Genomic DNA, 142,686 nt, shown 5'->3' with positions numbered 1-142,686 from the left:
TGCGATGAGAGACCAGCGGTTTCCGAGAAGAGAGTGTAATCTGATGATGAGATCGTCCTCGTCTGGCGTTATGTTACCTCTCTAATATCTGGTTAGATAGTTCATCCATCTCAGCCTGCAACTCTTTCCACACCTAACAGCCCTGCAAATTCAACCCGATCATAAATCACTGAGTACTTGATTCGACTCAAACAAAACTCGTGAACATAAAAATTGGTACCTGCTTTCTTAGGGAGGGATCTCCAGTGACCTTCTCCGTGAGTTTGAATGTAGTTGACGAGCAATGTGTCTTCCGTGGGAGTCCATGGACCTCTATGCAACCCTACTTTAGAGCAACAAGGAGCTCTTCCCATCTCTCTCTATATTTTTTTTCTTCTTCTTCTTTGGTTTCGCTTACTGTTCAGACATTGAAACAGATGATAGAAACACAAAGAAAACCAGAAGAGGTGTGTTAGAGACGATGATGCTATAAGGAGCACTTTGGCCCTTTTAAAACCGTAGCACGCCAATATTTATATTACTCCCAAAATTTTCTCAATCTGTAATTAAATTTTAATGAAAAATAATAGTAAGATGACTATTTTATAATATTTAACAATTCGAAGACTTTAAAAAGTAAGTCTTATAATTAGAGAATCAGTTTATAACTTTTTAATAACATTTAATATATTATAAGAATTAATTAAACTTGCGGTGTATTAACAAATAACATATATTAATTAATAATTTGTCCTCTTACAAAAATATCCAACAAAGAATATATGAACATGCCGTATAAACAGAGGCGGCACGCGGCATTCCCCTCTCTTGATTTGGTAAAATTATTATTTTAGTCCATAAAAGTATACAACTTTTAGATGATATCATGGTGAAATTTCTCTATGCCCCACCTAGTTTATTAAAAGTGAGCTTTTGATACCGAAATTAAAAGGTTTCAAGTTAATAAAACGGTGAAATTTAGCATTATATCTCTTATAAGTTTTGAAATCCAATCTTCACTCTAACATTTTTCCGACTTCGTCGTTGCATGTTCATTCTAAATTAGGGTTTAGCACACAATTGATACTATGATTTATAGTGCGTTTCTTTGTTGGGTACCTCAACTATTAAAAGGTTTAAAATGATCCCCGACTATGAAGTGTTGAATTTGTTGAGTCCCTCGACAAGTAAAAATTATAAAATGGTTGCTCGACTATTCATATGTTTTAAATCCGTCCTTTTTGGTTAAAAAGTTGACTGCAATGTGAGTTGGACGTTAACATGTTGAATGAGATATGATAAAATTTGATCCCAAAATCTCAAAGGACTATCATATCCTAATCAACATGTTAACGTCTATTTCAGACGACCATCAATTTTTTAACGAAAAAATGATCAGTTTAGAACATATGAATAGTCGGGTGACCATTTTTTAATTTTTAACAACTGAGGGATTCAAGAAAGCAATGCCCTATAGTTAGGAGACTATTTTGTAACTTTCAATAGACTAAAGACTCAATAAAATAACAACTTACAGTCAAATGATCAGTTGTGTACGTTACCCTTTAAATTAATATCACACGTTTAAAAAATATTAAACGATTGCATTAACATATATAAATTATTTATATATGTCAAATGTGGGATGCATATTTGCACCGACCAAAATCAAAATTATAAAATTTTTAGGATCAATTGTAATTTAAAATGTTTTTAGAGGCAAGTTTTTAAACTCAACAACCTTTCTACCAGGCTATCTGCCCTTCTCAATCCTCAATTATCATGAACGTGGCAGTTTAATAATTAAAGGTATATTGTGCATTTAGTACTTCAACTATTAGTTTTGGTCTGTTTTAATACTTAAACTTTTAAATTCATATCTTAAGTTTAGTTTTATTTCATTTTAGTATATCGTTCAAAATTTAACATTAACTTTTGAAAAAAAAAAATTTAGATACTACAACGGACCAAAACTGATAGTTTATGTACTAAACGCGTGAAGTTTTAACGAAGAGGTACTAAAATGAAATAAAAATTAAATTAGATATGTTTTTGAAAAAATTAAAAGTTTAAATATTTAAACAGATCAAAACTGATAATTTAGATACTAAATACATAGTTTGTCCAATAATTAATTGTACATACCAAGCATGTTAACGTTACCAAGGCAGCTGGTTAATTTACAGCCGTCCGATCACATGGAAAGTTCGACTGTGCAACGTTAAATCTTTCACTTTTTCTCGGTTGTACTAAGCTGGTTTGCGAAAAATATCATTATTAAAGAGAATGATATTTTTTAAAATTATATTATTATGTTTAGTTTACGAAAAAAATTATTATCATGTAATAACGTATTATCATTGTAATATTTTTTTGATTAAAATGGTGAAAATGTTATTACCTTCGAATTCTTAGGTAATGAATAATTTCTATCACTTTAGATATAAATATTCCTAAAATAATAAAATTTTTATATGAATTATTCTCAATTTTTATTCTTCGTGTTTTCCTCAAAATGATAAACTTAATAATAATAATAATAAATAATAATAATATATAAAGAGTTCAATTTAGCAACATATTAATAAATTTAGGAAGTTAAAATTATTTTATATTTTTAATATTTAATAGATTAATTATTTTGTAATTTTATTAGTTGAAAATGTTAACTTTTAAGTTAAATTTATTAAAATTTTAATAAAATTGAGTAGTTAAAATTATTTTATATTTTTAATATTTAGTATATTAATCATTTTATAATTTTACAAGGTAAACATATTATTATTGTAAAAAAATATAATTACTTAAAATAATATTTAATTTTGAGTTATTAAAAAATAAATTTATACATGAAAAATAATATATGTATTCAATCGAGATCACAATATTATTTTTCATATTATATTATATTTTATATAAATAAATATGATACTTATCTAAATTATTTAAAAATATTAATTCGATATACTAATTATATTAATTATATATTAAATATATTTTTTCTTTAAACTTATAATGTAATAATTAAAAATATTTTTAAAAATTTTCATTCAAATATTTATAACTTAATATTAAAATTTTACAGTGTTTTTTCCATATGAAAACATAGGGGAGCTCTTAAACATGGGCCCAAATTGAAAGTAATAGAATCAGTCTCAAGTCCTTGAAAATCTTTAACCTCACTCTTATGTCAATAGGATAAAAATAAAAATGGACTCATAATTTTAATGGCTTTTTTTATAACCCACTCGTATCCGAACTGACTAATCTAGATTGATTATTACAGAGATAAAGACGAACTTTTCAACTCAATATATTTCATTAGTAATCGTTGAGATTCGAGCTCTTGACCTTATTTAGGGTATTCGAAGCCAGTTTAATGGTTCTATTTATTTTCTTGTCCAAAGCATATTTACATTATTGTATCTAAGTTTGCATTTTATTCTTACCAGAAGAAAAAGACATTGCATCCAACTAATGCTCGAACTAGTTCCAAGTTTGCGACTTGAATATGTATGTTTAGACCAACTTTCATTTTTTACAAAACCATATCTAAAGTTTAGTTTTTGTTTCATTTTAGTACCCCGTCGATAAAAACTTTAATTTTTATTTCATTTTAGCACCTCATTGAAAATTTGACATTAAGTTTTGAAAAGATTGAAAATTTTGTTACTAAATGAACCAAAACTAATAGTTTTAGGTACTAAATGCATTAAGTTTTTAACGACGGGTAGAATGAAATGAAAACTAAACATCAGGTATGATTTTGATAAAATAGAAAGTTTAGGTACTAAAATTTATCACAATTGATAGTTTAGATATTAAATTCGTAGTTTAGCCTTTTATTTATTATGAAAATATCACGTGAAACACAACCGGTATAAGATTAAACAGTAGCGGAGCAACTTGAATTGACGGTGGAGAAAGAAATGGGAATGACGTGTACAACACCTGGTACATTGGAATCAACAAAATTAAAAGAATATTTCCGTTTTGATCACTATTTATTAGGGTAAAGTGCATCCATTCGTTAGGAGGTATTGCTTTATTAATTTTATCGACGGTTAATAATTATAAAATAATAATTCGATTATAAAATATTATTTTGTTAAAAATTTTAATTATTAAAAATATAAAATAATCACTTAATATATTCATTATGTTTAAAACTCATCATTTTCATTAATAAATTGACAATTTTTTTAACCTGAACGTTAACATGATAACTGAGATATGATAGTCGCTTGAGATTCTAAGATCATATGTTATCATATCACAATTAACATATTAACGTTCAACTCAGAATATCGTTAAATTTTTAATGAAAAATGACGAGTTTTGAACATAATAAATTGTCAGATGACCATTTTGTAACTTTTAATAGTCGATGGACTCAACAAAGCAATACTCTATAGTCGAATGATCATTTTATAATTTTTAATAGTCGAGAGACTTAATAAAATAATACACTATAGCTAGAGGACCATTTGTGTGATTTACCCTATTTATTATTAACAGCAATTGGAGTGATATTAATTGAAATGGAGTCAACATGCTACTCAATTATTGTTAATGATAATGATCGAAACAAATGCATTCTTTAAATTTAATAATTCTAATAAAAATATTAAAAATAATGATTAAAATTCAAACATTTTAAAAATCCAATGACTATTAAAAAGTATAAATAATAATTTCATGTGTGTTTTGATTGTTTATCCAAACTATTTGTCACGAACGAAAGAAAGTAATTAAGCTTACTAAAGATCAATAATCAGTTGATTTAATAGAATGAAGTATTAGATTCCTTAAATAAGGTCAGAGTTTAAATTTTAGTGATTACGAATGAAATAAACTTAATCGAAATGATCACTTATGTCTCTGTAATATTTTATTCGAATTAATTAATTAATGAATCTGATAGTAGTTATTAAAAAAATAAGCTTACCAAACAAAGTTGATGTCCCCCCCCCCCCTCGAAACTAGAAAGTGCATTAACCTATGGATTGATTGTGTTTGGTTGGATCGCACACTCAAATTTTATATTTCCAGGAGACATAAAAAAGCCTTCTTCTCTGATAATTGTGTGTTTAAAAAAACAACCCTTCACCCTTCTAATTCATCATTTAGTTCTTAGAAAACACTAACCAAATTGAAGTCTTGCCCAAAATTTGAAAATTCTAAGATAAAAGATAATTAACCAAAAAAATTAAAGAAAAAAGTCATTAGAGGTCCTTATACTTTTAAAAAATTAATGTGACTATCGCATTATTTATTCTCTCAGTGTAGCCCTTCAACTCAGAAAAGAAACCCAATGTGGCCCTTTGAGCAAAGTTTTTCATTGTTGATTGTTACGGTGCTAACGTGACAGTTCACAATGTTAACATGGCGGTCCATGGTGCTGAGTGGCAGTCAATCTACCATGTTTAAGTTACCAATTTAGCTCATCTGTCACATTATCAACCATCGTGGATTACCACATCAATATCGTGGACCATCACATCAGTACAATGAATTGATATGTCAGCACTGCAATAATCAATGACGAAAACCGTTGATTATACCACATTAGGTTTATTTTCTAAGTTGGAGGATCATATTAAGAGAAAAAAATAATACATAGGTCATAATATTTTTTTAAAGTACAGGGACCGTTTGTGTACTTGCTCAAAGGTAAATGTGATTTAGAGCAGAATGGTTGATTAGTGGCGTCAAAGCGGTGCCAAAGCATGAAGCAGAAGCAAAGCAGAAGCAGAAGCAGAAGCAGAAGCAGAAGGCAAGGGAGTTTCGGAGTTCAATTGGGTGTAACCAAACTAGAACAGGCACTGAGATTCTGAGTCTTTGGCTGTTTTCGAATAATTTGAAGCCAAATATGTCACCCTCACCCATCACTATAATATTTAAAAAAACATCAACAACCTATCTTCTTCATCCTATGACCTATATCGCATTATCTGGGTCCCACGTTTCCTTTTGTCGGCTCGACCCCCTCAATTCTCTTCTTTACTAACCACCCTTCTTTTGTATTTATCCCTTTTTCTCCCACTTTCCTACAACACTTGAGGGTTGTCGTTTTTATCACCACGATATCAGTAGTAAAAAAATTGATGTTATATTTTGAAAATTTGAATTCGAATGTTAAAAATGATTAGGACATAAATATTTAATATTAAATAATTAAAAATTATATTTAAATAGATGCTACGTCTACTTTGTATTTATCTCAAATTAATTAAATGATTGAAGGTTGAACTCGTCTCATTTCCAACATAATGCTAAATATTTTTTTATTGAAAATTTAATTTTATTTGTTATTACAAATAGAAATTTTAATAAATTTTTATTGACAATACAGATAAATAGAAAATGTTTGACCGAGAAATGGGGGAAACATGGATAACTTTAACTGCAAGTAAACAGAAGGAACTAGTTTCAAGATCACATGAGAACCACCGAATATCATCTTTTTGACAAGTTAACACCGCAGGTGTGTAACTATCATCAATTTCTCATCTTGTGGTCCATTCTCCTTTTTTTTTTATAAAACATCGGTGTCAGATCTTATTAATCGATTAATTCGAATAAGATTTTATAAAAATACGAGCAACCCTTTTTAATCCAAATTTTTTTATTCGTAATCTTTAGAATTTAAACATTTGACCTTGTTTAAGGAAAATATTATCTCATCCCAACTGATTTTTTTATACCTGTTTTTTCAATTATAATTATTATTCAAAATCTCATATTTATATGGATTTTGGTATATCAAATTTAATTGACGTGACATTTGATAATTTCATAATTAAATATATTGATTTTAAATTATAAGATGTAGATTTTGAATTTGATCAAACTCGTGTCAATACGATAATTAAATATATTTTTTGATATTGAGATATAGAGAAGAAAATAATTGAGAAAATTCAGTACCCGAGCCTGATCAAGTTTAGAATTTATGTCCATAGTTCGAAATTAGCATGTTTAGCTAAATTTTCATTTTCTTTAGACCTAAGCTTTTTCAAACACGAGTAATAAGAATAGTAGAGAGAGAAGAAAGGAGAGGGAAAGAGTGTTTACATTGATGAGGTCAAAAAGGATAAAACCCTGAAAGGCCACCACAGTGCAGACTCAGAATTCCACCTACACACATTCAGATCAAAGCAGCTGCAATTGGTGATTATAAAATCAAGACAGAATTTTAATGTCCATGATCATACGGTGTGAGTAGTCAAAACAAACCCACCCCTTCATGATTCATAAAGTGAAAAGCCAACACATAAAGCTACCATTAGAAACAGTCGTAAAAACTTTCTTTCTTGCTCTAAAAGAGATCGTCAGTTGCAGACAAACAAAGGAGGTTTTAGCTCTCTCTCTCTGTGAAGTCATCAGAGTTGCTTTTGCTTTCTTTTTATCGTCTCGACTTAATGGATGCAGATAAATGGTCACAGGTTGGTGGATTTTATCCTGATTTTTCCTTTCTTTTTCTTGTTTTTTTAGAGCCTAATAAATATATCGATTTCAACTTTTTTTTTTTGAGACAATGCTTTTTCTCGTAATATCATTGTTCAAAGATCAGTCCTTTGTTGTAAGTTGAAGATTAGTCTTGTGCTTCCAACACCAAAAAGCCTGCACTTTTTTATTTTCCCCATCTTTTAAAGAGATGAAGAAAGGTTTTTTTTTGTTATTATTATTATTTTATAGCTGATATTCTTTTGTGTTGTTGCTGGTGAAATGATTGATGTCTCTGAGTCTTGTTTTCTTCATGTGTCAAAAGGGTTTTCATGGTATTGGCATGGTGAAGCCCATGGAGGAGATGGTGGCCAACACATGCACAAAGGGAGGGCCGGTTCTAGAGAGAAAAGCAAGGCCGCAGGAGCAATTGAATTGCCCGAGGTGCAACTCCACGAACACCAAGTTTTGTTACTACAACAATTATAGCCTCACGCAGCCGAGATACTTCTGCAAGACTTGCAGGAGGTACTGGACCGAAGGTGGGTCTTTAAGGAATGTGCCGGTCGGCGGTGGTTCGAGGAAGAACAAAAGATCGACGACGATATCGACCTCGTCGTCGTCGTCACCGGCTTCAGCCAAAGTCCCAGATCTAAATCCGACGAGTTTACCACACTTGTTGTCGTCTCAAAACCCTAAGGCAGCAGCCCACAAAGGCCAGGACCTTAACCTGACTTTCCCGGCTATGCAAGAGACGCGTCACGGTTTTGGTTTATCTCTTTATAATGACTACCAAAACTACTACTCGCCTTCGGCTATGGATCTCCTCAGGGCCGGGATGGTATCATCGAAGGGGCTGAATTCTTTCGTTCCGGCACCGACCCAAGACTCGGATACTCTTTACTCAACTCAGTTTTCCATGCAAGACTATAAACCGACACTCAGTTTTCCGAACGATGGAGCTGGGACTAGGGCTGCCGGCGTGCTCAATGGTGGAAGGGTTTTCTTCCCTTTTGGAGAAATGAAACCGATTTCGAGCTCTAATGAAGTTGATGATCAAAACAAGGAACAAAGCAATTCAGCTGGATATTGGAATAATAATGGAGTGTTAGGTGGAGGATCATGGTAAAAGAAATGAAGAAGAAGAAGAAGAAGGATCAAGGAACTTCTTTTTCCTTAATTTTTCTCTCACTCTTTTTTTCCCTTCCAGATGGTTGATTTGATCATTACTTGTTAAAAGTCGTCTAGAACTAACAGATCATTATCATAGGATATATATATATATGATGCTTTTCAATCTCCTTTTCTCTCCTACGAACAGTGTTAAAAGCAGATCGGATCCAATTTGGGGTTTTGCTTCATGTGAATCTAAAAGAGATGAAGTCTGTACTTCGTACTTAAAGTTTGGACTTTGGAGTTTCTAAACATACCATTTGAGAAACCCTAATCGAACCCTGAAAATCTCAATGCTAATTATTATTGTTATGGTTCGTTGTTGATCGTCTTTTCACGTAGGTTTGGGGTGAAAGTAGTGACGGGCAGAGATTCAAATTGCGCTTCCTGTTGCATTTTCATTTTCATTTTCGATTGTATTAGGTTTATAGTGATTGCGAATATATAGGTTACTATTACGGGTATTGTGGTCATATAATAACGATCACTACTGTGGATATTATGGTCATATAATAACGATTGCAGAAGGCGATACCGTTATATCGCGAGGGTTGTGACGATCGCGGACTGGTATTTAAGATGGATGGTGGCCGCCCAAGGAGTTTGATTCTTTCAGAAAAGAGAAAACGGGTTTACCTGCTCCAACTATAAACCTTACCTAATAATATATAAAAAGGCCATTTTAATGGCGGGTCTTTGCCCCCATAACTTTACAAACACTCCCAATGCTCTTTTATTTCTTTCTTTTTTTGTTTAATGAAAAAGGGGTTTGAAAATTAAGGCAAAGATGCTACCCCACACTTAAATTTGGTACAGAAACATTCCATCCCCAGAAGTCAATCCCAGTGTTCCCTTCTTTTCTTGGATTTGTCTTGTTGTCTTTATCGTTACCAAAATCTTTGTTCATTAAATTAGGGTCTCTATCCTATTTCTTTGTTCATTTACTTTTATGCTTCTCGAATCTATATGGAGTTTTTGTTTGGAATCACGTCTCTTCTTTAACTAGTTTATGACATTCAAAGGCTATAACGAACAACTGGCTGGGGTTGAAGAAAAATCGACATGTTAATCTTTGTACTTTAATTTATCGTAATTTTGTTCTTATACTCTATTTAAAATTAGTCAAGTTGTTGATAAATGCATGAATTGTTGACTTCTGGTAAACTACTGGTATTTTGTTGCATACAATTTTTTGAATTGTAGATTATTCATTTAGTGATTTAACTGCAAAGTTTAGAAAAGTACTCAATCGGACTAAGTTTTTAGTTTTTATAAAACATGAGGATCAAATTTTGAAAAAAAAATAGAATAAAAGGACTAACGTTTTAATTTTAATAAAAATATAAGGATATAGTTTAGAATTGGCTTAATGCCCAACTAAGTGCCCAAACTATACATTTTGTGCCAAACAAATGCCTACACTTTTTTGGCCCATGCGGGTGCTTAACGTTACAAACGTTAACACTTTAGGTACCCGGACAGTCAACGACGTTAATTTTCTCCGTTAAATGACACGTGTCACAACTTGGTAACTTTGAAATTTATTTTTTAAAATATTTAAAATATTATTATATTTATAAAGAAAAAACATCAACTTTTCTTATATTATAAAACAACCCCAAAATCCCAAATCCTAACCTTAATTTGTTGTCGCCGCCCTCTCCGGCCACAACCACTGCCGCCGACATAGTCCTTGCAATCATCCTAGTTATATGCCGCCATAGTTGTTGCCGATTCACCATCAGAATCGTGTGGATCACGATTTTCATCATAAGGTTCGCGGGATTTAAAACATCAATTTGTCGTTGATCGGTCGTCAACCGGTCACGATTTCATAAGGGTTTTGGTCGGGGGGAGGGATCGAAATTTGTGTGTGTTTTTAAATATATAAATTTTTAAATAATGTTTTTTAAAATTATCAAATTGTGATACGTGTCATTTAACGGAAAAAACAACGTTTAGCACCCGGATGGAACAAAAAAAAGCACTTATTTGACACAAGGTATAGTTTGGGCACTTATTTGAGCATTAAGACTTTAGAATTAGTCCAATTTATAACTCATATTTTTATGGTACCTCTTCTATATTCCTTTTAACCAATAAGGAAGCAGTTTTATCTCCTTAATTCTTCTGAAATTTAAATCGTACATCACTATAAATCATAATTTTTTACCCTCTGTAACTCAAATCAAGTCTTTCCATTGACGTTAACCATCAGGTAAGGATTCAATTAGAATATTTTAAAATACAGGGACCAGTTTAGAATTCGGCATATAATTTAGGGAGGTGTATACAATTTACTGTAAAATAAAATTAAACAATGAGCTTAATGATATTGAGCTACAATACATTTCTCTAACGTACAAGACAATATTTGTTCAAAGATAATTCTCGATCATTTGACATTAAAATCTCATACCTCTGATATTCTTAGTGATTAAATCCGAAATCTTAAAAAATAACAAATAATTTCTTTACTGAGCTCGATAGGTTGATGCTAAAAAAAATTGAGTTCATACACTCATTATGTGACCTGAAAATAGACAATCCGATCGATCATGATGGACAAAAATTTCGAAAGGAAAAGCTTAGTTACTGCTGTACGGGAGTTGAGACGACAAGTATATGACAGTCTATTTCTCAACTCAAAGCAGATTTTCAGAACTTAGGACATTGTTCAATATAGAAAATCCCCAGACGATCCTCGTTTTCTCAAATGTCCCAGTTGTTTGATTCGGTCCAATTATATAAATAATTTCTCAGACTTAGCGTGCTCGAATGAAGAAGAAGATGATAGGAAATTAATGGAAAGTGCTAATGGAACCTTCAATCGAGTAAAATGATCATCAGGTTGAACATGAAAGCATCGCCAAACGAACAAAAAAAAACTGGGAGTCGGCGAGGAATTAATCACTTACTCGACCCAGCAAACACCACAAGCAACCGCTGCTGCAACGGGAAGACTAGCAAGAAAGAACAGCAGCAGAGGCAGCAATGACGTAACCATCAGTAAGGATTCAATTAGAATATTTAAAATACAAGGACCAGTTTAGAATTCGGCATATAATTTAGGGAGGTGTACACAATTTACTGTAAAATCAAATTAACAATGAGCTTAATGATATTGAGCTACAATACATTTCTCCTAACGTACAAGAATATTTGTTCAAATAATTCTCGATCATTGACATTAAAATCTCATACCTCTGATATTCTTAGTGATTAAATCCGAAATCTTAAAAAATAACAAATAATTTCTTTACTGAGCTCGATAGGTTGATGCTAAAAAAAATTGAGTTCATACACTCATTATGTGACCTGAAAATAGACAATCCGATCGATCATGATGGACAAAAATTTCGAAAGGAAAAGCCTAGTTACTGCTGTACGGGAGTTGAGACGACAAGTATATGACAGTCTATTTCTCAACTCAAAGCAGATTTTCAGAACTTAGGACATTGTTCAATATAGAAAATCCCCAGACGATCCTCGTTTTCTCAAATGTCCCAGTTGTTTGATTCGGTCCAATTATATAAATAATTTCTCAGACTTAGCGTGCTCGAATGAAGAAGAAGATGATAGGAAATTAATGGAAAGTGCTAATGGAACCTTCAATCGAGTAAAATGATCATCAGGTTGAACATGAAAGCATCGCCAAACGAACAAAAAAAAACTGGGAGTCGGCGAGGAAGAATTAATCACTTACTTGACCAGCAAACACCACAAGCAACCGCTGCTGCAACGGGGAAGACTAGCAAGAAAGAACAGCGGCAGAGGCAGCAATGTCGGACACAGACACAGTGGTTGATGGAATAGAACACAAGTATTGTCTTCGACCTACAAGCGCTGATAATCCAAAATAAAAATAAAAAAATAAAACGGGATTCGCCCAGACTTGAACCGTAAACCTTCTGTGTGTTTATCTAACGTGATAACCAACTACACCTCGACACCTCACTGTTGCGCTGAAAAGTATCTCGTTATATATTGTGACAATAATCTTTGAAATGAAGATACGTACTTTTTCTGAAACAAAGTCCAAAGTGATATCAAACAGAGACCGCAACTTCACAGTGTAGAAGAACGTGACCTAAGTTCTCAACTTCACATCTAGACCACAGCTTGTTCCCAGCAAAATTGACATGAAAACTAGAGAAAATAGGCCAAAATTGGCCTTTGACCAATGTTTTTCTATCGTTTAACGTTACGGTGTTAGTGTGACAGTCTATAGTGCTAACGTGGTAGTCCATGATGGTTGATAACGTGATGGTTGATATGACAGATGTGTTAAATTGATAACTCAAACATGACATATAGACTATCACGTCAGCACTGTGGACTGTCCCACCAATAATGTAACGTTCAACGACTAAAAACGTTGATCAAAGAACAACATTTAGTTTGTTTTCTGAGTTTAAAGAGCTAGAGAGGAAAAAAATGTGAAGCCCACATTAATTTTTTTTTTCAAAAGTACAAAAACCTCTAGAACCTTTTTACCCGAATAAAACTAGTAATGCAAAAAAAAAAAAACAGACAACTTACTTTTCGATGCTCATAAAGACTACGCTATTCCTTTATATAATAACCCGATCCAATTTGGTGTAAAGTGCACACTGCTCACCTCGAGCTATCTTTGTACCTCTGTTGTTATTTTTGTTCGAAAGCTTGTTTCGAATGGAAAACGAGGGAATTAAGGGAAGAGTTGCAACGACGACATACGAGTACGAGGATTTGTTACTGGTGATGGCCGAGAAGCTGGACACGGATGCTTTTGTGTCCGAATTATGTCAAGGGTTTCATCTTCTAGCTGATCAGAACGCAGGGCTGATAAGGCCCGAGAGTCTAAGGATTAACGCTGCTGCACTTTTAGGTATGGAAGGGATGAGCAAAGATGAAGCACAAGCTATGGTCAGAGAAGGTGATCTTGATGGAGATGGAACACTCAACCAGACCGAGTTTTGCATCCCGATGGTGAGGCTTAGCCCCAGAATGATGAACGACGCTGGGTCGTGGCTCGAGAAAGCTATCGTTCAAGAGCTAAACAAATCCTCAGCTTGATCTTTTTCTTCTTTTTTTTTTTTGAAGGTATGCTTGTATGAAATTGGAGCACTATATTCATGTTGTTGTACTGCAATATAATTATTAATTAAAATGATTATGAAACAATTAATGATCGAAATTGAGACCCAAGACCTGCAGACAAGTGCTTTACCCTTGTCTGAAATACTCCTGCTCCATTATCATTAAAAGTTCATACTCAAAGTTAATCAATTTCTCTTGTAGCTTCATCACCATTGACACCCTATGTAAGATTTCATATATTTCATCACATCTACGATGAGATTTATCCTCCACAAGAAACTTGTGCATTTCGTCTCCCTCTACAAGGAAGCTATATCCAGCTGCCTTTGTAATTTTGCCGCCTTTCATAATCTTCCTCAGCTTTGCAACCCCGTCCCAGGGGCCCGAAGATGCATATATAATAGAAAGAATAACATAGTTTCCAGCATTCCATGGCTCGAGCTCAAATAGAGGTTGAGCTGCTTTTTCTGCTAGTTCGGCATTGTTATGGAAGCTGCAAGCTCCTAATAGAGCTCCCCAAACCACCGCGTCAGGCTTCAAAGGCATGGTTTTTATAAGATCATAAGCTTCCTGCAATGCTCCGGCCCGACCTAGGAGATCAACCATGCATCCATAATGCTCCAATTTAGGATTGATATTATAATTTCTCGTCATTGATTCGAAAAGTTCTTGTCCTTTCATCACCAATCCTCCATGCGTGCATGCTAAGAGAACTCCAACAAATGTAACATAATCTGGTGCAGTTTCTTCATGCTGTTGCAATCAGTGACATGGACATAAAAGAAATGAACTAAATAGGAATGCAAAAATATTAAAAGGAAATGCTAATCAGCATTTGATCGTAATACTCGAGAGCTTCAATCGATTTTCCATGAAGAGCAAGAGCCATGATCATTGAATTCCAAGAGCACAAATTTCACCTCTTGCCGGTTTCATCGAACACCGTTTTCGCCACTTCGATTTTACCACACCTCGTATGCATTTCGAGGATAGAATTGCTAACATACAAGTCCTCAAACAATCCTTGCATAAGCTTCGATCCTTTCCCCAACCTCCAACGCTCCAAGACTTGCACAAGCTGGAAGCACACTAGCAATGGTCACTCGATTCGGCTTAACACCCCTCTCGTTCTCCATCTCTAAAAACATATCCAAGGCTCTTGAAAATTGCTCGTTCTGCGAATAACCAGATATCATGGAGATCCACGAAACAACATTCTTCTCCGGCATCGATTAAATAATTCCAAGGCTTCATTCGAATCCCCACACCTCGAATACCCAGAAATCAAAGCTTCCAAGAGGGCGCATTTCGTCTAACACTTTGCGAGCCAAAGGTAACATACGAAGTTTCTCATACATGTCGAGCAAAGCGGTTAACGCATAGCAATCAAGACGAAACCCAGATTTGATAAGATGGGTATGAAGGATTTGGCCGTGGGAAAGGGAGGAAAGTGCTGCACACGCAGGGAAAAGGAAGATGAAAGAATGCTCGTTGGGGGAACAGTTGTTGAGGCACATTTGGGAGTAGAGAGTGAGGCATTGGTGGGATTGGTTGAACGAGGAGTAGGCTTGGATGAGTTTGTTGTGGAGAAATACAGTTTTGTTTGGGCTGAGATTGAAGAGCTTGTGGGCATAAGCGATGTTCGGTGCTTGGATGCGTTGGATGATGAGAAGCTCAGTTTGGTATTGCTCCAGGCCATTTTTTAGAGTGTAAGCAATGGATTTTTTAAGCCGGTTCATGACATCTTTCACAAACTAGGCTAATAATCTCAACCTAAATTTATTCTATGAATTATGATTATTAAATTATTATTTTTTTGGTTGTCCTTCCTATTCTAAAACTTCACTTTTATTAATCCGTACCGATAAGCTTCATAAATTTACTTTGATGAGTCTCAAGAATTTTTTGCATCCACAAAAAGTCTAATCAAATTTAATAAGTGGGTCTTTGTGTGCAGGTACTTGAGATAACAGATATGTTACGTGTTCACAGTGCGAGCTCTCGTTGATTCTCAAAGCAAACGATTGTGCTGTTGGATCACAAGCCCTGCTTTAACAAAGCATCCAAAGCATGCGGGGGGGTGAAAGATTGAACCTTTATCTGCTTCAAGCAGGCAGCAGCAGCAACAAAATCCATAAGGCTTACGGTTCAGGGGTCACCCCCCTATAAGATTAGTGTAAGGCTGTTAGGGTTCTAAAATAAGCTGACAAGCAGCATAATGTCAAATGACAGTACCAAGGATTGAATTCCAAACTAGTTTCCTAGGATGTAATTCTTTTGCCACGTGTCACAGCTCAACTCCTTTAAACATTCCCAGTCGGTTTCCCCACTCACTGCACTTTGCCCATCGCATGCATTGATTTTCCTCACCAAACTAAAGATTGACTGGAAAAGAGAACGAAGGTAAATTACAATACCACCATAAATTTGTTAAACCAGAACTTCCTTTTAGTTTCTAATGATTTCCTCTGCATTTTCGTGTTTGATCTTGATTTTATTCGATAGATATTCAACTGGGTGCAGAGGAGGTTCAATCATACCATCCTCAATGGTTCGATTTCTTGCATTATATATACGTATCATTGTACATTCTCTGTAGAGAGTTTGATCATTAGGAAACTTTCATATTTTGAGCAGATGGGCCGTCTCGAAGTGTTAAGAAGACTGATGGCATTGTGATCGGCGCAGATACAAAAGCTTTGCTCGAGCAGGTACCCCTGGTTGATGTGCTCGATGGCATTCTAACAATCGGCACCTTCGGTTTCAATCCTCTGAAATCATCCTGGGGCGAACAGAAACGCTGCTTCGCCTCGGAAAGCGATGCTGAAAAAGGGGAGGAAGGACAATACTCCGATAATGGACGATTACGGCTATAGTAACGAAGAAGAGAATCCACTGATGTTAAGCAATTTCGACCACAGTTTTGAGGACATGACGATGACTGTTAATCCGGCTGCTGAGGGGTCTACAAATGATGAAATCAGGACAAAATTGGATGTCAATGAGGGACATTCTGGGAAGGTGAGAAGAAGAACGACACTGGCCGACCTATTCTCCGAGGATTCTGATTCCAGCATGAAAAATAAGCCGAGCTCTCTTGAATTGGACTCGAATTGTAGCGGAAAGGGATTAGTTCGTGCAAAACAGGGCCTTTCTTTCGCTAAGAAACCCATTCCTCAAGTTGGAGAGCATTCACGTCCCATCAAAATGCTAAACCAAGTGACTGAGTACTATATAAACTACTAAAGCTCTGCATATTTTGCATAATAATCACACACCATTTATATATAAATTTCATTTTAACTAAGGTTTTAGTTCAATAATTATACATAAATGCTAAAAAAATGGTTATGAAACTGACTGTCGTATCTGTTTATTAGAGAGCATAATACAGCTGATTAAACAATTATTTTTTATCTGTTATCAGACGATGAGGAGAATGATGAAGAAGAAGATCCACCCAGAGCTTGAAGGCAGGGGAAATAAATTAAACAATCAATGTAGCAAGAAGAAACATGAAGCCAGTGAATCAGCTTATCTGCTTCAACAATCTCCAGACAAATTTCAAGTTATGAACCACAGCGAATGCTTCACTATTCGGTCTTTCCCTTTCTTCTTGTATTATATGTGAGGGTTTTGCAACTGGTTATTCTTGTACGTACTCCATGTCTCTGCATGGTTAGGTCAAGTTTGCATGGACAGGAGAGAAGCTTGAAATAATTGTGGCCCTTTAGCCCCATGATAATCCCCTCGGTAGGGTTTCCATGTGTGTCTGCTTGTAATTTAAGATTGGTAGGGACGAATCCCCGCTACCTTTTAACCATCTTTAACGTTCATTGTGAACATCAAATTCTAGATTAAGTAACTAATGAGTGTAGTATCAATTGGTTTTGGAGTAAACTATTTCACCATTGTTGCTGTTGCTGCAGGTGCTGCTACCTGCTACAGCTTGAGCTTCGAGTTGATGATGATTACCAAAGCTGCTAGAAATTAGTGTTTTCCCGTCTTGTGCTTAAATAATTGTTTTTCTGATTAATCAAGCTCTTCGTGTATGTGAAATATGGAGCCATGTGATTCTCTTTAGCAATAATAATCCTTTCATGTTCTGTTTCGACTTTTTGCATGTGTGAGTTGTTCGATTTGCTTCCTGAAACGTGATGATTTATGAGAATTTGAAATTTTCATGATAACTTGCATATGTTTTGACAATCATTATTCATGTAGATATCTCTTTCGTGTAGATATTTCTTTTCACATGTCTGAAAAATGAAATATGAAGAGACATCTACATGCTGTGCATGGGCCGCCAATACAGAGCATATGCAAGTTGCTTTAGTTGCATTAAATTTAAAACTATAATAAAAGATAGAAAAATTATTTGTCTGGAATCAAATCTTGAGTAAGAAGGCGCGTATCTAGCCATGGCTGCTAAAGAAAAGAAAGCATCCCTCGTTTATATTAAAAGAACCCACTTTTCTCCCATCAAAGCCTTGGTCCAACATCTAAATGGAACCAATCTACAAGCATTATGTCGTCAACTAATCAAATTCTACAATATATATGTATTATATATGTGATTTCAGTTGACTATGACCATTATGGTTTTGTTGTTATAAAATAACGATGTATAATGATCGTCAAATAAAATGGACACCAAGATTATACGTGAAAAATCATTTCGAAAAAATTCACAGGTAGAATAGAAAGAAAATTCACTGATGTCAAGAAAAAAAGAATATAATAAAAGTCATCGTGAACAACCTAATCTCTAACATTAACCCTTAGTATTTATTTCTAGCCATAGATATTTGATTACAAAAGAAAATTAAATAAAATAGAAATATATTTTAATAAAGTTATCTACTTTTAATCAAACTAGGATTCTTACTTTTTCAAATTTAAATATTAATTAATTTGTAACACTTTGAATTCGAATCAAACTTTAACAAATTTCCGCTTTGACGTGATTATGAAAGTATGAAGTTTTCGAGACAAAACACCCAAATTCAACGAGGCATCGAACAAATTCTTCACATCTTCCACAAAATCCCTTAGAAGGGTATTCTTCAACAATGATTGCTAATTGAATCCAAAGTTTGCCGAAACTTGGTTTTAGTCTTTACATCGATAAGGAAATCATAAGTGCTAACGTTGCTCCCAACTTGTTCACTACAAGCAATATCATGCACAACATCATCTCGATCATCAATAGCAATTCGATATTTTAGTTATGCTGAGGGAACTAAATTTTTTTCTTCTCGAATCTGTTATGCTCACGTAACTGATCTCTCTTTTTCTTTTCAAATTTGTTATGCCCACGAAATAGAACATTTTTCTGCTCCCAAAACCATTATGCCCACGGTTATGTTGTTCAACACAAAATCTTCATTTTCCATGAAGAAAAAAAAATCATATAATTGTTAAACCTTGTAGAATTTAAAACTTGGCAGTCTTCCTCTACCATTTTATCAGAATAAGAGAGCTCTTGTAAATTTATGTACATCTACCTTCCACGATTTGAATCTGATGTTACGATCCAACATTGACTTCTCATACTTTGGAGATGTTATTATCGTAATCAAGTCAAACAACATGGACGCTCTGATATCAATTTGTTATAAGATAACGTCATGCATAATTATCATCAAATAAAATAGACACTAAGATTTTACGTGAAAACCCCTTTGGAAAAAACCACAGACATAAAAGGAGAAAAATTCACTAGAATTCTTAAATTTGAAATATTATTTAATTTATATCACTTTGAATTAGAATCAAACGTGGGTTCAATTTAAACTTATATAGCGATAAAAGACCTTTTATATATATATATATATATATATATTTGATGGACACATATAAGAAGAAGAGAGTAAGATGAGAGTTTGTTAGTGGAAATTTGAGGTGAAGCAAATCTAAACGTAGGACTCCAAATCTAGTGTTGAATCCAACAAGTTGTTTGAGCTTTTGTCCAGTGTTTTGAAAATCGGACCGGATCGGTCGGTTCAACCGAGAATCGTTATCTAATCCGGTTCAACCTACACCGGTTGAACCGTTACTAGTGAACCGACCAGAACCGCTGAACCGTTCGAATCAGACCAGCTGAAAATCAGAAAAAACCGCCAATTATATATATATATTTTTTAAAAAAAATTAAACTAAACGACGTCGTTTGTTAAACGAGCTAAGTCAAACTCGGGTATTGCTGAGCTCGACTCGAACTTGAAAACTTTAAAAGTAAGCTCAACTCGACTCAAACTCACGAGCTAAAAATTATCAAATTCAACACGAACTCGAAATATAATATTGAAACTTGAACTCAAAAAAAATTTAAAAGCTCGATTGAAGTGGAAGAATAGTTCACTCAATGCTCACCAAAAGGCTCCATGATTTTGAATGTCAAATTACATTTATTATTTATAGAAGTTAGTTGTGATGTTCTTCTATGTTTCTTAGCCATGTGGGATTGTTTTGTTCTCATATTTTTATTCTTTAGACTTTTGGGATGCTCTTCTATCTTTCTTAGCCATGTGAGATTGTTTTTTTTCTAAATTAAACCAAACAATATCATTTTGTTATGATTTTTTAGCCTCAAATTTATTTTTTAATTATAGTTATATAATTATATTTATTATTTAATATGTTTTACCTTAAATATTATGTTGTAGTTAATTTGAATCATTTTGTTTAACTTGATTTTATGGTTTTTAACTTATATATGTTATGATTTGCTTTGAATATGACTTGTGATATAAAAAAATATTTTTTATTAAATATTTTTTATATTTTTTATTTAATTTTTAAATAATTATGACATCGTCCGATTCTTCAAACCGATTCAACCGATTAAATCAGTGAACCGATAGCATGACCGGTTCGCTAACCGGTCCGGTTCTGAAACCATGCTTTTTGTCGTTCTAAAGATAAGAGCAATGGCAATGGAAAATATGACGTGCGTCATAGCCTGAATGGTTCATGTACGTGGCTCTTCAAAGGACCACGGATTCAAACCTGAACATATTCCTATACCTTTTCAAAATTCAAAAATATCAGGGAAAAATTATATATAAAATTCAAAAATATCAGAAAAAAATTATATATATATATATAATTTTCCCCGATATTTTTGAATTTTGGAAAGGTGGAGGAATATAAGTGAAGAAGCTTTACACCTTCCCCCACCTCCTCCATGGCTAGTCAGAATGGAATTAAGGCATCAAACCCAGTGATCTAGAACGATATCGTTTCAAAAGTAACTCTTAATATCTCGACATGAATGCTCACACTTTCGACATCTATGGTGCTCGACCCGGATCATTAAGGAATAATAATAATTCATATACTAAAGAAACCACTTGGTTCGTGCAGATACGTAAATTTTAATCTTCATTGAGAAACTCACTCTTTAATATCAAATGTGCGACAATTTAAATTAGTCAAGACAAAATTTTAAAAGTTGAAAATTTTAACATGACAACCAATAATAAACAAATAAAATAATAAATGTCTTCCTTCCTACTGTAACTTTTAACATATCCACGGTCGAGTTCATAGTAAAAGACAAATCAACTTGGCTCAATGATCCTCAAGCAACACATACACGCACTATAAATGAAGATCTAATTATTATCCTCCAAATGTTTGGTCCTTGGTCTTCTGTTTCCATATCTAGTTCTTGCCATAAATAAAATAATTTAGACCAATTCTAATTGTACATCCAATTTTAATAATGAATTCTTTTAATTAGTTTTTTTTACATATATTAAACTCAAATGATTTGACACGACTCTTTTTATGGTAAAACTCGACACGACCATCGGATAGACAAAATCTGAGAAAAATTACGCGTACTGCGTACATAGATTTGTGTCCCGGTTTAATTAGCTTCACTTTTACGCTGTCCCGATGACACAGTATATCCATCCAAGTGTTACGGTCAATCATTTTGACAATTATACCCATCTGATTTAACCACAAAGCGGTCATAATTGCGAATAGGCCATGGGAACACGAAATGAGTAGTGCGTTCCATTATTCATTTCAGCCCCGGATGAAGGCCACGTGTCTCGGACTGGTTCTGAAAAGAGGCCGAAACTTCTTGAAATCGCACTAAATAGACACGTGTCATGAGGTAAATAATATTGAAATTTTAATCAAATATATATCATATATTTTATTTGTTTAATTTTGACTTATTAACATTTATACCATATAAACAAAATTAGTAGAATTTAATTCTTTTTAAATAATAAACATTTTACATTTAATGTTAACTAAAATATTTACCTGTTTGGAAGTTGACTTGTACAAGGTAATTGTCTTCTCCACGCGCCAGTTTTTCTCTCTTCCCACGCTCTTACTAATTAATTTCAGTGATCATTTAGGGACATTCATTCTTTTTAATGTATTTCACCAATGCTAATTGTGACATTTTTTTATTCATCTTCTAACGACCTCGAAATTAATTTAAAAGTATATTCCTTAGGACATTTCTCCCTTGGAATGAAAATGGTATAAGTATTGGTAGTGATGAGAGATGTAAATAAATTGAATGTCTTGATGAAATGCTTATAATATTTCGTATAACGTTTATTTATTAAATTAGATAGATGAGTATGAATAATATTTTTATATTATTTAATAAATGAAAGAATATAAACGAAAGTGTTGAGTTATGACTCAATTTCTTCTTACAATTGTAAAAGTTTAAAGTGTACAGAACGGGCGAATCTTGTCGTAGGTCTCTCATTATTTAATAATTATTCTTTAACATTTTATTATTATTTATTTAATGACAAATGATATTTTATTCTTATATTTATTAGGTTAATCTTACTTTTATAAAATAATTTTTAATATTTATATATATTATCAGTTTCATTATATTTCTAATAAATAAATAAATCATAATATATAAATATGAAACATTACAAAATCAATGACCGATGTAACGAGGAGGACTTATAAGATAATTTACATATAATATTTTCAAAATATTTTTTATGCTCTTAAAGTGTCATATTTATGTGCATGAATAAATAAATAAATTTTATATTCAGAAATCTCAAATTTGAATATAAATAATTTTAAGATATTCAATAATTAATTATCAAACAATTAAATTTTTTAAAAAAATTTATTATTACTTATAAACATCATAAATTAATCAGAAAAATGGCATATTCATGTTGAGAAAATAGGTATCCGTTTACATTCAAAAAATTAAGATTTAATAATCATTGCAATACGTCATTACTATGATATAGGGCTAATATGCATATACAGAATCCTTTTAAGCTCCGAGTAAGACCTACATCTTGTGTTGTCTCGACAATCAAACGTCAGCGAGGTAAGCGTGTTTTCCACGCGATCTGGTGTCGGCCATCTCTCTTTCCCCACATTTCATCGGACAATAGTGGCGGCGTTGGTAATTAATAAAATTATCAACCATGGAAGTTTTACTTTTATGCATGTATTAATAAAGGATTATAGAAATGATATTGTCAAAATTGATAGCTAAAAAAGATTATTGTTATTTTTTTAAATCTCGAATTCGAATATAAAAAAACAAGAATGTAAATGTTTTAATATTAAATGATTGATAATTATCTTTAAACTAATATTTATACGTATTAATAAAAAGAATGAGATTATTGTGCTTATATAAAGAGCAGCCACACTAGCTAGCTTTACTCCCATAATCAGAAAGCCGGCGTCTTTCCTTCGAAAGAAGAAAAGATCAGCGTCTCTTTTTCTTTGAATTATTAGTATTAAACTACTTATAGCTAAACTAACCCAACACCATGAGAAGTGACTTTGAGAGTGTCTGGGTTTTTGCCCTTGCATCCAAATGCAGAGCCTTTTCTCAAGAAAACATTGCATGCTCAATTTTGATTGTCGCCCTAGCCTGGCTGGTTATGGCCCTGATCTACTGGTCTCACCCCGGTGGTTCAGCTTGGGGCAAATATAGGCTCAAAAAGTGTGCCACTCTCTCTGTTTGTTACAGACCAATACCGGGCCCTAGAGGGTTTCCTTTAATCGGGAGCATGGACCTCATGGCCAGCTCCCTAGCGCACCACAAAATCGCAGCCGCTGCCGAGACATGCAAGGCCAAGAGGCTCATGGCCTTTAGCCTCGGCGATACTAGCGTCATCGTTACGTGCAATCCCGATGTAGCGAGAGAGATTCTCAACAGCTCTGTGTTTGCTGATCGTCCGGTGAAAGAATCGGCTTATGACTTGATGTTCAACAGAGCAATCGGGTTCGCTCCTTACGGGGTTTACTGGCGAACACTGAGAAGGATCGCAGCAACCCACTTATTTTGCCCTAAGCAGATTAAAGGTTCCGAGGAACAGAGGCGCTTGATTGCCTCTGAAATGGCGACCTTATTTACTAATCACCATAACCGAAGCTCCCACGTTCGGGACGTGCTGAAACGAGCCTCGCTAAACAGCATGATGGTATCGATATTCGGACGAAAATATAAACTAGATTGTGCCGATAATGATGAAGTCGATGAACTTCGAGCTCTAGTTGATGAAGGGTATGATTTGCTAGGGACATTGAACTGGTCCGATCATCTCCCTTGGCTAGCCGAATTCGACCCTCAAAATATCAGGGCTAGATGCTCAACCCTTGTACCTAAAGTTAACCGATTTGTTAGCCGAATCATATCCCAACACAGAGCTCAAACAAACGAGAAAGCTCGAGATTTCGTCGACGTGCTGCTTTCTCTCCAAGGTGCCGATAAATTATCAGACTCCGATATGATCGCCGTTTTATGGGTAAGTTAATCTTTGTATTTTGACTGATTGAGTTAATGTCACCTTCATAATATTTGTGTTTGTGTAGGAAATGATATTCAGAGGAACTGATACAGTGGCGGTCCTGATCGAGTGGATATTAGCTAGGATCGTGCTTCACCCTGGTGTTCAGTCAACAGTCCATGATGAACTCGACAAGGTTGTTGGCAGATCAAGAACCGTCGATGAATCTGATGTAACGAACTTGATTTATCTCGCGGCTGTGATCAAGGAGGTTCTGAGGCTTCATCCACCGGGCCCGTTGTTATCTTGGGCTCGACTTTCTATCACCGATACAACCGTCGATGGGTATCACGTTCCGAAGGGGACCACGGCGATGGTGAACATGTGGGCCATCGCGAGGGACCCTCAAGAATGGGCAGATCCACTTGAATTTGTACCCGACAGATTTTTTGCTAAACAAGGCGAGGTGGAGTTTTCCGTACTCGGCTCGAATCTCCGGCTGGCTCCGTTCGGGTCGGGTAGGAGAACATGCCCCGGAAAGAAATTGGGGTTGACCACCGTAACCTTTTGGGTGGCGACCCTTTTGCACGAGTTCGAATGGCGACCGTCAGATCAGAGTCCCGTTGACTTGTCCGAGGTTTTGAAGCTGTCGTGTGAGATGGCTAATCCTTTGAGTGTTGAAGTTCGTCCTAGGCGTATGTCTCAGTACTAGCATAATTAATTAGTCACGTGGGAAATGAGATACTAAGACACAAAAATGTTGTGGGTAAATTACAAGCTTACTCACTAAACTTTACTCTCCTATTTCACTCACTGTACTTTCAATATTTCAGTTTTCTCACTGAACTTTAGACGTTGGACTTTTTTGGTCACTCGACCGTTAAATTTCTAACGTCGTTAAATTAAAATTAAAAAATTAAAAGTATAGTGAGTGAAATAGGAGATAGAGTAAAGTTCAGTAAGTAAACGTGTGACATGTTCTATTATTAAAATAAACCACGTCACCACCCCGTTATTGTGTGAACACGGTCGAGTGGCCAAAAAAGTTTAATGTCTAAAGTTCAGTGAGTAAATTAAAAATTGAAAGTATGGTGAGTGAAATAAGAGAGTAAAATTTAGTTAGTAATCGTGTAATTTACCCAAATGTTGTTCCTATCTTTTCTGTATTGTAAATACTAATATTAATATTACTCTCTCCCGTGTGACATGTTCTATTATTAAAATAAACCACGTCACCACCCGGTTATTGTGTAAACACGGTCGAGTGGCCAAAAAAGTTTAATGTCTAAAGTTCAGTGAGTAAATTAAAAATTGAAAGTATGGTGAGTGAAATAAGAGAGCAAAATTTAGTTAGTAAGCGTGTAATTTACCCAAATGTTGTCTCTATATTTTCTGTATCGTAAATACTAATATTAATATTACTCTCTCCCATTGCTTACTATGTTAAACGTTTTATTGTATTTTCACGTTAATTTAGTACTCGAAATTATTAAATTACATCATTATATACTCCATCCCTAAATTATAAACTATATATCATGATCCCATAACTCATAACTCTAAACTTAACTCTATCTTATTGTTTATAATTTAGAATATTAAGTTATGATAGGGTATTGAATGACTCAATTATATAACTTTGAGGACTAAATTGATGTGAAAATAAGATAGGAACAAAAATGATAAATCGGATCTACTATAAGAACAAAGGTGACCCTTTGATAGCTGTTAGGATTTTCGGAAGCTCGAAACGACAACCGGAACGATTTGCAAAGAGGGGTCGGAACGGTTTTGTGTTTAGGGAGTAAGGAGATTGAAAGATAGAGAATTGCACAGCGATTTATAGTGGTTCGACTTTCTCAAACAAAGTCTACGTCCACTACCTTAGCTCCTCACCAAGGATTTTCCAACAAATTCACTAATTTGTTCTTTCTTTTGAGGATAAAGAGTAACCTTACAAACTCCCTAGTTTTTCCGGGCTAAACTAGAACCTTTCCCTAGCTTTTACACGGGATAAGCTAGAACCTTTCCCCTTTACAAAAGGATAAAATAAGTAAACAAGAAAACCTCTCTAAGGTAGGTGTTTACAAGATTGAGCTCACAAGAACAAAATATTTACAAGAGAAAGATGAAATAAGATTGAAAAACTCTTCTCTTGTGTTTGATTGCTTGGATAATTGTTCTCTTCCTTCTTCAAGTGTCCTCAGCTTGTATTTATAGCTTGGAATGAGTTTGAAGTCGTATATAGCCGTTGGGGATGTTTTGGAGCCGTTTGGGGATGATTTTTATACTCAAAAAGGTTGCCCAGAATGGGGGGAATCGGTACCCCTTCATAGGGAATCGATACCCCTTCATAATATTCAAATATTATGACCGTTGGGCTGATGAACAGTGAGGGAATCGGTACCCCCTTGGGGGGAATCGGTTCCCCTTTTACATACTGGAATTTTGAGCCTCGGGTTACTGTTCAAACAGTGATTTACTGTTCAAACAGTGATTTACTGTTCAAATAGTAAATTACTATTCATAAAAACATTTTTGTGCTCAATTTTAAATTAAAAGAACTTTGAATTATTTTTGTAAATTTTGAATAAATTCAATTAAGTCCAAAAACATTTTGTAAATTCAATTCAAGTCCAAAAACCATTTTGTAAATTCAATTGTTATATCGAAACATAGTTCAACAATAGCATTTATTGGTTAATGATTAGTCATATAGATGTATTGGTTATAATTATATTTGTGTTGTATTATTAAATATATTTGTATAATAGTAACTTAAAGTGATTATTTAAGGTGGATTAAGTTTAATTTGATTGTCATTAGTATTGGCACAATATGCAAGAGGACTTAAGTGTGCTTAAGTGTTCTCTATCCTCTTATTTATAAATAATTGAGTGTCTAATAGTATATATATATATATATTGTATCAAATTATTAAAAAACATTTATTTAATGACCTATACTAATAATAATAATATATTACTATTGACAACTATGTAGATATATGTTAATATTTATTATATCTAAAATTCCAAGGCTTGATATTGAAAATTTTTCAAGAAACTATTATTATTTTTAATAAATTAGTCATAAAGAAAGTTGAAGTCAATGTTATGTGCAAGAACAAAATTTGAATTGCATGGGGTAGGTAGGCCATGGCCCTCTATGCCCAAAAGGGTAAATTGCTTATTAAGTCACCCATTATTATTTAGTTTTTATTTGGCTCATTCAATTATTATATATTTTAAATCGCACTTAATGTTACATTTTGATTATGTTTTGGTCTCTCATCTTTAAAAAATTAATGGTGATGTTGATATATCCTCATAAGAAAATACCATGTCATGATTGAAAAATAATTAAAAGAAGTGATGTTAACGTCATTGTTATTTTTTTAACGGTAGGTGGTCGAAACATATATATGGTTTTTTGCATAAAATTTTTATTATATTTATATTGACCTAGTCTATAAAATTTTTCTAAATTCGCCACTGAGTGGGTGTAAATTACTAATAGACAGGGTTTCTTAATTCTAGGGTGAACTATACATTTAGTACATAAACTATCAATTTTGTTTCATTTTAGTACCTAAACTTTCCATTTTTCAAAATCACACCTAATATTTAGTTTTTGTTTCATTTTAGTATCTCACCATTAAAAACAATGCGTTTAGTACCTAAACTAACGTTAAATTTTGAACGAGTGTACTAAAGTGAAACAAAAACTAAACTTTCGGTATGATTTTGGAAAAATTGAAAATTTACTAAAACAGACCAAAACTGATAGTTTAGGTACTAAACACAGAATTTACCCTACATTATGTTAGTGGGGGGATGTCAAATCAAAGCACGTTAATTACATTGCTAATGCTGACCTTAATTGCAATAAAAACACGATTAAAATGACAAGTGTTCAAATGGAGAATTTGTCCAATTAAAAACATGATTAAAATTTGTTGATGACAACAAGGCAATTAGTTTTGCTATTAATTAGTGCCCCAAAAAAAGAAAGGAATGGGTTATTTTCATCTTTGATGTATGGCAATTACAAAACATTTAAATATGGCATACAGTTTCTGCCTGCATCACATCATCCTACTCAGCTTTGCTCGCAAATCATCTTCCAAATCAGATCAAATGCGTGTTCAATTTGATTTCAAGCTCTAGTTTAATTCAATATTTATTCAGTGACATTTACTAGAGTTTAAAATTTTAATTAATAATAATATTTAATCTTATTAAATGATAAAATTACAAATAACAAAAATCAGATAGATTAAATCATTTTTTTAAGCATTCATGTGCACAAACTGTTTTATTAAGTCAATTGATTATTAAAAATTATAAAATAGTCATTTGATTATAGAGTGTTGTTTTGTTGAATCCCTCGACTATTAAAAGTTACAAAATGGTCACCCGACTATTCATCATGTTCCAAACTTGCCATTTTTCGTTAAAAATAAATAAAATAATAATATATATATAAATCAGAATTACTTAATTAATAATAATTTCTTCGTTAATTCAAATTGAAATGTATACTTACTTGGCTGATAAGTTAAAAGGATTGATCTGATAATTAGGTTCTTTATTTCAAAAGAGGGTTGAAGGTGAGTTATGAATCTTCTACAGTAATTAACTCATTTTCTTGGATAAAGAACTCAATTGGTCTTCCGATTATATGATACTATTTTATTAAATCTTTCAATTATTAAAAACTACAGAATCGTCCTTCGACTATGGAGTGTTATTTTTTTGAGTCTTTTGACTATTAAAAATTAAAAAAAATGTCATTCAACTATTCATTATGTTCCAAACTCGTCATTTTCCATTAAAAATAGGCGATATTCTGAGCTAAAAGTTAACTTGTTGATTGTGATATTATAAAATTTGATCCCAAAATCTCAAACGACTATTATATCTCAGTTATTATGTTAACTTTCATCTTAAACAACCATTAATTTTTTAACAAAAAAGACGAATTCAGAACATAATGAATAATTTGAATAATTGTTTTACAACTTTTAATAGTTGAAATACTCAACAAAACACTTCATAATTAAAAGATAATTCTGTAATTTTTAATAATCAATAGACTTAATAAAATAATATCGGGATCATTTGCATTCTTTACTCTAATTAATTAAAGATAATGTCACCTATCAATCCATTGAATCCGGCTGACAACAAAGGAGACGGATGAATTTGAGGAATTATATATGTCCGGCTGACGACAACGGAACTGATGACTGGTTCATTACCTAATATCAAAATCAATAATTTATTCCGTAGATTAAATAAGATTAATCTTAAACTAATCGAACTATTAATTAATAAGGTAAGCAGAAAAAGGGACCAATCAAAATCCGACAACATATCTGTTTATCTATTTCTTCAGCAATTAAAAAAATACGCCATTACAGCAGACCAGTACGAGGTTTTTCTAAGCAGCAATTTGCTAAAAGATTTTGTCATAAATGTTACACGTCACAATATGATTACGATTTACGTGTGAACATAAGAACAAGTAATTTATTTTTAAAAATTCAAACATCACTTCAAAATAAAAATAAAAACCACTCTAAAGAAATTATCAACTTCATGTATAATAAGCAGGATGGGCATGGACCGAACCCGACAGGTTTCAATCTAACCTATAATAAGCAGGATGGGCATGGACCGAACCCGACAGGTTTCAATCTAACCTGATATGATCATATCAGATTTTTTAAAGAAAAATTTGGATTCGAGTGAATCGGGTCGTGTTCGGATTTATGATGAAAAATATCCGATTCAAAAAAATTGTAAGTTTATTTTATATATTTAGGAATAATTACAATAATACACATCTATATTATTTTCTTTCAATTAAATTCCTATTTTATTGAATAAAAATATTTTTTAATAAATATATTATTTCGGGTCGAATTTGAATTTTATCTCAAAAAATCGAATCGGATTTTGATCGAGTGAAAGGGGTATATTTTTTAGGCCGGATTCGGGTCGATTGGAAGATTTAATTTTTTTGAATCAGATTGGGTAGACCAAAAATTCGACCCGACCCAACTCATACCAATTCCTAATAATAAGCCAATTATATTTGATGCATGGGTTAGAAAGACCTATTGACCAATATAATGGATATCGAGTAAAATTGGCCCAATATGTCAAGTGTGTGGCCCAATATGTCAGATGGGTAAAAGAATTAATCTGTTAGGTTATCTCCAAATTAATATGGTATCTATGACAAATATTATCGTGCAGGAAAAACTCATCACGCCCACATGACGAGTTTATCTAAATAATATTTTTTTATTTAAACTCGTTATATCGACGTGACAAATTTCAAAAAATATAATTTTTTTATTAAAATTTTTCACATCAAGGTGATAAATTATAAAAATTATATACTTTATTAAAACTCGTCCGGTCAACATGATGAGTTTCAAATTCTAAGTCCCTATAACAAATGTCGTAAATTCCCAATTAATTTTGGAAATGACCTAATGAGCTAAAATTTTTACCCCACCTTAACTATTGGGCCAAATTTACCGTGGATATTGAGCAACAAGCCTTGCAAGTTTAGGCAAACTTGCACTAAAGATTTCAATTAAATTCCCTAGGCATCTTGGCTCACAAAACTTACTTATCATTCTTGGATCACAAAGCTTGAATTAGTGAGCATCATCAAGATGGATGGGCATAGATCACCATGTTGGACCTCTAATCTGAGGTTAGAGTAGTAGATACAATACCCGTGAATGTATCGTCTTTCAGCTGAAGTTGGAAGAAGCTGTTGAAATCAAGGGCATCGGCTGCGCAGGTTTCAGGATATCGGCAGGAGAAGATGTTCCTCAGAGGTATGTGACTAACAAAACTTGGAATGAACTCAGGCTAAGAGCAGTAAAGGTACATTGTAGGAAATTTATCTGTTATCCACCCTATAATCCTAAGCACTCAATGGTTGCACAGATAGTCATACTCAACAGGTTACAATCAAAGGATGGGCTCCTCTGTTGGGTAATGAATGTCGATGATAGACGAAAATATTGTCTCTCAGAGCAAGAAACTAAAGATACTCAACAGGTTACAATCAAAGGATGGTTATGCTTAATAGAATTCTAAATACTTGAAAACTGTAAGGCTAAAAGCTATGTAGACTCGACAAGCTAAGCCAGTTAGTCTCGATACGATTAAACAGCATGACATGAATTATTAACGCATTGAAATCCAAGTAAATATATAATACCTTAAATGCGATTACGAAACATGAAAATACACGAACATGTTGCAAACGCAAGCACTGCCAAGTCTAAGATTATGCAATGCAAGAAGGGTCTATAACTCAAGACATCTACTTACTGCTTAAGTTATGCAATAAGACTAAAACTTATAACAGAAAATATCTCAAACAACAGAAACATATTCGAAACGACAAATGAGCCATTGTCACAGCAAATACAGCTTTCACGAGGGAGTTCCTTAACGGGAAAGTAATCTAATTTTCGGTTTTCTCCTTCTTCCTGAAGAATTGCAAGCCGAATGCGAAGCCTAAGATCAAGAGGGGTACCAGGAACTGCAGTATCTTAGACAGATAGCCAGGCTCGTCGTTGGGTTGCTGAGCCACCGTTGTCGAAGCCTGCGGTTTGAACGTTTTTCGTAGCGGAACCGTGGTGCTATCGACCTCTCCGATGACATACTTTTTCATCAACTCTCTTGCATCATCACTGTGACCTACATCTTCGAAATCATCGGTAGCATCTTTGCCTGCGGAATCAATTGTTCATATCAGATTATCAGTACAATTAAGAAGATAATCGTCGGCGGAGAGCACCGAGAAACACTTACCGCTGGCAGCAAGTAAAACTTCATCTCCACCGGGATGCTCCTCCAAGAATTGGGTTACATCATACACCTTAGAAAACAAGCAAAGGAGGACAACAATTAAAATTAAATTGCTTCCATCAACACACACATGCAATCTATTTTCGATTTCATCAATGATTCAACTTTTATGCAAAACGACAAACAAATAAGCTAATTTTAACATAACAAAAAATCAAAACTCCATTTCTTCCCAGTTTGATAAAAAAATGGGAACCCCAAATCATAAAAGTAAAGAAAGATCAAACCTTTCCAGAGATCAAGAGCCAGCAATCAGCTCGGTCTTTGTGCTTGACCAAATCTTCATAAACAAAAACCTTTTCTCCAGAACCCATGTCCTGAACTACAAAATCGAAAAAAAAGGGGGAATTCAGAGAAAAGAACAGTGATGAATTGGAAAAATGAAAACTTCAGGGGAAAAGAGTAAATAGAGAAGGATGATCTAACGCGCTGATGGGGAAGTGAAGTCAAAGGAAAGGGAATCGGGTAAAAGTGAAGGACTGGTGTCTGAAAGTGAATGGGGAGGCTAAGGTAATCTTGCCTTAAAAACGTTGCCAATTGCTCACCAACCAGGCGCACTCTGGACGCGTGCTTCTCGCTTCATTAAAATAACATATTTAATAATTAAAATAATACACTAACCAATCTCGTTGATAAAAGATTTGTTATTATTCATTAAGGTCTATATTCAATCGCTAAAAATATCATGAATAGGCCTGTAAACAAACCGTTCCGAGGAAAACTTGTTTATTTTTTAAAAGAATGAACATGAAAAGACTTTTATTTGTTTAATTAAATGAATGAGCATGAACAAATGACTCGTTCGTTCATTATGTTTAGTGAACGTTCGATAATCTGTTCGTTTATGTTCATTAATGTTCGTGAACGTTTATATTCAATTCAATCTCAAGACCGTTTGAAATATTAAGACCTAATAAATTTTAACATTAAACACATTAATATTTTAAAATCTTATTAATTTTAAACCTAAACAAAAATAATAAAACTTAATCATATATTATTTGGAAAGATAAAAAACTCTTCTAAAATATAAATCTAATTAATTTTATGTTCGTTTACGTTCGTTCATTTATGTTCGTTAATCATTTTAATGGATAAACATGAACGAACATAAACAAGTTAAATTTTTTAATAAACGAAAAAAAATATTTATTTTATTAATTATTTGTTTATTTAATTAAAATTAAATAAATTAACATTAATATATTTGCTTCGTGAAATGAAATAGAGTCAGTGAAATCTGGACAGCAAATGAAACCGAGTGACCTTTAACCGATTTCTTCATTTGGGAGAAAAACAAATAGGAAAGTTGGGAGGGATGAAACGTGGGATCAACAAATGTATAAAGTTTTGACGTGTAAAGATGCATATTTGAGTTATAAAGTTATTATTATTATTATTATTATATTATTATTATTATTTAATTTATTGATGAATCAAATTAGATGAATATTTTATAAGTTTATTATAGAAATAGTTATCTTAATCCAATTATTTTATGCACATTATTAAATGTTAAACATTTAATTTTATTTAAAAACAATAATATTTTATCTGATTAAATCAATTTATTAGTAATTTATATAAAAAGTAAACTACATGTAATTTTGAAAAATTAAAAGTTCAAGTGCTAAAACGGCTAAAGACTAATAGTTTATGTATTCTTTTTATACATCTTGGATAAATATAAGATAATATATGTTCAAATAATTTTTAATCATTTAACAATGAATGTTCATACTTCTAGCATTTGCGGTGCTCGAACTCAAGACCTAAAGGGATAACAACGATTCTCTTAACCATTGAGATCGCATGGATCTTGCATAGATTACACGTTTAGTACATAAATTATCAATTTTGATCCGTTTTAGTACCTAAACTTTTATTATTATTTTTTTCAAAATCATACCTAATATTTAGGTACTAAATGTGTAATTCACTTGTTATATAAATTAGAAACTTTTTTAGATATATTTTATGTAAATATAAGATAATATATATTCAAATACTTTTAATCATTTGACAACGAACCATACTCGTGGCATTTACAATATTCAAATCTGAGACCTCAATAGATCATAACGGCTTAATTAACAACAAAAATCGCGTGATTTACTCTTAAATTAAAGGTAAGTCGCCGTTTTGGACTTTGTTACTACCGAGGGTGATTCTGCTGTGCGGCGCCTAAAAAAGGCTAAAAAACGGCGTGACCGGTTAAAGAAGTGACCGGTTAAAATTTAGATCGGTTATGTTATATCATTTAACCGAAAATATTATCAAGCACTATAACATATTAGGTATCGCTTATATAATGTAATAGGTAGCGCTTATATAATAAAATAGGCATTTAACTGGTATATTTATACCGGTAGCATTGCAAATTTACCTATTGCATTATAATTATTGGTTTCATTGTTTTTTGGATCGATACAATTTTAAATGTATCGACACTTTAAGCTTGCACCTCGTTGGGCATTCCTAATTTATTCTGGAAAAAAGTATCGATACAAACTATAAAGGTGTCGATACATTATTTAGACCTATTTTTTCATAAAACCGGTATATTTATACCGGGTACATTGTAAATTTTCCTATAACATTGTAATTTTCGTGTCGATGTTTTTGGGATCGATACAATTTTAAATGTATCGACACGTTATTCTTGCACCTCGTTGGGCATTCATTATGGACAAAATGTATCGACACAAATTACACAAGTGTCGATACTTTATTATAACCTATTTTCTCATACAACCGGTAAATTTAAACCGGTTACATTGTAAATTGACCTATTACATTATAATTATCGGTTTCGATATTTTTGTGATCGATACAATTTTAAATGTATCGACACTTTATGCATGAACATGTTTGTGCTTTCTTTTGGAAAAAAGTATCGACACAAACTTAAAAAGTGTCGATACTTTATGTTGACCTGTTTTATAATTAACTGATATATGTATACTGGTTACATTGTTAATTTAAATATTACATTATAATTATTTGTTTCGATGTTTTTGGGGTCGATACCTTTTGAAAATGTATCGACACATATTCTTACGTATGTATCGAAACAAATCTTTGTGTTTACTAATTTTGTCATTAAAAAAGTATATTTTTACCACCTGCATTGTAAATTTACCTATTACTTTAAAGTTATTGAATGTTGTAGTTATTGTACATACCTGAATATGTCCTGCAAATTTAATGTTGTACCCACCCTCCAACTACCACTACCAATACCACATCCTATTGAAAGCACCACTGAAAACATGTTGTTCAATGAACCTTTACTTACATCTCCATCAACTCTGTTGGGACCATTGAAATTGCACAACAAAATTTTTGCCATAGATCATACTGATGCAGACAATGTTAAGCCAACCGATGAATGCCATAAAGTATATAATGTTGATGAATATGACATATTGGTTGGTAAACTATTCTCTTCACATGATCAAGCTTGGTACTTTTACAAGGGATTCGCACAAGAATATGGGTTTAGTGCACGTCGGGGAACAATACGGCTTGACATGGAAGTGAATGTGAAGATACAAGAATTTTGTTATTTGAAATAAGGGTTTCGAGAATCAAAAGTCAATACCGTTGATCGTCAACGTGCTCATACACCAATCACAAGAACATGATGCAAGGCTAGAGTCATAGTTACAACAACAAATACAAACGATTGCACTGAAACACAAGAAGACTTATTTAGATGTTGTTCGTGCAATTGAAGATGGAATTAGAATAATGCGTATGAACGAGTTGAAAGCGGATTATTTAAATTCTCAGACGAAGCCCTTCCAGATCACAAAACCGGTTGAATTTGAAAGTCATGCTTCTGAGATTTTTACGCGCAAATCTTTTCATGCGTTCCAAGAAGAACTTCAACGGGAGATATTGTACCAGATTCAGGAAGAGATTCAGTCCTTATCAGATGAATGTCAATATTTTTATTTGAAAAAGTACAAAGAAAAAAAATAGGACATTTGAAATTAGTTTTGATTATCATACGGAAACTCTAAATTGCTCATGCAGAAAATTCGAGACCGTTGGACTTCCATGTCGCCATCAACTTCACGTTTTGAAGTACTTGGATTACACATATTTGCTCGGGTCTTTGATTCAAAGTAGGTGGACTAAGGATGCGAAGGCTTCTGCACCCAGTTTTGTTGATTTGAATGTGCCTCAAGAAATAATGCAAATGGCAAGGTTTGCTTCTCTACGTGCAACAACAAGTATGTTATGCTACACTGCATCAAAGACAGACGCGTCTTTCAAAACCGCAAGAGATGAGATGAAAAGTCTAACAGAAGAATTTGAGAACTTGTTTGGTTTGAATGATTCAGTCAATCGAAGCAGTGTATTAAACAACGTTCGCGACCCTCAACGGAAACAACGCAAGCGAAAAGAAGTAACAAATAACAAGGTCGAGAAGAAGATTAGGCGATATGGGTTCTGCAACGGTGAGGGACATAACAAACTAACATGTCCTCAAGTCAAGCTGGGTTTGAATACAAGCACGCAGTCTACTTCAACTGATTTTTTTAAAGACGGAATGGAATGGTTATGAACCTCCAGCACATGATGTTAGAGACATTTGGTTATAATTATGTTTTTCGATGTTTTTGGGATCGACAATTGTTATAAATATATCGAAACTTTGTTGTGCACTTGGTTTTTAAAATATAGTCTGGACAAAATTGTATCGAAACTTGATGTATTTGTGTCGATACTTCATGTATACATGTTTTCTCATAAAATTGTACATTTAGACCGGTTACATTGTTAATTTACCTATTACATTATAATTATAGTTTTCGATGTTTTTGGGATCGACACTTGTTATAAATGTATCGACACTTTTTAGTGCACTTGGTTTTGAAATACATTCTGGAGAAAAAGTATCGACACTTGTTATATTTGTGTCGATATAAAAAGTGTCGATACTTTTTGTACACCGATTTTCTCAAAAACCGGTATATTTAGACCGTTTACATGAATAATTTACCTATTACATTATAATTATGTTTTTCGATGTTTTCGGGATCGACACTTGTTTTAAATGTATTGACACTTTTATGTACACTTGGTTCTGAAAATACATTCTGGACCAAAAGTATCGACACTTGTTCTATTAGTGTCGATACTGTTTGTACACCTGTTTTCTCAAAAACCGGTATATTTAGACCAGTTTTATCATATTTTCCGGTAACTTTCAATATAACCGGTATATTTCTTCTCTTTTAAATTTAGAAAATGTTGATATTAATATTAAATTATCGACACTTTCAATATATCCGGTAACTTTTTCCGGTTTTGTCATTTTTGAGACCAGTTTTATCATATTTTTACCTGTTATATTGTTGTAGATCGATATATTTTTTAAAGTATCGACACTTTATAGGTGCTATAACTTCTTCTCTTTTAAATTCAGAAAGTTTCGATACTTATATTAAATTATCGACACACGACACATATCCGGTAGCGTTTTACAGGTTTTGTCATTTTGGGACCGGTTTTGTCATATTTGTACCTGTATTATTGCTATGGAGCGATCTATTTTTCATTTGTATCGACACAAACCGACAAGCTAAGTTTACCGGTTGTCAAATTTTTTAATATTTCTTCATGATTTAGACCTACTATATTATTATTACTCAACATTTCCGGTAACTCAAAACCGAATATTGTAAATATATTATAATGTATCCGGTAACGCAGTATATTAGTCCACATTTCCGGAGAGAATCCCCTACTACCGATAATAATTATCAAGTTTGGGAAGCGGAAAAAATAAATTCCGCTGACAAAATCTCTTTTTTCAGGTTTGGTAATATTTATTGGGACTAAAATACTACTATATAGGGTATTAGCAAAATAAAATTGATAAAAACATCAAAGACCCCTATACTTCTAAAAGAATTATTATAGTCTTCTTATTTTTTTTAATGCGACCCTTCAATTTATAAAATAAATCTAATATAGTACTTTAATCAATTTTTCATCGTTGACCTTACAGTGTTGATATAACAATACACGATATTGACGTGACGATCCATGTTACTGACGGGACAATCAATCTGTCATGTCATTCACCACATTAGTCTGCCACCGTTGATTACCTCGTTAGAACTACTGATCACCGAGTCAATACCGTAAACTGTTAAATCAATACCGTAACAGTCAACGACAAAAAACATTAATAAAAAAACCACGTTAAATTTATTTTTTGAGTTGAAGAATTAATTTTTTAATTACTCGACCTCTTATACCTTTTTAAATTTTATCATATCTAAACTTTTAATTTATATTTTATCTTGATGTCAACATATTTGTTCAAATGTATTATAATAATTACACTAAAATATATTATTTATATTTATAATTGTTATTGTAATTATAACTTCATTTGTAAATTTAAAAATAAAATTACCAAATCAAATGGGTTGGAACCTTATTCATGTCCAAACTATAAGCCCAACTAAGGCCCAATCCAGTTCTATAATGGTAACACATTTCGCAATCGAAGCTTTCACCAGACAGTAACTTTATCTTATCATTGGAAAAGTAACTAAAGGGGTAAAATTAGCCTTTATCAGTTATCACCATCCACTATGTTCTTGTTGTCTTAGATATATTTCTTCTATGAATATGTCGGACATTACCGTTCTGGGTGTCAAATGGAATTCATTGAGAGGTTAAGGGCAGGGTTATTATGTATCAGGAACCTCCAGGGGCCAGTATCAGGCCATCTACATCGACGGGGAGAAGTAACCGTCGCCATAAGCATCCCGTGGAGACAAGCTCGGGCAGTTGAACGATCATTAGAACGTCGTCGATTTTTCGCAACATTCCAGTTACAGTCACCGTGTTGCCCTCCTGTACATACCTGCAAAAGCTCATTCAAATCGTTTTAAGCAATCATAGGCAGAATTAGTGAGGGATTCGAGATTGATGTCGTATAAGTGGGTTACCCTTCTTCGAGACGTAGCAGCCGGGAATCTCCGGAGAGGTTTCGTTCTCGTAACCAATTGCCGAGGTGAGGAGATAGGGCTCTGCATTGATTCGTGGTGGTGACGAGTTTGCTCTCGATGATCAAGGGGATAACTTTACACCCCGAACCGGCTTTTACCAAGGCTCGTATACCGGATTTGCGATCGGTAACATAGAAATCTGTAGAAAACCTCTGTAATGAAAAATAAAGTCAAGTGAAATAAAGAACTCTAACATAATTATTTCTATTTCCTCAATCCAGCATATTGTACAGATTCAGAAAAAGAACGAAAAAGGCAGAGAATAAGCAAGTTGAAGGTGAAGAAGCACCGTGCTTTATACCGATTACCATATCAACAACAGCAGAACAGAACTCTGATACAATATGTTATTGATTTGGACAGCATATTCAAGAATCAACACATACAATATGACCAATATAGCACATGAGACCAAACCTATCACCTCTAATCAGGAAGGCTAATGCATATTATGACAAATTAACTTAGCATATGATGAATGATATTCAAGTTTCAAGGTGATAAAATGCAAAGATCAATCTTCAAATTAAGCAGCATTTCAAGATTTAGACAGTAAACAGAAGAAATCAGCACAGAATCAGGAGAATTGGACCAATGCGGCAAAATGGCACCAATTCAATGCAACAAGAACACATATATGCTTAGACTCATAGCTTGCAGAAGGGCAATACTTCAGTGACATGACTTACATACCTCACAATACGTTAGGTTCCATTGAAACCAGGATCTTTTAACATTAACCGGTTTCAGGCCAAATTGTCCATATTCATAGAGAAGGGTAGATGAATATATGCATCTGGAAACCCTTTCATATGAGGTTTCCAGAGATAAACTCCCACACGATGCTACCTAAGAAATGAACAAAAAAATAGGGCAACTGTAAATAATAATTGACCAACAAATTGCACTCAAGTCCTTAATGCTCAGCAAATTTATGAGAAACAGGATGGAACCCCACGAAAAACTACAAGGAACCCACACATTACATACTAAAGGCGATAAAAAACTGAAACTTTAGGAATGAAAGTACCCCAGTGATCTTCACGAGCTGTCCTTCACGTGCAAGTCGAAGATCAGAGTCAGGCAAAGAGTTGATGAAGAAAGCAAAAGCAGATCTGTTGTGATGTCTCCAGTTAACAGCATTCCAAGCTAAGAAAGAAGCGACCAGAGCGAATAGCAAAAGGAAAGAGAGAAGGAAAGCCGCGTTGTGGACCACAACGAGGATGAAAATGGAGACAGAGAGACCAATGAGTGAAAGAGTTAGGAGGGTTAAAAGAGCTAAGCTTGGTAAGGGTTTGCAGCTGAAACTGGTTTGGTGTTCGCTTACAGCTGCATTGGAGAGGTCGTTCATCACTCTTTTTACTCAAAAGAGACAGAAATGGGGAGGAAGACAACTGGTGTTAGTGAGTGAATTGAAAAAAGTTGGAAACTTTAAAATGGATACAATAGGATAAAGTGATTTTTAGGACAGAAAAAGGGTGTAGAGGTTTGTTCATGGAGTCAAAGTTGGGCCACTATCATAAAAACTATTTTGAAGATGATGGTCCAGCCCAATGGAAACTGGAGAGTTCACCAACTTGTTGATGTTGAATACTGTAAATTACGTTTGGTTCACTGAATATAAGATTATCAGTAGGAATAAAAGATTATTGGGAAATAGGATTACTAGAAATGTTGTACTTTTTGGTTGGTTTTTTTAGCAGGAATGTAAGATTGCACTTTTTGGTTAAAGGAATAAAAGATTATTTGAATGTATATTTTACCAAATTATTCTTATTATATTTTTGTTTTTTTAATAAGCTGAATTCTACAATAAAAAATGGATGTCCCTTTTTCCCATATATATGGGGTAAGGGGAGGTAAGATAGTAGGCTACCCCCAACACCAGGTTGAAAGTAGCTTCCGTAAGAGACCTCCGAATTATGAAATGCCCTCCGTGAGACTCGATCCCACGACCTCAAGGTTAAGAACCTTGTGCTCTACCAACTGAGCTGGTAACGACCTCAAGGTTAAGTTGAATTCTACAATAATATTACTATAATTAATTTTTATATATTTTTTAAAAATTTAAAATTCATAAAATTGATATACTTTTTTTTACAAAATTGAAAAGATAAATATGTTTAATGAAAGGGTAAAATTTTATTTTAACCCCTAAACTTCATATAAAATTTTAATTATAGATTTTTTTTTGTAAATCTAAAATAGTTTAAGGATAAATTTGTAATTTAACCTTCGTAGAATTTTTATTATTCAACGACAGAAGAAATATATTTTTAAAAAGAAAAAAAAATTAAGAGCATTTTAGTTCAAAATGCCGGTAATCCAACAATACCTAATGGAAAGGAGGTAATCACATTCCCGATAATATATACCTAAAAAAATCCACTGTTGGAAAAAAAAATTATCGAGGAATAGGATTACTGACCAACCAAACGGGGGAATGACATTCCATTCCCCTAATAATCCCATATGCCGTGAACCAAACACGCCCTAAGTCCCCGTCATACAAAACACAACAAAATTGAATCTCTGGCCTCCTCAAAATTGTCCCTTCAACTCACATCATCTGGGAGGAGGTGAAAATTGCTGTCATCCATGATTCTTTGAAGCTGTTTGCTTTAGCTATTGGAATGACAAAGCTTGATGCCAATTCAACATTTGCTGCAAGCTTTGAAGTTCCCATTGTTTTAAACAAGCTGCCACCCAGTAATCGTCTTGGAATTTCAGTTCTTTGACAACTTTTCTTTTATATAAAGGATAATTGCAACCAAATTGGCATGGTACAAGCCGAGCAGGTTGAACTTGAATTCCCCAGATTTTGGCTTATGCAGAGTTCTTAATCTGCCAAGTATAGCTAACAAAGCCATGAAAGAGCGTTTAGGTACATTAAAAGAATATCACAACACCATTAAGTTTTGGCCTCAGTTGGATCCTTTGTCTTGAATGCTGAAACCTGAATGTTCTTAAGGATATTGATTGTTTTCCCATTTTGTCACATGTTGTTTCCTTGAGGTACTATGAGGCCTACATTTGTCTGGACAATTCCTGGAGAATCCTGCAACAGTACATAATACTCCTGACAAAGACATTGTGTGGGGAAAAAATCTGGATTTTCATGTAAAGATTTTTTCTTGTTCTTTTATTTTTATCAATTCTATTTGCTCCCTATGTGTCTCTTAATTTCATATTAATTTTTGCAAATCAAGATGCCGTTTTTTGAAGCAGCATATAGAAGAATTGGATGAAAATCTCGTACCCTAAAATCCGAATTTTCTTCGTCTAATTAGCTGATACATACTCAATATTTCCCCTCTCCCATGTCCTCTACTAGATAATTTGACCCCAGCACCTCAGAATATTGTTTACATACATATTTTTTGTTCCTCATTAGTACATTTGTTCAAGACCAAAAATCCCACCACTGGTACCCACAACCGGACTGTTCAAAGAGAGCATTGGATTCAAAACTGTGCCAATCTTCCGGAGATGTTAAAGCACCATCAGCCGGTTCCACCATGCTCATAACTTCAGGCTCTTCTTCTAGCCTAAAGTAGCCCGTCATTATGGCACTATCGTCATCCGACAACGCTCCGAGTGCGTGTTCCGATCTCTCCATCGAAAAACTCAGCTGCTCTTCACACTCGGACTTCACTGTCTGTCCCTCGTTACGATTCACTTGTCCACAACATTGCTCTTCCTCCTTCAGCTTCTGCAACTGTTAAACAAAAAAAAAAGTAACTGCATCATTATAAAAAATAGATACCATTGTTGTAGCCAAAGTATAAGATAAGTTACCTGAGAAAGTAAAGCCTGTTTTTCTATCTTTAGGCCCTCGAACAATGAGGCTAAGTTGTTGTAATTGTGTTGCAGGTTGTTGTAGTCGCGTTCGAGCTGCTTGGATTTGCGCCTGGCTCTCTTGTTCTGGTACCAAATCGCAACCTGCCGTGGCTGCAACCCCAAGTGTTTGGCCACCTGAATCTTCTTAAGGGGATCGAGCCTGGATTCCGATTCGAATATCGATTCCAACGATCGGATTTGGTCGTCGCTGAACCTTCTCTTGTTCTTGCTCTGCTTCCTTTTGGTCGTTTTTGTAACTTCATCCATGGTGCAAAAAGGGTGATATTCCATGATCTCCTGGGAATTACAATCTGATGGAAATCTAAATCTTTCGTTGTTCATGTGTAATTATTACAAGTACTAATAAGAATCAACAGAGGTGGAAAAGGGAATGTTTCTAGATAGCATTTAAATCCCCCATTTGCAACCAAAGTATTTGTCTTGGTGCTGCTAGCTACCCTCGTATATATATATTCATAGTATTTCATTACATGGTATAAAATCTGTTTATTTTTACCAAAAATATATAATTATTGAATGTATTTATATAAAGAGTTAATCACATCTTATGTCTTCAAACTATGATCTTTCATTTCACGTAAATAAAATCGTTAAGCCAAGCAATATTATTATATGCTTGAAAAAAATAATGTTTATGTTAAATTATAGTTAAAACTAATTATATATTTGGATGAATTTGGAGATAAAATGAAAAGATTTTAAAGTTTGAGGATCAATTCAAAATGAGAGTCATAGTTTGAGGATAAAATTAGAATGCTCAAAAGTTTAAGAATTAATTTAGAATGAGTATCATAATTTCATGGTAAAACTTAACACATTTATTAGCTAAATTATAACTTTTGGTCTGTTATAGTACATAGACTTTCAAATATTTTCAGAATTTAACTTTAAATTTTAAATATGATAATAAAATAAAACTAAACTAAAATTTAGATTATGTTTTAAAAAATTAAAATTTAAATATTAAAATGAATTAAAATTAATAATTTAATCGGATGCGTGTCGACAGAGCTTTTTGAAATTACAGGTGGTTTTTTCCTACGTCTCTCTGTCTGCTTGCCACGTAGATATAAACATGTTTTTTTTCTAATAGTTTTAGGAATAGATCGAGTGAGATTGATATTCGTTAAAAATAAATATAATTTTACATTTTTAATTTTTAATACTCATCTCTTATTATAAGATTTATTTTTGTAACGACAATGATTAATAATATGTGTATGTCAGGGTGGACAAATATTTTTATGTTAATTCTTTATCTTAATTATAATATTTATCTTAAATTTTTATTTATGTCCGTTTTATATGAAAAATTTTAATTATTAATATGTACGTGTCCATCTCAAAAAGAATTTTTCTATCTGTCACGGAATTTAATGATGAGTTTTCATAGTTAATTTCCTTGAAACTTATGTTTTGGCTTGCAAACAATGTCTTCCTCTCGAGTGGTTGAACGTGCCAACAATTGGATGGTTTGGATTGGATGCCCGAGCCCTAGCTTCCTCGTTTATCATATGCTTTACGTAGGCCTTTTCCCTTATGGAAATCCAACCATTCTTTAGAAAAAGCATAACCCAAAATTTTGGTAAGTGATTAAAATGAAAATTTTGAAAGTGTGGTGTCAAAGTATACTTTTGTAAAAATCTAGGGACTTAAGTGTAATTTTTAAAAGTTATATATTTTTGCTCGTAAATAGATAGTTTACCCCGAGAATGATATTTTAGTGGATTTTAGATTTTTGATCCGAAATTTGTAAAAAAAGATTATGAAGAGATAAAGTTCGGTAAAATATTCGAATAATTGAATCGAAAGTTTACAATAATTCAAAGGATGATAGTAAGAGGTTAGAATTATAATTCTGATATTTTTAATCAGTAGAATTTAATATGGAAGAGTGGAATTAAGTGAATTTTCCATGTTAAAGTGGAATAGTGAATTAAGTGACTAAATTGAATTTTTGGAAATTGAAAGGGGAAAGATAGCAATTAGTAAATGGAGATAATATGATGGCATGGAGGTAAAAATTAGGATTCATTAATGACAAATTGGAATTTTACACCAAATTGAATTTTAAATTCATTTTTAATGGCTTTTTAAGGAGGAAATTAGGAGATATTTTGGGAGAAAATTCAAGAAAAAGCTCTCATCTTTTTCTCTTCAACACGTGGCCTCCATGGATGGGTAAGCAAGCTTTTCTTTTCCATTTTCAAGCTATTTTAGTAGGCTTTTGGACTAAGTTTTGAAATAAGAAAACAACTTACACTAAATTCTCTTTCATTTGTATAAAATTTTCATGGTTTTAAGTGTTGAATGGGTGTTTATGGTGGATGAGGGAAAAGTTCAAATTTTTTGAAGTAAAGTTGAATTTAGATCTTAAGAGTGTTATGGAAACATAAACAAGCATAAAAGTTGATTGAAAATCTTTAAGGGACTAAGTTGAAAGCATTCGTCCATGGTGGGTTTGAATGAAGAGATGTTGATTTTGATTTGTTTTTGTTATGAGAATGATTAAAATGGTTGGAAAGGAGTTGTAGGTGATGAAATCAAGTTTGAAACAAAGTTGAAGATCATTAGGGAGAATACCTTATAACTTTCGGCCCCAGTGAAGAAAATTAAGAAAAATTATAGGAAAATCATACAAGGGTTAGAAATGATTCTACATGCTTTGAAATAAGTTTTGGACCAAATTGGAATTTGGATAAGTTGAGCGGACTTTTTGCATAGGTCAAGGAGTTAAGGGATTAAAATGTACGAAAGTTGGTGTACTAGGTAGAAAATTATTATTTGAAAATTCATTTGAATCATTTTGGGAAGTTGGAAAAGTTTGAGGACCCAATTTCAAACATGGGAATGTTGGTGAGAAAAATGGAAGTGATGTAATTATTGAGGTCTTGGGCTGGAATGAAATGCTGGGATTTTTAATTATGTAAATTGAAGCTTGAATTTAAATTAAAGGGCAAGGGATTATTTTGAGTAAAATGAAAAAATTGAGATGAATTCAAAAAGAATTCATAATTAGTGGTTAAAATGGAAATTTAAAAATATTGTGTGCCTTAGTTATGAATATGGATAAGAAGAGACTTGAGTGATCACTTTAAAGCTTTGAGATCAACATTTATGTTGTGACAATAAATTAATACCGGAAGATATTGGGAATTTATTTATATTATATGCTTATGTTAGTAAGATTCTAACATGAGATTTGGAATGTTTATGTTTTGTAAATGTTGTTCATTTAGATTATGATTGAAATCAAGATCAAACAATATTAAAGTTAAGCAGAAGCTTAAGAATAAATGTGAATTCTAAGGTTTGCAAGCTAAGGACAACAAGTGAGTGCATTTAATTTGTGTTTATATTAGCGAGTAAACATTGACTTGCGATAAACCGGTAACGGAGTTACGTTGGTAAGAAGTGACTCCTAAATGTTATATGATTTGTGTTTTATGTATATATGTTCATTTGGTAAGCAAATAAATTAGTGAATAAGTCAAAGATGCAAACTAGTTAGATCTACTTATACTTGTGACTTGAACAGTAAGTTTAGAAAATCATCATAAATTCTATAGAAATATTTAGAAGATGAATTTTATGTTTATGGATTCGTATATCAGTCTATTTTAATTCAGAACAAACAACTAATGATTTCGATAAGTATACAATAAGTTATGAATTTTTAACCGAAGATAGATAAGAAAATATGGCAGCAGATTCTGCTCAAACAACTTTTGTAAGTCAACTTTGAAATTTTACTATAAATTGTATAAGATGAACTAGAAGTAGTGTCTTATATGATTAGATTCATATTCGAATCTAATTTTCAGTGATGCATACGGAATAATTTTTAAGTGTGTAGATTAATACATAATAATCTTTCTTTGAAGGTAGTGCAAACTGCTAGAGTATAAAATTTCGATAAATTCCATAATCGAAGCAAAATGAAAATAGAGGATTAAATTTAAAGCCTAGTGAGACTTATATTTAGGACCTATAAATAAAGTGTCAAAGTAAGTGCATTATTTATTTAAGTTATATCTAATTGATGAAGACTTGTGATAAATAATCTTAGATGATTTAAAAGAAAAATTCAATTTAAATTATGTGATATTTTCATACCGATTAATGAAATGATTTATGATATATTTTGGATATGAAATATACAATATATTTTTATATGATATTTTATGAAAATATATTTGAATGAAATTTATAAAATGATTTTTAAGCAAGAACTGCTCAAAGTATGTTATTTGATATTTGTATTTTAAATTATGGATGGTTTCGGGTATGAACTACCTAATGCACTGGTTTTGATAAATGATATTGGAAAATGATACTGATTGGAAATGTTGAATTATAAAGGATATGTATTTAAAGTAAAGCTCATTGTATGTTGCATTGAGAGTCGTAGGTATAATTGACTTGCTATGAGGTGGAGTGATTCTGATTTTGATTTTAATATGGTACACTTGGTACATTATGTATCGCACCGTTGGTCCAAATGATAGGATTGCACTTGGTGTGCATAGTCTGCATAGTCTGAGTTTGATGAAAACACTAAAGTGCTTATTGCATACACTCGTCTGACTCACGTACCATGCATTCTCATAAATATACATTGGGCTATGAATCTGAAATAGGAAAGTTCTAACTCTGAAAATGAAAGTTCTGAAATGTATTTGAATGAAAAGAATATGACATGATGGTTATGTCTAATATTGATTATTATGGTTTCGAAAAAATCATGAAATGATAATTTTTAGGCTTCAGTTGAGGAAAAATAGTTCGAATAAATCGGTTTAAATATTTAATGATGTTATTTGAATTTGAATTTAAGTTTAATGTTTATATTGTTATGATATTTTTAAGTTACATATAAAGAAATATATTGTTTGATTCTATTAAGTTTTGTTATATTTTATATTATCTTAGTTATTTATAATGTCTCACTGATGATTTTCACGTATAGAAGAACAAGCGAATTAAGGAGTTGAGTGTGACATCAATCAACAAAGAATACTTACATGTATCAATAATGACATTAAACTATTTTAAATTTCTAGATAACATGTATGCTAATGAGAAATGTCTGATATATTATTATGAATATAAATATGAATCTAAGTTTTGTATTTTAAATAAAAGTTATATTTTATTCAAATAAAGAAACAATTTAAATTAGGCAGTATACTTTATGTTAGGAAACAATATAGAACTGTCTGGTTACTGGCCAAAACGGATATTAATTTAGATATTTAAATATTATAATATGGATTTTTATGTGGTTATATTATTTCATTGGAAAGATTAGATTGAATAAATTTTAAAGATTCAAATTTATACTTGTTTTCAACTATAATATGTTTGTAAATGATACGTGATATTTTTTACTCATATTTGAATACGTACACGGGTTAAGAGTGTCACATTAAGAAGGGGATTAGAGTGGTAAACAGGATGATTAAGACCGTTTTTGATAGCGAAATGGAGTTTTGTTTGCATTAAGCGAGACTATGATTGCACCAACAATAGCATTTTATTCCGTATGGGGAAAGATTATGACAAAATTGTACCAATTTGGGCATATCAAAATCTAGTTCGAGAGGGGATGTTCAACATGTTCACGTGTCTTGTGGAGATCGAGCTGACTCAGCTTATAAGTTTGCCGTATGAAGGTTGAGTTAATAAATATATTAAAAGACTAAAAAAACCTAGTATCACATGTGAGTAAACTGATAAGCATTAGGATCTGTTCTGAATTTGTGAGGAACATATGTGGTTAAAGAAACGATTGTTGTTTTTAAAAATTTTAAGTTTGAGCATCAACGATTATAGTATGAGTGATTGTCAAGGGCAACGTCTACGACACAAATTAAATTACTTATATGGATAAAGAAAATATTATTGTTCTTAAAAATTACCTCGGTGAATTTTAACTCCTTTAGGTTTTCTAAAATTTTAAATTAATACAATGCTATAATTATTTTGATCCTTAAATTAAATTATGGATTCATAATTTAGTCACTTAAAAATTATAAAACTTTAAATTAATACCGTGGTAAATAAAATTTTTGATACTCTCATAGATTTTTAATTCAACTTCATCCCTAAAGATTTTTCCTGGCTTTCGTCCCGGAAAAGTTGTTAAGAGAATATTGATACAAATAAAACATTAGTAATGACTTAACAAATAAATAAAATAAATTTATGGGTAAATTACAAATTGGTAATTTAATTTTTTATATCTCCTATTCTACTCATTGTACTTTAATTTTTTCAATTTCATCACTGAAATACATTGGGGTTTTTTTATCACTCAGTCGTTTCCTCACTAACGGCGTTATAGTGTGGCTTTTTTTGTTAACAGAGTGACAAAAAACTCAAATGCATCCCGTATCCTTGGATGCATTATGGCGCACGATAAGGAAATGCTCTGGGTGCAAGTTAGCGGACTAATGGCCGAGTTCTCAGTTGATCAGACGCCGATTGTTTCTCCGGATCTTTCTCTCTTCTTCGCTGTTGTTTGGGTTTTCACTCTCTTATTTTCTTTACTGCATTACAAATGGACTGGAGGAATTATTCAAATGCTCCGATTCGCATGACCTAGAATATTTTCCCCCAAATGTTTGTGATGGAGCCCCGATTGTTCTCCCACCCCCAGGAGATACTTGATGTTTTAATTTCCAAGTGGAGGTTATCGCTGGTGGGTTAGTTCCTTGGGGTCACACCAAGCTTTGCATCTTTACAGCGAATCGTTTACAACTATGGAGTAAAGCCTTGGGGGGTTCGCGAGTCTAGGTTTACTGCTGGGAATAATCTCTTATTTTCACGTTTGATAGTGACACTTCTAGGGATTGGGTGCTAGACAATGGCCCATGGCATGTACATAACAAAACTTTTTTACTTAGAAAATGGGAAACCATGCTTGAAATCTCTTAGCTTTGACTTAACAAAGATCTCGGTTTGGGTTCATCTGTTAATGTCCCATTAGAACTCTCTCTCGTGTTGGCCTTAGCTACATAGCTAGTGCCATGGCATACCTCTCTCAATGGACAACATAACAATGGACAACATAACTGCTTCAAAAACTAGTTTGCCAAAGTTTGTATTGAAATAGGGGTAATGATACAATTCCTAAGTACATTGAAAGTTGCTCTTAAAGATGGAAAAAACTTCAATCTATGTTGAGGTTCCATGGTTACCACATTCGTGTAAGAAGTGCAAGTATTTGGGCATAATGATAAAAGCTGCCCCAAAAATCTAATGCTCAACTGCTATTCCCAAGTCTGGAAAAGGAAGGTCCTTCTGTTGACACAACCTTGCAGAGTATTCAACTTGTAACCGAAGGGTTCATGACTCATTAAATATTGATATCTGCTGCTGCTAAGGTCCAAATAATATTCTGCATACTGAAGATACTGGTTCAGTCACCACCACTCAGACAATAATTTCTAAAGGGGAAAAGGAATACCAAGTAAAGAAAATGCCAGAATTGCCTTTCTCAAAACCATTTTGAAGTCTAAACTCAGTTGAAGTCCTAATCTGACACTTTACCAAGGAAGCCTAGGGCAGCATCTTTAGGAGTTCTGGTATGGTAAAAGAACTTAATCCAAGAAGAAAGACAAGCTTGACAAAGCTAAAAGTAATCATGTTGAAAGCCAAGGGTGTTCCTTGGGATCTCATTAAATGATAATCAGTTTTTGGAATATTAGAGGACTTAACAGTCCTCTAAATATAAAGTGGTTCTGAGAGCCATGAATAATAATGTGGATATTCTTTGCCTATTGGAGACAAGAGTGAAAGGAAAAATCCCAGGCTATATAAGCACTAAATTCTCAAATTGAATGTTTTGTTATAACTATGATCATGCCATTAATGGAAAAATATGGTTGCTTTGGAAGAGGGAATAAACTTATCTATAATTCATGTTTCTGACCAATGTATATTGTTAAAGGAACGGTCCTAGGTAATCCGTGTTTATCTCGACCCTATGGAAATAATGATGGGGTTATCGAAGACAACTCTGGCTCAAACTAAAGGAAGTTAATTCCATAGTTAACCAATCCCCATGGGTCTTGGGTGGAGACTTCAATATTTTCCTCAATTCCCAAGAAAGTTCAGATCATGATATGATTGGCCATTATTCCTCTCATGATAGAAAGATTTCCAAGATTTCACGTAAGAGCTTGGTCTCCTGACCACCCTTACTTTGGGCCAAAATTCACCTGGAGTAATAAGCAACAATATTCCTGGCCAGGAAACTTGATAGGGTTATGACAAGTCCAAGTTGGGCTCCCATCTTTCAACAATCTTTTGTGGAATTCCTTGCCCTGGAATCTCTGACCACAACATGGCCATGCTTTGGTTTTCAAAAGATCTTCATGCTTCCAGGCCAAAGCCATTCAAATTCTTTAATTTCTAGGTTGTCAATCCCAATTTCTTGAATGTAGTAAGGAATTCTTGCAACAAGAAGTTAAGGCAATTCTATGATAGTTTTGTTCACAAACTTAGACGTCTTAAGGATTGCCTCAGAAGGTGCAACAAAGATCATTATAACAACCTTTCTGATAGAGTTAAAGCTAAAAGAATTGATATGGAACTTTAGCAACTTCTTACTCTAAAGGCGAGGATCCATTGAGAAGGAACTTGAATTACAAGAGCAATTGAACACCCTTGAAGAAGCCGAATCTTGCTCTTTAAACAAAGGAAAAAGTTAAATGGATAAAAGATGGTGATAAAAACACCAAATTTTTCCATTCAATTGTGGCCTCTAAGAACAAAAAGGAAACCATCAGAGTACTTGTTGATGATAGAGGGATTAGACTTGAATCTTTGATGCCATGGCCCATGAAGTCTCTTTTTTTCTCCAATCTTCTAGGTACGGCATATCCTATGGTTAAGGATTCCAGTCCATCATTTGTTCATGATCTCCTGAACTTTTAATTACCTTTTGAGGATCTTCCTCTCTTGTAAAGGATGTTACGTTGATGAAATAAAAAATGCCATCTTTTTCCAAGGCAATGATAAGGCCCCGGGACTGGAGGTTTCACTCTTTACTTCTTTAAATTTTCATGGTCCATAGTAAGTGAAGACGTCATTAAAGCAGTCAAATACTTATTCTTCAATTCCCACATTCACCCAGCTTTTAACTCCACTATTATTGCTTTGGTTCTTAAAGTCCTCAACCCCTGCACGGTTTAAAGACTTCAGGCCGATTTCTTGCTGCTCCGTTATTTATAAAATTATCACTAAGATCCTCGTCAATAGAAATGACTGCTTTCCTCCCTCAGATTGTTTCTTTGAACCAAACTGCTTTCATTCGTGGCAGAAACATCATTGACAACTCCCTTCTTGCTCAGGAGATGGTTAAAGGGTATGGCCGGAAATGTATTTCTCCTCGATGCTCAATGAAGATCGATCTCCATAAGGCTTTCGATTCTTTGCACTGGAACTTCATCTCTTCAATTATACGGCCCTGAATTTTCCTCAAAGATTTATTACTTGGGTTGAAGTTTACTTTACCAAGCTCGATACTCTATCTCCTTTAATGGTACCTTAATCGGTTATTTCAAAGGGGCAAGAGGGCTAAGACAGGGGGATCCTCTTTCCCCTTACTTATTCGTTCTTGCAATGAATATCCTTTCTAAAATGCTAAATATGGCTGTTAATAAAGGTATCTTTGCTTTCCACCCCAAATGCAAGAGATTGTGCTTACTCATCTTTCTTTTGCGGACGATCTCCTCATTTCTGCAAAGGTAACAAAGAATCTGTGGCGGGTGTTCTTAGTGTTCTTGAAAAGTTATATCAGCTTTTAGGGCTTTAGCTTAATCCCTCCAAATGCGAACTATTGATGTGGGTATCTCTTCTAGGGAGCTAGAGATCATTAAACTTATTTTTGGCTTCAAATATGGATCTCTTCCTGATAAGTAACTCGACATTCCTCTTGTAACCCGAAAACTCACTAAAAGATTGTGAACCTCCTTGACAATATTAGGAAACAATTGAACCATTGGTCTGCCCGTAATCTTAGTTATGCAAGCAGACTTGAATTAATACGGTCTGTTTTGTTCAATGTTAGTAATTTCTGGTGCAGACTTGCCCTCCCTGCTTCTATCTTAAAAACCGTGGACCAGCTTTGTTCACGGTACTTCTGGAAATGAGAAGACAAGCATGCTGCCGGTGCTCGGGTAAGTTGGGATAACATTTGTTGTACGAAGTCTGAAGGAGGCCTTGGTCTGATTGATATTCCATTTGGAATAAAGCTTGTTTTATCAGTCTTATTAAGAAAACTTGCTGCTGATGGCTCCCTATGGGTTGCATGGGTGAAAAATTATATCCTTAAAGAGCAGGATTTCTGGCAATTCGAACATGGAACTAATGTCAGCTGGGTTTTAGACGATTTTAAAGCTTAGGTATACTGCATTTCCTCTTATTTCTACTGGTTTACAGCAGACAAAGGAAATATGGGATAGCGTCCGATTACAAAGGCAAAGTATCTTGGCATTGTCTCATTTGGTACCCTATGCATATACCAAAACACATCCTTATCACTTGGATGACCATTTTGAACATGTTACCAACCAAAGATCGGTTACAGAAAATGGGAGTCTCCACATATGGTCTCTGTGTAAACTGCAATTCACATAAAGAAACTAGAGACCACCTATTTTCTAACTGCTCCATGGGTTGTTCGTCTTTGGAATTCTATCTTAAATCTGAACGGGATGAATCAGAATTTTTCGACATGGGAAGGAATGGTATCTCGCACGTGCTTAACTTGGAAGGGGAAGTCACTACTCACCACCATTTTGAAGATCTCGTGGAATGCGTTTATCTATTACCTATGGCAGGAACGGAATCAGAGAACATTTCAAGCTCGGTTTCGGGATGTTGATGCTATTCTTAAAGACATCATTGATACTGTTAGTATTCGCTTGGGGTATAGTCTAACCAATCATTGATTTGTAATTAGGCTTTTTGTTTCTTTTGTTGATTGGTTGATTGGTTCTAGCATGACTTTTCTATTTTGAGTAATAAAAATCTGAATTATCCAAAAAAATAATCAAATGCAATGAATGAATGATATGGAGAAGAGGGGATTGTATCCAACGTCTTGGAGGAAGCCAGCACTTGTGGCCACATTTGCAAGGAGCAATGGTGGATCAGAGACTGCAGCCGAGGCAAGATGGCAGTAAACGAGTGGGATCGGGACCTCATCAGATATAACATGTCAATTTGGTGTTGTTTAAATTATGTTGGTAGCCACAAGGCACGATACATTAGAGTCATATTCAAGGAGTTTGTCGCTTCGAGTTCACGGAAGTTGAACAAGGGAGGCACGAATGAATCGAGGACGACACGGTCATAAGTTGTCAACGTTGCAATGATAAGTATTATTACAACTGTCTGCCCTTTTGACATTCACACCATGGCAAAATCCCGTAGGCATTCAACATTTCGGAATGACTAGAAGTGGCCCAAATTAGGCCGTGTTGATTTTTGGGCCATAAGTATTTGTGCGGCTGGGACTCGTGGATTCAACCGGGGTTCGGAAAGTTGGCCCTCACCCAAACTAGATAATTATAGGCAAAAGACGTAAGAGGTATTTATATATTTTAAAAAATATGTGATATTCTAACTCAAAAATCAATTCAACGTAACCCTTTAACCAATATTTTTTATCGTTGAATATTAAAAATATTAGCGTTTAAGTTCAACTTGTTGGCATGGTAGTCAATAATGTTGGCGTGACAATTCATCTATCATGTCATCAATTTAATCACTTATCATACATGATATCTAGACTATCATGCCATCACTATATCAATATTCTGATTTATTCCATCAATAAAATATTAATCAAAGCGTCATATATTTATTTTCTGAATTGATAAAAAAAATATAATATACTTTTGTTTCAAAAGTACACGGACCTATGTCTTTTTGCTATAATTACAAGTGATATATGAAATGAATAAAACTGAATAAGAGAACACGTGAAATAGATAATCAGATTGTGATAATTATAAAATAATTGAAGAAAGGGGCAGGATTTGACATTTACGTGTTGCTTCTTTCTCTCTGTCACACAAATTTGGAAGACTGTAAAGACATCGAAATGTGGAACAAGTATCGTCGTCTACCTTTGTCACTCTGTTCTACAGTTGAACGATTCGCTGTAAAGATCATAGACCATTTTCTTAATCCCACAATTGGCCTTTTCTATTTCGTCAAACTTTGCCTAATTATTTTCTCGGGAAAAAGAAAGAAACAATGATAGAGATTGAGCCAAGGAAAGAAACAATGGACGTGCAGAAAAGAGACGAGAACCCATTAATTCGCGGGAGCTGCCTGTACTGTAGATCATACTGCTCTCGCCAAGTCATTTCCCGACACCAACGAAGTAATGCGAATTTTCCCAGAATCCAAACACGTCTTGATCGCATGAAAGCAATCAACCGTGTCTCCATTTACTGGCATTATGATTCTACTTGTTGCCGTAAAAAATCACTCAATACAAAAATAAATATATAAGTTACCTATCGAAAAACGTTTTAGTGCTTAAGTAATTTTTCATTAATAACATATATTTAATGTTTTCAACATTACGTTACATTTTTAAGTGTTTGGACGTTAATCGTCGTTAAAAAATATTTGTTAAATAACACGCCCTCTCCTTTTCCCCCTTCTCTTCCCCCCTTCCCCTTCCATAATCGTTGGTCAACCAGCCACGATCGTTATCGTCATCGTTACCGTCATCAGTACCGATGTCAACCCCTGATCAAGTCCTCGTTGGACTTCTTCGTAATTTTCACCATTTTTCATGGAGAAAGTTCAAAGAGGTCGGATTTTAAGCCACTGTCGTTGTTTTTTGTCGATTTCGGGCGATTCCGACGTCCATAAGCCACACCACCACCAGTCGAACCAACGAGCAATTTCGATCAAAATCCAACCTTTCGACGATGACGATGATGGTCGGATATGGCCGACGACAGTTGGCAATAGGATTGAAGTGAGAAATTTTAAAATTTTAGGGTTTTTTCTTATAATTTCTATAAAAAGATTGAGTTTTTTATATATAAATTAAGTTTTATAAATAATATTTTTTATTATTAAAAAATTAAAATATAACGGTAGATATCTAAAAATAAAACAAAATTTTTTAAAATATTAAAACGGTTTTCGAATCGTAGTTTAAATATTTATTTGTTTTTTATTCACCCTAAGAAATTTGAAGAGAGAGTTAATTTGACCTTAGTGGACTCTGACCTACCTGTCAGCCAGTCGTCGCCTTGTTAGAGTAGACAGTACAATCTCAGTGGTTTTTTCTCTAATACTTTCTTTTGGGACATCATTTTACTATTTCGTGTTTAATGACTGCATCCACCGTCATCCCCTTAATCTTCTTCATTAATGAACTGATTTCTCGTCAAACTTTGGTTGTACGAGGTGTGTTAACATGATCCGACGGTCGATATAGAGTTTCTGATCCATACGAATAACACGCAAAGTAGGGATAAGTAGAATGTTCGACGGTAAAAATGAGAGATATTAGTGTGCATGGTTGTCGTCGTCATTTCTGAAACTGAGAAAACAGCAAGTAGGGTCGACTCTACACCTATTATTGAATTGTTGATTTTAGAACATCTTATTTCAAGTGGTAATATATGTTCTAAAATTTTAATTATTTAACGATAAACATTAAATACTTTGTAATCTCTGGTGATCGAGTCCGATACTTCTAAGGAATAATAATATTTTAGAGAATTTTTAAATTAAAACAGATAGAAAATAAATAATGATTTTCGGTTTAATAGTTTGAATCCATACGATTCTTAATATATCGTATAACTACATAATACTAGGGTTTTTGACCAACAAATTCCAACACCTTTTACTCTTCTTAACTACCCCTCACCCATATTTTTCTCTTCATCATCTCATTATAACCCAAAAGGCCAATCCGACGACGGATCTCTCATCTCTCTACCCCTCATTAAACAGAGGCGAAACTCTTGGAGGGAACTAAAGAGATAAGAGAACCCGATAAACACAAACAAAAATCACTTACCTCTTTTGAAGAAAGTTTGAACCAGGAAGTTCTAGGGAGTATTTTCTTTGAGGGGAATGTTGTCTGGATCGGGACGCTCGTTTTAAACCCATCGTTGTTGAAATGAACTGAGGTTTTGCTGCCTGCAGTGTCGTCGGACCAGGCTTCATTCCCCCCAATCATTGCTCCCATATCAACGACTGCAGCGTGTAAAGGTTTCGGTTTCGGGTTTTAATGGTGATTCCGGTTTACGTTAGATCATTGGATCGTGTATGTTGTTGTTTGCGTGTGGTGTGTAATGATGTAAGGTTTTGACCAATTTGGTATGATCTGGATAAAAGTTTTCATCATCATTACGATCTCCCTTTGTTTTTCCTGTGTGTTTCTGTCCGTACTAAGTTGTAGCCCTCCTTTCTGGGTCATCATTATTCAGATCTTTCTCATGATGGCTTGGTTTTTTTTTTATCTCGTCTGTCAGTTTCTGCTGTTTTTTAGATCTGGGTTTGAACCTTTGGCAAACATTATCCGTTCTTTTCAACGCTGGTTTTCCCTACTCCCTAGGGTTTCGAACAAAGCCTATGCCAAAGGTAAGAGAGAGAGAGAATGCAAGTCTATTTTTGATCAACTTCCTTCTTCATTGAGATCCAACCCTAACTGCTTACATGCTCGATGATCCTATGCTTGGCTTGGTTTCATTTCATCTCAGCAAAAATTCTCAACATTGCTGCTACCTACCTCCCATTAGCTGAAAGGACGCTTGATTAGGACGCATGTCGGTTGCCAACCTGTGGACGGAAATGATTTCTAATGAGGTTTTTAAGGCACTTTGGAGAATCTAGTCATTATATTTACTTGATTGAGCATTATATAAACTTAATTTTAAACTTGAAGCCTAAACAAATCATGGCTTCACTGCATAGATCTTAGCTAACATTTTCAACGATTTTAGAAGCCTACCCATCGGTTGCAGCAGGAGCCCGTGACTTTGAACCCAAGTTGGCTGCAATTTCCAATGCCAATCTGTTTTCCTTAAGGGATTATACCAGTTTATTAGTATTTTAAATTAGTATAAGTTATAATTTTAATACCTCTATTTTAATTTACTGCTTTTAGATTATATATTCTTTAAATTTTAAAATTTGATTAGTATAATAATCTTAAAATATATTAAATTTGATTATGCTATTAATTTTTTTGAGCTACTGCAGATCGATTCAGTTAATACTCGACTTAAATGGACTCAAATTGAGTTTGAGCTCGACTCGAGTTCTTAACGAACCGAAACGAGTTACTTGATACTCGACTCGAAAAGCTTGTGAACAACTCGAAAAAATATTATATTAAAATTTTCTTTTTTATAAATAATTATCAATAATGTGAAGATTTCATTTACTTAAAGTTCAGATTCGAGTTTGAGCTTAAACCGAGTTAAGTTTAATATTTTTTATTTCGAGCTTTGACGAGCTTTAATTATGATTTCGAGTTTAAGTCGAGTGAAAAGTTTAGGCAAGTTAATTTTTGAACTGGGTTGAGTTGTATTTTAAAATTTCCGAATTGAGTCGAGCTCATCAATAATCAATCCGGACACTGCTCTTACTCAAATACAATAAGTCAGGTCTCAAGTGGAATCGAATCATCGGCTTTATACGGTACATATCAAAAGCGTTACAATTAATTATGCAAACTAGTTTTGATACCATATTCGGTTCCCCATAAGTGATGAAATAGAACAAGTCTCCATGTACCAATTATTTAACGCAAGTTCAAGATTCTGAAATCACTAAAAGGAAGGACGCATGTGGGTGTACGAATAAAATGGACGGGCCAACGATGTTTTTTAAAACAACAGCCTATAATTCCATTTGATGGAGCCTCCACGTGTATGTATTTAGATAAGTTTATGTGTGAATAATTGAGTTGATTATTTAATAATTTTCAATATTCATTTTTTTATATAAAAGAGTGGAGAATAATTCCACTTTGGATGGTGTTTGAAACGACACTCAAATCATTTATAATTGGTGCGCGTAACTATAGGATTGCTAACACGTTTATGGGCTGTGGGGTACTTGGTATTTTGAAGCAATAGTTACATCAAGCACCGGCATTAAATAAGGCAAAGTGGTAGGGCGGGCAGTAGGATCACCATTTAACTCGAAATCTATGGATTTAGATGCGATTCGGTTTTAAAGAATTGATATTTCTTTTTATAAAAAAATCGGGTTCGGGTTGCTTTGAGTCGAATTCAATCTTATAGAATTGATATTTATTTTATAAACGAGCTTCTCCTCAAACGATTTTTAAACAGTTCATTGAATGTTTTGATTCGTTTATATGCATATGGGAGCCCTTGAATGATAACTAAAATGATATAAAACATTTTGACAATAAGTGTTGAATTAGAATTTAAAATTATCGAACACCAAAATGTTACTAACAACCCGAATTTTCCTACCAAAATCACTTAAAAAATTAAAATCGAAACCAACTTGACGTCAATTGATCCAAATTAAAACTAATTCTATCTATTAATGGAACCATCGAAATTTAATTAAATATTATACTAATAATTTATTCTAAACGTAGTTAGTTACACGTTGGAATGTAATTATGACTTTGTTTATACAACTTTGTTAGGATTTTCGTAAGCTCGAAACGACAACCGGAACGATTTGCAAAGAGGGGTCGGAATGGTTTTGTATTTAGGGAGTAAGGAGATTGAAAGATAGAGAATTGCACAGCGATTTATAGTGGTTCGACTTTCTCAATCAAAGTCTACGTCCACTACCTTAGCTCCTCACCAAGGATTTTCCAACAAATTCACTAATTTGTTCTTTCTTTTGAGGACAAAGAGATAACCTTACAACTCCCTAGTTTTTCCGGGCTAAACTAGAACCTTTTCCTAGCTTTTACACGGGCTAAGCTAGAACCTTTCCCTTTTACAAAAGGATAAAAGATGTAAACAATAAAACCTCTCTAAGGTAGGTTACAAGAATTAAGCTCACAAGAACAAAATATTTACAAGAGAAAGATGAAATAAGAATGAAAAACTCTTCTCTTGTGTTTGATTACTTGGATAGTTGTTCTCTTATTTTCTTCAAGTGTCCTTAGCTTGTATTTATAGCTTGGAATGTGTTTGAAGTCATATCTAGCCGTTGGGGATGTTTTGGAGCCGTTTGGGAATGATTTTTCTACAAAAATAGGCTGCCCAGAATGGGGGGAATCGGTACCCCTTCATAGAGAATCGATACCCCTTCATAATATTCAAATATTATGACCTTTGGGCTGATGAACAGTGAGGGAATCGGTACCCCTTTGGGGGAATCGGTTCCCCTTTTACATACTGGAATTTTTGAGTCTCGGGTTACTGTTCAAATATTAATTTACTGTTCAAATAGTAAATTACTATTCATAAAAACATTTTTGTGCTCATTTTTAAATTAAAGAACTTTGAATTATTTTTGTAAATTTTGAATAAATTCAATTAAGTCCAAATATATTTTGTAAATTCAATTCAAGTCCAAAAACCATTTTCCCTTAAATTGTTATACCGAAACATAGTTCAACAAACTTTAACAAAAGAAAATTGTAAAAAAAAATAGTTTGAAATTTCAGAATTAGCAAATTTTAAAAGAACCATATTTCAATATACGTTTCTATCCCCAACATACATATATCTTACAAATCAACCTATCAAATCAGTTAGTATATATAATCAAGTATAAGAGCATATTATTTAAAATTTAGGGTAAATTACATTGTTCCGTACTGAACTATACTCTTTCTCCTATTTTTCTCACCCAACTTTCAATTTGTTCATTGAACTTTACAAATTGAATCAATTAGCTCACCGTGTCGTTAACTATTTAACGGTGTTATGACATGGCACAAGCATCAAAACGACGTCGTTTCGAATCCTATATTAAAAGTTTAGTGAGTAAAATATGAGAGATGGTAAAGTTAAGGGAGGAATGGTGTAATTTACCCTTTTTCCTTTGCTTCTTCATTTTCTCTCTGTCGGCCACCATGTCATTTTCATTCCGGCCATAGGCCACCATCTGAACTTGACCTGATTTGACCCGTAAAATTTGATACCGAACGACCACCATCTACGGCTGTCGACACTAGCCTCTGACCACCTTCTATTTTTTATTTAATATTTTAATTATTTTATATTAAAAATAATAAAAAATGTCACGTCATCCAGATGTTAGAGACAACACGGGGGAGTGAGCAAAATGATTCAATCTTTAAGTTGAGTGAGCAAATTGAAAGTTGGGGGAGAAATATAGGAGAGAGTAAAGTACTTGAGAATGGTGCAATTTACCCTAAATTTTAGGAAATTTATAAAAGAGTAAATTATAAGTTTAGTATCTAAACTATCTATTTTAATTTAGTTTAGTATATAACTTTTAATTTTCTTAAAATCATACCTAAAGATTAGTTTTTTTTCATTTTAGTATCGTTGTTCAAAATTAAACGTTAAATTTTGAAAAAAAAATTGAAAGTTAAGATATTAAAATAGACCAAAACTGATAGTTTAAGTACTAAAATCATTAAGATTTTAACGGTGGAGATACTAAAATGAAATAAAAATAAAATATTTTGTATGATTTTAAAAATATTAAAAGTTTAGATACAAAAATATATAAAAACTAATAATTTAAGTACTAAATAAGTAGTATACCCTTTAAAAAGTTCATAAAACCGAACCGTACCGCCCCTTCCATGCCTATTTGGACACGCTAGAAACCTGGCTATTGGCTTGCCTGTCCTTTTTTTTTATATATAAATATTCTTGTTATATATATATATATATATTTAATTATCTATATTAACCCGGATCAAACATATAATTTTGGTAAGTGAATATCTTAACAGATATTTTTTATATTCACAAGAACTGGAGCTCGAAATTTACTTAAATAAAATTAAATTTTTTACTGCTTAAATTAACCCGTTGTTTATATTTATATTTATATTTAATGTTGAAGTTTTTAATGTTCAATATTATTTTTATTCATTACCGCTCAAAGACGTAAAACGACATCTTTCATGTCGTCTGTGAGGAATTATCCTTTAATTATAATAAAAAAATCCATATTCCCTTCCACCTCCATCCACGTGTATCTAATCAATCTTGCCCTCTAATCATCATCAGATTCCTGCAAAAAATCAAACGTCTAGGAATCAAAATTCTAAAGAAACACTATATCCCCTTTCGTAGCATATAAAAACCGTCCCCTTTCTTTCTCCATAGTCCATATTACACATTATTTATATATTCTGGGTACAATGAGTTTGCGACTTGATATGGAAGATTATCAACCATGAATAAAGTCTATTCTTCACACGAAAAGAACCCTTGGCCCTTTCCTTCTTCCTTGTTGTAACCCTTTGTTGTTGTTGTTTCTAAAATTAGGGTTTTCAGTTTAAAGCTTTGCTGTTTTAGATATGGGCGGTGGAGAGAAGAATACAGTGAGGAGCTTCCATTTACACCTACCGAATCTTCATCATCATCATCATGGGAAGAAGCAAGCAAAGGGTGTGCCGAAAGGGTGTTTGGCGATCAAAGTAGGGTCGACCGAGGCGGAGCAAGAGAGATTCGTGGTGCCGGTTATTTACTTCAATCACCCATTGTTCATGCAGCTGTTGAAAGAAGCCGAGGAGGAGTACGGGTTCGACCAGAAGGGCACCATCACCATCCCTTGTCACGTGGAGGAGTTTAGGAATGTTCGGGGCTTGATTGATGGCAAGAAATCCCTTCTTCATCATCATCACCATCATCATCATCTTCATGTCGGTTGTTTTAGGGTTTGATGATGAAAAAAATTATCAGCAGATGAAAAAGAAGATGATGCAATGATGACGATTAAACGTTCTTTATAATTGCATTTCCCCACGTATATATTTGTTTTGGAATCATATTGGAAAAAAAGAAGCCGATGCCTTTCTCTTCATTTCTAGTCTATCTTTAAAGATGATATGTTGAGGACAAGGTCCCTTTGTAGGTCATTGCCTTTGCTTTAAGTTTGAAATTTTGAGCACTATAGATGTGGAAATCATTATCGGCAAATGGAATCAAGTACCATAACGAGGGAGGCCGTCCCAGTTTAGGGTCCGGACATGTTATTATACTATAAAGTTACGTATTCATTTGGCGATCACTTTGTTGTCCGAACCACATTGAGTTTGAGTTAAGTGTTGGGAATTGAACGAGATGTCGAACAGTGTGATGAATGGAAGTCAAGAACGGGCGGTGGGTTCAATTAATACTTGTCCTTCAGACCAGACAACAAACATAGGAATAAGCCAGGCTTTGGAGACATTTATGTTGTGGAAAATCCAACGTTTAGCCTGGAACAAAGGACAGATAGTCATGGAGAAAACATTGTGGGTGATTGATCATTATGCTCTATATAAATTGAGAAATTTATTGATTAAATAATATTAAAACCTTATTACGCAATTATAAAGATGATCATAATTAATATATATAGAAACTATAGCTAAAATTAAAATAATTAGACAATGATCAAGGATCAAATCAAACATGGTTATAATATAATATTTCTTCACCAGTCATCTGACTCGAAATCTTATCTAATTTTTAAGGCAAATTTTTTTATTCGATGTGACCTGACACATGCAATACAATGTAATATATGTTCAATGATAACTCTCAAATTATCGACATCGAATGCTCACTCTCCTGGCATCTATGTGCTTGAACCCGAATCCTCAAGAATAACAACAATTTCTTTACCACGGAGGCCACTTGATTCGTGCTTTATATATATATATATATATATGATAAAACTTGAATATGGAACACCGGAAAACTACAACATCTCAATCTGACCATGGTTTTTCATCTTGCTTTGTAAGTTGATTGTGACTGGGGAACAAATAAATATAACTTGCGAAATATTTGATCTAACAATTTATTTAATCAAACAATATTAGTTAGTAATTTCAATTTAAAAAAAACCAACAAGATATATATTATTCAAGCTATATAGCTGACCAGATGTCTCGTATTAAACTAAGCCTTTATTATTATATTGACAAAGATGAGGTATGGATTCATGCAACAATGCCTATGGGATTAAACTAATGTCATTTTAATTTGTCCATGGCTATAGAGATATCCAATTGGTGCACTCAGATTGGTTGGGTGCATGAACAACAGTCTTTAATTGCAATTGGTGCACTGAGATTGTTCGATGTATGAACAACATAGTTTTTAATTACAAGTTTCAACTAGAGATGGCAACGGATCGGATTAGGGTCGAGTTTAGGGCCCAACTCGACTCGATCTGACTCGATATAAAATAAGGAATTAATTAAAAAATTAATATATATATTTTAAAAATAATTATATTATCATCCTTGAGTCAGATCGAATCGGAGTTTTTTCACCCTCCACCCGAATCTGATTTGACCCATCTGAACTCGAATTCTTAAAAAGAACATAACTCTATCAAATCGAGTCAAAACCTATCGAATTCGAGTTAAATAGCCATCCCTAGTTTCAACAATAGGATAATGAGTAATTTTCAATTGGGCGTTTATTTTTTTAGTAGCTGCAATTGGGTGTGAAAGAAAAAACGTTTGGACCGGTCTAGAACACTCGTATATGACCCAAATTTATAAATTAAATTTGAGCATGTCAATTCAAGTTTGGATTTATCTCAAATCAATTCTATTATAAAATGTCAAATTGAGATTTAACAAAAATATTACATTAATAAGAAGAAAAATAATTTATTTTATTGTGATCTAGATTTTTTTAGGTAGAATACATCAGAGATCACTAAAATTCAAATAATTATATTGATAGTTAAATTTTAGAAATTTATAAAACGACATGTTATAAGAAATTGAAAAGGTTCAATAAATTTAACCTTTTTATAATATTTTGATACATTTTAAAAATTATTTTATAATTATTCAAAAAATTGTCTAACAGTAATAAAACAAGTAATAGTTATTACCCTAAACATTAGGAACTATGTATTTGTTTCTATAGGATACCCTACGGACCTGTGAAATGTGTATATAATCGACCTTATCTTGACCTCCATTAGTTGACCAATCCGAATCATCCCATATCGTAGCATATACACATTGGCGGACATCATCAACGCAAAACATGGTCTAAATTTTGTTCCAAAGGACGCTATGGTAGTGAAAATCTTGTATCGGATCAAACAAGAGATTGAACCTCTCTTCGGCCTCATCCAACACAAAAATGAACGTGAACCTGTAGAATATCGTAGCATATACACAAAAATAAACGTTCAAATCGTTGAAATGAATGTGTTGGTCACCAAAAAGGGTCAAAAACAATTCGTTGAATGATAAAAAGCTTTCAGGATTGGGCGGTATGGAAGCTGAAAACAATTGTAGTATGCAGACAAAGAAACACCATAGTAAGAAAAACCTGCGTCGTGTATGTGCGTATATCTAGCTACAAATAAAATGGTTTCCCATTTTTCAGACTGGTCTTAGCCTTCTAAAACCATTTGTAACCATATATTCCCACAAAAACTAGAGTATATAATCGTAGCACATAATATATAAGTAATTCAGCACTGATATCTAACCCGGAACTTGCATCATTGCGACATATACAAGCTTTACAATATATTCCACTTATCTGCCAAAGCTTCAGTAATCCTTGCAATGCACATTGCAGCACTTAGTGGATAACCAGAAACTGCAAGAAATGAGAGAAATAAAACCATATAAGACAATGAAGTCATGTCCCATTTAAGCATGATAAGAACTCAATTGTATTCATGTAAAGTACGAGTCTTGTGTACGTATAGTAATAACCCCAGACTCGGGATAACTGTCAAGTACATATATGATTCAATGGTTCTTATGGTATTCAAAGGTTACGAATCAAAAACCTCGAAATTTCAAGAACAAAATTTAACAAACATACACATATGAATGTGGGACTTACTCGCTATAAAATCATCTATATAATCTGTCTCTATCTTTCCATGGGCCATTGCACCCACCTGAAAAGAAAGATGCTCAAAGATAGGATAAGGAGGCAATTATAAATAGAGAAGAAATTGTACGTCACACAAGACTTGCCACAAAAACTAGGTTCACATCACCACCAACAGTATCTACATATTTTCTCATTTTAACCAATTTGTCTGAGCTATATGAGAAACCTGACGTGCAAGAAAAACAACTTGAATTCTGGAAACAATGGGTTTGTATAGACAAAAATACAAGAGTAACAACAACCAAACTCAAGCCCACCTATTTTGCGAGAATTGACAGGAAAATAATTGGTTACAGGATTCTTTATCACTCGTAAAAGTTTTTCACGCTTGCCAACAGCAGTTATATTTAGTTTTTGTAGCAACTGCACTGCATGATTGTTGAAGAGGTAAATAAGAAACAGCCTGGTAAAAGTTTTAAAATACAGCAGAAGAGACATAATCTCAGCATGAGAACTTACACATGATACCAGAGAACCGCTTATATGTTCTCGGAATTCGAACATGAAGTTTAACTTCAAAAAGTACACCTTTCTCGGTTCTAACATACACAGCTTGCAATCTACCAGCCTTATTGACAGGGCTATCTAAAATAGATAGAAGAGCCTACAGGGAAACAAAACAATTAGCAGTAGGTTAAAAGAGTTAAACTAAATCCTCCATCGGGTTTTAACATCGAGAATGCAGTACCAGCTAAATCATCATAGTAGCAAAAAATAGAAAAATAACCTGCTGTGTTATGTCAGGCCTGTAATCAGCAAGATTCTTGTTATTTTTCCGTAAGAAATTGGCATGATCATCCGAGTTCAAGAGTTGGAAACTCTGTAACAATTTACAACCAATAAGATAAAAATACAGTTGAAAACCAAATTTCATTAAAGAACAAAAAATCAATTAAAAACTACTATAAGAATAACATATTCATGAACAGAAGCTCACGCTAATAAATGATAACAGATATGTTAAGCACAACCATATATACACGAAGTCTAAGTTCCATGTACCTTTCCAACTTTAGCAACTTCCAAGGAAGCCTTCTCAAGAACAAATATGACCCCGTTTTTGTTGGTCTTTTTATCACTAGGGACAATTGGGATTCCCACAAGTTCATCTGTTGCTGTTTCGCCTTTTTCCTCTTCTTTACCTTCGACTTCCTTTGTTGGCTTTTCAATAGAAGCTTGCTTTGCAGGTTCTTCCTCTTCTACTTCTACTTGTTCATCATGTTCTTGTTCTTCTTTATCATATTTCTCATCTCTATTCTTCCGTTTCTTCCCCTTTATAGCATACGGTCGTACCATCGTATTGGCTAAAAAAATTATTTATCCTTCAAATAAGAAGCACCAAAGCAAGATAACACTACATCAGAAGCAGCATGAAGCCTGAGCTCTTGAGCAATTTCAGGATAGGAAGAGAGAGGGAGAACTCTTGAGCAAGACTGCCATTGAGGCAAGTCAAAACCCAAGTAGCAAGAAGCCTGAGCTCGATTAAAAATTTACTACTTGAAATTCAGTTCAAGCTCAATCGAGTATATTTTTAAGCTTAAGCTCAGCTCGAGAAAAAAGCAATGCTCAATTAGGGTCGTTTACTCATTTTCCATACTCAAACTCCCGTTTCAGCTGGAATTAAGCTTGTGCATATACAATGTTTTCATTATAGTTAAATTTTTATACGAATTTACTCGGTTCTAACATACACAATTAGTAGCCGCTTTGTATATATTATCAGCTCAGCTCAAGAACTGGCTTGAACGGTGAGCTTGCCTGAATGACGAGCTACTCGCTATAGATGAGATATCATATTTTCTATTGACGATCCATTAAAGACTGTATAGCCTCTATTTCTTTCTCCAGCAGGACAATAAAATTCTAGGGCCAATATAAAGCAAATCAATGGCACCATTACAGAGTTTCTGCAACAAAGTTTTGGGGCTTTCTAAGTATAATCAAATTTCGTAAAACAATGGTGAATTTTCAACTAGAAAAGTCTACAGCTTACGTTCGATAGTTAAACGAAACTTACAGTTACAGTGGGCGGAGCAGCGGAGGCGGCGAGCTGACGAATAAGGGCGGAGCAAGGGCAGCAATTTAGGATTTAGTGTTTTTTTTCCAATTTTTTTATAATTTGGATTGGGCTGAAATTGTATTTGGGTTGGGTTCTGCATGAAGTGGGTATATATATATATATATATATATATATATATGTTTGAGAATCGATATTTAATTTATTTATTAATTAAGGGTAAATTATATCGTTCTTCACTGAACTATATTCTCTCCTATTTTCTTCACCCAACTTTCAATTTGATCATTGAACTTTATAATCGAATCATTTTGCTCACTCGACCATTTTCTCTCTACCCACTAATGATGTGGCATTATTATTATTTAATATAAAATAATTTTAAAAAATAAAATAAAAAAGATGGTGGCCACATTTCACCACCAGCCACCGTCGACCGACGTAGGTGATGGTCGTTTGGTCCTAAATTGGGATGGGTCGCTTTGCCTCAACACATTGAGTTAGAATCTAACCTCTATTTTGTCTGGAATTTCTTCAAAGTCCACGAATTTTAGATTGAAAGTGAGGAAATCAAAACATTTCAGTCCAAATTCATGGATTTTGGGATATTTTTCGATGAAACAACCACCAGATTTGGACTCAAGGGATCGAACAGACACCATTTATGGCAGTTGACGATGGCCGAAATGAAAATAACATGGTGGCCGACGGAGAGAAAATGAAGAAGAGAAGAAAAAGGGTAAATTACACTATGAGTCACTGAAACTTTACTCTCTCTCTATTTTACTCACCGAAACGACGTCGTTTTGAAGCTTATGTCATGTCATAACCCCGTTAAATAGTTAACGTCAGAGTGAACAAAATAATTTAATCTATAAAGTTCAGTGAGTAAATTGATCAAACTGAAAATTGGGTGAGGAAAATAGGAGAGAGTAAAGTTCAGTGAGGAACAATTTAATTTACCCATTAATTAATTTAAATTAAATATTTTAAATATTTGTTCGAAGTGGATTATTTTAATATAATTTATTCCATTCACAATGTTAAAACTTCGGGTAAATTACAACCATTCCTCACTCAATTTTACTCTCTCTTATTTTACTCATTATACTTTTAATTTTTATAATTTACTCACTGAACTTTTGAATTGCTTCTATTTTGATCACCCTGAATTGTTTTGTTATTATTATTGTATGACATAGCATTTTTATTATTATTTAATATAAAAATCATTTAAAATAAATAATAAAATAATATTTTATTATTAAATTTAAAAGGACTTAAAATAATCTCTGTCCACCGTTAACTATTACCGACCTTAGAAATAATAATAAAATTATTTTTATATTAAATAATACTAAAAAATATCACATCATTTAAAAATAATAATAATAATATAATTCAAAATGATCAAAACATAAATAATTCAAAAATCCAGTGAGTAAATTAAAAAAATTAAAAGTACAATGAATAAAATAAGAGAGATTAAAGTTTAGTGAAAATTTTGTATTTTACCCTAAAACTTAAATCACTAATAATATATAATCTCTTTTTATCAACTACATATTTATTATTTTTATTTTTCATAGAAAATACCTAGTTTTATTAAAAAAATAAAAAATATTCAGAATTACAATAAAGATTTACATGTATAACTATAAAAGTAAACTAAATTATAATTAAGACATTTTCCTATAACAATTGACATAAAAACTAGTCATATAAATCACACAAGGACCAAAAAAGGAAAATGTTAAAAAACCTAATCAATACTCGAACAAAATAAATATAAGAACTAATTTGACTGCATCAGGAAGTGATCCATAAAAGGTGATTAAGCTACTGAAAGACCACTAACAAATCAGAATCAAGCGACGTGAGAAAACTATCTGTGAACTTAAAACGCGTATCCAAACCAATTTGAGGGTTAAAAACAAGGAAGATTAGCATGATAACAAATAAACGCTATCTGGATCAATCATGTCAATGTCAAATCTAATCCTGAGAAAAAAATAAACGAAAACAAAAATCAAACACCTGAAAATTATCAAAAGGTAGATATAAACATATCACTAAGACATAATTATTCTTATTTAAAAAAAACTGATATTCGGTAATCAACATTAAAACTGATGTTATCGTCGGTTAAACAAAATCAAAGAATAAAAAATTGATTTAATATATAAAAATTGGGACAAGTTGTAAAAAAAACAAAGAGAAAGAGCGGCTAACTATTTATTATTATTTATATATCCTTTCGTACAAATAGAACATATATATACCAACCGATATTAAACTGATTTGGTTGAACCAATTGTATCTAAATTAATTATCCAAAAAAAATTGTATCTAAATTGAATAATTAATATCAAAATCTAAATAATAAAAGAATCGTTGTTATTTTTTGATGTCCCAGATTCGAACACTAAAAACATTAGTGATGTGAATATTCAAATATCATAAAGGCTCAATAAAAAAATAAGTGCATGGACTTTACCTCAAAAAACGTTTTGGTACTTAAAAAATTTTTCGTTAAAAATAGATGCCTAATATTTTCATCGGAACACTTTTAGGTGTATGCACCATAATCGCCGTTAAATTTGACCATTAAGTGACACGTGTCAAGCTCTGATAATTTTGAGAATTTATTTTAAAAATTAAAGTAAAATTTTTTGTTATTAAAAAAAATCAAAATCTCTTGCATAGCAGTACCCCGGACCCTTTTCCCCCTTCCATAGTCGTCGACCGGCCGGTCGTGACTGCCATCGCCACCATTATTAGCACTAGCGTTGACCCCGATCAAATTCCCATTGACCTTTCACTGTAAGCTGCCATCGTTTATCGTGGAGAAGCGTTATAAGATTCGTCGGATTTTAAGCCATTGTTACTGTTTTTCGTCGATTTCGGCTGATCCCGACATCCATAAGTCATGTCGTCACCACCATTCGAGCCACCATGTAATTCCTCTCAAAACTCATCCTCGTCGCCACTCCGTCCGTCGGTGCTTCTCCGACGCTCAATTGTGGAAATTATAATGTTTTAGTGATTTGGATATTGGGTATTTTAGAGATTTAGGAGATTTGGGTAACAGTAAAGGAGAAAATTGATCGATGGGTAGTCAGAGACGGGTGGGTGACCATTCGGCGATGATGATGGTGGTCGGAGATGATCGACAACGGTTGATAACAGGTTGAAATGAGAGATTTTAGTTCTTTAGAGTTCTTTTGTAATTTCATTAAAATTTTGGGGTTATTTTTTAAATAAATTATTTTTTATTTTCCCTTTTTAATTAAAAAATATTATTATTATTATTATTATTATTTAAAATATAACGATAAAAACCTAAAAGTATAATTGAGAAAATATTAAACATCAAACTTTAATGAAAATTTCTTTAAAAACAAAATCATTTTACTAAATAAAATTTAGATACTTATTTTTTTTATAATAAACCTTAAATAAATATTATATTGTAATTATCAATAAAACCAAATGTTGACACTCCATAGGACATATCGTCTTTAACTGATCACTTGCTTGTGTATCATTTAAGCACACTTGTGACTGACCTGAAGAAATATTGGACCACAAGAAATTAGATTCCTTCCGAAATCCATAAAAAAAAATATTTAATTATTCATGTTTAAAGAAATTAACCAAGTGGAAGAGGATTGACCCCACAGCCATTTTACCCTCACAATTAGGGCGGTAAATGAAACGAGACAGATCGTGAGTTATTCGAGATCGACTCGATTAAGGCTCGATAAATATTGGGATCGAATGGACTCGACTCGATCTCGAGCTCGACTCGAGTTCTTAACGAGCTGAAACGAGCTACTCGATATTCGACTCGAAAAACTCGTGAGCAGCTCGAAAATATAATATATTAAGATTTTATTTTTAAAAAATAAATTAATAATAATATTAATATTTATGTATTGATTTTTTTTAAAAATACAGTAAAATTTCATGTATTTAAGATTCATGTTCGAGTTTGAGTTTGAGGCTTTAATCGAGTTAAGTTTAAGAATTTTTTTTTTTATTTCGAGCCTTTTCGAGCTGCTCACGAGCTTCAGTTTAAGATTTTGAGTTCGAGTCGAGCTTGAAAATTTCAAGCTCGTGAGTTTTCGAGTCGAGTCGAGCTTCATTTTAGAATTTTCGAGTCGAGTTGGACATTGTTCGGAATAACTCGTTAAGGTATTGAATTGAGCTCGAGTTCAAATCGAATTATCCCGAATTGAACTTTTATCAAAATTTAACTAAATCGAATTCGAACTACACACGAACTACTTAACTCTTTAAGAATCCATCTATCATCCTATTCAGGATTAAATGATGCTATAATTTATCTTCAAAACAATATTTTATAAACACCGACACTTGAAAATTTATTATGTTTATTTCATTTTTCCAAATTTTAAATAATGGCGCACATTGTTGGTTTTTTGGCAAAGTCTCACATTGGTTGTGTATAAGGAGGAGGGAAAATTCTTTTGTTATAAATAAAGTCATCATCCTCCTTAGTTAATAATTCCACAAATATAAGCTTTCTTCTATATTAAAGGCTATTTATATTCTTTATCTCTTTGTAATATTTTCTCTATTAGTGAAATATTTTGGTGTTCTCTTTAATGTCTATTTAATAGCTATTGTCGGATATAGTTGTTAATTATTGTCCTATTAAAATTACTTGTCTTGGTAGTTCTGTATAAGGAAAGTGAGTTTTAAGAGAGACCATTGTGACCCCTCCTCTTTCCTAGGAATATACCTTGGGGTGATTTTTAGTACAATCGTTTTCACACTAGTCACCTAGATAATAGTTTCGAAGGTGAATCTGTTATTGGTGGAAATTAACCCGAATTCCACAACAATTGGTATCAGCGCTCTTGGTTTATTTTAGTATGTTCTGTGGTTGCGGCTTAGGCTGATCTTCTACATCAGAAAAAATCTCCTTGGGATAATTGACATTCCGCATTGGCAGCTATTAAATAGAATTTGTAGCAGAAATGGCAGACGCTTCTTCATCTTCAATATTGGCAAGAAATGTTGTGACAAATGTTAGATTTGTAGTGGAGATTTTTGATGGCACCGGTCATTTCGACATGTGGCAAAGTGAGGTTCTAGATGCCCTATTTCAGCAGGGTCTAGACATTGCTATTGAATGAGAGAAACCAGATGATGTTGAGGAGAAAGAATGGAAGAGGATCAATATAATGGCATGTGGTACTATTCGATCGTGTCATTCTAGAGAGCAGAAGTATGCATTTTCTAAGAAAACTTCTGCAAGTAAATTGTGGAAGGCACTGGAGGAGAAATTTTTGAAGAAAATTGGTCAGAACAAACTCTACATGAAAAAGAGATTGTTCCGCTTCAACTATGTACCAGGTACCACTATGAATGATCACATTACTAGCTTTAATCAGCTGGTGACTGATCTGATAAATATGGACGTGACTTTTGAAGACGAAGATCTGGCTCTGATGTTGATGGGATCACTTCCTGATGAGTTTGAGTATCTTGAAACTACTCTACTTCATGGGAAGGTTGATGTGTCTCTCAGTGAAGTAATTGCTGCCTTGTATAGTTATGAATTGAGAAAGAAAGACAAACAAGAAAACACAAGTGTCGAAGCAGAAGCTCTTGTTGTTAGAGGCCGTTCGAAGAGTCAGAATAAAGGAGGCAGAGGGAGATCGAAGTCAAAGTCCATATTGAGCAAAGATGAATGTGCCTTTTGTCGAGAAAAAGGGAACTGGAAGAAAGAATGTCCCAGACTAAATAATAAAGGCAAACCTGAAAGGGGGAAGGCTGTCTCAGAATCAAATGTGGTCGAGTATGATGATGCAGATTCAGATTTCGCATTCGCTGCTACGTCATCAACCAGCTGTTCCAGTTCATGGCTGTTAGATTCAGCTTGTAGCCACCATATGACCCCCAATAGAGAATGGTTCTTTGATTTTAAAGAACTAAAAGGTGGAATTGTCTACACAGCAAATAATTCCCCTCTTGACACACTTGGGATTGGTTCAATTCACTTGAGGAATCAGGATGGATCAATCAAAACCTTAACAGGTGTCCATTATGTACCAGATTTAATGAGAAATCTCATATCTGTGGGAACCTTAGAGTCAAAAGGTTTAGAAGTGAGGGCAAAAGATGGGATTATGAGGATTATCTCTGGTGCACTGGTGATAATGAAAGGAAAATGAAAAAGAAACAATGTGTATTACTTTCTGGGTAGTACAATTGTTGGGACAACAGCAGTGGCAGCTTCTACTGATGAACATGAGTCAGAAGCAACCAGGTTATGACATATGCGCTTGGGGCATGTTGGTGAAAAATCCTTGAAATTACTCATAGATTAAGGATTATTGAAGGGTGCTCGGACTTGCAAATTAGCTTTTTGTGAGCATTGCATCAAAGGGAAGAAGACGAGGGTGAAATTTGAAACAACAATCCATGATACTAAAGGTATTTTGGATTATGTTCATTCAGATGTATGGGGGCCTTCCAAGACAACTTCATTGGGAGGAACACACTATTATGTCACCTTTGTTGATGATTTTTCCCGGAGAGTTTGGGTGTATCCAATGAAGACAAAGGATGAGGTGCTAGGATTTTTCCTTAAATGGAAAAAGATGATGGAGACTCAAACAGGCAGAAAAATCAAACGTCTCCGTACAGACAATGGTAGAGAGTACAAAAATGATTCATTTCTGAAAGTCTTTGAAGAGGAAGGTATTGTCAGGCACTTCACTGTCAGAGGTACACCATAACATAATGGGGTGGCAGAGCGTATGAACCGGACATTAGTGGAGAAGGTTCGGTGTATGTTGTCTAATGCTGGGTTAGGCAAAGAATTTTTGGTTGAGGCTTTGGTCTATGCTTGTCACCTTGTCAACCGCTTACCATCGACTGCTTGGTAAAACACCATTAGAGAAATGGTTTGGAGTACCTGCTACAGATTATGATTCCTTACATGTGTTTGGTTCCACTGCATACTACCATGTTAAGGAGTCAAAGTTGGATCCAAGAGCAAAGAAGGCGATCTTTATGGGGATCACCTCTGGTGTGAAAGGTTATCGTCTTTGGTGTCTAGAAACAAAGAAAATAATCTTCAGCAGGGATGTTACCTTTGATGAATCTACCATGTTGAGAAAGATGACTTTAGAAAAATTGGACCAGACAGATGGAACTCCCAAACAGGTGGAGTTTGAAGGAAGCAAGATTGTCCCAACCAATAAAGAAACTGCTGTTGACTCTCCTATGGTAGAAGAAGAGTCAGATGAAGAAGAGGTTCAGACCCAAGAACCTCCACAGCAACATGAATCAATTGCACTCAGAAAGGGAAAGAGGATCATTAGACAACCTGCTCGTTATGCTGATATGGTCTCTTTTTCATCACCAATTGCAATTGATGACGTTCCTGCCACTTTTAATAAAGCAGTATAAAGTTCATAACATAAAAAGTGGAGGATCGCCATGAATGAAGAAATGCAATCCCTTCAAAAGAATCAGACGTGGAAACTAGCTAGTCTTCCGAAGGGAAAGAAGGCAATTGGGTGCAAGTGGGTATATGCAAAGAAAGATGGATTTCCTAACAAGAATAACATCCGCTACAAAGCAAGATTGGTAGCTAAAGGCTACGCTCAAACGGAGGGAGTTGATTATAATGAAGTATTTTCTCCAGTTGTAAAACATTCCTCCATCAGAATTTTGTTGGCTTTGGTAGCACAGTTGGATTTGGAACTAGTTCAGATGGATGTAAAAACTGCATTTTTACATGGAGACTTGGATGAGGAAATCTACATGACTCAGCCAGATGGATTCAAAGTTGCTGAAAAAGAAGAGATTGTGTGCAAATTAGAAAAATCATTGTACGGATTGAAGCAATCTCCAAGTCAGTGGTACAAGCGATTTGACAAGTTTATGATAGGGCAGAAGTACACAAGAAGCAAATATGATCATTGTGTGTATTTACGCGAGCTAGAAGACGGATCCTATATATATATTCTTCTTTATGTTGATGATATGTTGATAGCTTCCAGGAGTCAGACAAAAATTGCGAAACTAAAGACTCAATTGAACAGGGAGTTTGAGATGAAGGATCTTGGTGAAGCGAAGAAGATTCTAGGCATGGAGATATCAAGGGATAAGAAATTGGGGAGGCTTTGTTTGTCTCAGAAAGAATATCTGAGGAAGGTACTAAAACGTTTTGGCATAAATGAGATGTCAAAACCAGTTAGTACACCTCTTGCTCCTCATTTCAAGCTCGGTGCATCAATGTCACCTAAGGATGATGCAGAACGGGAATACATGTCAAAGGTTTCGTATGCAAGTGTTGTTGGTAGCTTGATGTATGCAATGGTGTGTACGAGACCCGATATTTCACAGGCAGTTGGGGTTGTGAGCAGGTATATGCATGATCCTGGAAAGGAGCATTGGCAAGCTGTGAAATGGATTCTGCGGTATATTCTGAACACCGTAGATGTTGGTTTGGTCTTTCAGCGGGACAAACAAGACGGTCAGTGTGTAGTTGGGTATTGTGATTCAGACTATGCAGGTGATTTGGACAAGCGTCGATCAACTACTGATTATGTGTTTACATTTGCAAAGGCACCAGTCAATTGGAAGTCCACCTTACAGTCAACAGTGGCTTTGTCTACTACAGAGGCAGAGTATATGGTAGTTACAGAGGCTGTGAAGGAGGCAATTTGGCTTCAAGGGTTGCTTGGTGAATTGGGAATGGAACAAAAGCACATCAAAGTGCACTGTGACAGTCAGAGTTCTATTCATTTAGCAAAGAACCAGGTTTACCATGCAAGGACGAAGCACATCGATGTTCGATATCACTTTGTACGAGAGATTCTAGAAGAAAGTGGAGTCATAATCCAAAAGATTTGGACCACTGAGAATCCTGCTGATATGTTGACAAAAGTGGTAACTGCAGTCAAGTTTAAACATTGTTTAGACTTGGTCAATATTGTTACAAATTAAAAGATTGTTTTTTTAGAGATGTGTGTGGAATTTGCCAAGGTGGAGATTTGTTGGTTTTTTGGCAAAGTCCCACATTGGTTGTGTATAAGGAGGAGGGGAAATTCTTTTGTTATAAATAAAACATCCTCCTCCTTAGTTAATAATTCCACAAATATAAGCTTCCTTCTATATTAAAGGCTATTTGTATTCTTTCTCTCTTTGCAATATTTCCTCTATTAGTGAAATATTTTCGTGTTCTCTTTTATGTCTATTTAATAGCTATTGTCGGGTATAGTTGTTGTTAATTATTGTCCTATTAAAATTACTTGTCTTGGTAGTTCTGTCTAAGGAAAGTGGGTTTTAAGAGAGACCGTTGTGACCCCTCCTCTTTCCTGGGAATATACCTTGGGGTGATTTTTAGTACAATCATTTTCACAGTAGTCACCTAGCTAATAGTTTCGAAGGTGAATATGTTATTGGTGGAAATTAACACGAATTCCACAACACACATTGTCCTTATATATCACACGACCACACAAAAAATGGGAGGAAATAAGATTCAGCTGTCTAGATTCCCACACAGAATTCACTTAATCCTCGTTTCTCTCCTTTTTCTTGCATCTCTTACTATTCCTGTCCACACTTTTTTCTTTTCCCAGTAGCCATGGAAGAGCTAATAATATATTCATCCTCCTCATCATCACTACTTTCATTTTCCCAGGAAACTCCATCTTCAACCCTACAGCAGAAGCTTCAATTCCTCGTCAAAAGCCGGCAAGAATCCTGGGCATACGCTATACTCTGGCAGACATCAAACGACGACCAAGGTCGTTTGTTCTTGACTTGGGAAGATGGTCATTTTCACGGAACCAAAGACACATCTGCAAAACCATCGACGGCCACCAACTTGTCCGATGTCCAAGCCTTACATAATGAACGAAGAAAGGACATGAAAGGACTCCAAGACCTCATCGGAGACAACCACGACATCGACGTGTCTTTGATCGGCGACACAGACATCACCCGTACCGAATGGTACTATCTGATGTCTCTGAGTCGATCTTTCTCGGCCGGCGATGGGGTTCTCGGCAATGCTCTTAGCACTGGCTCTTTGGTTTGGTTAACCGGTGCTATTGAGCTGCAATTTAATGATTGTGAACGAGCTAAAGAAGCACAGTTGCATGGCATCGAAACACTCGTTTGCATACCGACTTCTTCTGGTGTTCTCGAGCTCGGATCCTCGGAAATTATCAATGAAAATTGGGGACTAGTCCAGCAAGTTAAATCCCTGTTCGGGTCCGATCAAATTCAAAATTCAAATCCGAATTTGAATTTAGTCCCGAGTTCTATCTCAGAGCATTCAGATTCCGACTGTCCATTACGGGCCGAGAATAAAACAGATACAGAGAAGATAACTCCGAAGAAACGTGGAAGAAAACCGATTCTCGGTCGAGAAAATCCGTTGAACCACGTGGAAGCCGAGAGACAACGCCGTGAGAAGCTGAACAGTAGGTTCTATGCGCTCCGAGCCGTAGTCCCGAACGTCTCACGCATGGACAAAGCATCCTTATTGTCCGATGCCGTCGCGTACATCTGCGAACTGAAGTCGAAAATCGAGCACTTGGAATCACGGCTTCACGAAAACTGCAAGAAAGTAAAGGTAGAAATACTCGATTCCATGGATAACCAAAGCACCACCACCACCTCATTCGAGGAACAAGCTAGGCCAACGAGGACTTTTTCAGCCGCAACCGGCGGGTGGCGTGACCTGCAGGTCGATATCAAGATCATGGAAAGCGACGACGCGATGATTAGGGTTCAATCGGAGAATGTGAACCATCCAGCCGCTAGGTTGATGGCTGCACTCCGTGACTTGGAGTTTCAGGTCCATCATGCAAGCGTGTCGTGCGTCGACAAGCTCATGCTCCAGGATACCATCGTCAAGATCCCACATGGATTGATGACCGAAGAATCGCTCAAAGCTGCTATTCTCCGGCGACTAGGGCATTAAGATCATTTACTCAGCATGTAATAAGCTAATAATATCAGTTGTCAATGTCTTTTTCCTCTAATTATCTGCTTTATTCTGTATTATTTATCAAGTGATTTCATCTAATTCAGTGTTCCATAAAGACAGACTTGTCTCGTTAATAAAGGAGACTCATTTTTCACCAGAAAAATAAATATTAAAGACGATAATCGTCCCCATCTTCACCCACTGCTTAAAGATGGGTCTATTTCTTCAGCTACGATGTGTAATTTTTCGAACAAGAAAAACGTGCAACTAATACAATTTTTATGGCCGCGTATATCCTATCTGTTTTATTTTTCTTTAATTATTAATATTGTTGTTTTGATAATAATAAAGTTGTGAAAGCCATATCGGATTAGGGACCAGAACACTAGGGGCCAGAAGTTAGCACGTACAAAACGTGCAGAGAAATAAATAAAGCTGTAAATTAGTACGAAATGATTCCGGATTATTTATATAATATGTCAAAGAGAGAACAACAACGGTGGAAATCATATTTTTATAGATATTTTTTCATCTATTGAATCTTAAATTCTCTTTCTTACTTTTTTTTTTTCAGTTTTAAGGTTTCGTAATGATTAATTTGAATCATTCAAATCATACACTTAATTTTTATTTTGTTTAAGGGTTAAATTATTTTTTTTTTAAAATTTCAAGGACTTATTTATTTTTTAAAATAAAAATATTTAATATTATAAATATAAAATTATTCAATTATTTAAAAATATTAAATATAAAAAAACTAAAACTAAAAGTTAAATTATTCAAAAAAAAAAATAAACTAATCGTATTAAAAATATTTTTACTAAATATGCATATCATCAACATTTATACAAAATATTTTTACTGGATTAATCAAAATTTATAAAATTTAAATTAGTCAAAACTTACAAATTTTGGATTAGTCAAAACTTACTATCTATTTTATAATTATATTTTATTTCAAAACTTATTATATATGTAACACCCTTGACCCGTACTCGACCCAGATATGAGTTCGAGGTGTCACATTTGACTTTTCAAACATACAAAAATTTACAAATATGCATAATTTTAAAACTTATTGTTCCATTCAAAATAAAGAAAATAATAATATTCTAAATCGGAAATTATTTCACAAAATATCTTAATAATTTACATAGATAACCTCAAAGGTAAGAGTTTACAAAATACAAATATATATATATATATATATATATATATATATATATATTTATTCAAAATCGATCAGAGCATTTCAAATTAAACATATAATGCATGCCAACAGTTTACAAAATAATAACAACCTACATTTAATTTGCAATAATCTTATCTTCAAAAACGTATGTTATCCTCGACCCCAGATCAATCTTCAACCTTCTTGAAATCTACGTGTGAGAGAACACACGCTAAGTCGATGACTTAGTGAGGTAATACAATAGTGCTAACTTATTAACAAGAATCTTATTTGTTTTATTAAAAATGATTTTCAAAGGGCTTCCTTGAATTCCATATCAAAGGTATACTTATGATTAATTATACTTTGTATGTCTTTGTTCCAATTGCCCAAAGTATACTACTGAGAAATCTAGGTATTTGAGTACTATGAGGTTGTGCACTAATGTTGTCACCACAGCTCGTAATTTGCACCGAAGTGGCACATAATTGTCCCGAAAGACCACATAGATTGCACCAAAGTGCCACATAGGGTTGCACCGAAATGCCACATAGGGTTGCACCGAAGTGTCACATATTATCCCGAAGGACCACATAGACCATCAACTCTTGGCATGCCAACTATACCTCTAATCCTCATACATATACATTGGGCTTTTAATCACATAATTAGGTTTAATCCTTTTTCAAAGCATTTCTTATTCACATAGCTTCTCTAGCATAGAGTATATTCACATTCACAAATTCGAAGTTCATATTCAATTGTCAAAGTTCATATTTTCATAACACATAGTCATAAAACATAGTATATAAAAATGGAATTTGAATAAAACATTGAATAGAACATAAAATAAATATAAAGTTTTCGATCGAAAACACTGAGGTTGGCTTATCGCAAGCCTTTCTCAATTCTATTACGAAAAGAGAAGTTGCACTCACCTTTGCCCCACTAAAGTCTAATCCAAATCTTTTCAAGTCGATATTCGAAATACCAAGCTGACTAGAAATTCACTTGCGTTCGGTCACTACACAAACAATCTAGAATCAATATCAATCTCATCTCAATTTAATCGAATTATAATAACTTAATATACAAGAACTCTATTTTTTGGTTCATACTTGGGGGTATCGATACACTCCTCAGTGTACCGATACACAAATAGCACTCAATGTTTTGGGTGTATCGATACACTCCTAAGTGTACCGATACACAAATGGCATTCGATGTTTTGAGCGTATCGATACACTCTCATACAATCACGTATATTCAACTCATGATGCATCGGTACTTCTCCTAAGTGTACCGATACACTATGCCCTGAATGGCCACTTTCAACTCGAAATTCACCCAAAAACTCTCTTAAACACATTCTTTGAGTTTATAAACTCACCTTTATACCTTCAAACCAACTTGTACATATTTATAACTCTCAAACATCCAAATTTCTCATTTAAACACTTGAATCCTCAAATCATGCTCAACATTCAAACATGTTATTAACCAATTCTAATACTCCTAATCTTTTAATTAGACTATTGACAAGTCAAATATCTCATTAAAACTTCAAAAACTATTTCATATCAAAATTTCATCTAAAACCCCATTTTTCAAATCTATCTCTAAAACATTTATCTTGTTGTTTTAATGCCATATAAGCTTTCATTTAGCTTATATAACATCCAAACTTCCATTTCCAAACCAAAAATCAAAGGAACAACCAAGATTTAGATTCTTACCTTTAAAATGAAACCCTCGCTGAAGAAAAAGGAAGCAAAGATTAGTTACTAAAACTTCTCTTCTCTTACTTCATATTTATCCCACATAAAAACCATTTAAAAATACCCTTCCCTGCAATTTGCCACTTTACCCTTGTTATAATTCCATATTTGCTATAATACCCAACACAAATTCATCCACAAATCACTAAATTTATCACTTTATTCTAATTTAACCACTGAGTTTAGAAATTCTTACAATTTGGTCACTGACCCAATAGCTGCGATGTTACAATATAATTATCTTTTAATATAGTGGAGACTTAGAAAAAATAATTAAAAAACATAATAAGTTTCGACTAATCCAAAAATTATAAATCTCAACTAATTTAAATTTTATAATTCTCGATTAATCCAATAATAATATTTTGTATAAGTGTTGAAAATATGTATATATGTTACATACATATGTTATGTATAATGTATATTTTAAAAAAACTTTTATTTTTTTATAATTTATAAGTTATCATTTTATAACCTATGATATATATTTAAATTCTTTAAAAAATTATAATAATTTTAGTGTTTTTAATATGAATATTTTTTAATATTTTAATTTAATTTTTAATATTTAATTTTTTTGAATATTTGAATAATTTTATATTCATAATTTAAAATATTTTTATTAGATCCCTATTTATCGAATATATATATATATATCGATTTAAGTATGAATGTGTATTTTAAAAAATCAGATCGAATTTTGAATCGGCTAAGTCTTTTTAAACACTAATCAGATTGAATGACAGATAAAATATAAAAAATTTAAATCAAGTTTGGGTGAAAAAAATGGACCCAAACTATATTAATCCATAGATGTTCGTATCGGTAAAATTGACCCAATAAACCGAGTAGGTAAAAAAATTATCCCATTAGGCCAACCTGAATTTTATTTTGAGAGCTAAGACAAATGTTACGGTACAAGACAAATATAATTTTTTAATTAAAATTTGTTATGTCGGAGTGATAAATTATAATAAAAATATATTTTATTAAAACATGTCGCGTCAATATGATAAATTTCAAGTTACTATAACATATGTCGTAGGTCCTAAAATAATTTTGAAAATTATCTAATAGACTAAATTTTTTTATCAGCATGGCTTTTCGGCCAATTTTACCTGTTCGTATCCGACTTCCAGGCTTAAAGAAAACTGGTTGAGATTGTATATAGGATTTGGCCTTCGATCTACCGCCAAGAAGAAGAGAAGATGAATTATGCAGCTATGAGAGAGTCAGAATGTGGGTTTAGGCCTAAATCAATTACACCACAATAAATTATCGTGTCGTGCCTGTATCAAATTGCATGTGGATATGGATTTTTTAATATTGTTTTTTCAGTTAATAATAATAATAATAATAATAATACGGATAAATTATGTATTTAGTATTTAAGCTATCAATTTTAATCTTTAAACTTTTAATTTTTTCAAAATCATACCTAAAGTTTAATTTTTGTTTCATTTCAGTATTCCATTCAGAATTTAACGTTAAGTCTTGAAAAAAATTGAAAGTTTAAGTACTAAAACGGACTAAAATGATAGTTTAGGTACTAAACGTGTTAAATTTTTAACAACGGGATACTAAAAATGAAACAAAAATTAAACGTTAGGTATGATTTTGAAAAAAATTAAGAGTTTAAGTACTAAAATATATCAAAACTGATAGTTTAAGCACTAAACGCATAGTTTACCCTAATAACATTATTCTTTTTTAAATAAAGACGTGCCTCGCTAAAATACCCTTCTAATCCTACAAGGGGAAAAAGAGTACGCAATAGATATATTACCTAAAATCAATGTCATTAAATACATCAGATAAGATGACTTCAGGATAAACCGAGTCAAAAAAATAAGGTAAGCTTAGAACTAAGAGCCCAAGAGACTAATGTGTGAGCAACCTTATTATAATTATGCTTAATATAACCAACAGTAAAAAAGACATACATTAGTAACTAATATATCCCACGTTTCTTGCAAATGAAAACCAATAGTGGATAAGTTATCCATACCGCCATCAAGCTTATTAACAATCATAATAGAATTCGATTCAATAACCACTTGAGATCATTGGTTCTCGATTGTAAACTTCAATCCGGCGATAACAACGTGAATCTCGACGAGACTTGCCTCCCTACAAGACTGAAACGCTATAACTAGCCTCCTAAAGATACGAGCTATGACCTCAACTGCAGTAATCCGTCTACGAGGATCGAACATTCTATCCACAATAATCTTTATAAAATCCCGATCTAACAGTCTCCATCTCTATGCGAAGGTACCTACAAATAAAGTTAGTTGCCATGTCTCTCTCCTCCGGCTATCCTCGTCAATGTTTTTGGCCACTTGGTACCTAATAATTTTAGCACGCACTCTCTCGCTCCAGTTGCCAGCCTCCATTCCTTCCCGCCACGCCAACAAAAAGGCCATATAACTTCTTTTTCCAACTACGGCGGTTGAAGGTGGACAAAATGAGCACGAAGAAGAATAGCAATGATACGACGTCGGAGAAGGTTCAGACGACGAGGAAACGCGTAGGGAAGTACGAACTGGGAAGGACCTTGGGTGAGGGGAGTTTTGCCAAGGTTAAATTCGCCAAGAATGTCGAGACCGGCGAGTGTGTCGCCATTAAAATCCTCGACCGTGACCAAGTCCTCCGTAACAAGAATCCCATTGCTCAAATTCAACCATCTTCTTTTGGATTAAGGGTGATTTTGTATGGGGCAGATAAAGAGAGAAATATCGACAATGAAAGCTTATAAAGCATCCCAATGTGGTTAAAATATACGAGGTATGTAAACAAACTAATCCCTGGAATTATTATGTAAGGTTGATTGACCTTTTAGGGTTACGGCCTTAGGTTATGGCAAGCAAGACAAAGATTTATATCGTGATCGAGTATGTCAGTGGAGGCAAGCTTTTCGACAAAATTGTAAGCGTTTGTCGTCGAGTTATACCCGCCCATGGAGTTTATTGTTTACGGTACCAAAAATCTTTGATATTTTTTAGGCCACACGAGGGAGACTCAAAGAGGATGAAGCTAGAAGCTATTTCCAGCAGCTTATTAATGCTGTTGATTTCTGCCACGGTACAGACGTTTTCCATAGAGATTTGAAGGTTCAACTCTCCCTTTGATGTAACTGATTCATTAGATGAGTGTGTTTCAATGCTTTTGATTTTGGAAATTGGAGATTGCTTCGTTCTAGCTTCTAATTCCTCATGTATTTGTCCATTTTCGCAGCATGAGAACCTTCTTCTGGATCCCAATGGTGTTCTTAAAATATCAGATTTTGGATTGAGTGTTTTTTCGCAGCAAGTTCGGGTAAGCATGTAATCTAACCATAAAATCATGCATTCGTCCTGGTTGCAACATTACTCTTCCAAATGTAGGAGGATGGGTTGCTTCACACTGCTTGTGGGACTCCGAATTATGTTGCTCCTGAGGTATATATAATGTATATACCATGACTTTGAACAGATAGTGAGCGACAATGCTGCGATTTCTCTGACACTCTCGTGTTCGATATTTCATCCTCAGGTGCTTAAAGATCAAGGTTACGACGTTCGAGCATCGGATATTTGGTCTTGTGGAGTTATTGTCTTTGTACTTATGGCTGGTTATTTGCCCTTTGATGAACCGAAGCTTATATGCTTGTATAAGAAAGTAAGTGAACCTCCGCATCCAGCTTTCTCTTTTTGATGAGAACTTGATCAAGGCTTTTGGTACATGCTGATAAAATTTTCAGATCACAAAGGCCGATTTCACTTGTCCATATTTTACGACCGGTGCAAGGAAATTGTTGCAGCATATTCTCGATCCGGACCCTCTAACCGTATGTTCCGAAACCGAAACCCTTCATGCTTTGCATTTTCTGATAACCTGTATATGATACATGCACTTGTGTTGAAAATTTGTGCGTTCGTTGTACCAGCGTATAACTAACTGTTCCTGAAAGTCTACAAGATGAATGGTTCAAGAAAGGGTACCAACCTCCCCAATTCAAGCAGGAAGAGGTTATAAATCTCGATGACATCGATGACGCTTTTAACGACTCGACTCAACGGTTGTTCATTTCATGCTTTATCTGTTCTGTTTCTCTGACTAAACAGAGTCCTATCATAAGCAAATCCGAGCACTTAACTACTCGATTGTTATTCCGTTTTCCAGGAAAATCTTGTAACAGAAAGGAAAGTGAGACCTGTGTCGATGAATGCTTTCGTGCTCATCTCCAGTTCGCAAAGCTTTAGTCTAGACAATTTGTCTGAGAAGCAGATGGTATGCAATCAAAATCCCCTTGGCTTTCCCCATACTAGACGTTGAAAGCAATGTGTCTAGCCTGGATATGCACTTTCCATCTTATCCGAGTGTACCCCTTTTTCTTCGCCAGTCCGAATCGGAACGACAGGGGCTTGCAAAGCGAGAAACCAGTTTTGTTTCGCAATGTCCTCCTAACGAAATCATCTCCAAAATCGAGGAAGCTGCAAAGCCTCTAGGGTTCAATGTTGACAAGCGGAACTATAAGGTTCGATTAATATTCATCCATGCTGCAACAGCTGTTTATATGTTTACAACTTCTGATTCATGTCTCATGTACTTGCATAATCCTCATCGCCATAGATGAAGTTGAAAGGTGACAAAAGAGGGAGAAAGGGACAACTCTCCGTGGCCACCGAGGTAACACAATATCACCATGTCCGATGCGTATATTATTTGATGTCGGAGAATAACAACGTCGAGAATTCATTGCTCTTTGATCTCAGGTGTTCGAGGTTGCTCCCTTCGTACATATGGTGGAGTTCCGGAAAACCGGCGCAGACACGTTGGAGTTTCACAAGGTATACACATACATACCAGTTGCATTTAATTTATCTGAATTCGACAAATTTCTTCACGATCTAACTTCAAAATAAACGTATGATAACCCATTTTAGCTGTGGTTTTTTTAACATGACAGTTCTACAAGAACTTTTCATCTGGATTGAATGATATAATCTGGAAAACTGATGGAATTGCTGAAGAAAAAGAAAAGTATGTGACGATTAAATCCATTTAAATAAAGTACACAAATGGTCCTTTGATTATAGGGTACTGCTTTATTAAACCCCTCAACTATTAAAAGTTATAAAATGATAATCTGACTATAAAATGTTACTTTGTTGAATCCCTCGACTATTAAAATTTACAAAATGGTCATTCAATTATTCATTATGTTCCAAACTTGTCATTTTTTGTTAAAAAAAATAACGGTATTTTGAGCTGAACATTGACCTGTTGATTATGATATGATAAAATCTGGTCCCAAAATCTCAAATGACTATCATATCTCAATCATCATCTTAACGTTCAACTAAGACAAATCCCAAATTTTTTACGGGAAAAAAACAATTTTGGAATATAATGAATAGTCAAGTGATCATTTTATAAATTTTAATAGTACAGAGACTTAACAAAGTAACATTCTATAATAAGAAGAATATTTTTTAACTTTTAATAATCGAATGACTTAATAAAATACTATCCTATAATTGGATGACCATTGTGTAAGTTACCCTTAATTTAATTGATTTATGTCAAAATAAAATTTACTCAATGTTATTTGATTGTGCACGTCATAAAAAGGGCATTTAGCTTAGCCACCAAATGAAGTACGCATATTTTTTCCTTCCATTTATTAATTCGTATTTTTAAATATACAATCGCACCGGTATGTACAATTATAATTAGAGTCATTAAATGTATGTGCAAAAGAAATTATAATTAATATTTTTTTTGTATAATTATGATAAAAAATGAATTGGTAATTATGTTTAAATTTATATAAAAAAAATTTGAATCTAATTTATAAAATAAATAGTGTTTTACTTTTTAAAATAATAAATAATATTATTCTTCTTAATTGTATATTGATAAAAACAAACAAAATAACAAATATAAATGATCTGAATCGAAAAGAATAAATTAAAGGTGAAAAGGGATTTTTTATCCATATTGTATACTCAATTTATCTCTTTTGTTCTTATCAGTATTAATTTAGTCATTGAAGTTGCTTAATTGCATTATTTTATATTTTATCTCTAACTTAAAATCCTAAATTATAAACACTAAATCGTAAACTATAATCTCTAAACTATAAACCCTAAACTTAAACTCTAACTTAAAGTTTATAATTTAGGGTCTTAAATTATGAATATGATATAAAATAATATAATTATAAATAAATTCAGCTTAAAATTTCCATGATTACTATCACATGCAAAGATGATGTGGTCCACTAAGTAACTTGTGATGGTGTGAGAAGAGCACGATACTTTAATATTGATATAGTGGGATCATGCATCATATTTTTTTAAATAAGATTAGAAATTCGAACTCTAATATTTGTGAATAGAGTAAATTGGGTTAGAAAGATCATCTTTGTCTCTACAATACCCATCCCGATTATTTGATCAATAGATCAAATATCGATAATTATATAAAAAATAGGAAAAGCTAACGATTTTAAAACTCAATTATAACTAAAATTAATTAATTTTATTGAATTGAATTATAAAAGATAATAGAATTTTAAAATCGAAGGTGAATTACATATTTAGTATTTAAATGATCCGTTTTGGTTCATTTTAATACTTAAAATTTGTTTTTTTTAAATGTACCTAATGTTTAATTTTTGTTTCATTTTAGTATTCCCACCGTTAAAAACTTAACGCATTTAGTATATAAAGTAACAGTTTTTGTTTATTTTAGTACCTAAATTTTTAATTTTTTTCAAAAATTAATGTTAAATTTTGAACATGGTTACTAGAATGAAACAAAAACTCAACTTTAGATATAGTTTTGAAAAAAATTAAAAGTTTAAACACTAAAACATACTAAAATGATAATTTAGTTACCAAATGCGTAGTTTACCCTAAAATTAATTAAGTAGAACCTAGGACCGTTTGGGGGGGGGTTCAGGCCGGAAAATATACTGTTTATATATATGGTGGAACGTTAGCGGCAACCTTGTTTGACCAATGGAGCCTTATTCTCTATTGCAAGTCACCTAAACTCCACCGGCCGATTTCCACGCGTCTCTCTCTCTCTCTCTTGGCCTTTTAATATACGCTTTCAGACATTGTTGAACTTTGAAACTCCACTTGGACACCCAGTTTTGTTCGATTTCAATGCAATAACCGAAGGACATCAAAGCACTCTTCAAGCTTCCTTGAAAGCAACCTCGTAATCTCACATGGCTGCACAGTCATCAATTACCAGCCCACGCAATCCCATCACCTAAAATATACCAGCATTTCCCCCAGTTTTTCCAACATTCTGACACTCAAAAAAGAAAATGGGATGTTAATCCTCTTTCAATTATTATTATAATTATTGCTAAATTACTAATCCCGTAATACATATTCTTAAGTTGGTTGAGCTGATCTATCCTTTCTTGGAGCTACCCCCCATTAATTCAACACTCTGTTTCCTTCCAACTTTCCTTCTTTTCCTTTTTCTTGTACTTATTGTTGTATTTAATTCCTACTGGTCTAGCTTCCCTCTCCCTTAGGTTTCAGAAGCAGGATTTTCCTTCTTTTTAGGTATTTTAGGTCATCTTCTTTAATTGGATGCAAGGAAAAAAGACTCATAATTCCTTGAGAGCCACTCGAACTATGGACAGGGATAGCATAGAGATGGACGAAGAGCGGCTGACGGCGGAAATGGCGTTCAAAGACTCGTCGTCTGCCGTCATCAGGATCCGTAAAAGGTTGCCTGATTTCTTACAATCTGTGAAGCTTAAATATGTTAAGTTGGGTTATGGTTATTCATGTAACCCGGCCACCGTGCTCACTCTTGCACTTATCCTGCCTTTGTTCATTGTCGCGTTGGTTCAGTTCACCGGTCTGAAACCGGACAGATTTTCCCGGTTATGGACCAACCAAGCCCTTGGGCTTGAGAGCATTGATGCTGCTACGAGACTAGCTGGTTTGTTAATCGTGTTCTTCCTCTTCGGTCTCTACTATGCAAAGCGGGCCAGGCCGGTTTACCTCGTCGACTTCTCCTGCTACAAGCCTGAAGATGATCGCAAAATGTCGGTCGACTCGTTCTTGAAGATGACTGAAGAGAGCGGCGCTTTCACGGAGGACACACTTCAGTTTCAGAGAAGGATATCGACTCGGTCCGGATTAGGCGACGAGACTTATTTCCCTAGAGGGATAACGTCTACACCGCCGAATCTGTGCATGGAAGAGGCTCGAGCTGAAGCTGAAGCTGTCATGTTCGGAGCAATCGACGAACTCTTCGCGAAAACCGGCGTTAACCCGAGGGATATCGGCATCCTTATCGTGAATTGCAGCTTGTTTAATCCGACACCGTCGCTGTCGGCCATGATCGTGAACCATTACAAGCTACGTACAGATATCAACAGCTACAACCTCGGGGGAATGGGTTGCAGTGCCGGCCTTATATCGATCGATCTCGCGAAAAACCTCCTTCGATCCAACCCCAACACGTATGCCTTGGTTGTGAGCACCGAAAACATAACTCTCAACTGGTATTTCGGGAATAATAGATCCATGCTGCTATGCAATTGCATATTCCGCATGGGTGGAGCCGCGGTTCTGTTGTCGAACAAGCCACGAGACAGGGCTCGTTCCAAGTACCAGCTCGTTCACGTGGTTCGAACCCATAAAGGAGCCGACGACAGACATTACAACTGCGTATACCAAAGAGAGGACGACAAAGGAACGATCGGAGTTTCATTGGCTCGTGAGTTGATGGCCGTGGCCGGTGAGGCTTTGAAAACCAATATCACCACGTTGGGTCCCCTTGTTTTACCGTTCACGGAGCAGTTCATGTTCTTCGTCACGCTCGTCCGGAGGAAGCTTCTGAAAGCCAAAGTGAGTCCTTATATACCCGATTTCAAGCTCGCTTTCGAGCATTTCTGTATCCACGCCGGCGGAAGGGCGGTGCTGGATGAATTGCAGAAGAACCTGCAGTTATCAGATTGGCACATGGAACCCTCGAGGATGACTCTACATAGATTCGGAAACACTTCGAGCAGCTCATTATGGTACGAACTGGCTTACACGGAGGCCAAGGGACGGGTATCGGGCGGTGACCGGGTGTGGCAGATTGCATTTGGGTCGGGTTTCAAATGTAACAGTGCTGTTTGGAGAGCTCTTAGGTTGACTCCCATGAATGAATCAAGGGGAAATCCTTGGAAGGATGAAATTGACAATTATCCCGTCAAGATATCTCTTACTTGATGTTGTTCAAGTGGCGTTCTTAATTAATTTGCATGTGAATGCTGACCTGGCTCCGAGCAGTAGGGTGTTTGCCGTTGGTGGTTGGCCGTAGGCGGTGGAATTCCTTCCTTTCTATATTATTAATTGTTCTTCAAATATATATTTTTTAATTTTCTCTACTTTAATCAAAAATATTTTCAGATAAATTGGGCACATTAAACTTGATAATTTTGTTCACATTATCCCTGGGATTAAATATGGAGTAATATTTTATACGATAAATTACGTATTTAATACTTAAACTACATATTTAAGTATAATTTTAGTTTTAATCCGTTTTAATATTTAAATTTTTTATTTTTTTAAAATTATATATAACATTTAGTTTTATTTTAATTTAATATCCCACCATTAAAACTTAACGAATTTAGTACCTAAATTATCAATTTTTATATGATTTAGCACCTAAACATTTAGTTTTTATAAAATATTCTTTGGAATTATACCTAAATTTATAACAGTCTAAAATTTATGTGGTGAATATTAGTGGTGGCGGATACGGAGCGGGTAAGATCATAAACCCATCACCTACCCACTACCCAGGACAAGTATGACTTTTTATATTCACATATATCCACTTCTTACTAAAGTTATATCCATTCCACCCCGATTAGAATGAGTATAGTACGAAATCTACGAAATTGTACTCATCTATCATCCCTATCTATGCGTATGGCATACAGGACAAGGGTCGAGCATTGCCAATGTTTGGTGAATACAATGCTGCAACAGCCGAGGGATTTACGGTAATCTTCAACAAAATTTGATTCATATTGGTGGTACTAATATTAAGTACAAAACAAGTTCGGGTTAAACTACAGATAGAGTGCGAAAAGATGAACAAAATACCAAACTGGAAAGCTAATGTTATAAGAGGGGATTACACTCGGGATGTTCCAAGCTTTCGTTCGAACATGCGTTTCAAAAGGAAAACTTGGAGGATACTTGTGGCTATAAGTGCAGCTGATTCGAACATTGCCTTATGAAGTGCTCGTCGTTCCAAGTTATCATTCACTGCACCCACCATGTTCAAAAATGTCAAAAATGAAAAACTCTGGAGATTAAAACATTTCAAAGCTAATACCTATAGCCTGTCGATCGGTCTGAGCCTCGATCCAGTGCTGTTCGAATTGGATGTTGTAAAGAGCTTCCTCCAACCTTGATATCTGATCCATCAAAGGATCGATATGCTCTGCAAACATCATTTACAAAGATAGATAATCCCCTTTCTTTCTCAAATGGAAAACCAATCATTTTAACTCACCATTTTTTGCATGCTGATGATTGTACGTAAAATGCCCGACTTGTATATCAAAATCAATGGTTTCGTGGTAAGGGGATTTGTTAGTGAAGCAGAAGCTGTAAACCCCTTTCTTGTGGACAACAAACTCGTACTTGTCACTTATTTTGTTATGAAATTCATGAATCTGGTCTCCTGTTGGTCCCTTTATCTGCTCGTCTCACCATTATTTTTCAGCACAACGAATCTGATGAAACGATTTAAAACCCAGAAAAAAGGAAAGAGAAAGATTACCACAAGATCGACGCCTTCGTCGCTGACATGCCAAGGGGTATCAGCCTTAATCCCGACGAAAGAGACATGAACGGTGTCGCCTTCGTACTCGACATCATGGGACAAACATTCTTCCCTGTCTATCACGAATCTCACCCCTTGTGTTACTTTTAAGCTCCATAGAAAAAAACCCATTGCTACCCATGCAATTTCAACGCTTCTTTTCCATCTTCTTCCCCTCATCTCTACGAAACAAAAACAGAATCCTACAGCTTTAGATCATTGTTGGTTGGTGTTGTTTTTAACAAGATTGGACCAGGTTGAAAAGTTGCCTGTTTTAGAAACCGGAAGAACAGAACAGAAACTCAATACCAATGTTAAAGTGGGTGTTTTGGTGGAAACTCGTAACTGTTGTTCGTTAGTTTGACCGCGAATTACACGTGTGGTTAAATTAAACGTGTGGTTAATCCTATTGTTCCTGGAAACTTGATGGAAAACGTGTGACATACAAGAAACTGAGAAATCGTAGAGAGAAGAGAATAGACGAAGAGATCTACCTGTGAGTGACGACGACGATGATTAGGTCACTGAGATTGAGAGAGATGAGTGAGACGATAATAGATACAAAAGATTAGGAGAGGTGCATTGGCAAACAACTATCCCTTGAGTCTATTCTCTTGTACGGATTTTTCATGTACGGATTTTAAAAAAAAATTTATCTCTATAATCTCAAAATCAATAAAATGTCTCACTGAAAAAAAAGGAAAAAATAAATAAACAAAATGTATTGTTGATATTGTGACTTTTAATTATATTGAATTTTTCGAGCACCAGGAATATAAGGATGTAAGGTTTTACAGAAGATCATTATAAATCGACGTTGAACTACCGCTTCGATCACCATTGGCGGTGGTCGAAACTCCTAAACTCATCTTAAAATCTTGGATTTCCTACCCACGACTCATATCCAAATCTAGAAATACCCAACAGGGAATCCAAACTCGTCAAAACCCTCTCCGGCTTCTAACCCCGGCGACCCCCAGAACAAGCATGCATGGACTTGAAGGTTTCGAAAGATCCTTGCCTTTATGATTCCCAGACTTCGACGACTGAAGTTCCGACGAGGAACCTGGACGATGACCCCATAAACTCTAAGGTAAACTACTCTGCTCTTCACTCTTTTTTTTTTAGTTTCGAACGTGCTTTGAACAAAAATGGGGAAAAAACGTTGCTGAGATATGAAACAGTTGAATATATTGAGAAGATCCCCTTACATGTTCAATTCCGGATTTCTTTTATATCCTTGCTGGTAGAGTTGAGGTTTACAAACGAATACCAAGGATAGATTTTCATTTGATCTTTTCGCACTCTGTTCCATGTTCGTGGAATATTGTGGCGAAGATAAATAGGGATATTCATACAAGAAAATGTAAAAGTATAACCTCAAATCAATGCATCTATAGTGAAAATGTTTATAATAAACGTGATTGATTATGTTAAAACAAAAATCAAAATTCGTAAAAGATTCGTACGAGCATAACAATTGTTGAGTAAACATAATTTCCCTTTTTCTGTTTCAATTAGATTTTGAACTTGAAAGTTTATCCACATATATATGTAGAATAAGTTACAGAAAAATTTGCATGGCCAGCCTAGATTCAAGATTTAACTTTCAACCATTTGTAACTCTTGTAATTACTCTTGTAACTGGCACAATAAACAATTCATTATCTACTTTGAAACTAATTGTTAGAATTACTGTCCAAATACATTCAAACGTTCACATATAGAATTTCATAAACTAAATGTTACAATTTTAATTTTAAAGAAATCAAACGACAACTAATCAATTAGCTATTACCCTCTAAAAAATTTAATCAAACAGATCATTATGCAACCTATAAATATCAGAGTTAAAATTCTTTCACATTCTTTATTTGATCAGAACATTCGTGCAGACGTGTCGAAGACACCTATCACCACAAGCCAAGAGCCACAAGCCATGCCAATGATATTTCCCACTTAATGTGGGATAATGTCTAAGAATTACCAACATTCTCCCACTAATGTGAAAGAATTCTTGAACTAACATTTTCTTAGATAAATAACATTTTCAGAAGAGCGATAGCGAAATTAGTTGCTTAAGCACTAGTGAACGTATCTTGAACTAGTACATAGTAATGATGAACAATCATTCTCTTAGATAAATGAAATTAGTCTTGAACTTTCTAAGATGTGGGTAAACTCATAACACACAACTAACCCCTTCATCCACCGAAGCCCTCGATGTGTATATATATATATATATATATATACACATATGAAAGTATATATTTGGCCATCTTAACTTAGGATTTTAGTAAGTGTACTTATAAAAATAGTCCAACGTTTTTCATAAAATGTAGCTAATCCTTCTCACTTACTTAGGTTATTTCATCAGGTTTATCTCAACATAAACCACCCTAAAATCGGGCTATGAAATTATTAAGAGCTTTTGTAACAACTCAACCTCTCAATAGGTATGGTGACTTTATTCAATTTCATTTTAAATGAACCACCCAAACTCTAGGATAAGAAATCATTAAGAATAAATATTCAACCTCATTGATTAGTGAATTCAATATGTCATTCTCATTAGGACCATCCAGATTCTTGGATTTTAATTCATTAAGAGTTTTTTTTTATATAAAACTAAACATTTCTAGTGGTAAGTTCACCTTGTCCTTCTCAAATAGGACTACACACTCAACTATGAGTTATGAACTTATTAAGAACAAATCTTCAACCAAAGTCGATAAATTAATCAAGTCTTTCTCACTAAGACCACTCAAAGCCTGAGTTATGAATTTATTTAGAGCAATTAAGTTCATCCTCTGCATGTACATTATTTGTCATAGGGAAAGGTAGGTAGAAATGTACACTATGACTCTTTCCATGGCTTCGTTTGACCATATTGAACTTATATAACTAAGTTGGTTATCCACCATGAGCTCCTCAACCAATGGGCTTTAAACAAATCCCCTCGATGAATCTAGGACCAGTTTCTTGCTTAACCCTTTGGTAAACATATCTGCTAGGTTCTTTTCTGACTTCACATACTCTAAATAGAGTACTTCATTCCTTATTAAGTGTCTAACATATTCATGTCTTATGAGAATGTACCTTTTCTTACAATTATAAGCTTGGTTCTTAGCCACACAAATCACAGCTCGTGAATCACACAATAAGCATATCTTTTCTTATCACATCCAAACATACTGTGTACAAAACCTTTCAAACTAGCTTCTTTTGAGTGAAGAACTAACATAATTTTGTTTCCAGCATCAATTCAGTCTTGAACAACAACAATCTTAAGCAACCAATATTCATATAATTCGAAAAACTTCAATTCTCACCCAACACTTGATGTCAAACTTAAAACAGGAGTAAATCATGAGCAGTAGTGAACTTTAATATCAAAGAAAAGAAATATCAGTTGGGTTGAAGAATTAGAAAATAACTGGAAAGCAATACTTGAATAAAACTCTCTATGTTCCTATGATCAACACCAAATCAACAAAATCAATGTCACTAGTTTATTAAAACTTCACACTGGATGTCAAACATTGGTAAACCAATTCAGTAATGGCAGATCCAAAGTAGCGAGTATAGAATATACACATGTAAAACCAAATACATACAACCAACAAAGAAAACTCACCAGAAACTAAGTTCATACCAAATTCAAATTCTAACACTTAAAAAAATATTTCAATCCGAAATTAATTCAAACCTCAATCCATGCCTGTAATGTTGACATCTTCAAAAAAAATGCAATGGGTTAAATCTCACAATAGTAACTGACTTGATATAGATGTCGATTAATGAAGAAAATAAAACTGTCGATGAGTGATCACGAAAGGGAGCAACAATATCGATAGAAAATAAAGATAATGAGATAAACAAGATAAGAAAATAACCGCATAGAGGAGATTCATGGTGACTGAGAAGGTGACGTCAAGAACTTAATGAATGATAAAACATGTCTTTAGATTATTACGACAACAGTTGAGAAAGTCAATCACCGTAGAAGAAAAAAACACATTAGGATCATTAGAAATAAGTAGTAAGGACAATGACAACAACATTGAACGAAACTTGTGGTCAGACTTGAGATACTTTACATAGGCAAGAAAGCAACGAATATTTCGATCATCAGAATGATGGCTGAAGTAGTGAACGGATCAACAACAAATAAGTGATTGATGATATAGGCGATTATGGAGATTGAATCAAAACTGAAAAACAAAAAAAATGGAACGAAAGAAACACAATTTCAAGATCTTTGGCTCTAATACCATGTGAGAATTGAGGCATGATTGTCGGAAGGTGACCGGATTGTGAGATACAATAACTTTGTTAGAGAGGTTTTATTAACCAAACAATAACATATATATTATTAAAAAGTAAAAATGGGCTCTTCAAAAAAGGTACAAAAACTATGATTTCAATGGTTATTTATAATACATACAACCAAATCATAAATTGCTCAACATATTATGACCTAATCAATTAATAAACTAGAAACACAATAGATTATTAATTGCTAATTACAACTTATTCCTAATACAAAAGCTTTCTTCTAGCCCTGGAATGATGAATTTCTCTATCCCTGGTAAGAAAACAATAACTTGTATTAAAATTTTTTGAATGAAAAATCAGGATATAAAAGCACTTATGTAACATTGAAGAATTAAAATAGAAAAAAGAAAAAATGAACAAGATAAGCAATAACAACCTTAAAAATTAGTGTGGCTCTAGTCATCATATATTCCTCACTCGTCGTTGTTCACAATTTTATCGGACAATTGTTAATGAATTGTTCTCTTTCGAACAAAACAACTTTTGAGTAACTAAAAAATGTGTATACAAACAAGACAAATAAGTAAAATATACTAACCCTAAAATGAAAAGGGTATACGTTGATCTCTTATGAAGCAGTGAGATTCATATTTCGGAATCCGTAAAAATCATTTGGATAGTCAAATTCTACATATTGATTATAGTATTTTTTTTTTCCCATGATAACTTTTTATGAGGTTTATATTGGGGCATTGAGACTCAAATAATCTCCTATCTTTTTATTCATGTGGTTAACAAAAATATTCATGATAACTTTTTATGAGGTTTATATTGGGGCATTGAGACTCAAATAATTGGGCCCGAAGGTTACTTGCTAGGCCCATACGGTGAATAAATTCACACGAAGGCGTCGCTTTCGCCCCCACTTAAAAGGGTTCGGAGCTCGGGTATAGAGCCTGAGATGAAAACTTTGAAAAATCTGAAATCATTAAAAAATGTTAGTACAACTATTTATTTAAAAAATAATCAAGGGGCAAATAATTGGAATCGAATAAATAAATTAAAATTTAAATTTACAATTTTTGCATAAAAAGACAACCGAAAATTAATTCTGGCCTGACTCACTTACCTGTCCCCAGCAGAGTCGCCAAGCTGTCGGAACCGTCTTTCGGTTGGGCCCCAGAATTGGGCTTCGACTTGGATTAAACAAATTGGAGTCGCCACCGACCACTTTAAAACGAATTTAGGTGGGCCGGACACCATCTTACCTGATCTGCGTCGTACCAGAAACGTGTCGGGTTCGGGAGTCGGTTACGGTCGAGGAAGGATTAGCACCCTTGAACCGCCCTTTCGGTACCAATTAATTTGTCGGTTGTCTTTAATTGCGAAAATTAGAATTTAAATTAAAATTAAATTCATTCGATCCGAATTACTTACCATTTGATCGGTTGAAATCATGACTGAAACAAAATATGTTAGATAAAAAGCGAAAACAAAATGCTAATAAATAAAAAATATAAATAATAATAATAATAATAATGAAAGAAAGAAATAATAAAATAATAATAAAAGGTTAAATTAAAAAAATATTTAAAAAGTAAAATAAAAAATAAAGATAAAACTTAGGATCAAATTGGAACAAATTGAGCTTAATGAATTAGAAAAGGAACTGCAAAAGAACAAATAAAAAGTTAGGGGACCAATTCACAGAATATAAAAAAAATATAAATAGGGACCAAATTGATTAAATCAGAAATATGGAGGCCAATTTACAGGTAGTGACCAAATTGAACTGCGACTCAAAATGATAGGGACTGCGGAAAGGATTTAAGAATCCTTTATTTGCACACTGGTCCCTCGTATATAAATGCCCAAACACACCTTTTCTCAGCTCATTTTCACCATTTTCTCACAGATTCTTCTCTCCCAAACGAGAGAAGGCTCTGAAGCCCCCTCCCTTGGCGATTCCGACCACCTGCCGACGCTGTCCACAACCACCAAAGCCCCTCAAAATACTCCTCTCCACCCCGTAAACCTAAATATGTGACTCAAAAACACAAAATATGCCCCTACCGGCGCAGATCTAGGCGTAAAGATTCGATTTTTACCCTTAAAACCCTTCGTATCCCGACGTTTTTCGTTCCTCACGGTGGTGCTTTTCCTCGCGCCAAGGGTTTCGATCCTTTCTTTGATATATTTTGCTTTGTATCTTGGATGTATTTGGTAGTTGTGGTTTGATGGGTTTTTGATGTCTTCTGGTTTCTGGTTTTTGTGACTCTGGTGTACTGTTGGCTTCAGTTGATTTTCGTGGTTGGTTACTTTGACCTTGTTGATGGTCTCACTCTCGTTGTTTGTTTGTGGTTGTTTAATTCTCGACGATGCTCTCTGTGGGTTCTGTTTGGTTCCCGATAACCCCTCCCCGTACTGTGTTGGTCGTGGGTTTTTTATAACCCCCACCGGCCGTTGGGAGTCCCGACGATCTCGGGATCGTGGTTGGTTGGCCGGGGATTTCGGGATGGGTCAGTCCCGATCCCCTCGGCCGGAAATCTCGGTGACCGGTGTGTGGTGGCGTTCAGGCTTCTGGTAACCTTGATTTGATCTTGACCGTTGGATTGGGTCAGATCCAACGGTCCAAGATCGGCCGCGGCTGATAGCTCTTTGTGGGTTAAACAAACCCTGATTCCCTTGCTATGTTGGCCGTTGATCTCTTTGTTGATCCAACGGTCCCCTGTTGTGTGGCGCTGACATATACTGGAACCCTAATTTGACCTCTGGGCTGGATCAGGCCCGTCTGACTGGATTTGGACCCGTTTTTGGACCTGGAGAGAAGAAAAAAAATATATGAAATTAAATTAAATTAAATTAATAAAATAAAATAAATAATATGATATAAACTATATAATATATATATTTCAAAAATATGTTTTAGAAAACTATATATTATACTTAAAAAAAAATTCCAAAACTATATATTACATAGTTTTCAAAACGTTTTAAAAATATTATATAAGTTTTCAAAAAATGTTTTTAAAACTATATATTATATAATTTCACAAAAAATGTTTTTAAAACTATATACTATATATGTTTTCAAAATGTTTTAAAAACTATATAATATATATAAACGTTTTCAAAATGTTTTCAAAACTATATATTATATATATTTTCAAAATATTTTCAAAAACTATATAATATATAAATTTTCGAAAATCATTTTCTGAAAATTATATATTATATTTTGTCAAAAACATTTTTACAAACTATAATAAAAACACAATAACTCCGGGCGAAAATGAGTGTCCACAAGTATCTAAAAAAAATTGTAATCATTCAAATCTTCATCAATCTTGTAGAAAAAATGATTGGGTATGATTTAATAAAAAAATTCATAATTTCATATTTATCTTAATTATCAATCTTTACTATTAATAATTTTTTTAACTTTCTCTTTTTTAAAGGTTTAATACAAAAATATGTGCCCAAACTATGTCTCGAAAAATATTTTAATACCCAAAGAATGTTTCGCTATAAATATGTATCTAACGTTTTCTCAATTATACTTTTAGGTGCATACTATTTATTTTTAATTTTTTAGTAATACAATATTATTTTTTAATTAAAAATAAAAATGTTCAAATTTTCTAATAATAAATAAGTTATTGATGAAAGGTAGAGGTGATTATGAAAAGTGAATCAACACTGAAAAATTGGAAAAAAATTTAAACAGAGCGAAAGAAACACGGTTTCAAGATCATTGGCTATGATACCATGTAAGAATGGAAGCATGGTTATCAAAAGATAGTCGAATGGTGAGTGACAGTAACTTTGTTATGAATGATGGGTTTTATTAACCAAACAATAATATATTTATTATTAAATAATGAAAATGAGTTCTTCAAAAAAGGTACCAAAATCTATTACTTCAATGGTTATTTATAAGTCATATAATCAAATCATAAATTGCCTAACAGATTATGGCCTAATTAATTAACAAAATAACAAACTAATAGATGATTAATTGTTAATTACAACTTATTCCTAACACAAAAGTTTTCTTATAGCCCTGGAATGACGAATCTATATATCTCTGGTAAGAAAAATAATAGTGTGTGTTAAAATATTTTAAACAGAAAATCTAGACATAAAAGTAAACTTATGTAATATTGAAGAATTAAATAGAAAAAGAAAAAATAGACAGAAAAACAACAATAACCTTAAAAATTAGCGTTGTTATAGTGTAGGACTAGACATCATCAACATATCCTCCTGACCCGATGTTGTTTACAAGTTTATCGGGAACTTTTTCAATCAATTGTTCTCCTCCGAACAAGACAACTTTTGAGTAACTAAAAAATGTGTACAAAAACAAGACAAAAGGTGAGATATACTAACCCTAAAATAAAAAGGGTGTACCTTGATCTCTTTTGAAGCAGTGAGATTCATTTTTTGGAATTCGTAAAATTCATTGATCAATCGTCGAACTGTCACCCTCTCTTCACCACCCACACATTGATACATCGTCGTCCTTACATCACTAAAAATTCCTAAATCTAAAATTCCAAAATCAAAATCCCTAGTTCCCAATTTCAATTTCCTAACCCAATCAGTCGCTGACTATCTCCGACCATCATTGTCATCGCCGAAGGGTTGGATTTTAAGATTTATACATGTCACTACCTAATTGGTATGAAAATATAAAATTATTAAACTAAATATATAAAATGTTAAATTAAGGTCTAAAATATAAAAAATTACATTTATTTTTATGGTAAATCTTCCACTTATTACAATTAAAAATATATAATTTATTTAAATATAAATAAAATATTATATTTGTTTAATTTTTTATGTTTAATTTTATTTTATAATTTTTTATATTCTAATTTATTTATTTATTTTTTACCGTTAATAAAATTTAAAAAATTAATACAATTTGTTGTAAACATTAAATAATTAGGGATTTTTGGCCCAGTGGTTTGGGTGGTTAGCTACTCAATCTTTCGCTGTGATATTGGTTTAATTCTCCAGAGATGTAAATATGTTTCCTTTATTTTCACTTCATGAATGGTCACATGTGTCACCAGCTGATTAGATGAAAAATTTATTTAATTAAATAAAATTTATAAATAAAATCATATAATCATGTATTGACACGTGTCACCTCCTACTCGAATGATTAATTTATTAAGTTAATTTATTTAATTGAATTAAAATAGTGACTAAATTGATAGAATGCATAAATATTGAGGATCAAAATATGCCAATTTTATTAACTGACACGTCACCACCTCTGTTAAAAATTAACGATCGGTGACTTGATTGAAGCATTTAAATAGTTGGGTGGTCTGATTGATCAAATTGAAACATTAATGATCAATATGAAAATGGGTAATAGTCAAGAGGTCATGTGACCCATTTAAATATTAAATAAATTTTTAAGATGTAAGTGAAATATAACATCTAAATTTATATTGTGCATCATCTTACTCATAATCACATGTTTATTTATGTTGATATACATAAAGTATGTTTAATAGAAGTATATGTGATTTTAGCCATGTGCTTTACGTAATTAGGAGGATAAAGTTTAAATAAATAAAGTTGTGTTCGTATTTATAAACATATTTATCTAATGTTAGTGAATATTTTTTATGTTAAAGAATGTTTAGAAAAATGGTGAAATTATGTCACTAATCCTTAAATGTTTTAGGTTTTATAATTTGAACTCCAAAATTCATATAGTGTTCAATTTAGTGCTTACATTTACCATTATTTAAAATGTAAAAGAAAAAGAGATAACCGGATAAACGAAACGAGTAATTAATAAATGAGTTTTTTAGTAAACACTAACAGACTGAGCACAATTCTATTTATGGTCCTTAGTTTATTAAATAACATTTGCTTCAAATATTGTGTTGAAAAGTACACACTCTTGCCTGTTTAAAAGTTTTCCCAGGTCTACACAAATAACCATTGGCCGGAGAACAGTGAACATCCTGTGAGCAAACGCAGAGCCCTTCCAATGAGCATCCTTCCTTTAACATCGTGACCCCATTTCTCAACCCAAGAACCTGATCGGTCCACTCACTCGAAAACAACCCCAACGGATCATATTTATTTTTAACCTTCAAAAACTCCCCGCCTTTCTTGTACTTCTTTATCACTCCGTCGAACGCCAGGTTCCGATTCTTCCCCCAGTGCGGCAACGCACCGTATTTGAACAGCGCCATCTGCTCGATCTCTTCCAAAATGTCTTGGTAAAGCCTGGGGACCGTCGGGTCTTTGCTTCTGTAATAGGAGATGTCGAAATCTATTGCGTCTTCTTGATTGCCTAAGTAAGCGGTTGAGGCTTTCACGTAACGCATGAGGATGCCGTTGTAGAGTTCCAGGCCGCAGAGTGATTTAGGATCCATTGCAACCAGCTTCTGAACGTCTTCGATGAAGCTTTTCACGACGGATAAGCTGACGGAGAATGTGGTTTGGTGGAAGAACTCGCCCTTGATTCTTGGATCCCAACCGCACGCGGTGATGAGCGCGTCTTCGAGACTGTCGAGGCATGTTCCCGATGACTGGAGGCGGTTGTGGAATCCAATGACCGGATAGCACGTGAATATTACGCCGTTGTTTGTCAATCCATAAGCAGCCGTTTGCAGTGTGGATACGATCACCTTTGCATTGAGGCACTTCCCATTAGCATCTCGAAGGGATTCCTGGGTTTCCTCTGAAACATTAAACCAAATCGTAAACAAAACAAATAGTGTCGAAATCGATATGGTAGTTGATGAAGTTCATGCATGCATGTATGGTCGAATTATTCATCAAGTAACGAACCCGTGGATCTGGTAAGTGCCAAAGCAAGTGAAGGAGTGGACCGAAACGGCGTAAAATCGTAGAGACCATTGCCGGACTTATTAATCGACACCCGATCGTCGATTCTGTAGACGGCCTTGCGTTGGCTTGGATACCAAATTATGTCTGCAAATTCATGCAGCTTGCCGAAGCTCACTGCTTCGTCTCCCAAATCTTTGTCATCCTTTGTCACGTATGTGATTGATCGTTTGAAAGGGATTGAAGTTTCAAAGTCACCTATACGAAAAACGAAAATTTATTATATGGATCATATGTGGTTTCAAATTAATAATATTTTTATTAATTATTCTCAAATTTATTTTGAATTTAAATATACTGCATTTTAATATTTAAATTCTAATTTAATAATACTTTACTTTCATACAAAATTTTCAATATTAAAATGCTACATATTTCAGTTTAATAAGAAGAATTAATATAAAGTGCTAATTGTATTTTGAATATAAATACTTACATTAACACTACACCAAAAATTTCCATTGACTTAATTTGGGTTCCAACAATAAATAAAATAAATAGGATCATGAATGCTTGTCCACAAGGAGAACACACATTAAATTGTACTATTACTTACGTACATGTGAAATTACACCAAGGACCCCAAGCGAAACCTTAGCTGCATCGAAATCTTGGTCCCTCTCATTTAACACCCTGACCTTAGCATACCCTTCATCGGCTCCGGCAGGGCTTACAATTCGCATCTCCACCACATAATCATGGACCGCGCTCCCTTTCTCCCACAACGAGCTCCCATGAGCTCCCGTACCTAAAATCCCACCAATGGTGAGCCCCCACCAGTACGGTGCATAAGGCAATGCTAATCCAACCTTGGCGGCTTCATTAATCAACTGTCTCAACGTGACACCGCTCTCCACCGTCATCGTCATTGCCGCTTTGTCGGTTTTCACTACCCGGTTAAGGTGCTTGGTGCTGATAAGCAACCCGTCTTGGCCGTCGGGGCAGACCAACTTCGGGATGCTCTGAGAGAAACGTGTCACCACTTTCATTTTCCTCCTGGCTTCGGTCGCGGCCGATAGGACTGAAACCAGCTCTTGTTCGGTCTTCGGGTATGCCACGTTCCCCGCCCGACAGATGGCTCGGTCGGGGAACATGCCGTAAGAGTTCGTGACGGTGAAATTCAAATCATTCTTCGAACATTTGACGGGCTCCGCCGGGGGAGTGCAACTCACCGCAACAACCAATAGAAAGAGGCATGCCCATAGGAGAAGCTCATGAAACATGGTTTCCTGTTTTGAACGTAACATTGATACCGAGTTTATGGTGCCAAATGATTGAGGAAATCTCTTGGCTATATAATTTTATCTTCTCAACTATTAAGCAGTAATGTAGCTTAAAAGGGGGACCTGGCGAGAAACGCAATACATTGCTTTAAATGCTTTCAAGTTAAGGACTTTCCAAAAGGTAACTCATGGAGAAATAGTTTTGAAGGTAAAGAATACAAATGGTAACACGAATCAATTTACCTTAATGATTAAAAAAATCGTTATTATTTTTAAGAGTTACGTGTTCAAGAACACAAAACCACCCCATTATGCTGTTTGTGGAGTATTGTTTTATGGAAGTACATACATAAAATTTTATGTTGAGGGATGAATGTAAATTTAGGAGGCAAATTTGAACTTATAAAATTTCAGGGACGAAAACAGATTTTTAATCTAAAATACATTAAAAAATCTATAATATATAATAATTTTAAATTTTCAGAGGGACAACTGCCCACACTCGTCCCCTCGATTCATCCAGTGGAGAGTCATAGCTTGGTCAGGTACCTACCCTGAAATCCAAATTTTCTTCGATTAGTTACTTATTTTACTGATGGTGTACACTCTGAAATTTTTTATGTTCACCCTGAAATCTGAGTTTTCTTCGTTTAGTTACTTACTTTACGAAAGGTACTCAACCTTCAGTCCAGGTATAATTATCACCATGTTGACAATATGGCCTGACTTAAAACAAAAGTTAGGCGAGATGCAACTGTTCTCAGGGCACAGCTTATTTATTTATTTTCTTTTTTTCATTTAAGTTCATTTTTCAAGTCTCCTTTGGAGTCGGGCAAACTACTGATTAAACATTTATATCATTTTTTTTTTCTATTTATATCTTTTCTTTATTGAAGAATACAAAATTAAATATTTGTCTTATTAATTCGATCAAATGGTAAAAATAGAATTTAATATAATTATTCGTATTTAAATCTTATAAATGAAAATTTATCGATCGAATTATTAGCTAACCAACTCGACCTACACGCGGAATTGAGTGATTGTATCAATGACAAAGATGTGTGAAGGGTAATTTGAATTAGAAAAAAAAAACACATCAGAGGTCCATGTATTTTTGAAAAAAATCAATATAACCCTCGTATTATTTTTTCTTTCATCGTGGCCCTCCAACTCAAAAATAAATTCAATATGACTTTTTGATCAATATATTTCCGTTGTCTACCATTATAGTGTTGGCGTGGCAGTTCACGGTGCTGACATGGTGATCTGTGGTGCTTATGTGGCATTTTATATGTTATGTTTGAGTTACCAATTTAGCTCATTTTTCAAGTTATCTGTCACGTTATCGATCACCGTGAACTGTCACGTCAGCACTGTAGTGGTCAACGAAAAAAAAAAATTAGTCAAAGGGTCACATTGGATTTATTTTCTGAGCTGGAGGGCCACATTGAGAGAAAAAATAATACGATGGCCACATTTTTTTGAAAAGTACAGGGACCTCTATTGTAGTTTTGCCTTTGAATTATTACTCTTAGTTGGGATATAAAAAATTTCCATTATAGGTTTCTAAAATCAAACAACATTTTGTTATAAAAAGCAAGCTCCATAGGTTTCTCAATCAAGTGTTGGGTAATTGTGAAGAAAATTATTTAGTTGACAATAACTTTTCAATTCCACAAATAGAATATTTTTAGAAAAAAGATTACGTGTACTTAATTGAACTGTTCTATAAGAGGAGTTTCCTGAATCTTCAAACAAAGGCTATCATGTGACCTTATACAATATTAACCCTGTTTATAGAGTTCAACCGACCTACTTACGTTTATTTATGAAATACTTAATCAGTACCGTGGACAGCCACGTCAGTATCATGAAACTGCCACATCTGCACCGTAATAGTCAACGACAAAAAACGTTAGTCAAATGATTACATTGGGTTTATTTTATGAGTTATAAGGTCACATTAAGAAAAGAAATAATATGAGAATCATATTGATTTTTTTATAAAAGTACATAGATATTTTTTTGCCGATGGACACGAAAAAAGGGTGTATCATATTAGCCCACCAAAAGCATCATCGATAACACCCATTACTCTTATTTATAAAGCCATGTAGATTAGGAACAATACCCAGACATCTGAATAGTGTTGTAGGCCCATCCATTACATGCAACTGATCAAAAGAAAGAAAACCCTCCTTTTCTTTTATCTAAGATCGCATATACGCTTCAAAACCATATTCGAAGTGATAATGATCGGTCCAAATTTGAATATCATAATTATTGCCGGACTCGAACTGATTGTGATAAAAAATGTGAGTAAACTGAATAAGATTCGAATAGAACGCATAAGAAATTGAAGGCCGATAATAAATTTAAGTTCGGCGATCAATCTGTAAATCAATTGACCTTAAGATATATAATTTTGATTACTTTTGTTAAAGGCTAAATGCTGGAATGTTCGGATAAAAAATTACGAAAATATCTCAATGTGGTAAAATTATGAAAATTGCCTTCTACCGTAAAAAAAAAAAGCAAGTTTGTCCTTGAAAGTGAAAAAAAACTGAAAAGTCATACTCGATTCGATAGAACTATCGTTTCACCTATTAAATTCTCTATCGATTTAGAGAAACCTTAATAATAATTTTTTACCACCGAGAAGCAAAAACATGCTTAGAATTTCTGATTGTTGAGCAAACGCCTGAAGACTAAACCAACCAAGGTACTAGTTACGTCTAAATGATTCGAAATGGCTAAATTATATGATAAGACTGAATCGAAAGAGAATAACTTGAAAATCCGACCCGAAACCGACCCATATAACTTAAAAATCCGACCCAAAATAATAAAAAAATATTTTTATTCAATAAAACAGTGACTTAATTGAAAAAAATATATAGAGGGGTATTATTATAATTATTCCTATATATATAAGGTAAAATTATATATATTTTTTCGGGTCAGGTCGGGTCGGGGGGTTTTCACCCTAAACCCGAATTCAACCCGACCTGAACACCACATTAAAAAACCCAGACCTGAACCCGATTTAAAAAAACTCGACCCAATCGAGTCGGGTTCGAGTCCCATGCCCATTCCTATTGGTACCTTCTTATATTTTTAAAGCCCAAATATTTATGTTGGTGTATTTAATAATCTTCGATAATGCACATATATCATGCATATATGATTATTTAAATTTAAAATATCTAGAAAAAAACTTCTAAATCTTAACCGCGCTCTCTTGCTTCCCTCCCTCCTTTCTTTTTCTTCGCAATTTGTGTTATTTTCTATAGATTAAATCAATTTTTTCTTCTTTGATTTTGTTTAGCCAACGACGACACTAGTTTTGATACTGATTGTCGACCGTCAGTTGTCTTTTTAGTTTTTTATGAATAATTGTGTCTTTATTACATGTTTATCTCTACTTTTGTGACACTTTTATCTCATCTTTTGGCAGTTTTCGGTTTTTTTGTCGTTGTTTTCGTTTATCTTTTTTCCAGGGTTGGATTTGATATCGCCACGACTAATCAAGATGTCGCTTATTTGTTATCATGTTGATCTTCTATGCTTTGAACCCTCGGATTGATTTGAATACACGTTTTGCGTTCGTGGATAGTTTTCTCACGTTGCTTAACTCTGATTTGCGATTTGTCGGTGGTCTTTCAATAACTTCATCCCCTTTTGTGGTTCGTTTTTCGATGCAGTCAGATTTGTTCATATCTTTATTTTGTTTGAGTATTTTGGTTAGGTTTTTTTAACATTTTCTTTCTTTGGTTCTTGTGTGATCTAGGTGACTAGTTTTGTATCAAGTTTACGCTTACCGTTATATTTGTAAATCTTCCTTGTAATTAGGGATATCTTTTACGTTTTTTATAAAAAAAATCTCTAAAAAAATAATACTTTATTCTATCATTGAGGTCATTTAATGAGTTCCCTAAAATCACATAATTAAATATATTTAAAAGTACGTTTATCAATAACTTAAAATTTTAAAAGAATTATAATTATATATTATTCTCATTAAGATCAAATAATCTCACGTCATACACTTCTCATTTTTTTTTTGTTATTAGAATTAATAATTCATTTGGTACTTGTTTTTATGTTAAAGGAGTGTAATATTATTCCATTTTGGGGAGATTCGTAAACCCAAATTTGGGTAATGTCAGTCGTTATACCGAGTTGAACTATTCATAACCAACAGATTGAAGGATTGTTAATCTATTGTGGTCTGTCCGCTTCGTAGGGTACAAATTTGAGTGCTTTAGTCTACTGTCCTCCGTGCCTCGTCTTCAAGTTAGGTCTCATTCGCACTGGCAGTGAAGAAAGTGTTGTCATTTTTAAAGTTTTGAATTCGGAATACTAAGTGTACAACAATAACAAAAAGACCCTATTCCCATATGCAATGAGGTAAGGGGAGGTAGGGTAGTAGTAGGTTGTCCCCAACGCCAGGTTGAGAGCAGTTTTCATAGAAAACCTCCGACAGTCAGAAAATTAGAAATAAAGATAAAATACAATGCTTGTATAAATAAATAAATAAATACATAGTTGAACAGTCTTCAAATGCAGTCTTCATATGCGCGTGTGTAATGGGAAGTAATCCCTACAAATAAATCCCTGTGTAAAAAAAATCTGCATATAGACAGAAACGTAAGACCCGACTAAATTTAAAAGAGGAAACATGAAGAGAAGGATACACAGAAGTCAACGATAGCAAGCTACGAGAAGGAATAAAGTCAAATGGGTTAAAACCTAAACTAAGGCAACACTACTCCGCTACCATAGTTCTAAGCCTTCATAAATTCCAATGACAGAAACGTATAAAAAGTAGAAGTCATGAAAATTACTACAAAGACATTAAAAGAATACAGAGATGATACACGTTATGGATGTGACCTGCACTACTCGGTTACCCTGATCTTAAGTCTTCATACTAAGTGTATGAACGTTTAATGCCAAAATGGTTGAGAGTTATCTTTGAACAGATACTACCATGTACCTTGAGGTCTCGAATTTGAACATCAATAATACTAGGGATGTGAGCGTTCAATATCAAATGGTTGAGAATTATATTTGAACATATACTGCTTTATACCTTGAAGTTCCGTGTTTGAGCTGTAACCCCCCAGACCGATGCGGGTAGCCCGATCCGATCCGGGAAGTCACATTAGGGCCACCGGAGCGACCCACTGTAAAAATAGCATAAAATTTAAAACTTTTTATCAGAACATGCAAACTTATAAAATCATTTGTCGCTATTTAAAAATAAAACAGATTTTCAGACTCATATATAAATCAAAATACAAATATATGCCCCCCTCATCACATGTATCATACTCTGCAACAACGCCGAAAGAACTCCCTTACTGAAGTCGATAGATGCACTGGTACAATTCTTTTAACCTGAAAAGGTGAGTAATAGAGTGAGCTTCGAAAAGCTCAGTAATACAGAACTACCAGATGATGCTGAAGAACGTGCAGATACAAATAAACATATTTTTTTCTTATCGATTCAGACATTTACAGATCTTTATACTGAGCAGAGATTCTACGGATATTTCAGGTAGTAACAAATAATGAGCTTTCAGTTCAGAGAAATATTTCGGATGACTGAGTTCAGGAGATCAGAATAGGTTTTCTAGTGTATTCCCAAAACCATGTAACTTTCAGATCTTTTCAAAACATATATATATATATATATATATATATATATATATATATATATATATATATATATACCCCCATCCCAGCACAACATAATGTGTAAGTTCCCCAGAACCATACACCCAACCCAACACAACATATAAGGCCCTGAGCACAAAGCCGAGGAACCTGCGGAACTTCTTCCTTCAACAATACCCCCCATTTAAAACATTTCTCCGTCGTAAACGGAGATATCAAAAATCAAAACATAATTCAGATCAGATATCATAACAGAATCCAGGTTAGGAATCAGAACAGATTTCAGATCAGATGTCAAACAGAATTCAAATCAGAAATCAGATAAAATATTCATATAAGTAGGGAACACACTAGAGTTTCCAGATATTATTTAGAGATACAGGATAATCTTATCGGGAAGAGAAACGCAAATCTTCAGTTTACCAATAGAATGCCGGAAATCAGAATCACTATTAGAAGAGTTTGTTAACTGACAAAATCATCGGTTATTCAGGATATGATTCATCGGAATCATCTTATTCGTACACTTTTCTGAAGCTCTACGAAATTTGAAGGTATTCAGAATCTTTACAATCTATGACGATTAATCCGATTATCGAACAACTCCAGATGAATAGCTTTTAGAACCAATACTTACCAACTTGTCAATTCATTAACTTTTCAGGGTATTTACTCTTTAATACCAAATATTCTTATCCACAAATCATCATCTGAGTCATCACTGAATAGATCTTAAGGAGACAAGCAAATATTCTAATGGTCTTTATTTTATTTCCATGTTTTAACTATACCATGAAATGCTGACGTACTTGATTTGTGGTTCATAATCCATAGGGATGATACATCATATAAGTTCATCCGAGTTTTCAAACTTATTCCAATCTCTTACTTAATCCTCAGTCATTGAGGTTACTTAGTTCATTTAACATTCAAGTCCAATCCAGTTACTTCGGGATTTTCCAGAATAATTTAAACGTTCCTGAATTTCAGATACATGTTGTACTTCCATTCCATTCAATTTGGTCTTCGTGGTTGATTTGTCGAACAAACGTCCAATTCCTAGTACTGAATACGATCTAGATCTGAGCTGAACTGAATACTTCCAAAATTTGTCATCGAGCCAAACTTGAGAAGACGACACATGTTCCAGTAATATCTATGCCATTCAGGTATTGACATAGCTTTAGGGTTGATCTGCTCACTTAAATTATTTTCCATTACCTTTAAAGGTAGTCCAATACCCATGCTTACTTGGATTCCTTAATTAATCCAAGACATTTACTTAATTTAGGCCATAAGGGTATTTTGGTAATTTTGATGTTCAGTTTTATTCCATTCATTTCAGAGCTCGAGGATATTCAATCATTCCTGAGCTTGGTGATATTCTTGAGTCATTTCCATTACAGAGGTATTTTGGTCATTTTACAGATCCACGGTATTTCAATCTTTTTCCTTCATCCGGTCTTATTATTTAATTCCAATTTATCATCTATTTCAGTCCGTTCGAACAATTATGATAAAAGAGCACCCTCCGATAAATTGTTCTTCAGGTATTTACTCATAACTCATATATTTTCGGGTCAAGTGCCTTCTCGGATTTTACAAACGCAATATTATGAATTTTTCTTTACAAAGACAGAATATTAATAATTAAATTTGTACTCAATCGAGTTAAGTACAAATCCTCAAAGTACTTTCTCCTTCAGGGTCAAATCTGACTATTTTACCTCTCAATGGCATTTTCGTAATTTCTTAACCAGATAATTTCGATATTATCTCTTAACGAAAATAATATAATATAGAGATCCTATGATTAATTGCTTCCTCGAACATTCTTTGATCTTGAAATGATTCCTTAAAAGGTTTCTAGTATCTAGCATAAACCTTCTTGGGGTTAAAAACCGGTTATCCATAATTTCCAAGTAAAACTAACATTTCTTATGCACATCAATAGTTTTAGTAGATCAATAATTCTTTTCAGATTTATTAATCCACTTCCAGAGACAATTCTTGTCATTTTTCAACTTAAGGGTATTTTCGTAATTTTACCCTACCGGAGTATTATCATAATTTCCCATCCAAGTACCTTTAACATTTAACCTTTGATGAAATAAACTATAAGTTACAAACCCATGTTGATTTCTTTATCACTAAGCACAGAACTTGTAATTTAATTCTAACAATCCCTCAATTTCTTGTAAAAATCATCTGAACCATAATCAATTACTGAACCCTTTTACCGTATTCAGATCGAGTGTAGAACTAATTAACTACACAAATGAGACCAACATTATCTTAATCATGCATTTACCAATATTCATATGTTCCATAAAGCATAAAGAGGTAGTAAAGTATTACCTCGATTTCCGTGCAATACTGATTGACCATTTAAATTCCATTCGAACGCCCTCGATCTTTAATTCAACTTCCAATATTTTCCTCTCGATCCAAACCATCAAAATAGTTTAACTCGTATTCAAATATTTTCCTTGCCATAAAGTTAGCTTATTAGAATTGAAATAATAATTTGGAACCCCAAATGATTAAACAAAAACTTTCAAAGTCGTTAAAATATTTAATAACTAAAATCAGGTACTAGATTGAATTAATTTAAACTATCATAGCTTGGTTGAAATTCTATTAAAACTGATGGACAAGTTAGAACCTTACCAAACATAGAGGACTGAAACTATGATTTGTCCATCTTGCTATCTTAACACCCCACACACGTGATTTTCAAAGAAATTATGAAACTTCTTCATCTCACGTTACCATCGCCATTTCTATATTTTTTTTTCAGTGCTCTTTTCATATCTCAAGCAAGGAGGTTCCAACGGCAGATCATCGGCCGCCATTAACCATCGGTGGATACCACATCGGCCGTCGTCAGTGACCGCCAGTCGAAAACCAAATTATTCCGTTCGAATCATCTCATTCTCCTTATCACAAATATAGTCTCTGATCATCGAGAATATTTATAATAGATGCAGATCTACAAAATGTGTTTCAGATCCGAGGCTCTCTATGTTCCCATCCAGTTCGCTTATCTCCATTCGAATTTTGAAGTAGAAACCATGGCTGCCTTGTATGCCTTCGAATTTGCTTTGGACCCTTTGACCAGTTCTGAATTGAGGAAGCTCCAAGGGGCGGCAGACTTAGCTACGACAGATCGACGTTGGCTAGAGACCCTCCATAACTTCCCTTTCTGATGCCTCGTTCGTGATATAGGATCAACCTATTTCTTCTTTCCCTATTTGCGTTGTGCTATCTTCATTTCCAGCTGTAGTCATAACATTCATAAATGGGTCTTTGTCATCAGTGTAACGCTGGAATAGAAATTTCTGGTACTGCTGGTGTTGTTTTTGATCTGTTGAGTTCTGAAGATGATGATGCAAAAGGTAGCAGTAGCGACCCCGAACGAACATATTGCTCTAATTATCAAACTTCATTTCCAAAGGCCACCTGATTGTTTTTCCTTTGAATCTTCTTTCTATTTCCTTCTTTTTCTATTAACATTATTTAATTGCTTTGTTGGTCTATTCATCAAATTATAGAGTAATCGAAATGGATTATTGGTTCTCTGTTTCAAATATGACTTTTCACCACAATATCTTATCAATGAATGGTTCCAAATATTTTGAATAAACTATTATTTAATGAGATAAGGTAGAAGATTGCAACCAAATCACTATCATATTTGCAGGACCCACTAGGCTACTATGATACAACCAGATATGATTTATTATTGGGTAGGTGAAATTATACTTCATTGTTTGGGGTGTTACAATTCTCCCCTCCTTAAAAGAATTTCGTCCTCGAAATTCATTCATGTCATAGAATTGTAGAAATGAAAATTCCATCAGTTCTTTCATATCTTCAAATAACTTTTACAGAATTACTGATCTTCTACTAATCCTTAACCAGCATAGTATACATTCTTATCAGAACTCTCACTCCTTCAAATAAAAGAATCAGAACGGAAATATCTTTGTATATTCAATTCAGCCTTGGATACGAGAATAGGTTCGTAGAGCTATATCATATCCCAATTTCATTTATGGAGTTGGCAAAATTTCTCAGATGAGTAACTCTCACATGGCTCTTGAGGTACTTTACAGAATTTTGAAAGACGTTACTGGTATTTCTTTATAAAACGGTAGAATCCTAACGGATAAAAACTTAGGTTTGCTCTTTACAGATAGGGAATCAACCTTGGAGTTCTGGCTCAGAGAAGTACGATTGTAATTTAGGGGCATATATTGATCAGACATCATTTGACATTTGACCGGCTGGTCTATCATGAAATTTGTGACTCAAACCATAAGCTCTGATACCACTAAATGTAACCCCCCAGACCGATGCGGGTAGCCCGATCCGATCCGGGAAGTCACATTAGGGCCACTGGAGCGACCCACTGTAAAAATAGCATAAAATTTAAAACTTTTTATCAGAACATGCAAACTTATAAAATCATTTGTCGCTATTTAAAAATAAAACAGATTTTCAGACTCATATATAAATCAAAATACAAATATATGCCCCCCTCATCACATGTATCATACTCTGCAACAACGCCGAAAGAACTCCCTTACTGAAGTCGATAGATGCACTGGTACAATTCTTTTAACCTGAAAAGGTGAGTAATAGAGTGAGCTTCGAAAAGCTCAGTAATACAGAACTACCAGATGATGCTGAAGAACGTGCAGATACAAATAAACATATTTTTTTCTTATCGATTCAGACATTTACAGATCTTTATACTGAGCAGAGATTCTACGGATATTTCAGGTAGTAACAAATAATGAGCTTTCAGTTCAGAGAAATATTTCGGATGACTGAGTTCAGGAGATCAGAATAGGTTTTCTAGTGTATTCCCAAAAACCATGTAACTTTTCAGATCTTTTCAAAACATATATATATATATATATATATACCCCCATCCCAGCACAACATAATGTAAGTTCCCCAGAACCATACACCCAACCCAACACAACATATAAGGCCCTGAGCACAAAGCCGAGGAACCTGCGGAACTTCTTCCTTCAACAATACCCCCCATTTAAAACATTTCTCCGTCGGTAAACGGAGATATCAAAAATCAAAACATAATTCAGATCAGATATCATAACAGAATCCAGGTTAGGAATCAGAACAGATTTCAGATCAGATGTCAAAACAGAATTCAAATCAGAAATCAGATAAAATATTCATATAAGTAGGGAACACACTAGAGTTTCCAGATATATTTAGAGATACAGGATAATCTTATCGGGAAGAGAAACGCAAATCTTCAGTTTACCAATAGAATGCCGGAAATCAGAATCACTATTAGAAGAGTTTGTTAACTGACAAATCATCGGTTATTCAGGATATGATTCATCGGAATCATCTTATTCGTACACTTTTCTGAAGCTCTACGAAATTTGAAGGTATTCAGAATCTTTACAATCTATGACGATTAATCCGATTATCGAACAACTCCAGATGAATAGCTTTTAGAACCAATACTTACCAACTTGTCAATTCATTAACTTTTCAGGGTATTTACTCTTTAATACCAAATATTCTTATCCACAAATCATCATCTGAGTCATCACTGAATAGATCTTAAGGAGACAAGCAAATATTCTAATGGTCTTTATTTTATTTCCATGTTTTAACTATACCATGAAATGCTGACGTACTTGATTTGTGGTTCATAATCCATAGGGATGATACATCATATAAGTTCATCCGAGTTTTCAAACTTATTCCAATCTCTTACTTAATCCTCAGTCATTGAGGTTACTTAGTTCATTTAACATTCAAGTCCAATCCAGTTACTTCGGGATTTTCCAGAATAATTTAAACGTTCCTGAATTTCAGATACATGTTGTACTTCCATTCCATTCAATTTGGTCTTCGTGGTTGATTTGTCGAACAAACGTCCAATTCCTAGTACTGAATACGATCTAGATCTGAGCTGAACTGAATACTTCCAAAATTTGTCATCGAGCCAAACTTGAGAAGACGAACACATGTTCCAGTAATATCTATGCCATTCAGGTATTGACATAGCTTTAGGGTTGATCTGCTCACTTAAATTATTTTCCATTACCTTTAAAGGTAGTCCAATACCCATGCTTACTTGGATTCCTTAATTAATCCAAGACATTTACTTAATTTAGGCCATAAGGGTATTTTGGTAATTTTGATGTTCAGTTTTATTCCATTCATTTCAGAGCTCGAGGATATTCAATCATTCCTGAGCTTGGTGATATTCTTGAGTCATTTCCATTACAGAGGTATTTTGGTCATTTTACAGATCCACGGTATTTCAATCTTTTTCCTTCATCCGGTCTTATTATTTAATTCCAATTTATCATCTATTTCAGTCCGTTCGAACAATTATGATAAAAGAGCACCCTCCGATAAATTGTTCTTCAGGTATTTACTCATAACTCATATATTTTCGGGTCAAGTGCCTTCTCGGATTTTACAAACGCAATATTATGAATTTTTCTTTACAAAGACAGAATATTAATAATTAAATTTGTACTCAATCGAGTTAAGTACAAATCCTCAAAGTACTTTCTCCTTCAGGGTCAAATCTGACTATTTTACCTCTCAATGGCATTTTCGTAATTTCTTAACCAGATAATTTCGATATTATCTCTTAACGAAAATAATATAATATAGAGATCCTATGATTAATTGCTTCCTCGAACATTCTTTGATCTTGAAATGATTCCTTAAAAGGTTTCTAGTATCTAGCATAAACCTTCTTGGGGTTAAAAACCGGTTATCCATAATTCCAAGTAAAACTAACATTTCTTATGCACATCAATAGTTTTAGTAGATCAATAATTCTTTTCAGATTTATTAATCCACTTCCAGAGACAATTCTTGTCATTTTTCAACTTAAGGGTATTTTCGTAATTTTACCCTACCGGAGTATTATCATAATTTCCCATCCAAGTACCTTTAACATTTAACCTTTGATGAAATAAACTATAAGTTACAAACCCATGTTGATTTCTTTATCACTAAGCACAGAACTTGTAATTTAATTCTAACAATCCCTCAATTTCTTGTAAAAATCATCTGAACCATAATCAATTACTGAACCCTTTTACCGTATTCAGATCGAGTGTAGAACTAATTAACTACACAAATGAGACCAACATTATCTTAATCATGCATTTACCAATATTCATATGTTCCATAAAGCATAAAGAGGTAGTAAAGTATTACCTCGATTTCCGTGCAATACTGATTGACCATTTAAATTCCATTCGAACGCCCTCGATCTTTAATTCAACTTCCAATATTTTCCTCTCGATCCAAACCATCAAAATAGTTTAACTCGTATTCAAATATTTTCCTTGCCATAAAGTTAGCTTATTAGAATTGAAATAATAATTTGGAACCCCAAATGATTAAACAAAAACTTTCAAAGTCGTTAAAATATTTAATAACTAAAATCAGGTACTAGATTGAATTAATTTAAACTATCATAGCTTGGTTGAAATTCTATTAAAACTGATGGACAAGTTAGAACCTTACCAAACATAGAGGACTGAAACTATGATTTGTCCATCTTGCTATCTTAACACCCCACACACGTGATTTTCAAAAGAAATTATGAAACTTCTTCATCTCACGTTACCATCGCCATTTCTATATTTTTTTTTCAGTGCTCTTTTCATATCTCAAGCAAGGAGGTTCCAACGGCAGATCATCGGCCGCCATTAACCATCGGTGGATACCACATCGGCCGTCGTCAGTGACCGCCAGTCGAAAACCAAATTATTCCGTTCGAATCATCTCATTCTCCTTATCACAAATATAGTCTCTGATCATCGAGAATATTTATAAATAGATGCAGATCTACAAAATGTGTTTCAGATCCGAGGCTCTCTATGTTCCCATCCAGTTCGCTTATCTCCATTCGAATTTTGAAGTAGAAACCATGGCTGCCTTGTATGCCTTCGAATTTGCTTTGGACCCTTTGACCAGTTCTGAATTGAGGAAGCTCCAAGGGGCGGCAGACTTAGCTACGACAGATCGACGTTGGCTAGAGACCCTCCATAACTTCCCTTTCTGATGCCTCGTTCGTGATATAGGATCAACCTATTTCTTCTTTCCCTATTTGCGTTGTGCTATCTTCATTTCCAGCTGTAGTCATAACATTCATAAATGGGTCTTTGTCATCAGTGTAACGCTGGAATAGAAATTTCTGGTACTGCTGGTGTTGTTTTTGATCTGTTGAGTTCTGAAGATGATGATGCAAAAGGTAGCAGTAGCGACCCCGAACGAACATATTGCTCTAATTATCAAACTTCATTTCCAAAGGCCACCTGATTGTTTTTCCTTTGAATCTTCTTTCTATTTCCTTCTTTTTCTATTAACATTATTTAATTGCTTTGTTGGTCTATTCATCAAATTATAGAGTAATCGAAATGGATTATTGGTTCTCTGTTTCAAATATGACTTTTCACCACAATATCTTATCAATGAATGGTTCCAAATATTTTGAATAAACTATTATTTAATGAGATAAGGTAGAAGATTGCAACCAAATCACTATCACATTTGCAGGACCCACTAGGCTACTATGATACAACCAGATATGATTTATTATTGGGTAGGTGAAATTATACTTCATTGTTTGGGGTGTTACATGAGCACTAGGAATACCAATGGTAAGAGCGTTCAATGTCAAATGGTTGAGAGTTATCTTTTAAACAGATATTGCCTTGTACCTTGAGATCATAAGTTCGAGTATCAGAAATATCAAAGTGTGAACGTTTAATATTAAATGATTGAGAGTCAGGGTTATAGATTAAGCTCCCAATAGTTAAGACACCATGGCTAAGAACAGGAAAGTGCAGCATCTTTTTTAATGCAAAAAGATGCTGGTTTGAACAAATGTCTGATATGTAAGAATTGGGAATCAATTTGGAGAAGCCCGAGGCCTAATCTATGATCATGGAATAGTGTACTAGATTATATTTTAATCTGGTCGACATTATTTAATTTTGAATAATCAAAAATATTTTAAAAAAAGATGAACTTGATTCATGTGATGAATAAAAAGGGGGCCTTCCTCGTTTTAGCAAACTAATCATGAAAGTGCCCTTTTCTGCACTAACCAGTGGTGGTCAAGGAACAAGACGACATCTACTTTTTTTTTAATTTTTCAACTCTCAACAATATCATTAGGACATTCTCTCTTCCTTCTCTCGACGAATCCAATTCATCCACCGGACCATATGAGAAAATGAATGGACCATTAAGCATTCCATCCAACACCTAAAACAATCCGACAAACCATGTGGCTCAGGTTGATGATCATTGTATCTGTAAAGGGGAAAAAGGTGATTAGATTTATTGATATTATTATTGCTGTTAGGTATTATGAAATCACCCAGAGTTCGCTAGATTTTTTTGCTGAGAGCAAATTTTATGAACATGGTAGACAATTTGATTAACTAAAGATAATGTGGTTGACAATGCTGGATTTTTATTTAATGTCATTATATATATTCATTTACATAAGTGATGTAATAATAACCTTTCTGACTATGGTAACTAAGGTATGATTATAGATATTGTGCTATTCTGTTATGCACTAGCGTTCACCACGTGGCAGCACAGTGGGTCGGATGATGATGATGATGCTCCGGTGGAACTCCAGATGTTGTCTATTTCGCTGTTGAAATGATGTTGAGTTCCATGGTAAGGCCCGCTGGTGGATGTTGATGATAATCCAACGGTTGGCAATTGAAGATCATTATCAGTGGTACTGGTGTTGCAGTAGGTTGCCATTGGTTGGTCATTTAAGCAGGCTAATTGTGTTGATGTCTCTGTTTGCCCACCGTTGAGATGAGAAGCTACAATCCGGTCGAATGCAGCCCAGTTGGTGAGCGCCGCCGAATCATTGTGATGATATACCGAGTTGAGATCGCCGCCACTCACCTGGTTGAGGATTGATCCTTCGTTTTCCGTTATCATGGGTTGGTAACAGTTTTGGCTGCTGGTTGAGTTCGGGCTGTCTAGGCTCGGGAGCTTCGTGAACGAGTCAGGGTAGTAGGCGCCATTGTTGTCGATGGCGATCTCCATGGGCTGCCAGAGGAATCTCGAGGCGGTACCATTGTTTGCTTCTCCGTCGTCCTTGCAAGTCCTTCCCATGTATTCAAGTATATGCTCCAATGCTCCTTCATTGCTGGTACTTGTGATGAACATATGGGTCCTGGTTTTTTCACCCAAGGAGGAGCTTATAGGGTTTTCTAGGGTTTTGTGGTGATTTTTCTTCTTGAAGATACGACAAACCACCCATCCCTCTTCTTGGTTCCCCTCCCCCATGGCATTGGAGATCTTAAACCAAAAAAGAAAATTGTCCAAAAATAGCATAAAAATATGTCTATATGCATACATGTATGTATATATAATATGACGTAACATAATTTACCACGAGAGGAAGATTTGAGGTTCAAAGGCTTACGTACGTTGGTTTCAACCATGTTATCGTCTAGTCTGTATTCGTGCATGATCCAATAAGATTTTTGACCATGAGGTGCCCGACCTTTGTAAAACACCAAAGTCTTCCTCATCCCGATCGGCCGGTAGTTGCTATATATGACCTTGTCGCGACCGGTCGCTTTCCAGAATCCGGCAGCCGTGGCACGGTTCGTGCGAGTCCGGGTGGGGTACTTCTTGTCTTTGTGGCTAAAAAAGTACCAATCGTTCTGAGGAGTGGTTCCAATCTTGCACCTCTCTGTTATAGAAATTAAACTCACAAACAAGCATGTAGCAACATGGATGGAACATAAATTACAATAATATATATATATATATACCTTGAATATCCCAAGGCTCGAGCTTGTTAAGATCAACATCACGAATGACATCCAAATCGATCTTCTCGAATGAAACTTTCTTCCGGAGATAGTACTGCAAGAGCTCCTCTTCCGTCGGATGAAATCGGAACCCGGGTGGGACTTTAGACTGTCCATTAACAGATATGCTCATGTTTTCCGGCATTTAAGAAAAGATAACCGAAAGGAAACAATGGGATAAAGAAGTGATTGATATGATAAAATCTGGTTTAGCAAGTGGAGTTTGCAGACAAGTCTACATATAAGTACATATATATACACAAGCGCGTGTGTATATATATATGTAGTATAAACGGGACAAGAGAAAGAAAACAAGAGGTTTTCTGTTTATGATGGGCACCGGTGCTTGGTAGGGGGGGGGGGAGCTTAGGTTTACTATGCCTTGGAGAAGGACCAGGCTACCTAGATGGTTGGAGAAACGACACAGTATTGGGTAAAAAAATTGGGGACAGGTTGCAAGGAAGTCTTTTTCACGTGGAATTATCATCACTCCCGGTGTGAGATTCTCATGGGAATGAAATTCACATTCTCATGTTTGGTTGGCCGGGAATCTCATTCCGGTTAATGTTTTATTACTAATAGTAGATTTTTTGAGGTATATTACCAGGAATGTCATTACCTCCATTTCTTTAGGTATTGTTGGATTACCGGATTTTTGGACTAAAATGCCCTTAATTTTTTCTCTCAAAAATATCATTCTTCTTTCATTAAATAATAAAAATTCTACGAAGGTTAAATTACAAATTTATCCTTAAACTATTTTAGATTTACAAAAAAAAGTTTATAATTACAATTTTATATGAAGTTCAAGGGTTAAAATAAAATTTTACCCTTTCATTAAACCTTTTTATATTTTTAATTTTGTAAAAAATATATATAAATTTTATGAACTTAAATTTTTTAAAGAAAATATATAAATATTTTCCAATTTGTTAAAAAATAAATATATAATAAGGACAATTTGGTCAAATATACATTCCAATAATCTTTTATTCCTTTAACAAAACACGGTAATATTACATTCCTGCTAAACCAACCAAACACAAAATATAACATTCCTAGTAATTCTATTCCCTGGTAATCTTACATTCCCTCTGATAATCTTATATTTCGTGAACCAAACGCACCCTTAATCTTCATCTTTATCTTCATATGTATATATCAAATTAATATTAGGGTAACATATATATTAGAAAAATTAATAGGTCTTTGTTTTAAAATCAATTTGTCAATGTATTGTATACATTTTTTTATTAGTATTAACGGTGTTTATATATATATTTGGGTAATCGTCTTCGAGGGTTAATATCTATAAAAGATCCCTGTACTGTATATATTTTATAAATTTAATGCCCTCTATTATAATTTGATGAATTTTCGAAATGTAATTTTCATTTTAGGTTAACTCTTTGGTTTGTTTTGTCGATTAATTTTGCGTATTATGTTATTATAATTGGAAAAATGGCATGTTAAATTATTCTAAAAATTAATAAGAATTTTGATCTTAGAATTAAAAGCACACATTTTAATTAGTAAAATAAAGAAAATCATTAAATTATATATAAAATATGAAATTATATATTTATTCTTATGGACCTCCGGCCATTTTATTCTTAGTTTTTGGTCTTATTTAATGTTCTTTTTTTATTTTAATGTCTTTTTATCTTTATTTGAATATCTTTCATTTTATTTTAAATTTTATATATTTTTTAATAAATACGAGACTTGAGGAAAGAGAGAGACTTTTATTATTAATAATTGGCTTAAGGGTATCAAAGGCTCCTGAACTTTAAAAAAATAAATGTGGTCTCTATCCTCTTTTTTTGGATCAATGTGATCCTCCAACTTGAAAAAAGAATACAATGTGACCGACTAATGTTTTCCGTCATTAACCAATAATTCCGTTAATTTATGATGTTATAAATCGGTCAAATTACACCATTAATCACAACTATTTTCTTATTTTCTATTTTGCTCACTAAACTATAAAAGTTTTCAATTTCGGAAACTTTAGAGACTTTAGGGACTAAGGTTGTAGTTAACTCATTCTATTTTAAGGGTATACTACACAAATGGTCACTTTTTGGCATTGATCCTTCTAATTTCCATAATTTACGAAATGATCCTATAAATTTATCCAAGCTTCAATTTAGTCTAAAACATAATTCCAAGCACACAAGACCACTCTTACAATCAATTTAAACCCTTGGGAATTTTTTTGAAAAGTTTTCTCCAATATTCCTCTTAAGGCCGAATACTTTAACGTCTTGTATAATGATCCCTAGATTTATTTCAAGTGATATATATATATATATATATATATTGTCCCAGGCAGCAACATGTTGCATGGTACAATAAGGTATCACATTCTCAGTTTGTCTGAGATCCACTTCTTATTGTTTCACGTAGTTTGGTAAGATTTTGATATGCTAAGAATCTTAGCAACATTTTTAATTTTATTGTTTATACACGCACTAACATATCGCATTCAATCAATTCACCCATTTTTCTTTCTAATTCTACTTTTTAAAAATATATTTTTTCTCAAAGATATAGAGATATGGTAGATGGGTATAATTTTATAGATTTCGCATCGCATTCGCTCTAACTAGGGCAGGATGGGTATAAGTTTAACGGGTAGTAGGCGGGTGTGGATGTAAAAAGTCATTCCCGTCGTGGGTAGAGGGTAGGTGATCGATTTGAGACCTTATCCGCCTCGCATCCACATCCGCTCGTCCACTAACTACCTACCTACCATATAAATTTTGGACTATTACAAATTTAGGTATAATTTTAGAGACAATTATGTAAATCTTAAAATTTATAAGACATGGCTTGTAATTTAACCAAGTATTAGGGTATAACACTTTTAAAATTGAATATCGTTGCTTATATAATTTGTGAGGTTGTTGGCAGACATGTATGAACGGGTACATGAAGGTACGAGATGGGTGGTGAGTAACCAGTTGGATAGTGGGTATGAGGTAGATTTAAGAATATACTAGCATGGGCAGGTGTGAATTTAAAAATTTTATCCATCGCGGATGGTGGGTATGTGATAGATACAAAAATACTAGGTAGAAATGGAGACGAAAAAAGAGATATCCACACCCCCGTCCGTTTGCTATCCTTAGATCTAGTTATGTTATAAATGAACAAAATGAATTTAAATGTATGTCCGAGATTGAGAAAGAAAAAATGATACTACTTTTACATGAACTTTTAATTTCATTTATTCATTGAATTTATTTGATGGTCTTATTTTTATGTAAAATTAATGAATTTTATATAAAATAAAAAGATTTTTTATAACTTAAAAAAGATATGGCTGAACTCATCAAGTAATTTCAATTATAAATGAGATAATATTTTTTCTTAAAATTTTATATTCGAACAACTATATTTATAGGATATATATGCATTGTCAATAAGTTAAAAGTTTCAAAAAATATTTTATTGTATTCATCCTAGACTATTAAAAGATACTTTATTATAAAATAAGTGTCCAAACTATAACACTTTTTCACAAATACGTGTCAAAACTCGTTTATAATGATCATTTTGATTTTTTTTAAAAAAAATTAAAAAAATATTATTATATTTATAAAATAACATAGTTTCTCTTGAATTACAAAAAATCTCAAATCCCTAAAATTCATAAATTCCTAACATGTCGTTGTTGCATTTGTTGGTCATGACCATCGTCGTTGACGTAGTCCCTGTCATCTTTATTGTCATACACCTCAATAGATGCCAACTATTAGTAGTCGAGATCGCGTGGGGTCGCACTTTTCAGCCTAGGGCTCACAGGGTACAAAATATTCGATTAGTTGTTGATTTGTCGTAGTTCCTATTTATGAAAAGCTCTATAGTTTGAGTACTCATTTTATAATTAAGCCATTAAAAAAGACAACTCAAACCAGTTGATGCAGTAGGCCTCGTTTCAGAAACAGGCCAGCTGATGCAGTGGGCTCAGAAATCTCATGAGCCCCAAATTGCGCCTTTTTAAACCCCATTGCTGAAACCCTAGGCCTTGAAACACTGCATTTACAGCCGCGCTGCTCTCTCGGATTTCTGTATCTCAGGTAATTCATCTGCATCTATCTCTGTTCTTGTTTGTTTCTTCGGGTCGATTGCTTCCTTCAGCAAATTTCCAAGAATTTCCTTTTCGATCGTACTCTGAATATCATTGTAAATCTTTATACAGATTGTGTTTTTAATTGTTTGATCTATTTTATTTTAGTGTTGATCTGCTCTTATTCTCCATGATGATGGCATCCCCATCACCGTATCCTTTATGCGTTTTAGGGTTTTATAGTTTTCTGCTTCAGTTTTTGTTATCTTTTCTGTGATACACGACTATGGAATTAATAGAACAAAAAATGAAATTTAATTATTGTTGTTGAAGGAAATTAGAAATTCCCCATATGTTTTCTTAACTTAAAGTTCATAGGCTGAGAAAAATTTCAACACTAGTGAAAGCTGCAAATGTCCCTGTCGAATCTTACTGGCCAAGCTTTTCTAGAAGTGCAACATTGAGGATCTCATAACCAATGTTGGAGCTGGTGGTGGTGGCGCTCGGGTTGCCGCAGGTGCGCCTATTGCTGACGGAGATGGAGCTGGTGCTGCTGCTCCACCTCCTGCCGAGGAAAAGAAGGAAGAGCCAGAGGAAGAGAGCGATGACGATTTGGGATTCGGTTTGTTTGGTTAGTGTAATACCCCAAATTTTTACCAGTGATTAAAATGTAAGTTTTGAAAGTTTATTAAATTCACATTTATACTCGTACATAGATTTACCACCTTGAATCAGATTAAAGAAATCATGCTTCATCTGAATAATAAACTGTTTTTCAATATATTTATTCTAAAATGCTTCTAAGAAAAACTGTCATGTGATCTGATCTGGAGGAACACATGTCGTCACGTTCGTTCACCATATACGAATCTTGCCACGTAATAGTGAAATTATTCCATCCAATCTTTCATCCTCGGAACAGTGAAGACTGTCCATCATTATTTTCACATCATTCAGTCACATATCTGCCACTATTGGACATTCATTTGCTTCGTCTTTAAATTGTATTAGTATAGAATATATTGGAGAGCAGTTTATTATTCAGATGAAGCAGGATTTCTTTAATCTGATTCAGGGTAGTAAATTTGTGTACGAGTATGGATGCGGGTTTAATAAACTTTTAAAACTTACATTTTAGTTACTGGTCAAAATTTGGGTTTTACAATTAGGATCTCGCTCCAGTTTGTGTTTCGGTCATTTACCAGTTATACTGCATTTAGTTAGTTATTGTTTCGAGTTTTGCTGTTATTGGTATTTTATCTAGTGATTAGAAGTATTATGACTTTGTTATATGAATAGAACACTAAGTGGTTCTTCATTTGTTAGTTGTGTTGTTTGGAATCTTCCTATACATACAAGTATCCTCGATTCTACACTAATTTTTCCTTGGCTCGTTCACTTTTGATATCGATGCACGTTATTCCTTTACGATTCGTTCTTCTGGTTCCATTTACTTTTCTACGAGTATTCAGTTATGCTTGGAGACATAACCTTGATCTGGTTCACCCAGTGTGATGGTTATTTGTGCATCTTGTAGTTGCCAAATTGTTGCATACGTAACATTAGTGTCATTGCTAATTGGATGAAGGATATGCATTGCATGAAGGATTGTAGGATCTCGCAGTCCGATCGAAACATCACGATCTCGATACGGTTTGCGTTTCGAGTAATGAATGCCAAATTGTTGCACGCATAACATTAGTGTCATTGCTAATTGGATGAAGGATATGCGTTTCATGAAGGATTGTAGGATCTTGCAGTCCGATCGAGACATCACGATCTCGATACGGTTTGCATTTTGAGTAATGAATTCCAAATTGTTGCATACATAGCATTGGTGTCATTGCTAATTGGATGAAGGATATGCGTTTCGTGAAGGATTATAGGATCTCGCAGTCCGATCGAAGCATCACGACTCGACACGGTTGCGTCTCCATTAATGCAATCGCAATAGATGTACTTGTTGCTATATGGTCTTTTAGTGTCTGTTCCGTCTTAAACAACCGTAAATTGTTACTGCCAAACGTTCTAAAGACAATAATTAACTCCAAGCATCTTGAATATCACAGAGAAGTTATTAAAGACCCATTAATCAACGAGAAATTTGTTATTTTTCTGTCTTTTGTCATTGTTCGAAGAATTAAAGGTTTTACGGGAAAATTTTAATCATCTAGGATCAAAATAAAATGAGAAACAAAGTTTCGAGCATAATTTTTTAAAAATTAAATTAATGGTTAAAAGAAAAATATAACAATAAATAATTGACCAAATAGATGAATTGTCTCGTTTTCAATTTTAAAATAAAAGGGGAATGGATAGTTTAAGTACTTATGATAGTAATAATAACTAATTGGAGAGTTGTAATTTTTTATGTATTTTAGTGTCTAAATTTTTTATTTTTCTAAAATCATACCTAACATGTAATCTTTATTTTATTTTAATATCTCACCGTTAAAAATTTAACACGTTTAGTATCTAGACTACCAATTTTTATCCGTTTTAGTACTTAAACTTTTAATTATTTAAAAAAAATAACATAAAATTTCAAACTGTGGTACTAAAAAAACTAAAATTTAGTATGATTTTGAAAAAAAATAAAAGTTTAGATATTAAAATAGATCAGACCTGATAGTTTAGATACTAATTGTGTAATTTACCCATTTTTAATTGGCTTTCGAGACCCACCATTAATGTCTGAATAGGAAATAATTAGGGAGATATTAGATGCAACTAACGCTGTTTTTAAAGTTTTCGAACAGGATTAAGAAACTGGATCGTAGGTCGAAGAATCTGTGATCTGTCACTGCCTAAAATCTTGTAACGATGAAATTTTTCAATCTCACAACCGAAGATTATGAAGTATTTTCCCACAGGAATGAAAGCTGAATTTTAAGTGACAACTAGAAAACTTTCCCCAAATGGAAGCTGACCTCGACTCGTTACTTGATTCACACCTTTCCGATTCCGACGACGATTCCAACTCCGTCGTCCCTCACCGCACCATCGATGACATCCTCAACGATTCTGATGCATCCACGTCATCCTCCTCGCCCTCATCCCCTCTCTCCACTCACCGCTCCTCCGATAACCGCCTTGCCCGGTCGAACAACGTTCCCCAAGAATTCGTTGAATCAATGAAGGAAAGCGACGCCCTTTCGGATGGACCAGCGGAATCGTCGAAGCTTAGCCCGTTCAAGCGGATTGGGGATCCAATTTGGAGGGTTCCGTCGACGTCTTCTTCTTCTTCGTCAAAACAGCTGCCGACTCTGTTCGGCGGAGTGAAATCCAATGCCAAACCAGGGGCTGCGCTCGCGGCTGCTGCTGCGGCTTCAAGGTCGGTTCCATCACCACATGCGGCTGCGATCAAGTCGAGGAGGGCGGTAAGCAGTGGGGTTCTCCAGAGGGTTGTAGATAGTGATGATCATGATGTAAGCTCATTGAATGGGGAGTCGGTTGGGGTTAGTTCGAAATCTAGCGTTTCAGGTGAAAAATTAGAAATTGATGAGTATAATTATGATAATAAAATGGGCGGTTTTCTTCAATCTGCTGATGCACATGAAGGTAACGAGGCTAGTATTAATAAAAATGAGGAATGTGAAACTGAGGGAGTAGTTCAACAAACTGATGGTTGTTCTAAGCTTGATTTTGATGAGAGCTTGAACAAAGAAGCTACAGTTTTTGGTTCGGATGAAGTTTTAGATAATAAAATTGACCCTGATTCTATGTATGAGAATTCTATTGTTCTTGATGCCGATGATTCATGTAAAAAGTGTATGTCTTTACCCGACCTTGATAAGGAGATAAATATAGTTAAGGACTCGGAGACGATAGATTTGGGGAGAGAGAACTTAGCAAGTGATATGCCCAGTCATAAAGATGGTGAGGAGCATGTTAGTGGTGGTGATGATGCAAGTTCAATTAGTGACATTTCAGAGCTTGTAGAGGAGAGATTGGAGCAACTGGAGATTGAGAGGATAAGTAAAAAAGCTGAGAACAATTCACGTTCTACAATGAAGCCACTTGAACTGGCTGAGGAGCTTGAGAAGAAACAGGCTTCTACTGGTTTGCACTGGGAGGAGGGTGCAGCTGCTCAACCAATGCGGCTTGAAGGTGTTAAGAGGGGTTCAACCACATTGGGATACTTTGATGTTGAGGCTAACAATACAATCACTCGGACTCTTTCATCACAAGCATTTAGGAGTGATCATGGCTCCCCTCTAGTTTTGGCAGTTCATCTGAACTTTATTGCTGTGGGAATGACTAAAGGAGTCATCATCTTAGTTCCTAGTAAATACTCCAATCATCATGCTGACAACATGGATTCTAAGGTGCCTCAGTTGTCCTAGCTCTTTATTTTTTAACCCTTGGTTTGCAATTCTGTGGAATGATTTGCCTTTTAAAGTCGCTTAACTCTGCCCTTCTGTTAAAGACTAATTTAAAGGTAGGACATTATTCTTCCGATAGGCGATAATGCATTCTAATTCAAATTTTAGTGTCAAAATTCTAGTTCGATGGACTGAAATTAGGAAGATTGGATCCTATCAGATCTTCTGAGTGCATTATGACCAAAAAAGGCATGATCCAGCAGCTAACTAGATATATTGAAGCAAATACTTGAAATCTGAGGCTTGTTAAGACACACCTGGACATATTTTACAGATCATGTATTTGTATCTGTTCGCTTGCATTCTATAGTTATCCTCGTTGTCTTTTCCTGCAATTGAGGTTGAGCTTTGAAGCTTCAACATGCATACACTTAACAAACTTTCTTGGATTTGAGTTCTGATTTGTTATTTATCTTTGTAAGTTAACTTTTCTGCTTTATGATGCTATCTGTATTCTAGATGGTGATACTTGGTTTGCAAGGGGATAGGTCCCTTTCCCCCGTAACATCCATGTGCTTCAATCAGCCAGGAGACCTTCTCTTAGCTGGTTACAGTGATGGTCACGTCACAGTATGGGATGTTCAGAGGGCATCAGCAACAAAAGTTATTAGTGGAGAACATAATGCTCCAGTGATACACACATTGTTTCTGGGGCAGGATTCTCAAGCTACTCGCCAGTTTAAAGCTGTTACAGGTGATAGTAAAGGCTTGGTGCTGTTACATGCTTTCTCAGTTGTTCCCTTGCTTAATAGGTTCTCAATCAAAACTCAGGTAAAGGGAAAATCAGTCTATATACTTCTTCCAAACTTATATTCGGTTGTCAACAATGTTATACTTGTCACGTTGACGATGTTCTATTATTGATTGAAATAGTGCCTTCTTGATGGACAAAGAACGAGCACTGTATTGTCAGCTTCTCCACTTCTTTTGATGGAGGCTCTTCTCTGGCTGAAGAAGGTGTGGTCATATTTGTCACGTATCAAAGTGCTCTGGTGGTATGAAGTCCAGATGATTGCCCAAATTTAATGTATCTTTTGTGTTGAGGATTAAATTTGCATTTTTCTGGACCTTTCATATTCACACTTTACTGAGGCCACCTTTTTTGGCCACCTATAGGTAAGGCTTACTCCAACATTAGAAGTTTATGCACAGCTTTCTAGGCCAGATGGTGTGCGGGAGGGTTCCATGCCATATACTGCATGGACATGTATGGTGCATCCTAGTGGTTCTTCATCAGGTATAGAGTGATTAAGGTTGTTAAGTTTAACGTTAACAGCTTTCTGAGAGATGACTATGCTGCAGAAAATACACCAACAGAAACACGAGAAAGAATTTCGCTTCTTGCACTTGCATGGGATCGGAAAGTTCAAGTTGCAAAGTTGGTTAAATCAGACCTAAAAGTATATGGGAGCTGGTCTCTTGACAGTTCGACCATTGCTTTGGCTTGGTTGGACGATCAGGTATGCTGATTTTGTTTAGCCACTTCGTCTTCTTCTGGATTTTGTTGTGAATTTAATTTGCATTCATAAAACAATTTTCTAATGGAAGCAATCATGCGTGTACAGATGATGGTGGTTCTTACAATGACAGGAAAACTCAACATGTTTTCTAGGGATGGAACCCTGATTCACCAAACAAGTTTTGCCGTAGATGGCTTGGGAGGAGATGATCTCATTACATATCATACTCACTTCTTTAATATATTGGAAACCCTGAAAAAGCTTATCATAATTGTGTAACTGTAAGAGGAGCATCTGTATATATTAGGACCTGCGCATCTTACTGTCTGCCGACTCCTTCCCTGGAAGGAACGGATTCAGGTTCTACGGAAAGCTGGTGACTGGATGGGAGCTTTGAACATGGCAATGACACTTTATGATGGGCAAGCCCATGGTGTTATTGACCTTCCTAGAAACCTGGATTCTGTGCAAGAGACCATAATGCCATATCTTGTAGAGTTACTTTTGTCATACGTAGATGAAGTGTTTTCCTATATTTCAGTGGCATTTGGTAATCAAATTGGTAAAATGGAGCAGCCAGATGACGGGGAAAGTAGAAATGGTTCTGTGCATTCAGAAATAAAAGAGCAATTCACACGTGTTGGTGGTGTTGCTGTTGAATTTTGTGTACATATCAGGAGAACCAACATTCTTTTTGATGAAATTTTCTCCAAATTCGTGGCTGTTCAGCAACGAGGTATTACACATGCAATAGAGATAAGTTAGAGTGGATTCTTATCAGTTACAGTAGTTTTGACCACTTTCTGAACATCATAAATACAAATAGTATTTTTTTATAACTCCTTGCTGAAAATTTTGAATCCAAATCTATCAGCAAAATATTACTCCCATCTTTTTGGGGAAGAAGTTAATGAAATATCATTTAATAGTTTTAATGGCAGAGCCAGAAAACTTTGGAAGATATTATGGGAATGATGCTTAGCTGCTTTCACTTGTTGCAGATACTATTTATCAGCTGTCTTAATATTTGAGTTATGAATGAGTTACATCCAGAATCAGCGACTCTTTTTCTCATGGTTGTTTGTTAACTGACATTTGAGTTTAGTGATATTCCTTCATAAAATTTGTATTATTCATAGTCTAGTAGCTCTATAGACGAGCTTAGTAATGTTTGAAATATGACAGTCTTGTTTGGAACTCATTACATGATATATATCTCTGAGTAATTTGTATTCTTATGTTCTAGATGCATTTTTAGAGCTTTTGGAGCCATACATATTGAAGGACATGCTTGGATGTTTGCCTCCTGAGGTACCATTTAATGTAAAACATGTAGATCTACTCTTCTCCTTATACTACCTTGTAATTATACTTTCGCTTTATTGCAAAGATAATGCAAGCACTGGTAGAGCATTACAGCAGCAAAGGATGGTTGCAGCGAGTTGAACAGTGTGTTCTCCACATGGACATTTCATCCTTGGACTTCAATCAGGTTATTATATGTATTCTACACGCCTTTTTCAGTTGTTTTCCTTTTTTTATCTCAGAATTTTCATTAATTTTCCTTGTTTCTGTTGTAGGTTGTCATCTTATGTCGGGAGCATGGTTTGTATGGTGCTCTGGTGTATCTTTTCAACAAAGGATTAGATGATTTCAGGGCACCTTTAGAGGAGTTGTTTGTAGTTTTACGAAATACTAAAAGAGAAAGTGCTTCTGGCCTTGGGTAAGTTAGTTGGATAGACGATTTAAGAGGGTGCATGATTATTTTATTTTTTATTTACTTGATGGGATTCAAGATGATAACTTGCCTAGTTGTATGATATCTGTATATTAATTAGCAGAAAGATGATAACCAGTCAATGTGAGCAGTCCAACCTCCGAAACATTTAAGTGTTTATACTCTCTACCTTAGCTGATTTTAGCAAGCTTGAGATAACTGTTTATTAATTAGCAGAAACTAACACGTTTAGGTGCACCACACCTGTTTTAATCACTTATACAATTTTTTTAGTGACATGTGGAGGTGAAATGATATGGATGTAGTGGTGCCTACCATTAGGTTTATTCAGATATATTGCTGTGCCTTGTTCAATTACCTAAATAAAGTGAGTCCCTTGTACAAGTTTTGGGGAATAACAAATTGCATTGTTCACTGTCTTTTCACTTTATTTAGATTAATAGTAAATTGGTAATTTTATAATATTGTGGTATTTTAAATTCATTACAATTTAGTTTTACTTAAACTTGATCATCTTATCAGGTACAGGATGCTTGTTTACTTGAAGTTCTGCTTTAAGGGTCTTGCTTTTCCACCAGGTATTAGTATTGTTTTATCTAATTACTGAAAAGATGGATTTGTTAATTCAGTAATTTCTCTTTTGAAAAAACTGTCTTCCCTGGCTATGTGGATCTAGAACTCGGTTGATCTATAGTATATTAATTGACCTGTAATTAATGTGGAATTTGTTAGTCTAGTTGCAGCTTTCTTCATTTACATACATTTGAAATGCTCCAATGCATTAATTTATTTGAAAATGACATCTTATATCTTGTATTCTAGAGATTTTGCATTTCTGAACTAGTACACGCTTGTATCTGACAATTTTTGAATGATTTCATGTTTAGTCCTCGATTTAGATATGGTTAAGGCTGATCATTTGCACAAAGTTATTCTAAGAAACATTTACACCATCGAATCTGTCAGTTAGCACTGAAGTATCACAATTTTCTATCTTCAGGCCAAGGTGCTCTTCCACCGTCACGCTTGTCGTCTTTGAGGACAGAACTTCTACAGTTTTTGTTAGAGGTCTCTGATGGCCAGGATAAAAAATCAGCTTCAACCTTGGCTTTTGAAGGGGCATACCTTAATCTGTTTTATCTCTTAGAGTTGGATACTGAGGCCACATTAGATGTTCTCAAATGTGCTTTCATAGAAGAGAAATCCCCTGAACTGGACTCCTCTTTTTCTGAATCTGGAGATGCAAATGTGGAAGCTAAAAAGGGGAAAGTTTTGATGACTGATTCTGAAATGGTGTTGGTTCAGAAAACCATCGATGCTCTGGTTAATGTTCTTGATAAGAATGTCCCTAGAACAGAGGGGTCTGCAAGTGACGATGACACCAAATCTATTGAAGCATGGCCTTCAGAAAAGGACAAGGGATATCTGTTTGAGTTTATTGCATGCTATGTTGCATGTGGAAGAGCTAAAATCCCAAAAACTGTTCTAAATCAGATTTTGGAATACTTGACTTCAGAAAATAATAGTTTGCGAAGTGTTCCTACCATGAGTACTGAAAGCTCCAAAAGAAGAGAGAAGCAATTACTGGCACTTTTGGAGGTTGTGCCAGAAACTGATTGGGATCAATCCTATGTGTTACAATTATGTGACAATGCATGCTTTTACCAGGTATCTTTGTGGCATTATTTCTTGAGTTCTTCACTGTAAGCATAATGCAAGGGTTTAGATTACATTCTTTAAGGTCTTCATTAAGCTTGTCTTGTTATGTTTAGGTTTGTGGCTTAATTCATACCTTCAGGCATCAGTATCTTGCTGCTCTTGATAGCTATATGAAAGATGTAGAAGAGCCAATTCATGCCTTTGTTTTTATCAACAATATGTTAATGCAACTGAGCAATGGGGATTATACAAATTTCAGATCGGCAGTCATCTCTCGAATTCCAGAGCTGATTAATTTAAGCAGGTTATAGTGGTTATGAATTCCAAAATTGTCGCAGTTCTTTTTTCTATCTTCAAAAGGATTGTTTCTGCTGTTGTACAAATTATTCTTCCCTTGTCAAACTTATGCTTTTATCAACTTTTGCAGAGAGGAGACATTCCTTTTAGTTGTTGACCATTTTAATGATGAAAGTTCACGTATTCTTTCTGAACTTAAGTCTCATCCAAAAAGCCTTTTCCTTCACTTAAAGACGACCATTGAGGTTCACTTATCAGGCACCCTCAATTTCTCTTATTTAAGGGAAGAGAAGATTGCAGATTTCTTGAGTGGAAAAAGGGGGAAAGATTCAGAAAAAGTCCTTGAAGCCTACTTGGAAAGAATGTCTAATTTCCCCAAGTTCCTGCGAAATAATCCTCCTCATGTAACTGATGATATGATTGAGCTTTATGTGGAGGTAAGTTCCTATTGACTGCATTGTTAATTTAATAGCATACAACTGCCAAACTCCCCTTGGTGTCCAGTAGAACTGCACAGCTTTAAGTTACATGTAGGCATTTGTTATTTGCCGTATCATTCAGTCTTCATTTGTTATCCTTATTTTTACGTTTTCAAGTTCAAGGTTAGTAATCAGAAATGAAAATTGCTTGCTTAGTTAAAATATTTGTTCTTATAATTTAGGTCGGCCTTCTCATGATCCTTCTCCCTGTTTTCCTCTTACAGTTATTATGTCAGTTTGAACGGGATTCAGTTCTCAAGTTCTTGGAAACTTTTGATAGCTATCGAGTTGAATACTGTCTCCGCCTGTGCCAGGAACACGGAATCATAGATGCTGCTGCATATTTATTAGAAAGGGTCGGTGATGTTGGTAGTGCTCTCTTGCTTACACTTTCTAGCCTTAACGATAAATTTGCAGAGCTTGATACTGCCATCGGAAGTACGGTCTCTAAGGGGTCTTTAGGTAGATCTGGTAGCATGGAGTATTTCAACTCTGTTTTGAAAATGGAGGAGGTTTGTACTGTGTATCTGTTTAGGAAATAGGGTTAAGATCTATTTATTTATTTTTTATGACTGAAGGCCTTGATGTTTTTTCTGGTCTTTATCGAACAGGTGAATGACATACGAACTTTATTGCAAGCTTGTATTGAATTGTGCCAACGGAATACCCCCCGTTTGAACCCAGAAGAATCTGAGATGCTTTGGTTTAGATTACTTGACTCGTAAGTCTCAACATAATCATAGATTTGCTTTTCCTCAAAATTTAAGCCTTATTCTCTCTGTGTTTTGATGTTCTGCTAAGTTCTGATAATATGAGTTGTGTAAAACTAATGATTTACTCTAGATAAACTAAAAATCCATAATTTATTTTCCCTTCCCCTTTTTTTAAATTTGAAACTCTTTATTTTTGGCACAAGACATTAAACATAGTAGATAGTTATAAGTTAAATGAAGATTTCATTATATGTGATATAATGAGTAAGTACATTTATGGTGAAATTTCCAGATGATTATAGAGCACATCTATGATAAAATACCTTCAAATAATAAAAGACTACATATGTTCTTACTGTCCTCTGAATTTCAATAGCAGATTTTGTGAACCTTTGATGGGTTCATACTGCAATGAAAGGGTAGCTGAGAAGGAAAATCATGAAGGACTGATTGAATCATTGGATTCTCAGGACGAAGAGGAATGCATAATCAAGTGGAGGATCCCAAAATCTCATAAAGGTGGTCATATATTGAAGAAATTGTTATCTCAGTTCATCAAAGAGATTGTTGAGGGAATGATAGGATATGTCCATCTTCCAACAATTATGTCAAAACTCCTATCTGATAATGGTGGCCAGGAATTTGGAGATTTTAAGCTTACCATATTGGGAATGCTGGGAACTTATGGCTTTGAAAGAAGAATTCTGGTATGTTCGTTATTCTGAATATAAAGATAATTTTATGTACTTTTAAGTGAATTTAATTGTAGCAGCTTCTTTATCATGTATCATTTTTCTTTAAATATCGGGAAAAAAAGAAAAGAAAAAAGAAGTCTGCTTAATAAGAAGCATGAGCCTGCCATTCACTTGCACCATATGCTCTAGTCTTGTAACAGGATAGTGCATTAGTAAAGTAAGTATTGTCTGATTATATTGCTTGCATATTTGTGAATTTCAATTTTGTAGATGCGGTACTCCTGACGTTTCCGTTTGATCGTTATAACCAACTTGGGAACATTTACCCAAAGGCCAGCCTCAATGCTTCAAATTTATTCTCGTAGCTGATGCTATAAATCTAGAATCGGGCAATTCTAAAGGAAACAAAAACCTTTATTCTATTTGCATGTTGTATATACTGCACCATATACATAATTAGGCAACAACAAGGCTTTATTTCTGAAATATCATTTGGATTTGGTTGCGACTTGGAATACTCTTCTTTCAGTAATAGTTCACAGTGAATAATTTTAATGTTAAAATCTTAGGTGAATTTTAGTGATTTTTCCTCTCTTTTTTATAAATTTCAGGATACTGCCAAATCTTTGATCGAGGATGACACATTTTACACCATGAGCCTACTGAAGAAGGGAGCTTCTCATGGATATGCCCCTCGAAATTTACTGTGCTGCATTTGCAACAGCCTTCTTACCAAGAATTCTTCTAGCCTCCGTGTCCGGGTTTTCAGCTGTGGTCACTCAACTCATCTTCAATGCGAGCTTCTGGAAAACGAGGCATCAACCAAGGGCTTGTCATATGGATGCCCTGTTTGTTTGCCCAGGAAGAATACTCAGAAATCTAGAAACAAATCTGCTCTTACAGAGAATGGTTTAGTTAGTTCGGCTCCCTCAAGACACCCACCTGCACAAGGATCAACATCACATCCTCACGAAAATGATGCTTTAGATAATTCTCATGGCCTTCAGCAGATATCTCGGGTAAAAAATCTATATCTCCCTATAAAATTTCATTGCTGCTTTACTCGGGTGCTGAATTAACTATACTGAATTTGGGATTTCGCAGTTTGAGATTTTAAATAATCTTCAAAAAGACCAGAGATTAGCTCAGATAGAAAATTTGCCTCAGTTGAGGCTTGCACCCCCTGCAATTTATCATGAAAAGGTGAAAAAAGGAAGTGGAGCTTTAGCAGGGGAAAGCAGCAGTCAAGTTGGTGCAATCCAAAAACCAAGTAAAAACAGGCAACTCAGGGAGCTAAAGTTAAAGGGACCATCTCTTAGATTCCCTCTAAAATCAAGTATATTTGGTACGTTCAGTTCAGATGTTACTAATGGTCTACCTATTAATCTCATCCCTCTACTTCACAGAAACCTGCACGTTAGTCTTTCTATTTCAATTTGTTCGAATTTGGCACCTTGCTCTAGGAAACCTATGAAGTTCAATTGTTGGTAAACACATGGAGTTGAACTACTGATTCATCTTGACAAATTAGAAAGACCAACCCCATCAGATTTAATGAAGTAGAGGGATGAAATTCAGAATTCGACCTACCATTAACTTGAATCTGTGGGATATTATCCACCTTGTTTTTAACCTATGGAAATTCTTTTTCAGGTAAGGAGAAAACAAGCAAACCATAGGAGAATTGGCTTGTAAACCATAATGTAGATTGAACTAACCTTAAAGCTTGTCCGATAGCCATTGAGAAAAAGAAAATAGTCCATGAGGATTTGAGGGTTTGATTTGCCGAATCCATGTTGGAATAAATATTGATTAGAAATTTTGATCACGGGATCCTCCTGCCCACTACTTGCTTTGGATACATAAAAGTGAATAACATATTAAAAGAAAACTGGTAAAAAGGCACAGAGGTCCTGTAAAGTTTAGTTTTTTATTTCATTTTAGTTTCTCATTGTTAAAAATTTTAGATTTTTTTTCATTTTAATACCCTTTCAAAATCTAATGTTAAGTTTTGAAAAAATTGAGAGTTTAAGTATGAAAATGGATTAAAATAGATAGTTTAGATTCTAAATGTATTTAATTTTTAATGGTGGGTATTAAAATAAAAAAAAATTAAATGTTGTACGTGATTTTGAAAGAAATAAAAGTTTTGATATTAAAATAGACTAAAATTTATAGTTTAAATACTAAATGCATAGTTTACCCTAAATAAAAATGGTTGAAGTTTGGTTTGGTTGGCTTTGGGTTTATTCCCACCTCATCAAATAAAGCCAACGCTCCCCACGACCATTCCAACGCCCTTTCCCTTGTTTCCTCCGCCCCTCCATCGCCCTTCCCCTCTTATATCTACCTCTCTCTTTCTCTTCCTTCTTCACTTCCCATTTTCTCTTCTTTTCCCATCCCATTGAGAAGAAAAAAAAGAAGGAAGAAAATGGCTACTGCTTTCTCAGCACCCAAGTTGGCTGCTCAACCTTTCAGCACCATTTCCCCAAGTTCTCAAGACAGACCTCTCAAAATCCCCTTCCTCGGATCCACCCGCAAACTCCGCTGCCTCGGTTCCTCCCGATTGAATCTCAGCCGTCGACCTTCTGGGCCCGTCGTCGCCGTCTCTGATGTCGTCAAGGCAAAGAAACCCACACAGAATCCCAGCTTGGTAACACTAGCAACCCCATTTTCGCTTAATGGGACTGTGTATTAGTTATATCTGTTTCACACCGAGTCCATGATTTTATTTTATTTTATTTTATTTTCAGTTGATTACGAAAGATGAAGGGTTGGAATTGTACGAAGATATGGTATTAGGAAGAGCATTTGAAGATATGTGCGCCCAAATGTACTACAGAGGCAAAATGTTTGGTTTCGTCCACCTTTACAACGGCCAAGAAGCTGTTTCCACTGGTTTCATTAAGCTCTTAAAGCAGCAAGATTCCGTCGTTAGTACTTATCGCGATCACGTGCACGCCTTGAGCAAAGGCGTTCCCTCCCGTGCCGTCATGAGTGAACTCTTCGGCAAGAGCACCGGATGCTGTCGCGGCCAAGGTGGGTCGATGCATATGTTCTCCAGTGAGCACAATTTGATTGGTGGGTTTGCTTTTATCGGTGAAGGGATCCCCGTTGCCACGGGCGCGGCCTTTAGCTCCAAGTATAGGAGGGAGGTTTTGAAAGAAGCTAATTGTGATCATGTCACATTGGCGTTTTTCGGGGATGGGACTTGTAACAATGGACAGTTCTATGAGTGTTTGAATATGGCGGCGTTGTGGAAATTGCCCATCGTGTTTGTTGTTGAGAACAATTTGTGGGCTATTGGGATGTCTCATTTGAGGGCTACTTCTGATCCTCAGATTTATAAGAAAGGACCAGCTTTCGGGATGCCCGGTGTTCATGTCGATGGAATGGATGTTTTGAAGGTGAGGGAAGTGGCTAAGGAGGCAATCGGCAGGGCTAGGAGAGGTGAAGGTCCTACACTGGTGGAATGTGAGACTTACAGGTTTAGAGGACATTCGTTGGCTGACCCCGATGAGCTTCGTGACCCGGGTAAGAATTTGATCATCTTTGCTTGCTTTTTATTGTTAGGGCTACTGTCACATTGATAAAACTTGAAGAACTTGATTGCACGTGTTTTGTACCAGGTTGCCTTAAAGTTGAAGTGATTATTTTGTTTTCTAAACTGTGTTCCAATTTGTTATGTTTGTACTTAAATTAAAGCATGGCGATTGTAGATGAATGATTCTTGAGGATTCGGGTTTCTCATGAAACATCGATGCTCCTAAAGTTAGATCTTTTAAGAGTTCACCACTGTTCTCTTTTTCAATTTCTCGGTTCTGTCTTTGGCAGCTGAGAAAGCTCACTATGCTGCAAGAGATCCCATCACTGCCCTGAAGAAGTACCTCATCGAGAACAACCTGGCTGGTGAAGCAGAGTTGAAGGCCATAGATAAGAAGATAGATGAGTTGTTAGAGGATGCTGTTGAGTTCGCTGAAGAAAGCCCCCTTCCTCCTCGGAGCCAGCTGCTTGAAAACGTTTTTGCGGATCCAAAAGGTTTTGGAATCGGCCCTGACGGCCGGTATAGATGTGAGGACCCGAAGTTCACAGAAGGCACTGCTCATGTCTAAGCTTTCAAAGCAGAAAGGTAATCAAACTATTGATGCTCACTATACATGGTCACATATACTTGGTTTGTGCTGGAGGTCTCTTTCTCACTTCAATTTAGTGCTCATTGTGTACCAATTATGACATAATAATGAATAATAGAATCCATACGTTCTAGCCATTTTCCTTTGCTACACCAAGAATAAACTAGGCACAATCGCCAATTGGATATAGGTTGTCATGGTTAAAAATTAGGGTAAATAATAAATTTGGTCCTCTTGTTTAAATTTTGTTCAGTTTTGATAATTGATTATAAGCTTTTTCTAATCTTCTTCTCCTTACATAAACTATTCAACAAAGTGGTATGACGGATGGAATCAGGTACAATTTCATGATTAACCCCTTTATAAATTAGGGTAAATTACGTGTTTAGTATCTAAACTATAAATTTTGGTCCGTTTTAGTACCTAAACTTTTAATTTTTCAAATTATTCTAGTACATCGTCACTAAAGACTTAACGGTATTACATTTTTATGCATAAATTAAATCATTCATCACTCCTATTTTGATACTAAAGTTTAAAAAAATTTAATTTCACTACTCAACTTTCAAATTGTTCATATTTTAATTACTCTAATTTATTTTATTAATAATTTTTGTGATATGAATTTATTATTATTATTATTTTATTAATATATAATAAAAATAAAAAGATTAAATTTGAACGTTAGAGAGATTAAACTAGGAGTAATTTAAAAGGTAAATAATTAAATTTAAAAAAAATAAATGATCAAAATATGAGTGAGAAGATAGTTGAGTGATGAATGATATAATTTATCTATAAAAAAAGGGAGTCACATGCAATTCACCCTTTAAGTTTTTAGTGATGAGATATTAAAATGAAATAAAATCTAAGCATTAGGTATATTTTGAAGAAGAAAAAAAAGTCTAAGTACTGAAATAAATTAAAACTAATAATTTAAGTGCTAAATA

The 142,686-nt window shown here is 34.2% G+C and overlaps 17 protein-coding genes and 3 pseudogenes across 21 annotated transcripts in view; 11 read left to right on the top strand and 9 right to left on the bottom strand.

Moving 5' to 3' along the window:
• Positions 1-353, bottom strand: part of LOC120205676 (transcription factor MYB3-like) — a 924-nt gene extending 571 nt beyond the window's left edge. Inside the window, exon 1 of the mRNA XM_039205519.1 lies at positions 221-353. Within this exon, the coding sequence (XP_039061450.1) occupies positions 221-353 (133 nt within the window). The remainder of the gene's footprint in view (positions 1-220) is intronic.
• A 6,930-nt stretch (positions 354-7,283) lies between these two features.
• LOC120205587 (dof zinc finger protein DOF3.7-like) lies at positions 7,284-8,660 on the top strand. 4 transcript variants are annotated; one of them, XM_039205437.1, is made up of 3 exons: positions 7,523-7,657; positions 7,697-8,058; positions 8,098-8,660. In XM_039205437.1, exons 2-3 carry the CDS (start codon positions 7,718-7,720, stop codon positions 8,555-8,557), a joined length of 801 nt encoding a protein of 266 aa, XP_039061368.1. In that variant the 5' UTR covers positions 7,523-7,657; positions 7,697-7,717; the 3' UTR covers positions 8,558-8,660. The 4 variants fall into 4 exon arrangements, with proteins under 4 accessions (XP_039061367.1, XP_039061368.1, XP_039061366.1 ...); XM_039205436.1 differs by lacking the exon at positions 7,523-7,657 and adding an exon at positions 7,284-7,427 and having other exon boundaries at positions 7,754-8,660; XM_039205435.1 differs by having other exon boundaries at positions 7,531-7,657; positions 7,697-8,660.
• Positions 8,661-13,275: 4,615 nt separating this feature from the next.
• On the top strand, positions 13,276-13,729 carry LOC120205536 (calcium-binding protein KIC-like). The gene has a single exon (XM_039205387.1). It carries the CDS (start codon positions 13,276-13,278, stop codon positions 13,657-13,659), a length of 384 nt encoding a protein of 127 aa, XP_039061318.1. The 3' UTR covers positions 13,660-13,729.
• Positions 13,730-13,809: 80 nt separating this feature from the next.
• Positions 13,810-15,422, bottom strand: LOC120205675 (annotated as a pseudogene).
• A 1,081-nt stretch (positions 15,423-16,503) lies between these two features.
• On the top strand, positions 16,504-17,636 carry LOC120205674 (protein TILLER ANGLE CONTROL 1-like). The gene is made up of 3 exons (XM_039205518.1): positions 16,504-16,902; positions 17,111-17,251; positions 17,613-17,636. The coding sequence occupies exons 1-3, from the start codon at positions 16,504-16,506 to the stop codon at positions 17,634-17,636; spliced, it is 564 nt and encodes a 187-aa protein (XP_039061449.1).
• Positions 17,637-23,391: 5,755 nt separating this feature from the next.
• On the top strand, positions 23,392-25,755 carry LOC120205584 (cytochrome P450 78A9-like). The gene is made up of 2 exons (XM_039205432.1): positions 23,392-24,467; positions 24,535-25,755. Exons 1-2 carry the CDS (start codon positions 23,487-23,489, stop codon positions 25,159-25,161), a joined length of 1,608 nt encoding a protein of 535 aa, XP_039061363.1. The 5' UTR covers positions 23,392-23,486; the 3' UTR covers positions 25,162-25,755.
• Positions 25,756-31,683: 5,928 nt separating this feature from the next.
• LOC120205586 (cytochrome b5-like) lies at positions 31,684-32,860 on the bottom strand. The gene is made up of 4 exons (XM_039205434.1): positions 32,783-32,860; positions 32,584-32,678; positions 32,300-32,366; positions 31,684-32,218 (listed from the first exon to the last, which is right to left on the bottom strand). Exons 2-4 carry the CDS (start codon positions 32,668-32,670, stop codon positions 31,950-31,952), a joined length of 423 nt encoding a protein of 140 aa, XP_039061365.1. The 5' UTR covers positions 32,671-32,678; positions 32,783-32,860; the 3' UTR covers positions 31,684-31,949.
• A 6,067-nt stretch (positions 32,861-38,927) lies between these two features.
• Positions 38,928-42,082, bottom strand: LOC120205673 (uncharacterized membrane protein At1g16860-like). Its single transcript, XM_039205517.1, has 5 exons — positions 41,961-42,082; positions 40,427-40,760; positions 40,090-40,245; positions 39,337-39,548; positions 38,928-39,251 (listed from the first exon to the last, which is right to left on the bottom strand). Exons 1-5 carry the CDS (start codon positions 42,080-42,082, stop codon positions 39,083-39,085), a joined length of 993 nt encoding a protein of 330 aa, XP_039061448.1. The 3' UTR covers positions 38,928-39,082.
• Positions 42,083-42,712: 630 nt separating this feature from the next.
• On the bottom strand, positions 42,713-43,599 carry LOC120205585 (homeobox-leucine zipper protein ATHB-7-like). The gene is made up of 2 exons (XM_039205433.1): positions 43,195-43,599; positions 42,713-43,114 (listed from the first exon to the last, which is right to left on the bottom strand). The coding sequence occupies exons 1-2, from the start codon at positions 43,576-43,578 to the stop codon at positions 42,800-42,802; spliced, it is 699 nt and encodes a 232-aa protein (XP_039061364.1). The 5' UTR covers positions 43,579-43,599; the 3' UTR covers positions 42,713-42,799.
• Positions 43,600-62,613: 19,014 nt separating this feature from the next.
• LOC120205583 (auxin-responsive protein SAUR32-like) lies at positions 62,614-63,229 on the top strand. Its single transcript, XM_039205431.1, has one exon. It carries the CDS (start codon positions 62,762-62,764, stop codon positions 63,125-63,127), a length of 366 nt encoding a protein of 121 aa, XP_039061362.1. The 5' UTR covers positions 62,614-62,761; the 3' UTR covers positions 63,128-63,229.
• A 2,509-nt stretch (positions 63,230-65,738) lies between these two features.
• Positions 65,739-74,446, bottom strand: LOC120205582 (ribosomal RNA small subunit methyltransferase nep-1-like). Of its 2 annotated transcripts, none has more exons than XM_039205429.1 (8): positions 74,437-74,446; positions 67,338-67,657; positions 67,063-67,155; positions 66,795-66,939; positions 66,593-66,703; positions 66,419-66,501; positions 66,282-66,339; positions 65,739-66,029 (listed from the first exon to the last, which is right to left on the bottom strand). In XM_039205429.1, the coding sequence occupies exons 2-8, from the start codon at positions 67,629-67,631 to the stop codon at positions 65,950-65,952; spliced, it is 864 nt and encodes a 287-aa protein (XP_039061360.1). In that variant the 5' UTR covers positions 67,632-67,657; positions 74,437-74,446; the 3' UTR covers positions 65,739-65,949. The 2 variants fall into 2 exon arrangements, with proteins under 2 accessions (XP_039061360.1, XP_039061359.1); XM_039205428.1 differs by lacking the exon at positions 74,437-74,446 and adding an exon at positions 68,353-68,469 and having other exon boundaries at positions 65,744-66,029.
• Positions 74,447-77,891: 3,445 nt separating this feature from the next.
• Positions 77,892-79,372, top strand: LOC120205581 (transcription factor MYC4-like). The gene has a single exon (XM_039205427.1). The coding sequence runs from the start codon at positions 77,990-77,992 to the stop codon at positions 79,334-79,336; it is 1,347 nt and encodes a 448-aa protein (XP_039061358.1). The 5' UTR covers positions 77,892-77,989; the 3' UTR covers positions 79,337-79,372.
• Positions 79,373-84,758: 5,386 nt separating this feature from the next.
• On the top strand, positions 84,759-87,341 carry LOC120205672 (CBL-interacting serine/threonine-protein kinase 9-like). The gene is made up of 12 exons (XM_039205516.1): positions 84,759-85,003; positions 85,134-85,185; positions 85,297-85,404; positions 85,529-85,609; positions 85,678-85,731; positions 85,826-85,951; positions 86,034-86,120; positions 86,456-86,563; positions 86,676-86,810; positions 86,906-86,962; positions 87,049-87,123; positions 87,243-87,341. The coding sequence occupies exons 1-12, from the start codon at positions 84,759-84,761 to the stop codon at positions 87,339-87,341; spliced, it is 1,227 nt and encodes a 408-aa protein (XP_039061447.1).
• A 2,596-nt stretch (positions 87,342-89,937) lies between these two features.
• On the top strand, positions 89,938-91,559 carry LOC120205579 (3-ketoacyl-CoA synthase 1-like). The gene has a single exon (XM_039205426.1). The coding sequence runs from the start codon at positions 89,938-89,940 to the stop codon at positions 91,531-91,533; it is 1,596 nt and encodes a 531-aa protein (XP_039061357.1). The 3' UTR covers positions 91,534-91,559.
• Positions 91,560-92,404: 845 nt separating this feature from the next.
• Positions 92,405-93,391, bottom strand: LOC120205534 (transmembrane emp24 domain-containing protein p24beta2-like). The gene is made up of 4 exons (XM_039205386.1): positions 93,107-93,391; positions 92,837-93,023; positions 92,657-92,764; positions 92,405-92,586 (listed from the first exon to the last, which is right to left on the bottom strand). The coding sequence occupies exons 1-4, from the start codon at positions 93,326-93,328 to the stop codon at positions 92,453-92,455; spliced, it is 651 nt and encodes a 216-aa protein (XP_039061317.1). The 5' UTR covers positions 93,329-93,391; the 3' UTR covers positions 92,405-92,452.
• A 9,839-nt stretch (positions 93,392-103,230) lies between these two features.
• Positions 103,231-105,586, bottom strand: LOC120205578 (annotated as a pseudogene).
• Positions 105,587-120,770: 15,184 nt separating this feature from the next.
• On the bottom strand, positions 120,771-122,268 carry LOC120205577 (NAC domain-containing protein 43-like). Its single transcript, XM_039205425.1, has 3 exons — positions 122,064-122,268; positions 121,713-121,981; positions 120,771-121,581 (listed from the first exon to the last, which is right to left on the bottom strand). The coding sequence occupies exons 1-3, from the start codon at positions 122,245-122,247 to the stop codon at positions 120,829-120,831; spliced, it is 1,206 nt and encodes a 401-aa protein (XP_039061356.1). The 5' UTR covers positions 122,248-122,268; the 3' UTR covers positions 120,771-120,828.
• Positions 122,269-126,149: 3,881 nt separating this feature from the next.
• Positions 126,150-127,535, top strand: LOC120205535 (annotated as a pseudogene).
• Positions 127,536-128,973: 1,438 nt separating this feature from the next.
• LOC120205576 (vacuolar protein sorting-associated protein 8 homolog) lies at positions 128,974-139,353 on the top strand. The gene is given in 22 exon segments (XM_039205424.1): positions 128,974-130,505; positions 131,022-131,333; positions 131,436-131,484; positions 131,487-131,557; positions 131,679-131,799; positions 131,865-132,022; positions 132,128-132,263; positions 132,266-132,317; positions 132,319-132,758; positions 133,269-133,333; positions 133,413-133,514; positions 133,603-133,745; positions 134,283-134,338; positions 134,761-135,428; positions 135,533-135,723; positions 135,847-136,153; positions 136,420-136,707; positions 136,807-136,916; positions 137,288-137,615; positions 138,215-138,622; positions 138,708-138,948; positions 139,257-139,353. Coding segments are annotated over 22 exon segments (5,682 nt in total). The 5' UTR covers positions 128,974-129,095; the 3' UTR covers positions 139,283-139,353.
• Positions 139,354-139,815: 462 nt separating this feature from the next.
• On the top strand, positions 139,816-141,869 carry LOC120205671 (pyruvate dehydrogenase E1 component subunit alpha-3, chloroplastic-like; the record flags this gene model as incomplete). The annotated part of the gene is made up of 3 exons (XM_039205515.1): positions 139,816-140,256; positions 140,357-141,137; positions 141,438-141,869. Coding segments are annotated over 3 exons (1,500 nt in total), but the record flags the coding sequence as incomplete, so codon positions are not given.
• Positions 141,870-142,686: the final 817 nt, after the last annotated feature.

Source organism: Hibiscus syriacus, unplaced genomic scaffold, assembly GCF_006381635.1.
Source record: "Hibiscus syriacus cultivar Baekdansim isolate YM2019G1 unplaced genomic scaffold, ASM638163v2 tig00012523_pilon, whole genome shotgun sequence".
NCBI lineage: Eukaryota > Viridiplantae > Streptophyta > Magnoliopsida > Malvales > Malvaceae > Hibiscus > Hibiscus syriacus.
The sequence above is the reverse complement of the archived record's forward strand: the minus strand, read 5'-3'. Positions and strand labels throughout refer to the sequence as shown.

Excerpts from the sequence above, each read along its gene's own strand:
- LOC120205674 (XM_039205518.1), top strand. The coding sequence starts at position 16,504 with ATGCTGAAAAAGGGGAGGAAGGACAATACTCCGATAATGGACGATTAC. Across the intron at positions 16,903-17,110 it reads CCATCAAAATGCTAAACCAA|ACGATGAGGAGAATGATGAA; the intron begins GTGACTGAGTAC and ends ATCTGTTATCAG. Across the intron at positions 17,252-17,612 it reads AATCTCCAGACAAATTTCAA|GTGCTGCTACCTGCTACAGC; the intron begins GTTATGAACCAC and ends CTGTTGCTGCAG.
- LOC120205579 (XM_039205426.1), top strand. The coding sequence starts at position 89,938 with ATGGACAGGGATAGCATAGAGATGGACGAAGAGCGGCTGACGGCGGAA.
- LOC120205586 (XM_039205434.1), bottom strand. The coding sequence starts at position 32,670 with ATGGGTTCTGGAGAAAAGGTTTTTGTTTATGAAGATTTGGTCAAGCAC. Across the intron at positions 32,367-32,583 it reads GGCTCTTGATCTCTGGAAAG|GTGTATGATGTAACCCAATT; the intron begins GTTTGATCTTTC and ends TTGTTTTCTAAG. Across the intron at positions 32,219-32,299 it reads AGTTTTACTTGCTGCCAGCG|GCAAAGATGCTACCGATGAT; the intron begins GTAAGTGTTTCT and ends TTGATTCCGCAG.
- LOC120205536 (XM_039205387.1), top strand. The coding sequence starts at position 13,276 with ATGGAAAACGAGGGAATTAAGGGAAGAGTTGCAACGACGACATACGAG.
- LOC120205587 (XM_039205435.1), top strand. The coding sequence starts at position 7,718 with ATGTCTCTGAGTCTTGTTTTCTTCATGTGTCAAAAGGGTTTTCATGGT.
- LOC120205582 (XM_039205429.1), bottom strand. The coding sequence starts at position 67,631 with ATGGTACGACCGTATGCTATAAAGGGGAAGAAACGGAAGAATAGAGAT. Across the intron at positions 66,940-67,062 it reads GGCCTGACATAACACAGCAG|GCTCTTCTATCTATTTTAGA; the intron begins GTTATTTTTCTA and ends GTTTCCCTGTAG. Across the intron at positions 66,704-66,794 it reads GCGGTTCTCTGGTATCATGT|TGCAGTTGCTACAAAAACTA; the intron begins GTAAGTTCTCAT and ends ACAATCATGCAG.
- LOC120205577 (XM_039205425.1), bottom strand. The coding sequence starts at position 122,247 with ATGCCGGAAAACATGAGCATATCTGTTAATGGACAGTCTAAAGTCCCA. Across the intron at positions 121,982-122,063 it reads CGAGCCTTGGGATATTCAAG|AGAGGTGCAAGATTGGAACC; the intron begins GTATATATATAT and ends TTTCTATAACAG. Across the intron at positions 121,582-121,712 it reads ATAACATGGTTGAAACCAAC|ATCTCCAATGCCATGGGGGA; the intron begins GTACGTAAGCCT and ends TTTTGGTTTAAG.
- LOC120205581 (XM_039205427.1), top strand. The coding sequence starts at position 77,990 with ATGGAAGAGCTAATAATATATTCATCCTCCTCATCATCACTACTTTCA.
- LOC120205584 (XM_039205432.1), top strand. The coding sequence starts at position 23,487 with ATGAGAAGTGACTTTGAGAGTGTCTGGGTTTTTGCCCTTGCATCCAAA. Across the intron at positions 24,468-24,534 it reads ATATGATCGCCGTTTTATGG|GAAATGATATTCAGAGGAAC; the intron begins GTAAGTTAATCT and ends GTGTTTGTGTAG.
- LOC120205585 (XM_039205433.1), bottom strand. The coding sequence starts at position 43,578 with ATGAACAACGAAAGATTTAGATTTCCATCAGATTGTAATTCCCAGGAG. Across the intron at positions 43,115-43,194 it reads AACAGGCTTTACTTTCTCAG|TTGCAGAAGCTGAAGGAGGA; the intron begins GTAACTTATCTT and ends TTTGTTTAACAG.
- LOC120205534 (XM_039205386.1), bottom strand. The coding sequence starts at position 93,328 with ATGAGGGGAAGAAGATGGAAAAGAAGCGTTGAAATTGCATGGGTAGCA. Across the intron at positions 93,024-93,106 it reads ACGAAGGCGTCGATCTTGTG|ATAAAGGGACCAACAGGAGA; the intron begins GTAATCTTTCTC and ends TGAGACGAGCAG. Across the intron at positions 92,765-92,836 it reads TCATCAGCATGCAAAAAATG|AGCATATCGATCCTTTGATG; the intron begins GTGAGTTAAAAT and ends TGATGTTTGCAG.
- LOC120205672 (XM_039205516.1), top strand. The coding sequence starts at position 84,759 with ATGAGCACGAAGAAGAATAGCAATGATACGACGTCGGAGAAGGTTCAG. Across the intron at positions 86,564-86,675 it reads ATTTGTCTGAGAAGCAGATG|TCCGAATCGGAACGACAGGG; the intron begins GTATGCAATCAA and ends TTTCTTCGCCAG. Across the intron at positions 87,124-87,242 it reads ACACGTTGGAGTTTCACAAG|TTCTACAAGAACTTTTCATC; the intron begins GTATACACATAC and ends TTAACATGACAG.
- LOC120205583 (XM_039205431.1), top strand. The coding sequence starts at position 62,762 with ATGGGCGGTGGAGAGAAGAATACAGTGAGGAGCTTCCATTTACACCTA.
- LOC120205673 (XM_039205517.1), bottom strand. The coding sequence starts at position 42,082 with ATGGGAACTTCAAAGCTTGCAGCAAATGTTGAATTGGCATCAAGCTTT. Across the intron at positions 40,761-41,960 it reads TTCACCTCCTCCCAGATGAT|AGTAAAAAGAGTGATGAACG; the intron begins GTGAGTTGAAGG and ends CTGTCTCTTTTG. Across the intron at positions 40,246-40,426 it reads AGCTCGTGAAGATCACTGGG|GTAGCATCGTGTGGGAGTTT; the intron begins GTACTTTCATTC and ends TTCATTTCTTAG.